General features: G+C 50.2%; 1 protein-coding gene across 1 annotated transcript; it reads left to right on the forward strand.

The window, feature by feature from the left end:
- The first annotated feature begins 1,743 nt into the window (after nt 1–1,743).
- NARS1 (asparaginyl-tRNA synthetase 1) lies at nt 1,744–91,976 on the forward strand. The gene is made up of 15 exons (XM_075328128.1): nt 1,744–1,852; nt 9,345–9,427; nt 10,070–10,135; nt 18,501–18,593; nt 56,228–56,317; nt 57,932–58,010; nt 58,322–58,392; nt 59,126–59,212; nt 60,690–60,911; nt 64,272–64,471; nt 72,864–72,999; nt 73,263–73,376; nt 75,062–75,193; nt 75,690–75,821; nt 91,465–91,976. Exons 1-15 carry the CDS (start codon nt 1,813–1,815, stop codon nt 91,594–91,596), a joined length of 1,677 nt encoding a protein of 558 aa, XP_075184243.1. The 5' UTR covers nt 1,744–1,812; the 3' UTR covers nt 91,597–91,976.
- The last annotated feature ends 52,203 nt before the right edge of the window (nt 91,977–144,179 follow it).

Genomic DNA, 144,179 nt, shown 5'->3' on the forward strand with positions numbered 1-144,179 from the left:
AGCTCCTGAGCTGCATTCTAGAAAGGTCCCTGTTATTATTGGGCCCCCTTTCTGACCAAAAAAAAGAGTTTATAAAGAGGTACCTTTTTGGCTTCGGATTCTATAAATCAGACACAGGGGCGGGCTGCCTGATGGCCGTTATTCTGCCCCCTGGTCCTGTATGCCGCCCCCCATCGCTGATTTCCATACTTTTGGACGCCGCCCACTGCTCCAGCCATCCCCGCGCATGCCCAGTGCCAGTCTCACGGGACTGAGCACTGTGACTGCTGGTGACGTGTGCGCAGGCAAGTGATTATGGGCGGGACTGTGACTGTTATCAGCAAGTACCCGCCCATAATCTCGTGAGCGTGCAAACCTCTCCAGCGTCACACTGTGCTCAGTGTAGATGCTAGACTGTATGGGCTGCTTCCAGGGATGACGTCCCTTTGGCACGTGATAGGGGCGTGTTCAAAATACTATCACGTGACAAAGGGACGTCATCCCTGGAAGCAGCCCATACAGTCTAGCATCTACACTGAGCACAGTGTGACCGCTGGTGAGGTTTGCGCGCTCACGAGATTATGGGCGGGTACTTGCTGATAACAGTCACAGTCCCGTCCATAATCACTTGCCTGCGCACACGTCACCAGCAGTCACAGTGCTCAGTCCCGTGAGACTGGCACTGGGCATGCGCGGGGATGGCTGGAGCAGTGGGCGGCGTCCAAAAGTATGGAAATCAGCGATGGCGGGCGGCATACAGGACCAGGGAGCAGAATAACGGCCATCAGGCTGCCCGCCCCCGTGTCTGATTTATAGAATCCGAAGCCAAAAACTTACCTCTTTATAAACTCTTTTTTTTGGTCAGAAAGGGGGCCCAATAATAACAGGGACCTTTCTAGAATGCAGCTCACGAGCTGCAGAGGGGGAATCTGTGAGGTTTTAGGGGAAATTTCTGCTGACAGGTTCCCTTTAACACACAGTGACCGCTACATCTCTGTACTTGTGTTTTGTATTTGTTTCGAGCATGTATTGTGTGGACTGTATTCTTTTTGGGGTGTGATCTCCATGAAGGCGCGGCCCATACATTACATGGTGGTTTCATGGTGAAATAATTGCACTGCTCTCAGTATTTCTGTTCTGTTCGCCTCACACCCAACCATTGTGATCTATGGTGAGTGACCCCTACACTTTAGGGCCTTGTGAGAACCACATCTACTATACATTTATGTCTGGACTTGTGGATATTCATAAAAGTACAAAATGGAAACCCCCTTTAAATGAGGATTAGGGGTCCCTTATATCTAAAGCTGGATTCCGATGTGCAAGAAATACGGGCCACGATTTCCAGACTGCGCTCATCTCCTCTCCTGTACTCCTATAACGCTCAGGTGAGGAGGTGCACGGTCCATAAGCAGACACAAGTCTGAATTTAGCCTACACATATGGTCAATGGTCATATGTGCATTTATCACTCAGGATAGAAAATCAGTAGAATTATCTATTTCTCAAATGTATTGGAATGACTGTTTTTGGTCAAGAGAGAACACACTGCAGTAGTGAAGATTACAGAAGGAAAATAAGCAATAAGAGATGAGAAAATCAGTCTAAACACTGGAAAAAAACGTGGTGTGGAAACCAAGAAAATGGCGGACGAGCTTACTATAGGCGACACTTCCGGTTCGTGGAGTCTGCCATAGAGTCTACGGCGAGAGGTAGAGCGGCACCACTGACTCATGGCTCAGTGCGGACGGTTGGGTGGTGTCTACCTTCGCGCATGCGCACTGGACAACTGGAAGTCAATCTGATGCAACCGGCTGATAGTGTGTGAGAGGCATGGAGGAGCTCACCGGGGGCACCGAGCAGCTGCGGATAGGTGAGCACCGGCGGGGGCACACACTGACGGGGGGTACAACGTGTAAAGGAGGCAGCTCTGACATTATGCTGCAGGGGGCGGGGAATTTTAACCCCTTCTGTGCTCCTGCCATCGATTAATGTGTCTTATGAACCCTCGACTTTAAGAGCTCTTCTTGCTGTCAGTGAATGAGGACGTGCTCTCAGCCTCTGTAGCACAGAAAGGATCTGATGCAATGCAGCAAAACCTCAGCTGTGAGCAGTGTCTGGGGCTTCCTGGGTGGAAACAGGATTGTGCCTGTTCACTGACAGCAAGCAGAGGCCACCAGAAATCCCACAAATGCCCAAAGCCTGTTCCTCATTGTAGGACCGTGTGCTCGTTTGGCTGTGCTCCCCTCCAGTGGCAATCGGTAAAGGGACGCTGCATCGGCGGATTGTCCCCCTCCCCTCCGGGGACAGCCAATATGTGGATGCTGCATCGGCAGACTATCCCCCTCCCCTCCGGGGACAGCCAATATGTGGATGCTGCATCGGCGGACTGTCCCCCTCCCCTCCGGGGACAGCCAATATGTGGATGCTGCATCGGCGGACTGTCCCCCTCCCCTCCGGGGACAGCCAATATGTGGATGCTGCATCGGCGGACTGTCCCCCTCCCCTCCGGGGACAGCCAATATGTGGATGCTGCATCGGCGGACTGTCCCCCTCCCCTCCGGGGACAGCCAATATGTGGATGCTGCATCGGCGGACTATCCCCCTCCCCTCCGGGGACAGCCAATATGGGGACGCTGCATCGGCGGACTGTCCCCCTTCCCTCCGGGGACAGCCAATATGGGGACGCTGCATCGGCAGACTATCCCCCTCCCCTCCGGGGACAGTCAATATGGGGACGCTGCATCGGCAGACTGTCCCCCTCCCCTCCGGGGACAGTCAATATGGGGACGGTGCATTGGCGGACTGTCCCCCTTCCCTCCGGGGACAGCCAATATGTGGACGCTGCATCGGCAGACTGTCCCCCTTCCCTCCGGGGACAGCCAATATGTGGATGCTGCATCGGCGGACTGTCCCCCTTCCCTCCGGGGACAGCCAATATGGGGACGCTGCATCGGCGGACTGTCCCCCTTCCCTCCGGGGACAGCCAATATGGGGACGCTGCATTGGCGGACTGTCCCCCTCCCTTCTGGGTTCAGCCAATATGGGGATGCTGCATCGGTGGACCCGTCCCCCTCTTCTTCGGGGACAGCCAATATGTGGACGCTGCATCGGCGGACTGTCCCCCTCCCCTCCGGGTACAGCCAATATGGGAACGCTGCATCGGCATACTGTCCCCCTCCCCTCCGGGTACAGCCAATATGTGGATGCTGCATCGGCGGACTGTCCCCCTCCCCTCCGGTGACAGCCAATATGGGGACGCTGCATCGGCAGACTATCCCCCTCTTCTTCGGGGACAGCCAATATGTGGATGCTGCATCGGCGGACTGTCCCCCTCCCCTCCGGGGACAGCCAATATGGGGACGCTGCATCGGCAGACTATCCCCCTCTTCTTCGGGGACAGCCAATATGGGGACGCTGCATCGGCAGACTATCCCCCTCCCCTCCGGGGACAGCCAATATGTAGACGCTTCTTCGGCAGACTATCCCCCTCCCCTCTGGGGACAGCCAATATGGAGACGGTGCATCGGCGAACTGTTCCCCTCCGTTCAAGAACAGCATATGGGCTCTCTGCAGCCCAATATCTCATCACAATGCACAATTCCCAGTTCAATTCTACAGTTCCAAAGTTTGGGGTCACCCAGACAATTTTGTCTTTTTCATGAAAAATCCTACTTTTATTTATCAGATGAGTTGCATAATGAATAGAGAATATTGTCCAGACAGTGATGAGGTTAGAAATAATGATTTTTACTTGAAATAATAATTTTCTCTTCACCCATTGCTTTCGGCACAGAATTCTCCTTTGCAGCAATTCCAGCTTTGCAGACCTTTGGCATTCTAGATGTTAATTTGCGGAGGTAATCTGGAGATATCCCCCCCATGCTTCCCCCCCCCCCCCTCACACAAGTTGGATTGGCTTGATGGGCACTTTTTGCACCATACGGTCAAGCTCCCCCCACAACAGCTCTATAGGGTTGAGATCTGGTGACTGGGCGGCCACTCCATTACAGATAGATACCAGCTGCTGCTTCTCCCCTAAATAGTTCATGCATAATTTGGAGGTGTGCTTTGGGTCATTGTCCTGTTGTAGGATGAAATTGGCTCCAATCAAGCGCTGTCCACAGGGTATGGCATGGTGTTGTAAAATGGAGCGATAGCCTTCCTTATTCAAAATCCCTATTACCTTGTACAAATCTCCCACTTTACCAGCACCAAAGCAACCCCCGACCATCACATTACCTCCACCATGCTTGACAGATGGCGTCAGGCTCTCTTCCGGCATCTTTTCAGTAGTTCTGCGTCTCACAGATGTTGTTCTGTGTGATCCAAACACCTCAAACTTGGATTCGTCTATCCATAACACTTTTATCCAATCTTCCTCTGTCCACTGTCTGTGTTCTTCTGCCCATATTAATCTTTTCCTTTTATTAGCCAGTCTTAGATATGGCTTTTAATTTGCCACTCTGCCCTGAAGGCCGGCATCCCGGAGTCGTCTCTTCACTGTAGACGGTGACACTGGCGTTTTGCGGGTACTATTTAATGAATCTGCCAGTTGAGGACCTGTGAAGTGTCAATTTCTCACACTAGAGACTGTAGTTGTCTTGTTGCTCAGTTGTGCAGCGCGGCCTCCACTTCTCTTTCTACTCTGGTTAGAGCCTGTTTGTGCTCTCCTCTAAAGGGAGTAGCACACATCGTTGTAGGAAATCTTCAGTTTCTTTGCATGGAATATCCTTCCTTTCTACGACCAAGAATAGACTGTCGAGTTTCACATGAAGTTCTCTTTTCTGGCCATTTTGAGAGTTTAATGGAACCAATTAATGTAATGCTCCAGATTCTCAACTAGCTCAAAGGAAGGTCAGTTTTATATCTTCTCTAATCAGCAAAACTGTTTTCAGCTGTGCTAACATACTTGCACAAGGGATTTCTAAACACCCTAAACTTTTGAACTTTAGTGTGTGTATATTTATACATGTATGTAAATATATATATATATATATATATATATATATATATATACACATAAACAAACACACATATATATATATATATATATATATATGTATGTGTGTGTGTGTGTGTGTGTGTGTGTGTGTGTGTGTATATAGATATATATAGATTTTGTGTGTATATGTGTATATATATATATATATAATATTATATAATTAATGTGTGTATGTGTGTGTGTATATAGATATATATATATTTTGTGTATATATACATGTGTACGTATGTGTGTATATAGATATATATATTTTGTGTATATATACATGTGTGTGTGTGTGTGTATATGTATATATATATATATATATATATATATATATATATATATATATAATTAGTCAAAAAGCCAGATATAACGACCAATATATTATGAATACAGCACCGGAGTGAGGGATATGAACCACTAATCAAGTAGGTGTTAAAGGATGATAGCCGCACAAATGCGTCTGTTGGTGCTGGTGTTTACACACAGGAGTGATGGAAGTGAATACATCCGCACAGGGTGGACCCTGTGTACACCAGACACCAGGCCTACAGGGGACGCCAAACGCAACCCACGCGGAAAAAGATAGACACAATTTGACCAAACAATGATCAAAGTAACACAGAATACTGAGCCCTCCCATGTGAGTGCAGGGGCCTGACTATGGACTGTGCTGGCATTTCCCTGCGCTCACATGGGAGGGTTTTAGTATTTCGTGTTGCTCTGCCACTGTCAGGCCTGGTTTCTGGTGTACACAGGGGTGAGAGCGGCTGTTTTGACTTCCTTGACTCCAGTGTGTAAACACCAGCAGCTACAGACACATTCGTGCAGTTTTCATTTAACACCGAACCATTTTAATAAGCGGTAAATTGCAGAAGGGAATGTATTAACAAGCGCTATCCGAAAATATCCAGCCATAAAGATAGGAGTACTTACCCTTTAAGTGATTAGTTAATTTACAGATCTGCAGATCGTCTCCCTGCAGAGATGGGCACTAGTAATGGCTCTGCAGATAGTCTCCTTGACAAAAACAGGGAAAATTGCAAACAAAAAGTTTCTCCATTGGTAGCCTATGTTCCAGAGCTGCGCTCACTATTCTGCTGCAGTCGCTGTGTACGTACAATACATTACTGATCCTGTACTGATCCTGAGTTACCTCCTTTATTAGGCCCTGTGCGCACTAGGCCGTTTTGCCCGCGGATTTACCCGCGGATTTGCTGCGGAAATTTCTTGAGAAATGTCTGCAATCTTTGTGCAGACATTTCCCAGCAAATCCTATGAGAAAAAAAAATATCTGTGCGCACTGTGCGTATTTTTCTCAAGAAATTTCCATGAGAAAATTTTCTCGAGAAACTTTCTTGAGAAAATGAGCATGTCCATTATTTTCCGCAGGTACCTGCGGTATACCCCCAGAATTGCACTCCATTCACTGTAATGTAATCGCGAAATACCGGAGGTATACCGCAGGTAGTAAATGATGTGCAGAACACCCCCGGTATAGCCGCGATTTACCTGCGGTAATGCTCATCGCTGCCTGCGATTTTGCAGGAAGCGATGTCATTATGCCAGGAAGAGGAAGCGGAGCAGAGTAAACACACACGTCACACTCCCTGGACGCCGCACAGAAGCACTTCCGTGTGACGTCCAGGTGCCCGTGCAGTCTGTGTCCCGCTCCAGCCTCGCGGCTGCCTGCCCTGCAGGGTGTCAGTGTCTGCCCGCAGTATCAGCAGCTTGTCACCCTGCAGTGTCAGTGTCTGCCCGCAGTATCAGCAGCTTGTCACCCTGCAGTGTCAGTGTCTGCCCGCAGTATCAGCAGCCTGTCACGCGGCAGCAGCCTGTCACGCGGCAGCACAGGCAGACACTGACACCCTGCAGTGCTGGCAGCCGCGGGGATGACGATCGCTGCTGTCAGGAGGTGAGATCATTACCTGCTGTGACGATCTCCTGACGTCACCGCTGTCACTGCTGTCTATGCCCGTCTCGCGGGCGGCCCGAGACTGTCACTAGCAGTGACGTCACGGGCTCTCGCGATACTGACAACGCGGCGGGCATAGAAGTCAGTGACAGCGCTGACGTCAGCAGTACAGGAGATGATCACAGAAGGTAATGATCTTATCTATGCTCCTGATGGCAGCGCTCGGCATCCCCTGCAGTGACCTGGGCTATTGATGTTAGCTCAGGTCACTGCATTGCTCTCCCAGCCAATGGGGAACATCCTGTTCTTCATTGACTGGGACAGCGACTATGGTATGGATCGCCGTTCCCCCCCCCCCCCCCCCCTTATTGGATTACGCCGGACGTGGAATTGATTGTTCTTTTCAATAAATTGGTTAAAGAGGGAATGTTTTGGGGAGTGTTCTTTCAAATAAAACTTTTTTTGTTGTCTATTTTTTATTTCTTACTGACTGGGTTGGTGATGTCGGGTATCTGATAGACGCCTGACCTCACCAACCCCAGGGCTTGATGCCAGCTGACCTTACACATCTGGCATCAACCCCATATATTACCTTGTTTGCCAACGTACCAGGGCAACGGGATGAGTTGGGGCGAAGCGCCAGGATTGGCACGTCTAATGGATGCGCCACTTCTGGGGCGGCTGCGGCCTGCTATTTTTAGGCTGGGGAGTGTCCAATAAGAGTGGACCTCACTAGTCTGAGAATATCAGACCCCAGCTGTCCGCTTTGCCTTGGCTGGTGATCCAATTTGGGGGGGACCCCCACGTTTTTTTGTTTTAAATTATTTATTTAATGTAAAATAACAGCATGGGGTGCCCTCTGTTTTGGATTACCAGCCAAGGTGAAGCTGCCAGCTGTGGTTTGCAGGCTGCAGCCGTCTGCTTTACCCTAGCTGGCTACAAAAGATGGGGGGACCTCACGTCGGTTTTTTTTTAAAATTATTTATTTATTTTATGGCTAAATACAAGGCTAAGCACCCTTTAGTGCCACATGAAAGTCACTAAAGGGTGCCAGCTTAGAATATGCAGGGAGGTGGGACATTATATAGGTCTTTCTCATCTATCTATCTATTTATCTATCTATTCATCTATCCATCTTTCCTTCTATCTATCTATCTATCTATCTATCCATCTTTCCCTCTATCCATTATCTTTCTATCGATTATCTATATTATTTATTGCAAAACCGCAGGGACCAACCTCCAGTAAATCCGCGGCAAATCCGCATGCGTTTTTCCCGCGGATTTTTCCGCAGGTGCGGAAATCTTCAACTCCCAGAAGTTTCTCAAGAAATTTTCTTGAGAAAAATCACTTTTCTAGTGCGCACAGAGCCTTATACTCCAGAGCTGCACTCACTATTCTGCTGGTGCAGTCACTGTGTATATACATTACATTACTTATCCTGTACTAATTCTGATTTACATCCTGTATTATACTCCAGAGCTGCACTCACTATTCTGCTGGTGCAGTCACTGTGTACATACATTACTTATCCTGTACTGATCCTGAGTTACATCCTGTATTATACTCCAGAGCTGCACTCACTATTCTGCTGGTGCAGTCACTGTGTACATACATTACATTACTGATCATGTACTGATCCTGAGTTGCATCCTGTATTATACTCCAGAGCTGCACTCACTATTCTGCTGGAGCAGTCACTGTGTACATACATTACATTACTGATCCTGTACTGATCCTGAGTAACTTCCTGTATTATACTCCAGAGCTGCACTCACTATTCTGCTGGTGCAGTCACTGTGTACATACATTATAATACTTATCCTGCACTGATCCTGAGTTACTTCCTGTATTATACTCCAGAGCTGCACTCACTATTCTGCTGGTGCAGTCACTGTGTACATACATTATAATACTTATCCTGCACTGATCCTGAGTTACTTCCTGTATTATACTCCAGAGCTGCACTCACTATTCTGCTGGTGCAGTCACTGTGTACATACATTACATTACTGATCCTGTACTGATCCTGAGTTACTTCCTGTATTATACTCCAGAGCTGCACTCACTATTCTGCATCTGCATCCTGAGTTACTTCCTGTATTATACTCCAGAGCTGCACTCACTATTCTGCTGGTGCAGTCACTGTGTACATACATTACTTATCCTGTACTGATCCTGAGTTACATCCTATATTATACTCCAGAGCTGCACTCACTATTCTGCTGGTGCAGTCACTGTGTACATACATTACTTATCCTGTACTGATCCTGAGTTACATCCTATATTATACTCCAGAGCTGCACTCACTATTCTGCTGGTGCAGTCACTGTGTACATACATTACATTACTTATCCTGTACTGATTTTGAGTTACATCCTATATTATACTCCAGAGCTGCACTCACTATTCTGCTGGTGCAGTCACTGTGTACATTCACATCTAATGATTTTTTTCTTACAGGAGAGATGTACATTTCTGATAAAGAAGGGGATGACGCCACTGGAGATGGAACCAAGGAAAAACCTTTTAAGACCGTCCTAAAGGTAAAATTAGAGTTTTTAAAGATATGAATACTATTACCACCAATGCATCTAGAGCAAAAATAAAATTATTCCTCTCTCTGTCTGTCTATGTAGCCATCGCATAAACCCATAATATAATTCTAAGCTGTATAGTCATGAAGGAGTTAACCAAAGATAATGAAGCCAGAATGTGAAGCTGCAGTCTTATCAGTAGAGCTCACACAGAAAGAATGTACAAGAAACAAACAATGTGCTGGGAGAAAATAGGGAGTGAAATACTCCTTACTCCCTTTTTCTAGCTTCAAGGTTAGAGATGCAAACTGTACAATTGGGTTGCTTCCAATACACGAGCTCAGTGGATGACGCTGGCTGAAAGAGAGAACATGTCTGTGTTCATTGTCTTATACATTGATATATCGGCATTGATATACAGCTAATACGGCACCGTCTCTGAATATCCCGAACGAAGACTCCATTAGCAATCTTTACCTAAATTCCTCCCTTGACAGTCATATCTCCTGATTAGAAAGTTTCCGGTTTGTGATTACAGTCCTGACTTAGGCCTGTGTCTCCATGGTAACAGACCACAAACAAGCCCTGTGTAGTGTGTTTCTGCAGCCGCATGTTCCTTCCTGGGACTCCCAGTGTGTTTTCTTCTTTCAGGCTATGCTGACAGTAGGGAAGGAGCCGTTTCCGGTCTTCTATGTGGACTCGCAAAAAGAGAACGAGGTGGGACATTGGCTGATTCTTTTTGTCTTTCAGGCTTTCCCATGCAGTGAGCACATATAATGGCAGCGCGGCATGTGACGGGACTGGTGGAGCCAAAAACATGGGTCGTGAACTTCCCCATCATCGACCTGTGTAAACGTGCTGCCGAATTGAGTAGTGTACTCATTGTTGTCGGCAGCACTTTCTCCTGTATAAACCGGATGTGCTGCCGACAATGGGCGCAGTGAATGGGGGCAGAGCCGTCACTGTTATCTAGCATCGTTCTGCCCCTGTGTGAATCACACCACACACAACTTCCATATAATTGATCGGATCTTAATTTTGGACAAAAATGGACCCTTCAAGTTGGCTTTAGGGGGTCCTCTCCTCACAAAAGAAGCGCAGCTGCAAAAAAAACTGGCCTATTAGAAGCTTAGAAGGAAGGCGCACCACTGCTGACACTGCGGATCCCCGGATATCGGGGGATCATGTATAAATTTCTTTGTCGCTCCATTGGGAGACCCAGACAATTGGGTGTATAGCTTCTGCCTCCGGAGGCCACACAAAGTATTACACTTAAAAGTGTAAAGCCTCTCCCCTTCTGCCTATACACCCCCCGTGCCTCACGGGCTCCTCAGTTTTTATGCTTTGTGCGAAGGAGGCTGACATCCATGCATAGCTCCACATCTTAAAAAAACCAAGGAGAAAAATTGTATGAAAAATACCCTGAATATAAATAAATAAATTGCAAGTGCTTAATAACAGGGTACTTAGTGTATACATTTTTGCAAACCACTTGCCACCATCCATATTGGAGTTCTGACATGACACAAGTCAGGTATTGATAATGTTTTTAACTTCAGTAGGTTAGGGACTGTCTCAGATGGGTACACCGTGACGAGGTGAGACAGCTTTTTACCTCATTGCAAAAATGTATACACTAAGTACCCTGTTATTAAGCACTTGCAATTTATTTATTTATATTCAGGGTATTTTTCATACAATTTTTCTCCTTGGTTTTTTCTAGTCTTAAGGCTGCAATTCACATGCTTAATGTTGCATGTTTACTGAACATTGTTTCAGCTCAGGTTTTTGTGTTTTTTCCACATCTTAGTCAGCAGCAGCTGCTGACTATGTCGGATGGAAGAAAAGAGGGCCCATAACAGGGCCCCCAGCATGCTCCCTTCTCACCCCACTCTGGTCAGCGGTGTTGTTAAGGTTGAGGTACCCATTGCGGGTACATAGGCAGGAGCCACATGCTGTTTTCCTTCCCCATCCCTTAATGGGCTCTGGGTGAAGTGGGATCCTAACCGGTCTCCAGGCACGGGGACCGTGCTCCCTCCGCAGCCCCTGGGGAATCTGCTGGACAGGAGCCGGGTATCGTCAGGGACAAGGCCCTGCTACTGTGAGGTACTCTGTGTCCCCTTGGGGGACCGCGCATGGAGCGCTTGTGCCATACACACTGCAGCACTGCTGGGTGTGTTAGTGCGCCGGGGACTACCGCGCCGACCGCGCTTATTTGCCGGCCGCGCTTATAACTTTAGTCCCCGGCTTTTGCGGCCTAGTATCGCATACTCCCGCCCCCGGGCCTGCCAGTCAGGGGAAGGGCGGGACGCTGCACAGGACGTCAGCGCTGAGGGCTGGAGCATACTTTGTATCCTCCTCCCCCCTCACTCAGCACAGTGGGGCATCAGATTCCCGCACTTTCTAGGGCACGCCCACGGCCCCCTCCTCCCCACAGAACGCCGGCAGCCATTCCTGTCAGCACTTCTGACGCTGGAGAGGAGAGACAACACGGCTCTGGGAGGCCCAGGCAGGGAATCTGGTGATCACACAACCTCTTTGAGCGGTCGGTAAGCAGCACCTGTGGTGGTGGCCCCACTGAGTGCCGAAGTGTACATATATATATATGCTTATATGCTATACATTTACACTGTACGGTCGCACTGTTGATTTTTGGCTATATACCCTCCTGGATTGTACTCAGAGGAGACAACAGCATGTCGTCCGCAAAAAGCAAGGGTGCCAAAGCACATGCTTACTTTGCAACCTGTACCTCATGTGCGGCTATACTACCGGCAGGTTCCACCGACCCTCATTGTGTGCAATGCTCGGCCCCTGTGGCACTTACTCAGCCGGAGCCTCTGCTACTGGTGGCCCAGGTGGAACCACCTGCTACCACTGTCCAGGTGACAGGGACGGAGTTTGCAGTATTTGCTGACAAACTGTCTGAGAGTATGGATAAATGGTCTGCTAAGATACTAGAAGCCTTACAGTCCAGGCCGGTGACTCAGGCCCCGGGCACTGTTGAATCATTGACCCCAGGCCCCCCTCAGTTGGAGCAGCAAAGTGCTCCTGGGGTGACCCATAGGTCCCAGGGTGAGGTCTCTGACACGGACCGCAGTCCCAGGCCGCCTAAGCGGGCTCGCTGGGAAATTCCCTCGACTTCATCACACTGTTCAGGGTCTCAGCAGGAGGACTCTCTGGATGATGAAGCGGAGGTAGCAGATCAGGATTCTGATCCTGAGGCCGCTCTCAACCTAGATACACCTGAAGGTGACGCCATAGTGAATGACCTTATAGCGACCATCAATCAGGTGTTGGATATTTCTCCCCCAGCTCCTCCAATTGAGGAGTCAGCTTCTCAGCAGGAGAAATTCCGTTTCAGGTTTCCCAAGCGTACATTGAGTACGTTTCTGGATCACTCCGACTTCAGAGAGGCAGTCCAGAAACACCGAGCTTGTCCAGATAAGCGTTTTTCCAAGCGCCTTAAGGATACACGTTATCCCTTATCCTAGGGCGGCACGGTGGCTCAGTGGTTAGCACTGCAGTCTTGCAGCGCTGGGGTCCTGGGTTCAAATCCCACCAAGGACACCATCTGCAAGGAGTTTGTATGTTCTCCCTGTGTTTGCGTGGGTTTCCTCCGGGTACTCCGGTTTCCTCCCACATGCCAAAGACATACAGATAGGGACTCTAGATTGTGAGCCCCAATGGGGACAGTGTTGCCAATGTATGTAAAGCGCTGTGGAATTAATAGCGCTATATAAATGAATAAAATTATTATTATTATTATTATTATTATTATTATTATTATCCCTTCCCCCCTGACGTGGTCAAGGGCTGGGCTCAGTGTCCCAAGGTGGATCCTCCAGTCTCCAGACTGGCGGCTAGATCCATAGTTGCAGTGGAAGATGGGGCTTCACTCAAAGATGCCACTGATAGACAGATGGAGCTCTGGTTGAAATCCATCTATGAAGCTATCGGCGCGTCTTTTGCTCCAGCATTCGCAGCCGTATGGGCACTCCAAGCTATCTCAGCTTGTCATGCGCAGATTAATGCAGTCACACGTACGTCTGCTCCGCAAGTGGTGTCCTTAACCTCTCAGGCGTCGGCGTTTGCGTCCTACGCCATTAATGCTGTCCTGGACTCTGCGAGCCGTACGGCGGTAGCATCCGCCAATTCGGTGGCAGTCCGCAGGGCCATGTGGCTACGTGAATGGAAGGCAGACTCTGCTTCCAAAAAGTTCTTAACCGGTTTGCCATTTTCTGGCGACCGCCTGTTTGAGCGATTGGATGAAATCATTAAACAATCCAAGGGAAAGGACTCATCCTTACCCCAGTCCAAACCAAACAGACCTCAACCACGGAAGGTACAATCGAGGTTTCGGTCCTTTCGGTCCGCGGGCAGGTCTCAATTCTCCTCGTCCAAAAGGCCTCAGAAGGATCAGAGGAACTCCGATTCATGGCGGTCTAAGTCACGTCCTAAAAAGACCGCCGGAGGAACCGCTCCCAAAGCGGCCTCCTCATGACTTTCGGCCTCCTCACACCGCATCCTCGGTCGGTGGCAGGCTTTCCCGCTTTTGCGACGCCTGGCTGCCACAGGTAAAAGACCGTTGGGTGAGAGACATTCTGTCTCACGGTTACAGGATAGAGTTCAGCTCTCGTCCTCCGACTCGATTCTTCAGAACATCTCCGCCCCCCGAGCGAGCCGATGCTCTTCTTCAGGCGGTGTGCACTCTGAAGGCAGAAGGAGTGGTGATCCCTGTTCCTTTTCAGCAACAGGGTCACGGTTTTTACTCCAACTTGTTCGTGGTGCCGAAAAAGGACGGATCCTTCCGTCCTGTTCTGGACCTAAAACTGCTCAACAAACACGTAAAAACCAGGCGGTTCCGGATGGAATCGCTCCGCTCCGTCATCGCCTCAATGTCCCAAGGAGATTTCCTAGCCTCAATCGACATCAAAGATGCTTATCTCCACGTACCGATTGCTCCAGAGCATCAGCGCTTCCTGCGTTTCGCCATAGGGGACGAACACCTTCAGTTCGTGGCACTGCCTTTCGGCCTGGCGACAGCCCCACGGGTCTTCACCAAGGTCATGGCAACAGTGGTGGCAATCCTACACTCTCAGGGACACTCGGTGATCCCTTACTTAGACGATCTGCTTGTCAAGGCACCCTCTCAAGTGGCATGCCAACACAGCCTGAACACTGCTCTGGAGACTCTCCAGAGTTTCGGGTGGATCATCAATTTTCCAAAGTCAAATCTGACACTGGCCCAATCACTGACATATCTTGGCATGGAGTTTCATACTCTCTCAGCGATAGTGAAGCTTCCGCTGGACAAACAGCGTTCACTACAGACAGGGGTGCAATCTCTCCTTCAAGGCCAGTCACACCCCTTGAGGCGCCTCATGCACTTCCTAGGGAAGATGGTAGCAGCAATGGAGGCAGTTCCTTTTGCGCAGTTTCATCTGCGTCCACTTCAATGGGACATTCTCCGCAAATGGGACAGGAAGTCGACGTCCCTCGACAGGAACGTCTCCCTTTCTCGGGCAGCCAAGGCTTCCCTTCAGTGGTGGCTTCTTCCCACTTCTCTGTCGAAGGGGAAATCCTTCCTGCCCCCATCCTGGGCTGTGGTCACGACGGACGCGAGCCTGTCAGGGTGGGGAGCGGTCTTTCTCCACCACAGGGCTCAGGGTACTTGGACTCAGCCAGAGTCCTCCCTTCAGATCAATGTTTTGGAGATAAGGGCAGTGTATCTTGCCCTAAAGGCGTTCCAGCCGTGGCTGGAAGGCAAGCAGATCCGAATTCAGTCGGACAACTCCACAGCGGTGGCATACATCAACCACCAAGGCGGAACACGCAGTCGGCAAGCCTTCCAGGAAGTCCGGAGGATTCTGCTATGGGTGGAAGCCACAGCCTCCACCATATCCGCAGTTCACATCCCGGGCGTAGAAAACTGGGAAGCAGACTTTCTCAGTCGCCAGGGCATGGACGCAGGGGAATGGTCCCTTCACCCGGACGTGTTTCAGGAGATCTGTTGCCGCTGGGGGATGCCGGACGTTGACCTAATGGCGTCCCGGCACAACAACAAGGTCCCGACATTCATGGCACGGTCTCAAGATCACAGAGCTCTGGCGGCAGACGCCTTAGTTCAGGATTGGTCGCAGTTTCAACTCCCTTATGTGTTTCCTCCTCTGGCACTGTTGCCCAGAGTGTTACGCAAGATCAGGTCCGACTGCCGCCGCGCCATTCTCGTCGCTCCAGACTGGCCGAGGAGGTCGTGGTACCCGGATCTGTGGCATCTCACGGTGGGCCAACCGTGGGCACTACCAGACCGACCAGACTTGCTGTCTCAAGGGCCGTTTTTCCATCTGAATTCTGCGGCCCTCAACCTGACTGTGTGGCCATTGAGTCCTGGATCCTAGCGTCTTCAGGGTTATCTCAAGAGGTCATTGCCACTATGAGACAGGCTAGGAAACCAACGTCCGCCAAGATCTACCACAGGACGTGGCGGATATTCTTATCTTGGTGCTCTGATCAGGGTTTTTCTCCCTGGCCATTTGCCTTGCCCACTTTTCTTTCCTTCCTTCAATCCGGATTGGAAAAAGGTTTGTCGCTCGGCTCCCTTAAGGGACAAGTCTCAGCGCTCTCTGTGTTTTTTCAGAAGCGCCTAGCCAGACTTCCACAGGTACGCACGTTCCTGCAGGGGGTTTGTCACATAGTCCCTCCTTACAAGCGGCCGTTAGAACCCTGGGATCTGAACAGGGTGCTGATGGCTCTTCAGAAACCACCTTTCGAGCCAATGAGGGATATTTCTCTCTCACGCCTTTCGCAGAAAGTGGTCTTCCTAGTAGCAGTCACATCACTTCGGAGAGTGTCTGAGCTAGCAGCGCTGTCATGCAAAGCCCCTTTCCTGGTGTTTCACCAGGACAAGGTGGTTCTGCGTCCGGTTCCGGAATTTCTCCCTAAGGTGGTATCCCCCTTTCATCTCAATCAGGATATCTCCTTACCCTCTTTTTGTCCTCATCCAGTTCACCAATGTGAAAGGGATTTGCACTTGTTAGATCTGGTGAGAGCACTCAGACTCTACATTTCTCGTACGGCGCCCCTGCGCCGCTCGGATGCACTCTTTGTCCTTGTCGCTGGCCAGCGTAAAGGGTCACAGGCTTCCAAATCAACCCTGGCTCGGTGGATCAAGGAACCAATTCTCGAAGCCTACCGATCTTCTGGGCTTCCGGTTCCCTCAGGGCTGAGGGCCCATTCTACCAGAGCCGTGGGTGCGTCCTGGGCTTTGCGGCACCAGGCTACGGCTCAGCAGGTGTGTCAGGCAGCTACCTGGTCGAGCCCGCACACTTTCACGAAACATTATCAGGTGCATACCTATGCTTCGGCAGATGCCAGCCTAGGTAGGCGAGTCCTTCAGGCGGCGGTTGCCCACCTGTAGGAAGGGGCCGTTTTACGGCTCTATTACGAGGTTTTACTTTACCCACCCAGGGACTGCTTTTGGACGTCCCAATTGTCTGGGTCTCCCAATGGAGCGACAAAGAAGAAGGGAATTTTGTTTACTTACCGTAAATTCCTTTTCTTCTAGCTCCAATTGGGAGACCCAGCACCCGCCCCTGTTCCTGTTCCCTTCGGGCTGTTGTTCTTTGTGTACACATGTTGTTCATGTTGAATGGTTTCAGTTCTCCGAAATTTCTTCGGATTGAATTTACTTTAAACCAATTTATAACTTTTCCTCCTTCTTGCTTTTGCACCAAAACTGAGGAGCCCGTGAGACACGGGGGGTGTATAGGCAGAAGGGGAGGGGCTTTACACTTTTAAGTGTAATACTTTGTGTGGCCTCCGGAGGCAGAAGCTATACACCCAATTGTCTGGGTCTCCCAATTGGAGCTAGAAGAAAAGGAATTTACGGTAAGTAAACAAAATTCCCTTCTTTCCTAAGTGCTTTCTTAGGCTCACAGGCACATGATATACCGTATTTTTTGTTTTATAAGATACACCCCAAATTTAGAGATAAAAAAGGGGGGTCTTTCTTATACTCCGGTGGTTTCTTACTGGAGCGGGCGGCAGCGGTCGTGGAGCGGGGTCACAGGAGGCAGGGGCGGTGCTGCAAGTGTTGTGGTGGGGGCGGTGCTGGCTTTGTAGAGCAGGACGGTGCAGGGGTGTCCCAGATGCTCTGTCAGTAGTGCGGGCTTCAAAGAAATGGCGCCCAGAGGCGGCACGTGTGTAGATTGAGCTCTCGGCTTAATGACAAGCCAAAATCTCATCTGTGCATGCACCACCTCCAGGCTCCATTTTCCTTAAGTCCACTGCTTAGAGATCAATGGGCCGGAGGTGGAACGTGCGCAGAAGAGATCTTGAGCTGAGGGCTCCATTTGCGCACACGCTGACTGCGGTACCATTATTTGAAGCCCGCACCCACCGCACGGCCTTGCTCGCACAGCACGCACCCACCACCGCTCGCACAGCCGACAGAACATCTGGGATACCTGCTGTACCGCCCTGCTCCACAGCAGCCCCCCACCGCTGCCAGCGCAGCCCCCCACCGCTGCCAGCGCAGCCCCCCACCGCGGCCAGCGCAGCCCCCCCACCGCGGCCAGCGCAGCCCCCCCCCACCGCGGCCAGCGCAGCCCCCCCCCCCCACCGCGGCCAGCGCAGCCCCCCCCCCACCGCGGCCAGCGCAGCCCCCCCCCCACCGCGGCCAGCGCAGCCCCCATTCTCCACCTCCCGGTAAGCGACAGTCGAATTTTAAGACACAGCCCTCATTTTCCTCCCAAATTTTTTGGAGAAAACTTACGTCTTATCTGAAAAATACGTTACATTTGTTCCCCAAAAACTACTGCAACGCTTTGCCCAAAATAACCCCAGAAAATTGTGGCTAAAGCGTACAAAAAAAAATAAAAATCAGATGCAACAAGTGAACGCCGCTGTAGTGTATGTTTCCTGCTGACTATACATTGACCAAGGTCTTTAGGACCTGTGGAGGGGGCAGCATTGTATGGTTCTTGCTGATGTACATGTAGCTGGTGCGGTACCATAAAAAGTGCAGGTTTGGCTGATGTACAATCCTAAATTTCATTTTTTATCCGTTTTCCTTCTCCAGAGATGGGACGTGATCTCCAAGACCCAACTGAAGAATGTGAAGAAGCTCTGGACCCGGGAACAAATGAAGAATGAGGCCAAGGAAAAGAGAGAGGTCAGGAGAGTCCGATGCTGATGTATACATCGCCACCACTAAGGTCCCTTTCACATTGCGTTGTGACCTCCATTCAGTGGTCCCGTTGGGGCTTCCAGCCGAACCGCCTGCAAAACGGGTTTTGGACGTATGTGCTGACGGGGTCACTGACTGTAATGATGCAGACAGAGTCCCCGTGTGCTGTGTCGTGCACCATTTTCCGGGGTATACGCTTACTGCAGGCGGACACCCAGACGCAGTCTACTACATTTGCATGTCCGCCTCCAGAAAGTGTATACTCCCAAAAATGGTGCAAGACAAAGCACACGGGGACTCAGTCTGCACCATTATAGTCAATGGCCCCATCGGTACAATGCATCCAAAACTCGCTTTGCAGGTGGTTCGGACGGAAGCCCCGACGGGACCACTCAACGGAGGTAACAATGCAGTGTGAAATGGGGGCCTAAGTTCGTCATTACCCAGATCAGATATAGAAGACATTGTATCATGGAGAGATTCTGAGCAAACTGCCTTTTATGTGTGGTCGGCTTGATTTATCTATGAATTACAAGGATAGATTTTTCTTTTTCTTCATCGTTCCTTATGGGAGACCCAGACCATGGGTGTATAGCTTCTGCCTCCGGAGGACACACAAAGTACTACACTAAAAAGTGTAGCTCCTCCCTCCGAGCATATACACCCCCTGGATAACCAAATCTAGCCAGTTCAATGCTTTGTGTTCAGGAGGATCACACATGCATTTTCATCTGATTTTTGATTTTAAAGAGTTGGAAGAAAAGTGGGTCCAAGCTGGACCCCCGGCATGTCCCTTCTCACCCCACTGTGTCGGCGGTGCTGTTAAGGTTGATTTCAAGGCTGGAGCCTTTACATGCCGCGCTCCTTCACCATCCCTCGGGCTCTGGCTTGAAGTGGGAGCCAGCACGGTTCTCACTGCGTTGCAGGAGACCGGTCTCCATCTGCAGCCCTCTCAGGACCCTACCGGACGGAGCACTCATCCCTCAGGGACCTGGCCCTGCGTCTCTCAAGCTAAGTATTGAGACGTTATTGTCAGGGGGTCCCTTGCATTTTTTATTGTTGGGGAGAGTGTGTTATTTTGGTGACGTTTCCGGACGGTTCTCTGGGTTTCCCCTGAGAACCGCGCCGAGGGTGCCTGCTCGCCGGCCGCACTGTAAAATTTAGTCCCCGGCTTCAGCTGCGGCCTACTTTCGGTTTCACTGCCCCTGCATGTCATTCATGCAGAGGGACAGTGCGGCGCCGCCCACCGGCCGTTCAGCAGAGGGGAGGACACTCATCTCTGAGGAGATGTTTCCCTCCCCTGTATATCCCCTTGGCCCTCCGGTTCCCGCTCTTGGACTAGGCCCCGCCCCCCCTCCTCACTCCGGCGCCATTTTATCAGCGTTCTCACACTGATCGGCGCTGGCTGCTGCATCTCTGTAACCTGTCTGGGGGTCCGAGCTGTGGAATCCGGAGGGCACACAAAACGGTCTGGTAAGCCACAACCTCTGGTTGTGGACTTTATTATACACTCTCTGGGGGTCATTCTGAAGGAGTGTGTTTCTTCATCGTTCCTTATGGGAGACCCAGACCATGGGTGTATAGCTTCTGCCTCCGGAGGACACACAAAGTACTACACTCAAACGTGTAGCTCCTCCCTCCCAGCATATACACCCCCTGGTAGCCAGTCCTAGCCAGTTTCAATGCTTTGTGTTCAGGAGGTCACACACACATGCATTCTCTGATTTTTGATTTTTTGGATTTCAAAGATTTGGAAGAAAAGCGGGTCCAGTCTGGACTCCCGGCATGTCCCTTCTCACCCCACTGTGTCGGCGGTGCTGTTAAGGTTGATTTTACGAGGCTGGAGCCTTCACATGCCGCGCTCCTTCACCATCCCCTGGGGCTCTGGCTTGAAGTGGGAGCCATCACGGTTCTCACTGCTTTGCAGGAGACCGGTCTCCATCCGCAGCCCTTTTCAGGATTCTGTCGGACGGAGCGCTCACCTCCCAGGGACCTGGCACCTGCGTCTCACAAGCTAAGTACTGAGACGTTTTTACCACAGAAAGTGGTCTTTCCAGGGGTCCCTTGTACTTATTTATTGGGGAGAGTGTGTTATTTGACTGTGTTGACATTTCCGGCCGGTTCTCCAGTTTTCACTGGAGAACCGCGCCGATGGTGCCTGCACGCTGGCCGCATGTTTAAATCTAGGCCCCGGCTTCGCCTGAGGCCTAGTTTCGGTTTCACTGCCCCTGCATATTAGTCATGCAGAGGGACAGTGTGGCTCCGCCCAGCGGCTGTGCAGCACAGGGAACGGACACTCCTCACTGAGGAAAGATTCCCTCCCCTGTATGCCTCATTGCCCGCTCTCAGAGTAGGCCCCGCCCCCTCTCCTCGCTCCGGTCGCCATTTTCTCAGCGTTCTCAATGTCTGCATAGGCACAGAGATACCACATTGTGACAAATGGGGGCCTGGGCTGGGGGACTGGAGGGCACAGAAATGTATGTTAAACGGTCTGGCAAGCCACAACCTCCAGTTGTGCAGCTGCTTATATTCTCTGTTTATATACTCTGTTGGGGGTCATTCTGGAGATGCATTCCCTCACAGAGCCCCCACTTCTGCAGCATGTCTCACATCAGAGCAAGGCTGCAGGGCTGTTCTTAATATGCACTGCATGTAGACTCGTACTGCCTGTACTGAGCACACAAACACAGTGGTCCCTCAGCCTGGAGGCTCATCAGTGGTCCCTCCAGCTGCTCCGGTGGTGCTGAGCATGCATTAGCCCCCTTCTCAGGGCGCTTCTGCTGCTACGGCTCGCTCAGCAAAGCTCTCAGAGGACTCTTCATCTGGTCTCAGACCCCGTCCTCCTAAAATGGAGACGCAGGGTCCCCTGTCCTTCCCCGTCCCGCAGCTCTGATTCACGAGCTGACTCACTGGACGAGGAGGATGTCTTTACTGGGGGCTCGGACGCTACTTCATGTACCATTGATCTGTCCGAAGGTGATGCAGATGCTAATGATTTGATTGCGTCCATTATATTTGTACTGGACCTCAATCCGCCTGTATCAGGGGAGTATCCCCCTCTGGCAGAAAGGCATCAGTATACCTTAAAGAGAACAAGGAGTGTGTTCCTTAACCACTCCAGTTTTCAGCCCACTGTGACCAAGCCCAGAGCCTGTCCTGACAAACGCTCCCAAAGCGTGGTTCTGATGACTGTTCCCCCTTCCACCAGAGGTGGTCAAGGAGTGGGCTCATTCACCAAGGGTGGTCTCTCCGGTGTCTAGTATTTCAGCCCGGATAGTTGTATCAGTGGCTGACGGCACCTCTCTAAGGATCCCACTGTACATTAATTCTGTACTGGACCTCAATCCGCCAGTATCAGAGGAGCAACCCTCTCTGGCAAAAAGGCACCAGTTTACCTTGCCTAAGAGAACAAGGAGTGTGTTCCTTAACCACTCCAGTTTTCAGGCCACTGTGACCAAGCCCAGGGTCTGCTCTGGCAAACGCTTCCCAAAGAGTGGTTCTGATGACAGTCTTCCCCTTCCACCAGAGGTGGTCAAGGAGTGGGCTCATTCACTAAAGGTGGTCCCTCCGGTGTTTAGACTCTCAGCCCGGACCGTTGTATCAGTGGCTGATGACTCCTCACTTACGGCTTTGCTGTCCGCCAGGTTGTCCTTCTGGCAAATCTGTATGGAGGCGGCAGGGGCCTCGTTCTCCCCAGCTTTTGCAGCAGTGCGGCTTTCAAAGCCATCTCTGCTTCTCTAGAGGAGATGCATTCCCTCACAGGGACTCTTTGCCCGAAATGGTTACCTTAACTTCCAGACTTCAGTCTTTTCGTCCTATGCCATGTCTGCCATGCTGGAGACTCTCACCGCACTGCGGTGGCCTCGGCTAATTTCCTCGCTATCCGCAGGCTCCTGTGGCTTCGGAAGTGGAAGGCGGATGCTTCTAAAGAAGTTCCTTGCTGGGCTCCCTTTTGCAGGGACCAGACTATTCGGGAACAACTGGATGAAATTATTAAGGAAGCTCTTGGCGGGAAGAGTTCTTCCATGCCACAAACCTAACCAGGAAACCTGTCCAGGGCAGGAATCAGTCGAGGTTTCGTTCTTTTCGTTCCTCCATCTGATCGTTCTCTAAGCCCTCGGCCTCGTCCCTCAGCCAAGGATCGTAAACCCAAATGGCGCACGAGAAGACCGCAGGAGATGCTGCCACTAAGTCAGCCTCCTCCTGGCTATCTGGCCACGCCAGCAACGTCCTTGGTCGATGGCAGGCTCTCCCACTTTGGCGACGTATGGTTTTAACACGTCTCCGATCAGTGGGTGCGAGATACCATCTCCCACGGCTACAGGATAGAATTCTATCCAGCCCGCCAAACAGATTTTTTCTGTCAACTCCCCCCTGCTCCAAGGCCGCCTCCTTCTCACAGGCTGTGGCATTCTTGCAGGCCACTGGAGTAATTGTACCGGTTCCCGACTGGGACGGTTCTGAGATTTCTGCTTAAATCTATTCCTAGCACCCGAAGAGGGCGGTGCCTTCCGACCTGGATCTCAAGCTTCTCAAGCATGTTCAGGTGCGGCATTTTCGCATGGAGTCTCTGCGATCAATCAATGACCCAAGGAGATTCCCTAGCATCCATCGACATCAGAGATGCCTATCTGCATGTGCCAATCGCAGTTTCACGCCAGCGTTGGCTACGTTTTGCAATCGGAGTGGTCCAATTCGTGGCTCTTCCCTTGGGGTTAGCCACGGCCCCTCGAGTATTCTCAAGGTCGGGGCAGCTGTGATTGCGGTCCTGCACCTCTAGGGGTTGGCAGTGATCCTTTCTTTCTCGCTCTATTGGGAGATCCAGACAATTGGGTTGTATAGGCTATGCCTCCGGAGGCCGCACAAAGTATTACACTCAAAAGTGTTAAGCCCCTCCCCTTCTGCCTATACAACCCCCGTGCTCCCACGGGCTCCTCAGTTTTTTGCTTTGTGCGAAGGAGGTCAGACACACACAGCACAGCTCCACAGATTGGTCAGCAGCAGCTGCTGACCATGTCGGATGGAAGAAAAGTGGGCCCATATAGGGCCCCCAGCATGCTCCCTTCTCACCCCACTCTTGTCGGCGGTGTTGTTAAGGTTGAGGTATCCATTGCGGGTACGGAGGCTGGAGCCCACATGCTGCTTTCCTTCCCCATCCCCCTCAGGGCTCTGGGTGAAGTGGGATCCTATCGGTCTCCAGGCACTGAGACCGTGCTTCATCCACAACTCCTGTGGAGACTGCTGGATAGGAGCCGGGTACCGTTCAGGGACATGGCCCTGCTACTTGAAGGTACTCTGTATCCCTGTGGGGACCGCGCACGGCAACACCTCAGCTTTGCTGGGTGTGCTAGTGCACCGGGGACCGCGGCGCTGACCGGGTTAAACTGTGCCATTACACACTCAGCGTCGCTGAGTGTGTTTATATGTAGGGGCTACCGCGCTATCCGCCGCTGCCATGGGAAACTGCGGCGCGGCTGGGACTTGTAGTTCGCCGGGGACTTCGGCGCAGGCCGCGCTTTTACGGCGGCCATGCTTATACTCGAGTCCCCGGCTTTCTTGCGGCCTAGCTTCCTTTTCTCCCGCCCCCAGCCCTGACAGGCAGGGGAAGGGCGGGACGCTGCACGGAACGAGCAGCACTGAGGGCTGGAGTATGATTTGCATACTCCACTCCCCTCACTGTGCACAGTGTGAGCACCAGTTCCCGCACTTTTTCGGCCACGCCCACGGCTCCCTCCTCTCGTCAGGACGCCGCAGCCATTCCTGTCAGCTCCTCCGACGCTGCAGAGAGGGACAAACCCTGGGAGACCCAGACACGGTCTCTGGTGGCCTCACAACCGCTTTAGGCGGCTGGTAAGCAGCACCTGTGGTGCTAGCCCCATGGTGCTGTAGTGTATTGATACATTATTTGTTTATAGTATATACTCTACACTGTATGAGCACAGTTCATTTTGGCTATATACCCTATTGTGTTACTCAGGGAAAACAATAGCATGGCGCCCACAAAAGGCAGGGGTGCCAAAACACAGGCTTATTATGCTGCCTGCGCCGCATGTAAGACCCCGCTACCGGCAGGTTCCACTGACCCTCATTGTGTGCAATGTTCGGCCCCTGTGACACTTCTTCAGCCAGAGCCTCTGCTAAGAGGGGCCCAGGGGGAGCCACCTGTTGACACTGTCCAGGTGACGGGGACTGAGTTTGCAAAACTCTCTGAGACTATGGCTAAGATACTAGAAGCCTTGCAGTCCAGGCCGGTATCTCAGCAAAGGGACTCTGTTGAATCATTGTTCCCTGACCCCCCTCAGTTGGTCCAACAATGTCCTCCCGGGGTATCTCATACATCCCAGGCTGAGGGTTATGACTTAGACCCCAGCCCCAGACCGAATAAGCGGGCTCGCTTAGAATTTCCCTCGACATCATATTGTTTAGGGTCTCAGCGGGGGGAATCTCTGGTTGATGATGCGGAGACAGCTGATCAGGATTCTGATCCTGAGGGCGCTCTCAATCTTAATACTCCAGACGGGGACGCCATAGTGAACGATCTTATTGCGTCCATCAATCAAATGCTGGATATTTCTCCCTCAGCTCCTCCGGCGGAGGAGTCAGCGTCTCAGCAGGAGAAATTCCGTTTCAGGTTCCCCAAGCGCACACCGAGTATGTTTCTAGACCACTCTGATTTCAGAGAGGCAGTCCAGAATCACCATGCTTGTCCAGATAAGCGTTTTTCTAAGCGCCTTAAGGATACACGTTATCCTTTTCCCCCTGACGTGGTTAAAGGTTGGACTCAGTGTCCCAAAGTGGACCCTCCAATCTCCAGACTGGCGGCTAGATCCATACTTGCAGTGGAAGATGGGGCCTCGCTCAAAGATGCCACTGACAGGCAGATGGAGCTCTGGTTGAAATCCATCTATGAAGCTATCGGAGCTTCTTTTGCCCCAGCATTCGCAGCCGTATGGGCGCTACAAGCTATCTCAGCAGGTCAAGCGCAAATTGAAGCAGCCACATGCACGGCCGCGCCACAAGTGGCATCCATTCCCACCCAGACCTCGGCAATTGCGTCTTACGCTATTAATGCGGTCCTGGACTCTGCGAGCCGTACGGCGGTTGCGGCCGCCAATTCGGTGGTACTCCGCAGGGCCTTGTGGCTACGGGAATGGAAGGCAGATTCTGCTTCCAAAAAGCGCTTAACCAGTTTGCCAATTTCTGGCGACAGGCTGTTTGGCGAGCGTCTGGATGAAATCATCAAACAATCTAAGGGAAAGGATACATCCTTACCCCAGCCCAAACAGAACATACCCCAACAGAGGAGAGGGCAGTCGAGGTTTCGGTCCTTTCGGGGCGCGGGCAGGTCCCAATTCTCCTCGTCCAAAAGGTCTCAGAAAGAACAAGGGAACTCTGATGCATGGCGGTCTAAGTCACGTCCTAAAAAGACCACCGGAGGCGCCGCTAACAAAGCGGCTTCCTCATGACTTTCGACCTCCTCTAGTAGCATCATCGATCGGTGGCAGGCTCTCCCGCTTTTGCGGCACCTGGCTGCCACAAATAAAAGACCGCTGGGTGAGAGACATTCTGTCTCACGGTTACAAGATAGAGTTCACCTCTCGTCCCCCGACTCGATTCTTCAGGTCATCCCCGCCTCCCGAGCGAGCCGAGGCTCTTCTGCAGGCGCTGGGCACTCTGAAGGCAGAAGGAGTGGTGGTCCCTGTTCCTCTTCAGCAACAGAGCCACGGTTTTTACTCCAACTTGTTTGTGGTCCCAAAGAAGGACGGGTCTTTCCGCCCGGTCCTGGACCTGAAACTGCTCAACAAACACGTAAAAACCCGACGGTTCAGGATGGAATCCCTCCGCTCCGTCATCGCCTCAATGTCCCAAGGAGATTTCCTTGCATCGATCGATATCAAAGATGCTTATCTCCACGTACCGATTGCTCCAGAGCACCAGCGCTTCTTGCGCTTCGCCACAGGAAACGAACACCTGCAATTCGTGGCACTGCCGTTTGGCCTGGCAACAGCCCCACGGGTTTTTACCAAGGTTATGGCTACTGTAGTAGTGCTCCTACACTCGCAGGGTCACTCGGTGATCCCGTACTTGGACGATCTGCTGATCAAGGCACCCTCTCAAGAGGCATGCCAACGCAGCCTCGACGCTACCCTGGAGACTCTCCAGGGTTTCGGGTGGATCATCAATTTTCCAAAGTCAAATCTGACACCGGCCCAATCGCTGACATATCTTGGCATGGAGTTTCATACCCTCTCAGCGATAGTGAAGCTTCCGCTGATCAAGCAGCAGTCACTACAGAAAGGGGTACAATCTCTCCTTCAAGGCCAGTCACACCCCTTGAGGTGCCTCATGCACTTCCTGGGGAAGATGGTGGCAGCAATGGAGGCAGTCCCTTTCGCGCAGTTTCACCTGCGTCCCCTTCAATGGGACATCTTACGCAAATGGGACAGGAAGCCGACGTCCCTCGACAGGACCGTCTCCCTCTCTCAGGCGACCAAAGCTTCCCTTCGGTGGTGGCTCCTTCCCACTTCATTATCAAAGGGGAAATCCTTCCTACCCCCATCCTGGGAAGTAGTCACGACGGACGCGAGTCTGTCAGGGTGGGGAGCGGTTTTTCTCCACCACAGGGCTCAGGGTACGTGGACCCAGTAAGAGTCCTCGCTTCAGATGAATGTTCTGGAAATACGGGCAGTGTATCTTGCCCTGAAAGCGTTCCAGCAGTGGCTGAAGGGCAAGCAGATCCGAATTCAGTCGGACAACTCCACAGCGGTGGCATACATCAACCACCAAGGCGGCACACGCAGCCGGCAAGCCTTCCAGGAAGTCCGGCGGATTTTGATGTGGGTGGAAGCCACGGCCTCCACCATATCCGCAGTTCACATCCCAGGCGTGGAAAACTGGGAAGCAGATTATCTCAGTCGCCAGGGCATGGACGCAGGGGAATGGTCCCTTCACCCGGACGTGTTTCAGGAGATCTGTTGCCGCTGGGGAGTGCCGGACGTCGACCTCATGGCGTCCCGGCACAACAACAAGGTACCAATGTTCATGGCACGGTCTCAAGATCCCAGAGCTCTGGCGGCAGACGCCTTAGTTCAGGATTGGTCGCAGTTTCAGCTCCCTTATGTGTTTCCTCCGCTGGCACTGTTGCCCAGAGTGTTACGCAAGATCAGGGCCGACTGCCGCCGCGTCATCCTCGTCGCTCCAGACTGGCCGAGGCGGTCGTGGTACCCGGATCTGTGGCATCTCACGGTCGGCCAACCGTGGGCACTACCAGACCGACCAGACTTGCTATCTCAAGGGCCGTTTTTCCATCTGAATTCTGCGGCCCTCAACCTGACTGTGTGGCCATTGAGTCCTGGATCCTAGCGTCTTCAGGGTTATCTCAAGACGTCATTGCCACTATGAGACAAGCTAGGAAACCAACGTCCGCTAAAATCTACCACAGGACGTGGAAAATTTTCCTGTCATGGTGTTCTGCTCAGGGTATTTCTCCCTGGCCTTTTGCCTTGCCCACTTTTCTGTCCTTCCTTCAATCTGGACTGGAAAAGGGTTTGTCGCTCGGCTCTCTTAAGGGACAAGTCTCAGCGCTCTCTGTGTTTTTCCAGAAGCGCCTAGCCAGACTTCCACAGGTACACACGTTCCTGCAGGGGGTTTGTCACATCGTTCCTCCTTACAAGCGGCCGTTAGAACCCTGGGATCTGAACAGGGTGCTGATGGTTCTTCAGAAACCACCATTCGAGCCAATGAGGGATATTTCTCTCTCACGCCTTTCGCAGAAAGTGGTTTTTCTAGTAGCAGTCACTTCACTTCGGAGAGTGTCTGAGCTAGCAGCGCTTTCATGCAAAACCCCTTTCCTGGTGTTTCACCAGGACAAGGTGGTTCTACGTCCGGTTCCGGAATTTCTCCCTAAGGTGGTATCCCCCTTTCATCTCAATCAGGATATCTCCTTACCTTCTTTTTGTCCTCATCCAGTTCACCAATGTGAAAAGGATTTGCACTTGTTAGATCTGGTGAGAGCACTCAGAATCTACATTTCTCGTACGGCGCCCCTGCGCCGCTCGGATGCACTCTTTGTCCTTGTCGCTGGCCAGCGTAAAGGGTCACAGGCTTCCAAATCAACCCTGGCTCGGTGGATCAAGGAGCCAATTATCGAAGCTTACCGTTCGGCTGGGCTTCCGGTTCCCTCAGGGCTGAAGGCCCATTCTACCAGAGCCGTGGGCGCGTCCTGGGCTTTGAGGCACCAGGCTACGGCTCAGCAGGTGTGTCAGGCGGCTACCTGGTCGAGTCTGCACACTTTCACGAAGCACTATCAAGTGCATACCTATGCTTCGGCGGATGCCAGCCTAGGTAGACGAGTCCTTCAGGCGGCGGTTGCCCACCTGTAGGAAGAGGCCGTTTTACGGCTCTCTTACGAGGTATTATTTCTTTGTCGCTCCTAATTGGGAGACCCAGACAATTGGGTGTATAGCTACTGCCTCCGGAGGCCACACAAAGTACTACACTTAAAAGTGTAAGGCCCCTCCCCTTCTGGCTATACACCCCCCCGTGGGATCACGGGCTCCTCAGTTTTATGCTTTGTGCGAAGGAGGCCAGACATCCACGCATAGCTCCACTGTTTAGTCAGCAGCAGCTGCTGACTATGTCGGATGGAAGAAAAGAGGGCCCATACTAGGGCCCCCAGCATGCTCCCTTCTCACCCCACTTTCTGTCGGCGGTGTTTGTTAAGGTTGAGGTACCCATTGCGGGTACGGAGGCTGGAGCCCACATGCTGATTCCTTCCCCATCCCCATTAGGGCTCTGGGTGAAGTGGGACTTTACCGGTCTCCGGGCACTGAGGCCGTGCTCCATCCACAGCCCCTGGAGGATCTGCTGGATACGGAGCGGAGTTTTCCTCAGGGACAGGACCCTGCTCCATCAAGGTACTCCGTGTCCCCGTGCTTATCGCACGCACACCGCAGCATTGCTGGGTGTGTTAGTGCGCCGGGGTAAACAGCGCTGCTGCGCTGGTGCCGTTACTCACTTCAGCTATGCTGAGTGAGGTGACTTTGTACGATCGGCCGATCCGGCCGCTGGGGTCAGTGTTTACTGGTCGCGGCTGGGATTTGTGGTGCGCCGGGGACTTCCGCGCTGGCCGTGCATATATGACGGCCGCGCTAGATTACTACAGTCCCCGGCTTTTGCGGCCTAGTTCGTATCGTTCCCGCCCCCGGACCTGCCAGTCAGGAGGAGGGCGGGACGCTGTACAGTCAAGCAGCGTTAAGAGCTGGAGTCTGTTTTACATACTCCAGCCCTCACACTTGGCACAAGGGGACGCAGTTTCCCGCTCTTTTGTTTGGGACGCCCACGGTCCGCCCCTCTTCACAGGACGCCGGCAGCCATTCCTGCCTGCACGCTGAGCTGCAGAGGGGAGGCTGGGAGACCCAGACAAGGGATTCTACGACCTCACACCCGCTTTTCAGCGGGCGGTAAGCAGCCCTCAAGGGCTCTCCCCCACTTGTGCCATAGTGTACTTTGTATTTTGTGCTGGCAATACTTTGCACTGTACAGTCGCTGGTGGTTTTCTGCTATATACCCTCCTTAGATTTCTCAAGGATATAACAGCATGTCGTCCGCAAAAAGCAAAAGTGCCAAGGCACGGACTTTATATGCTGCTTGTACCGCATGTGGGGCTACTCTACCGGCAGGTTCCACTGACCCCCATTGTGTGCAGTGCTCGGCCCCTGTGGCAATTGCTCAGCCGGGGCCGCTGCTAGAGGTGACCCAGGGAGAACCACCTGTAAATGCTGTACAGGTGACAGGGACGGAGTTTGCAGCTTTTGCTGACAGATTGTCTATGACTATGTCTAAAATTCTTGAAACATTGCAGTCTAGACCAGTAACTCAGACCATGGGCACTGTTGATCCATTGCCCCCTGGTCCCCCTCAGCTGGACCACTTCCTAGCTCCGGGGGTGTCACATGCACCCCAGGGTGACGGCTCTGACTCGGACGACAGTCCCAGACAACCTAAGCGGGCTCGCTATGAGCGACCCTCAACTTCATCACACTGTCTGTGTGATGAGGCGGATGTAACTGATCAGGAGTCTGATGCTGGGGCCGCTCTCAATCTAGATACCCCGGATGGTGACGCCATAGTGAATGATCTTATAGCGTCCATCAATAGGATGTTAGATATTTCTCCACCAGCTCCTCTTGCGGAGGAGGCAGCTTCACAGCAGGAGAAATTCCATTTCAGGTATCCCAAGCGTAAATTAAGCACGTTTCTGGATCACTCTGATTTTAGAGACGCAATCCAGAAACACCACGCTTATCCAGATAAGCGTTTTTCCAAACGGCTTAAAGATACCTTTTCCCCCTGACGTGGTCAAGGGCTGGACACAGTGTCCCAAGGTGGACCCTCCAATCTCCAGGCTTGCAGCCAGATCTCTAGTTGCAGTGGAAGATGGGGCGGCACTTAAAGATGCCACTGACAGACAGATGGAGCTCTGGTTAAAATCCATCTATGAGGCTATTGGAGCGTCGTTGGCGCCAGCATTCGCAGCCGTATGGGCACTCCAAGCTATTTCAGCTGGGCTTACACAGGTCGACACGGTCACACGTACATCTGCTCCGCAGGTGGCACCCTTGACCTCTCAAATGTCTGCATTCGCGTCTTACGCGATTAATGCTGTCCTAGACTCTACGAGCCGTACGGCGGTGGCGTCAGCCAACTCTGTGGTTTTACGCAGAGCCCTGTGGTTGAGAGAATGGAAGGCAGATTCTTCTTCCAAGAAGTGCTTAACCAGTTTGCCTTTTTCTCGTGACCGATTGTTTGGTGAGCGTTTGGATGAAATCATTAAACACTCCAAGGGTAAGGATTCATCCTTACCTCAGCCCAGACAAAACAAACCTCAACAGAGGAGGGGACAGTCTGGTTTTCGGTCCTTTCGAGGCTCAGGCAGGTCCCAATTCTACTCGTCCAAAAGGACTCAAAAGGATCAGAGGGGCTCAGATTCTTGGCGGACTCAATCACGCCCAAAAAAGCCAGCCGGAAGAACCGTTACCAAGACGGCTTCCTCATGACTCTCAGCCTCCTCTCTCCGCATCCTCGGTCGGTGGCAGGCTCTCCCGCTTTGGCGACATTTGGTTGTCACAGGTCAAAGACCGTTGGGTGAGAGACATTCTGTCTCACGGGTACAGGATAGAGTTCTGCTCTCGTCCTCCAACTCGCTTCTTCAGAACTTCCCCACCGCCCGACCGAGCCGATGCTCTGCTGCAAGCGGTGTCCGCTCTAAAGGCGGAAGGAGTGGTGACTTCTGTTCCTCTTCAGGAACAAGGTCACGGTTTTTACTCCAATTTGTTTGTGGTGCCAAAGAAAGACGGGTCGTTCCGTCCCGTCCTGGATCTAAAGCTGCTCAACAAACACGTAAAAACCAGGAGGTTCCGGATGGAATCTCTCCGCTCCGTTATCGCCTCAATGTCTCAAGGAGATTTCCTAGCATCAATAGACATCAAGGATGCTTATCTCCACGTGCCAATTGCGCCAGAGCATCAGCGTTTTCTACGCTTCGTTATAGGAAGCGAACACCTGCAGTTCGTAGCTCTACCTTTCGGGCTGGCGACAGCCCCTCGGGTCTTCACCAAGGTCATGGCAGCAGTAGTAGCAGTCCTGCACTCGCAAGGTCACTCCGTGATCCCGTATTTGGACGATCTACTTATCAAGGCACCCTCTCAAGAGGCATGCCAACACAGCCTGAACGTGGCACTGAAGACTCTCCAGAGTTTCGGGTGGATTATCAACTTTTCAAAGTCAAATCTAACCCCGACCCAATCACTAACATATCTTGGCATGGAGTTTCATACTCTCTCAGCGATAGTGAAACTTCCACTGGACAAACAGTGCTCGCTACAGATAGGGGTGCAATCTCTCCTTCAGGGCCAGTCGCACCCCTTGAGGCGCCTCATGCACTTCCTAGGGAAGATGGTAGCAGCAATGGAAGCAGTTCCTTTTGCGCAGTTTCATCTGCGTCCACTACAATGGGACATTCTCCGCCAATGGGACGGGAAGTCGACGTCCCTCGACAGGGAGGTCTCCCTCTCTCAGGCAGCCAAGGAATCTCTCCGGTGGTGGCTTCTTCCCACCTCATTGTCAAAAGGAAAGTCGTTCCTACCCCCATCCTGTGCGGTGGTCACGACAGATGCGAGTCTATCAGGGTGGGGAGCAGTGTTTCTCCACCACAGGGCTCAGGGTACGTGGACTCGGAAAGAGTCCACCCTTCAGATCAATGTTCTGGAAGATCAGAGCAGTCTATCTTGCCCTACAAGCCTTCCAACAGTGGCTGGAAGGCAAGCAGATCCGAATTCAGTCGGACAACTCCACAGCGGTGGCATACATCAACCACCAAGGGGGAACACGCAGTCGGCAAGCCTTCCAGGAAGTCCGACGGATTCTGACGTGGGTGGAAGACACGGCATCCACCATATCCGCCGTTCACATCCCAGGCGTAGAAAACTGGGAAGCAGACTTTCTCAGTCGCCAGGGCATGGACGCAGGGGAATGGTCTCTTCACCCGGACGTGTTTCAGGAGATCTGTCGCCGCTGGGGGATGCCGGACGTCGACCTGATGGCGTCACGGCACAACAACAAGGTCCCGGTTTTCATGGCACGGTCTCACGATCACCGAGCTCTGGCGGCAGACGCCTTAGTTCAAGATTGGTCGCAGTTCCGGCTACCGTATGTGTTCCCACCTCTGGCATTGTTGCCCAGAGTGCTCCGCAAAATCAGGTCCGACTGCCGCCGCGCCATTCTCGTCGCTCCAGACTGGCCAAGGAGGTCGTGGTACCCGGATCTGTGGCACCTCACGGTAGGCCATCCGTGGGCACTACCAGACCGTCCAGACTTGCTGTCTCAAGGGCCGTTTTTCCATCTGAATTCTGCGGCCCTGAACCTGACTGTGTGGCCATTGAGTCCTGGATCCTAGTGGCCTCAGGTTTATCTCATGAAGTGGTTGCCACCATGAGACAGGCTAGGAAGCCATCCTCCGCCAAGATCTACCACAGGGCGTGGAGGATATTCCTATCTTGGTGCTCTGCTCAGGGAGTTTCTCCCTGGCCTTTTGCATTGCCTACTTTTCTTTCCTTCCTGCAGTCTGGGTTGGAAAAAGGTTTGTCGCTTGGCTCCCTTAAGGGTCAAGTCTCCGCGCTATCTGTATTTTTTCAGAAACGCCTGGCGCGACTTCCTCAGGTACGCACGTTTCTGCAAGGGGTTTGTCATATCGTCCCCCCTTACAAGCGGCCATTGGAACCCTGGGACCTGAACAAGGTTCTAATTGCTCTCCAAAAGCCGCCTTTCGAGCCTATGAAGGAGATTTCCCTTTCTCGTCTTTCACAGAAAGTGGCCTTTCTAGTGGCGGTCACGTCTCTTCGGAGAGTGTCCGAGCTGGCGGCGTTATCATGCAGATCTCCATTCCTGGTGTTTCACCAGGACAAGGTAGTTCTGCGTCCAATTCCAGAATTTCTTCGGCGCTCCATTGGGAGACCCAGACGATTGGGTGTATAGCACTGCCTCCGGAGGCCACACAAAGCATTACACTAAAAAGTGTAAGGCCCCTCCCCTTCTGGCTATACACCCCCCGTGGGATCACGGGCTGCTCAGTTTTCAAGCTTTGTGCGAAGGAGGTCAGACATCCACGCATAGCTCCACTGTTTAGTCAGCAGTAGCTGCTGACTATATCGGATGGAAGAAAAGAGGGCCCATACTAGGGCCCCCAGCATGCTCCCTTCTCACCCCATTCCTATTGGCGGTGTTTGTTAAGGTTGAGGTACCCATTGTGGGTACGGAGGCTGGAGCCCACATGCTGCTTTCCTTCCCCATCCCCCTGAGGGCTCTGAGGAAGTGGGATCTTACCGGCCCCCAAGCCCTGAGGCCGGGCTCCATCCACAGACCCGTTGAACCTGCTGGATACGGAGCTGGGTACCGTTCAGGGACAAGGCCCTGCAACATTCAGGTACTCTGTGTCCCCGTATGGACAGGCCGCGCACACTCCAGACTTGCTGGGTGTGCTAGTGCGCCGGGGACAGTAGCGCTGCGCGCTGGGGTTACAGTCACTCTGAGGGACTTTATGTGTTGGGGACTGCTGCGCCGGCCGCCCCTGGAGCGGCGGCGCGGCTGAGACTTGTGGTGCGCCGGGGACTTAGCGCCGACCGTGCTTTTACGACGGCGGCGCTTATAAATCTAGTCCCCGGCTTTTGCGGCCTAGCTCCGCTTCGTTCCCGCCCCCACCCTGTCAATCAGGGCAAGGGAGAGACGCTGTACGATAGTCAGCGCCGAGGGCTGGAGTCTGATTTACATACTCCAGCCCCCTCACTGAGCACAGTGGGACGCCAGTTCCCGCTCTTTGTCTGCAGCACGCCCAGAGCCCGCCCCTCTCCACAGGACGCCGGCAGCCATTCCTACATGCAGTCTGGCTGGAGAACGGACACAGGCTCTGGGAGACCCAGACAAGGGATTTCTGGCGACCACACACCCGCGTTAAGCGGGCGGTAAGCAGCACATTAGTGCTGGCCCCACTAGTGCCACAGTGTTATATTGGTGTATTTTTTTCTCTATACCATATATATTTATATATTGCACTGTAAGGTCGCTTCTTGGCTGTATACCCTAATTGCTCTGAGGAGACGACAACATGTCATCCGCAAAACGCAAGGGTGCCAAGACACAGGCTGTATACGCTGCTTGTGCCGCTTGTGGGGCTGATCTACCGGCAGGTTCCAAAGACCCCCATTGTGTGCAATGTTCGGTCCCTGTGCCACTTCGTCAGCCGGAGTCTATGGTGGTAGTGGCCCAGGCAGAGTCACCGGTGAACCCTGTCCCGGTGACGGGGACAGAGTTTGCAGTTTTTGCTGACAAGATGTCTGTCACTATGACAAAAATCCTAGAGACCCTGCAGGCCAGGCCGGTCACTCAGACCATGGACACTGCTGCGTCAATGTTCCCCGGTCCCCCTCAGTTGGAGTTAATCCGTGCTTCAAGGGGGTCCCAGGCATCTCAGGCTGAAGGCTCTGACTCAGATGACAGTCCCAGGCAGCTTAAGCGAGCTCGCTGGGAGAGACCCTCCACGTCATCACGCGGATCAGGGTCTCAGCGAGAAGAGTCTCTGCGTGATGAGACAGAGGAGGGTGATCAGGAGTCTAATCCTGAGACCGCTCTCAATCTGGATACTCCTGATGGTGACGCCATGGTAAATGACCTTATAGCGGCCATCAATAGACTGTTGGATATTTCTCCCCCAGCCCCTTCAGCAGAAGAGGCTGCTGCACAGCAGGAGAAGTTCCATTTCAGATATCCCAAGCTTAAACTGAGTACTTTTCTGGACCACGCTGACTTCAGAGAATCAGTCCAGAAACACCATGCTTATCCAGACAAGCGTTTCTCCAAACATCTTAAGGATACACGTTATCCCTTTCCCCCTGACGTGGTCAAACGCTGGACCCAGTGTCCAAAGGTGGATCCCCCAATCTCCAGGCTTGCGGCTAGATCCATAGTTGCAGTGGAGGATGGGGCTTCACTTAAAGATGCCAATGACAGACAGATGGACCTATGGTTGAAATCTGTCTATGAAGCTATCGGCGCGTCCTTTGCTCCAGCATTCGCGGCCGTGTGGGCACTCCAAGCTATTTCAGCTGGTCTGGCACAGGTGGACTCTCTCATACGTCCAGCAGTGCCGCAAGTGAAGTCCTTAACTTTGCAAATGTCTGCGTTTGCGACCTATGCTATCAACGCTGTCCTGGACTCTACGAGCCGTACCTCAATGGCGTCTGCCAACTCGGTGGTTTTGCGCAGAGCCTTGTGGTTAAAAGAATGGAAAGCGGATTCTGCTTCCAAAAAATGTTTAACCAGCTTGCCACTATCTGTAGACAGACTGTTTGGTGAGCAATTGGCTGAAATCATTAAACAGTCCAAGGGTAAAGACTCCTCCTTACCCCAGCCCAGATCAAGCAAACCTCAACAAAGGAGGTGGCAGTCAAGTTTTCGGTCCTTTCGAGGCTCCGGCAAGGCCCAATTCTCCTCGTCCAAAGGGACTCAGAAAGAGCAAAAGGGCTCAGATTCCTGGCGGGCTCACTCACGCCCCAAGAAAGCAACCGGAGGAACCGCTTCCAAGGCGGCTGCCTCATGACTTTCGGCCTCCTCCCTCCGCATCCTCGGTCGGTGGCAGGCTCTCCCGCTTTTGCGACATTTGGCTGCCACAGGTCAAGGACCGGTGGGTAACAGACATTTTGTCTCACGGGTACAGGATAGAGTTCAGTTCTCGTCCTCCGCCTCGGTTCTTCAGAACTTCCCCACATCCCGACCGAGCAGATGCTCTTCTGCAGGCAGTGGGCTCACTAAGAGCAGAAGGAGTGGTGATCCCTGTTCCTCTTCAGGAACAAGGGCAAGGTTTTTACTCCAATCTCTTCGTGGTTCCAAAAAAGGACGGCTCGTTCCGTCCTGTTCTGGACCTAAAGCTGCTCAACAAGCATGTGAATGCCAGGCGGTTCCGGATGGAATCCCTCCGCTCCGTCATTGCCTCAATGTCTCAAGGAGATTTCCTTGCATCAATAGACATCAAAGATGCTTATCTCCACGTGCCGATTGCTACAGAGCACCAACGTTTTCTACGTTTTGTGATAGGACACGAACATCTCCAGTTCGTAGCTCTGCCATTTGGTCTGGCGACAGCCCCACGGGTTTTCACCAAGGTCATGGCGGCAGTGGTAGCAGTCTTGCACTCCCAGGGACACTCGGTGATCCCTTACTTGGACGATCTACTTGTCAAAGCACCCTCTCAAGAGGCATGCCAACACAGCCTGAATGTTGCGCTGGAGACTCTCCAGACTTTCGGGTGGATCATCAACTTTTCAAAGTCAAATCTGTCACCGACTCAATCACTAACGTACCTTGGCATGGAGTTTCATACTCTGCCAGCGATAGTGAAGCTTCCGCTGGACAAGCAGCGGTCACTACAGACAGGGGTACAGTCTCTCCTTCATGGTCAGTCGCACTCCTTAAGGCGCCTCATGCACTTCCTAGGGAAGATGGTGGCAGCAATGGAGGCAGTCCCGTTTGCACAGTTTCATCTGCGCCCACTTCAATGGGACATTCTCCGCCAATGGGACGGGAAGTCAACTTCCCTGGACAGGAAAGTCTCCATTTCCCAGACGGCCAAGGACTCTCTGCAATGGTGGCTTCTTCCCACCTCATTATCACAGGGAAGATCATTCCTGCCCCCATCCTGGGCAGTGGTCACGACAGACGCGAGTCTGTCAGGGTGGGGAGCAGTTTTTCTCCACCACAGGGCTCAAGGGACGTGGACTCAGCAGGAGTCCACCCTTCAGATCAATGTTCTGGAAATCAGGGCAGTGTATCTAGCCCTACTAGCCTTCCAGCAGTGGCTGGAAGGAAAGCAGATCCGAATTCAGTCGGACAACTCCACAGCGGTGGCATACATCAACCACCAAGGAGGGACACGCAGTCGGCAAGCCTTCCAGGAAGTCCGGCGGATTCTGTTGTGGGTGGAGGACAGAGCATCCACCATATCAGCGGTTCACATCCCGGGCGTAGAAAACTGGGAAGCAGACTTCCTCAGTTGCCAGGGTATGGACGCAGGGGAATGGTCCCTTCACCCGGACGTGTTTCAGGAAATCTGTCGCCGCTGGGGGGTGCCGGACGTCGACCTAATGGCGTCGCGGCACAACAACAAGGTCCCGATGTTCATGGCGCGGTCTCGCGATCAAAGAGCTCTGGCGGCAGACGCCTTAGTGCAAGATTGGTCGCAGTTCCGGCTCCCTTATGTGTTCCCACCTCTGGCACTCTTGCCCAGAGTGCTACGCAAGATCAGATCCGATTGCAGCCGCGTCATACTCGTCGCCCCAGACTGGCCGAGGAGGTCGTGGTACCCGGATCTGTGGCATCTCACGGTCGGCCAACCGTGGGCACTACCAGACCGACCAGACTTACTGTCCCAAGGGCCGTTTTTCCATCGGAATTCTGCGGCCCTGAACCTGACTGTGTGGCCATTGAGTCCTGGATCCTAGCGTCTTCAGGATTATCCCAAGGAGTCGTTGCCACCATGAGACAGGCTAGGAAGTCCACTTCTGCTAAGATCTATCACAGAACGTGGAGGATTTTCTTATCCTGGTGCTCTGCACAAGGAGTATCCCCCTGGCCATTCGCGTTACCTACTTTTCTTTCCTTCCTGCAATCTGGGTTGGAAAAGGGCTTGTCGCTCGGCTCCCTTAAAGGGCAAGTCTCGGCACTATCCGTGTTTTTTCAGAAGCGTCTAGCACGACTTTCTCAGGTGCGCACGTTCCTGCAGGGGGTTTGTCATATCGTCCCTCCGTACAGGCGACCGTTAGATCCATGGGATCTAAACAGGGTACTAGTTGCTCTCCAGAAGCCGCCCTTCGAGCCTCTGAGGGATGTTTCACTTTCTCGTCTCTCACAGAAAGTGGTCTTTCTAGTGGCGGTCACGTCTCTTCGGAGAGTGTCTGAGCTAGCAGCGCTGTCATCCAAGGCTCCCTTCCTGGTGTTCCACCAGGACAAGGTAGTGCTGCGCCCCATTCAGGAGTTTCTCCCTAAGGTGGTATCCTCTTTTCATCTTAATCAGGATATCTCCTTGCCTTCCTTTTGTCCTCATCCAGTTCTTCGGTATGAAAAGGATTTACATTTGTTAGATCTGGTGAGAGCACTCAGAATCTACATTTCCCGCACGGCGCCCCTGCGCCGCTCGGATGCACTCTTTGTCCTTGTCGCTGGTAAGCGCAAAGGGTCGCAGGCTTCAAAAGCCACCCTGGCTCGATGGATCAAAGAACCAATTCTTGAAGCCTACCGTTCTGCTGGGCTTCCGGTTCCATCAGGGCTGAAGGCCCACTCTACCAGAGCCGTGGGTGCATCCTGGGCATTACGACACCAGGCTACGGCTCAACAGGTGTGCCAGGCAGCTACCTGGTCGAGTCTGCACACTTTCACCAAACATTATCAGGTGCATACCTATGCTTCGGCGGACGCCAGCCTAGGTAGAAGAGTCCTGCAGGCGGCAGTTACCTCCCCGTAGGGGAAGGCTGTCTTTGCAGCTCTAACATGAGGTATTTCTTTACCCACCCAGGGACTGCTTTTGGACGTCCCAATCGTCTGGGTCTCCCAATGGAGCGCCGAAGAAGAAGGGAATTTTGTTACTTACCGTAAATTCCTTTTCTTCTAGCTCCTATTGGGAGACCCAGCACCCGCCCTGTTGTCCTTCGGGATTGTTGTTTTTTTTCGGGTACACATGTTGTTCATGTTGAACGGTTTTCAGTTCTCCGATGTTACTTCGGAGTGAATTTGTTTAAACCAGTTATTGGCTTTCCTCCTTCTTGCTTTAGCACTAAAACTGAGCAGCCCGTGATCCCACGGGGGGTGTATAGCCAGAAGGGGAGGGGCCTTACACTTTTTAGTGTAATGCTTTGTGCGGCCTCCGGAGGCAGTGCTATACACCCAATCGTCTGGGTCTCCCAATAGGAGCTAGAAGAAAAGGAATTTACGGTAAGTAACAAAATTCCCTTCTTCTTCCCAAGGTGGTATCTTCCTTTCATCTCAATCAAGATATCACTTTACCGTCTTTGTGTCCGCATCCAGTTCACCAATTTGAAAAAGGTTTGCATTTATTGGATCTGGTGAGAGCACTCAGGATCTACATTTCCCGCACGGCGCCTCTGCGCCGCTCGGATGCACTCTTTGTCCTTGTCGCTGGTCAGCGTAAAGGGTCGCAAGCTTCCAAATCCACCCTCAAGGAACCAATTCTTCACACCTACCGTTCGGCTGGGCTTCCGATTCCATCAGGACTGAAAGCCCATTCTACCAGAGCCGTGGGTGCGTCCTGGGCATTACGGCACCAGGCTACGGCTCAGCAGGTGTGCCAGGCGGCTACCTGGTCGAGTCTGCACACTTTTACCAAGCATTATCAGGTGCATACCTACGCTTCGGCGGATGCCGGCCTAGGTAGACAAGTCCTTCAGGCGGCGGTGGCTCACCTGTAGGAAAGGGCTGTTTGACGGCCCTATCACGAGGTATTCTTTTACCCACCCAGGGACTGCTTTTGGACGTCCCAATTGTCTGGGTCTCCCAATTAGGAGCGACAAAGAAGAAGGGAATTTTGTTTACTTACCGTAAATTCCTTTTCTTCTAGCTCCAATTGGGAGACCCAGCACCCGCCCTGTTTTCTTAAGAAATTTGTTTTTTTTTCGGATGCACATGTTGTTCATGTTGAACAGTTCAGTTCGAGGTTGTTTCTCGGGTTGAATTTGTATTTAAAACAGTTATTGGCTTTCCTCCTTCTTGCTTTTGCACTAAAACTGAGGAGCCCGTGATCCCACGGGGGGGGGTGTATAGCCAGAAGGGGAGGGGCCTTACACTTTTAAGTGTAGTTCTTTGTGTGGCCTCCGGAGGCAGTAGCTATACACCCAATTGTCTGGGTCTCCCAATTGGAGCTAGAAGAAAAGGAATTTACGGTAAGTAAACAAAATTCCCTTCTTTACCCACCCAGGGACTGCTTTTGGACGTCCCAATTGTCTGGGTCTCCCAATAGAGCGACAAAGAAGAAGGGAATTTTGTTTACTTACCGTAAATTCCTTTTCTTCTAGCTCTAATTGGGAGACCCAGCACCCGCCCCTGTTTTTTTGTGTACACATGTTGTTCATGTTGAATGGTTTCAGTTCTCCGATATTCCTTCGGATTGAAGTTACTTTACACCAGTTTATAATTCTTTTTCCTCCTTCTTGCTTTTGCACCAAAACTGAGGAGCCCGTGGGAGCACGGGGGGTGTATAGGCAGAAGGGGAGGGGCTTAACACTTTTGAGTGTAATACTTTGTGCGGCCTCCGGAGGCATAGCCTATACAACCCAATTGTCTGGGTCTCCCAATTAGAGCTAGAAGAAAAGGAATTTACGGTAAGTAAACAAAATTCCCTTCTTTGTCCTGGACAGCCTTCTAGTCTGGGCATCATCCAGTGCACACTGTTAGCGGAGTGCCTCGCTCACTCTCGCCACTCTAACCAATTCGGGTGGTTTGTCATTCTGTCCAAGTCCACTCTGACTTCGACCCAGAAGTTCACATACCCAGGGACGCAATTCGAGACTCTGTCGGCACTTGTGAAGCTGCCCTTAGTCAAACAGCAGTCCCTCCGCTGGCGGTCGACGTCGTTCCATCAGGCACCTAATACAGGTGCTGGATCAGATGGTGGTGTCAATGGAAGCGATTCCCTTGCCCAGTTCCATCTGCGTCCTCTGCGGCTGGATATTTTCCACTGTTGAAACAAGCGGACTTCCTCCTTCCACGGGGTGGTGGCTTCGCCACAGACCAGGGGCTCGTTTCAGTGGTGGCTTCGGCCCCTCTGTCTCAGGGACGCTCCTTCCTGGCTCCGTCCCGGGTGATCCTCGCCAAGATGCTAGTCTATCCGGCTGGGGAGCAGTATATCTCCAATGGAGCGCAGGGCACTTGGACTCTGTCCGAATCAGCCCTCTGGATCAATGTGCTGGAAATCAGAGCTGTTTCTAGCTCTCTAAGCCTTTCACCATCTGTTGGCGGCCAGGCACATTCGAGTCCAGTCAGACAACGCTACAGCGTTTGCCTACATCAACCTCCAGGGCGGGACACTCAGCCGCCTGGCAAGGTTGGAGGTTCATCGCATTCTTCAGTGGACGGAGGACTCCTAGTCCACCATATCCGCAGCCCACATCCCAGACGTGGAAAACTGGGAGGCAGATTGTCTCAGCCGTCAAACCGTGGCTCCACGATCCTCAGGTTTTCGCGGCGGACGCACTGGTTCAAGTTTGGTCCCAGCTTCGTCTGTCTTACGTGTTTCACCCTCTAGTTCTTGCCCAGAGTCCTGCGCAAGATCAGAAAGGAGGGCCGTCGGGTCATTCTCATTACTCCAGACTGACCCAGGCAAGCTTGGTACCCTGACCTGCTCCGTCTGTCCGTAGAGGTGCCATGGCATCCCCCGGACTGTCCAGACCTTCTCTCACGAGGTCCGTCTTTCCGCCAGAACCTGCGGCTCTCAGATTGACGGCGTGGCGTTTGAGTCATGGATCTTGACGACTTCTGGTATCCCTCCTGAAGTCATCTCCACTATGACTCGAGCTCGGAAATATCCTTTGGCTTTTTGGCCTTGCCGACCCTCCTGTCCCTTCTACAGTCCGGTCTGCAGCTAGGACTATCCCTCAATTTCCTTAAGGGACAGGTCTCGGCTCTGTCAGTGTTGTGCCAGCGGCGTATCGCCCGGCTGGCCCAGGTGCGCTCCTTCATGCAGGGCGCATCTCACATCATTCCGCCTTACCGGCGGCCTTTGGAGCCCTGGGACCTTAATTCGGTCCTCACGGCTTCCGGAAACCCCCCTTTGAGCCTCTTAGGGAGGTTTCTTTGTTTAGTCTTTCACAGAAAGTGGTCTTTCTAGTGGCCATAACTTCCCTCAAGAGAGTCTCTGTTTTGGCTGCACTCTCTTCGGCGTTCCCCCTTCATCAAGACAAGGTGGTTCTCCGTCCGACTCCGGACTTTCTCCCTAAGGTGGTTGCTGCTTCCACCTTCACCGGGGCATTTTCCCTGCCTTCCTTTTGTCCGGCTCCTGTTCATCGCTTTGAAAGAGCGTTGCATACTCTGGATCTGGTGCGGGCGCTCCGGATCTATGTGTCTCGCACCGCTGTTCTTAGGCGGTGCACCTCTCTTTTGTGCTGACCGCTAGTCAGCGTAAGGGCCTCTCGGCATTTAAGCCGACCCTGGCTCGTTGGTTTAGGTCGGCCATTTCCGATACCTACCAGTGTACTCAAGTGCCTCTCCCGCCGGGGATCAAGGCACACTTGACCAGAGCTGTCGGTGCCTCTTAGGTTTTCAGGACCAGCCTACGGCTCAGCAGGTCTGTCAGACTGCCACTTGGACTAGTCTGCATACCTTTTCGAAGCACTACCAAGTGCATGCTCTTGCTTCGGCAGATGCGAGTTTGGGCAGACGCATCCTTCAGGCGGCTGTCGCCCATTTGTGAAGTTAGGTTTCGCCTACTTCTCAGTTTTTCTGTTTATTCCCACCCATGGACTGCTTTAGAACGTCCCATGGTCTGGGTCTCCCATAAGGAACGATGAAGAAAAAGAGAATTTTGTTACTTACCGTAAATTCTTTTTCTTATAGTTCCGACATGGGAGACCCAGCACCCTCCCTGTTGCCTGTTGGCAGGTTCTTGTTCCGTGTGTTATCACCGGCTGTTGTTGTAGACAGAGGTTCCGGTTGTTCCGGGTTTTGCTCTGTCTCTACTTGTGGGTGGATGTCCTCCTTCAGCTTTTGCACTAAACTGGCTAGGACTGGCTACCAGGGGGTGTATATGCTGGGAGGGAGGAGCTACACGTTTGAGTGTAGTACTTTGTGTGTCCTCCGGAGGCAGAAGCTATACACCCATGGTCTGGGTCTCCCATGTCGGAACTATAAGAAAAAATTTACGGTAAGTAACAAAATTCTCTTTTTTTTACTGCAGAGCCCCCACCTCAGCAGCATGTCTCACACTAGGAGCAAGGCTGTACTCAATATGCACTGCATATAAGCTCGTACTGCCTGAACCGAGCACATATCCTCATTGTGATGCCTGCTCTAACATGGTGGTGCCTCAGCCTGGAGTCTCCCCAGTGGTCCCTCCGGCTGCTCCGGCCCCGGTGGCTGAACCCCCGGCTTGGGTAGAATTGTTTACTAAGTCTATCTCCCAGTCCTTTGCTGACTCCATGGGAGAGCTGTCCCGGACTCTGCTGAGCATGCATCAGCGCCCTTCACAGGGTGCCTCTGCTGCTTCGGCTCGCTCTGCAGAGCTCACAGAGGATTCTTCATCTGCTCCCAGACCCCGTCCTCCTAAAAGGAAACGCAGGGACCCATCTCCTTCCTCGTCCCGCGGCTCCGATTCACGAGCCGATTCGCAGGACGAGGAGGATGTCTTTACTGGGGGCTCGGACGCTACCTCTATGTGCCCCATTGATCTGACTGAGGGGGATGTAGATGTTAGTGATTTGATTGCGTCCATTAATACTGTACTGGACCTCAATCCGCCAGTATCAGAGGAGCAACCCTCTCTGGCAGAAAAGCACCAGTTTACTTTGCCTAAGAGACCAAGGAGTGTGTTCTTTAACCACTCCAGTTTTCAGACCACTGTGTCCAAGCCCAGAGCCTGTCCTGACAGACGCTTTCCTAAGCGTGGTTCTGATGACCGTTTTCCTTTTCCACCAGAGGTGGTCAAGGAGTGGGCTCTCTCACCAAAGGTGGACCCTCCGGTGTCTAGACTCTCAGCCCGGACAGTTGTATCTGTGGCTGATGGCACCTCACTCAAGGATCCCACTGACCGCCAGGTTGACCTCCTGGCCAAGTCTGTCTGAGGCGACAGGGGCCTCGTTCTCCCCATCTTTTGCAGCAGTGTGGGCTCTCAAAGCCATCTCTGCTTCTCTGGAGGAGATGCACACCCTCACTAGGGACTCTATGCCTGAATTGGTTGCTTTAACTTCCCAGGCTTCAGCCTTTTCAGCCTACGCCATGTCTGCCATGCTGGAGGCCTCTCACCGCACTGCGGTGGCCTCCGCCAATTCCCTCGCTATCCGCAGGATCTTGTGGCTTCGTGAGTGGAAGGCGGATGCTTCCTCAAAGAAGTACCTTGCTGGGCTCCCAGAGCCAGCAACGTCCTTGGTCGGTGGCAGGCTCTCTCACTTTGGCGACGTGTGGTTTCAACACGTCTCCGACCAGTGGGTGCGGGATATCATCTCCCACGGCTACAGGATAGATTTCTCTTCCAGCCCGCCAAACAGATTTTTTCTGTCAACTCCCCCCTGCTCCAAGGCCGCCGCCTTCTCTCAGGCCGTGGCATCCTTGCAGGCCAACGGAGTAATTGTGCCGGTTCCCGCCAGGGAACGGTTCAGAGGTTTCTATTCAAATCTCTTCCTAGTCCCCAAAAAGGACGGTTCCTTCCGGCCCATCCTGGATCTCAAGCTTCTCAACAAGCATGTTCAGGTGCGGCATTTTCGCATGGAGTCTCTGCGATCAGTCATTGCCTCAATGACCCAAGGAGATTTCCTGGCATCCATCGACATCAGAGATGCCTATCTGCATGTGCCAATTGCAGTTTCACACCAGCGTTGGCTACGTTTTGCAATCGGAGAGGAACATTTCCAATTCGTGGCTCTCCCCTTCGGGTTAGCCACGGCCCCTCGAGTATTCACCAAGGTCATGGCAGCAGTGGTTGTGGTCCTGCACCTCCAGGGGTTGGCAGTAATTCCTTACCTGGACGACCTTCTTGTCAAGGCTTCATCCAGCGCAGACTGTCAGCGGAGTGTTTCGCTCACTCTCGCCACTCTTGTTCAATTCGGGTGGCTTGTCAATCTGCCCAAGTCCACTCTGACCCCGACCCAAAAACTCACGTACCTAGGGATGCAATTCGAATCTCTGCCGGCACTTGTCAAGCTGCCCTTAGTCAAACAGCAGTCCCTCCATCTGGCGGTGCGCTCTCTGTTGAGGCCCCGCCGTCACTCCATCAGGCACCTTATGCAGGTGCTGGGTCAGATGGTGGCGTCAATGGAAGCGGTTCCCTTTGCCCAGTTCCATCTGCGTCCTCTGCAGCTGGACATTCTCCGCTGCTGGGACAAGCGGATTTCTTCCTTGCACAGGTTGGTGGCTCTGTCGCCACAAGCCAGGAACTCTCTTCAGTGGTGGCTTCGGCCCCTCTCTGTCTCAGGGGCGCTCCTTCCTGACCCCGTCCTGGGTGATCCTCACCACGGATGCCAGTCTTTCCGGCTGGGGAGCAGTATTTCTCCACCACCGAGCACAGGGCATTTGGACTCCGTCCGAATCAGTCCTCTCGATCAATGTGCTGGAAATCAGAGCTGTGCTCCTAGCTCTCGTAGCCTTTCACCACCTGTTGGCGGGCAAGCACATTCGAGTCCAGTCAGACAACGCGACAGCAGTTGCCTACATCAATCACCAGGGCGGGACTTGCAGCCGCCTGGCAATGTTGGAGGTTCAACGCATCCTTCAGTGGACGGAGGACTCCAAGTCCACCATATCCGCAGTCCATATCCCAGGCGTGGAAAACTGGGAGGCAGATTATCTCAGCCGTCAAACCGTGGACAGCGGCGAGTGGGCTCTGCATCAGGCAGTGTTCCGGTCGATCTGCCGCAAGTGGGGCACTCCGGAAGTGGATCTAATGGCATCCCGGCACAACAACAAGGTCCCGGTTTACGTGGCTCGCTCCCACGATCCTCAGGCCTTTGCAGCAGACGCGCTGGTTCAGGATTGGTCCCAGTTTCGTCTGGCTTACGTGTTTCCCCCTCTAGCTCTCTTGCCCAGAGTCCTGCGCAAGATCAGAATGGAGGGCTGTCGGGTCATACTCATCGCCCCAGACTGGCCCAGGCGAGCTTGGTACCCAGACCTGCTCCGTCTGTCCGTAGAGGTGCCGTGGCGTCTCCCGGACCGCCCAGACCTTCTCTCTCAAGGTCCGTTTTTTCCGCCAGAATTCTGCGGCTCTCAGATTGACGGCGTGGCTCTTGAGTCCTGGATCCTGACGGCTTCCGGCATTCCTCCCGAAGTCATCTCCACTATGACTCAGGCTCGGAAGTCTTCCTCGGCAAAAATTTACCACAGGACTTGGAGAATTTTCCTGTCCTGGTGTCGTTCTTCCGGCCATGCTCCTTGGCCTTTTTCCTTGCCAACCATCCTGCCTTTCTTCGGCGCTCTATTGGGAGACCCAGACGATTGGGTGTATAGCTACTGCCTCCGGAGGCCACACAAAGCATTACACTAAAAAGTGTAAGGCCCCTCCCCTTCTGGCTATACACCCCCCGTGGGATCACGGGCTGCTCAGTTTTCAAGCTTTGTGCGAAGGAGGCACACATCCATGCATAAGCTCCACTGTTTAGTCAGCAGTAGCTGCTGACTATATCGGATGGAAGAAAAGAGGGCCCATACTAGGGCCCCCAGCATGCTCCCTTCTCACCCCACTTGTGGTTTGTAAGGTTGAGGTACCTATTGCTGGTACGGAGGCTGGAGCCCACATGCTGTTTTCTTTCCCCATCCCCCTGAGGGGCTCTGAGGAAGTGGGATCTTTCCGGCCACCAAGCCCTGAGGCCGGGCTCCATCCACAGACCCATAGAACCTGCTGGATGTGGAGCGGGAGTGCCGTTCAGGGACAAGGCCCTGCAACTTTCAGGTACTCTGTGTCCCCGTATGGCAGGCCACGCACACTCCAGGCTTGCTGGGTGTGCTAGTGCGCCGGGGACTGTAGCGCTGTGCGCTGGGCTTATAGTCCCTGCAGATTACTGGGCGCAGCTGCGACTTGTAGTGCGCCGGGGACGCGCCGACCGCGCTTTTACGGCGGCGCTGCTTCTAACTTTAGTCCCCGGCTTTTGCGGCCTAGCGCCGCTTCGTTCCCGCCCCCTCCCTGTCACTCAGGGAAAGGGAGAGACGCTGTTCTATAGCAGCGCCGAGGGCTGGAGCCTTATTTGCATTCTCCAGCCCCCTTCACTAGACACAGTGGGCGCCGGGTTCCCGCTCTTGTCTCGGGCACGCCCTCGGCCCGCCCCTCTCCTCTGGACGCCGGCAGCCATTCCGGCACGCAGAGCGGGAAAACGGAGACAAGCGCTGAGCTACCAGCACAGGATTCCGGCGCCACACACCCGCTTTTGTGCGGGCGGTAAGCGGCAACTAAAGTGCTGACCCACTAATGCCGAAGTGTCCTGTTGTACTTTTGTACGGTTGCTATTCAGGATGCAGACCTAGAAACAGCAGCAAAAGATCAGGGGTGCTAAAGCACAGACTCTATATGCTGCTTGTCTTGCATGTGCTGCAGTGTCATGTGTCCTTTATGCTTGTATGCTTTACATTGCACTGTAAGGGCTATTCTTGGCTGTCTACCCGCCTAGATGGCTAGACAGCGGCAGCAAACAGCAATGGTGCTAAGGCACAAGCTTTCAATGCTGCTTGGATTGCATGTACTGCAGAGTTTATTTTCATGCTTGTACATTCACTGCATGTCGCTATTCTTGGCTAATGCTCCTTGATGACTAGACAACAGCAGCAGAAAAGCAAGGGTGCTAAGGCACAAGCTTTCAATGCTGCTTGGATTGCATGTGCTGCAGTGGTTATTTTCATGCTTGTATGCTATACATTCACTGTATGTCGCTTTTCTTGGCTAATGCTCCTGAATAACTAGACAACGGCAGCAGAAAAGCAAAGGTGCCAAGGCACAGGCTTTCTATGCTCCTTGTACTGCATGTGCTGAAGTGTTTATTGTACTTCATGCTTGTATGCTATACATTGCACTGTACGGTCGCTATTCTTGGCTAATGCTCCTAGATGGCTAGACGGCAACAGCAAAAAAAAAAAAAAAAAAAAAACATGGGTGCCAAGGCACAGGCTTTCTATGCTGCTTGTACTGCATGCGATACTGTTCCAGGACCCCCAGTGTGTGCAATTACTCAACGGGGTCTCTGCTACAGGTGGCCAAAAGAACCACCTGTGATCCCTGTCCAGGGACAGGGACGGAGTTGCAGTTTCCGCTGATATATTGTCTGTGACTATGACTAACATCTTACAGACTTTGCAGTCCAGACAGACCTTGGGCAATGTTGATTCAATGCCCCTGGCCACCCTGATTTCGAAACAAATCATGGCTCCAGGAGGGTCCCATGCATCCCAGGGTGCAGGCTCTGACACGGACGACAGTCCCAGACGGCCTAAGCGAGCTCCCTAAGAACGGCCCTCGACTTCATCACAGTACTCTCTGTATGATGATGCAGACGTAGCTGTTCAGGACTCTGATCCTGAGACCGCTCTCAATCCGGATACACCGGATGGTGACGCTATAGTGAATAATCTTATAGCGTCCATCAATGGAAGGTTGGGTATTTCTCCCTCAACTCCTCCAGTGGAGGGGTCAGCTTCACAGCAGAAGAAATCCCTATTTCGGTATCTCAAGCGTATATTGAGTACTTTTCTGGTCAATCTGACTCCAGAGAAGCAGTCCAGGAACACCACGCTTATCCCGATAAGCGTTTCTCCAACCGTATTGAGGATACGCGTTGTCTCTTCCCCCCTGACGTGCTCAAGCGCTCCAAGGGTGGATCCCCCAATCTCCAGGCTTGCGGCTAGATCTATAGTTGCAGTGGAAGATGGGACTTCACTTAAAGATGCCATTGACAGACAGATAGCCCTCTGGTTGCAATCTGTCTATGAAGCTATCGGCGGGTCGGTTGCCCCGGCATTCGCAGCCATAGAGGCACTCCAAGCTATTTCAGCTAGTATTGCGCAGAGGGACGCGGTCACATGTACATCTTGGCCGCAGTAGCGTCCTTCACCTCGCAATGTCGGCATTGCGACTCAAGCTGTTTATGCTGTCCTGGACTCTACGAGCCGTACGTCAGTGGCGTCCGCCAACTCCGTGTTGTTACGCTCCTAGTGTTAAGGGATTGGAGCAGATGCTGCTTCCACAAAAGTGCTTAACCAGATTGCCTTTATCTGGTGACAGACTGTTTCGTGAGCGGTTGGATTAAATCATTCAACTGTCCAAGGGTACGGATTCTTCCTTACCCCAGCTATCAAACAAGACCCATCAGGAGAAGGGACAGTCGAGGTTTCGGTCCTTCCCAGGCTTGGGCACGTCCCAATTGCCCTCGTCCAACAGGACTCAAAAGGCTCAGAGGGGCGCAGGTTCCTGGCGGGCTCAATCACGCCCGGAGAAGGCAGCCGGAGGAACCGCTACCAAGGCGGTTTCCTCATGACTTTCAGCCCTTTCTCTCCGCGTCCGCGGTCGGTGGCAGACTCCCCCGCTTTAGCGACATTTAACTGCCACAGGTCAATGGCCGGTGGGTGAGAGACAGTTTGTCGCAAAAACTTCCTCACCGGCCGAGCCGAGGCTCTTCTGCAGGCAGTAGGAGTCGTAATCCCGGTTCCTCCTCAGGAACAAGAGACACTTTTTACTCCGATCTGGTCGGGGTGACAAAATAGGACGACTCCTTCCGTTCCGTTCTGGACCTTAAAGGGAACCTGTCATCAGAAATTTCGCCCAAAAGCTAAAAGATTCCCCCTCTGCAGCTCCTGGGCTGCATTCTAGGAAGGTCCCTGTTATTATTGTGCCCCATGTGAGACCAAAATAAAGCCTTTATAAAGTTCTACCTTTTTGTATGCAGCTTCTGTAAATCCGACACGGGGGCGGGCTCTCTGCCGTCCGTTATTCTGCCTCCTGGTCCTGTATGCCGCCCCCATCGCTCCTTTCCATATCTGATGCACCGCCCACTGCTCCAGCCATCCCCGCGCATGCCCAGTGCCAGTCTCACAGGACTGAGCACTGTGACTGCTGGTGATGTGTGCGCAGGCAAGTGATTATGGACGGGGCTGTGACTGTTATCAGCAAGTACCCGGCCATAATCTCGTGAGCGCGCAAACCTCTCCAGCGTCACACTGAGCTCAGTGTAGATGCTAGACTGTATGGGCTGCTTCCAGGGATGACGTCCCTTTGTCATGTGATAGGGGCGTGTTCGAAATACTATCACATGACAAAGGGACGTCATTCCTGGAAGCAGCCCATACAGTCTAGCATCTACACTGAGCTCAGTGTGACGCTGGAGAGGTTTGCGCGCTCAAGAGATTATGGCCGGGTACTTGCTGATAACAGTCATAGCCCCGTCCATAATCACTTGCCTGCGCACACGTCACCAGCAGTCACAGTGCTCAGTCCTGTGAGACTGGCACTGGGCATGCGCGGGGATGGCTGGAGCAGTGGGCGGTGCATCAGATATGGAAAAAAGCGATGGGGGCGGCATACAGGACCAGGAGGCAGAATAACGGACGGCAGAGAGCCCGCCCCCGTGTCGGATTTACAGAAGCTGCATACAAAAAGGTAGAACTTTATAAAGGCTTTATTTTGGTCTCACATGGGGCACAATAATAACAGGGACCTTCCTAGAATGCAGCCCAGGAGCTGCAGAGGGGGAATCTTTTAGCTTTTGGGCGAAATTTCTGATGACAGGTTCCCTTTAAACTGCTCAACAAGCACGTGAAAACCAGGCGGTTCCGGATGGAATCCCTCCGCTCCGTCATTGCCTCAATGTCTCAAGGAGATTTCCTAGCATCAATAGACATCAGGATGCTTATCTCCACGTGCCGATTGCTCCAGAGCACCGGCGTTTGCTACGATTCGTTATTGAAGACGAGCATCTTCGGTTCGTAGCCCTACCCTTCGGTCTGGCGACAGCCCCACGGGTTTTCACCAAGTTCATGGCAGCAGTGGGACCACTCCCGCACTCTCAGGGTCACCCTGTGATCCCTTACTTAGACCATCTACTTGTCAAGGCACTCTTTTAAGAGGCATGCCAACACAGCCTGAACATGGCGCTGGAGACTTCCCAGAGTTTCGGGTGGGTCCTCAACTTTTCAAAGTTAAACCCAATCGCTGGCATATCTTAGCTTGGGGTTTCACACTCTCTCAGCGATGGTGAAGCTTCCACTGGACAAACAGCGGTCACTACAGACGGGGGTGCAGTCTCTCCTTCAAGGAGACACCTCATCCAGAGGCAGTCCCTTTCACGCAGTTTCATCTGCGTCCACTTCAATAGAACATTCTTCGCTAATGGGAGGGGAAGTCGATGTCCCTACACAGGAACGTCCCCCTTTCTCAGACGATCAAGGACTCTCTTCAGAGGAGTCCACTCTTCAGATCAATTGTCTGGAGCTCTGGGCAGTGTATATTGCCCTGCAAGACTTCCTGCAGTGGCTGGAAGGCAAACAGATCCGAATTCAGTCGGACAATCCACAGCGGTGGTATACATCAACCACCAAGGCGGACTACGCAGATCGGCGAGCCTCCCAGGAAGTCCGCCGGATTCTGCTAGGGGTGGAAGACAGAGCATACACCATATCCGCAGTTCACATCCGGGCGTAGAAAACTGGGAAGCAGACTTCCTCAGTCACCAGGGCGTGGACGCAGGAGAATGGTCTCTGCACCCGGACGGGTTTCACGAATCGGCACAACAGCAAGGTCCCGGTTTCATGACGATCAAAGAGCTCTGACGACAGGCATCTCACGGTCGGTCAACCGTGGGCACTACCAGACCGGCCAGACTTACTGTCCCAAGGGCCGTTTTTCCATCTGAATTCTACGGCCCTGAACCTACTGTGTGGCCATTGCGTCCTAGATCCTAGTGTCCTCAGGATTATCCCAAGGGGTCGTTGCCACCATGAGACAGGCTATGAAGCCCACGTCTGCTAAGATCTACCACGGAAGTGGAAGATTTTCTTTTACTGGTGCTCTGTACAAGGAGTGTCCCCCTGGCCATTGGCATTGCCTACTTTTCTTTCCTTCCTGCAATCTGGGTTGGAAAAGGGCTTGTCGCTCGGCTCCCTTAAAGGGCAAGTCTCGGCGCTATTGGTGTTTTTTTCAGAAGCGTCTAGCACGACGTCCGCAGGTACGCACGTTCCTGCAGGGGGTTTGTCATATCGTCCCCCCGTACGAGCGGCCGTTAGATCCATGGGATCTGAACAGGGTACTAGTTGCTCTCCAGAAGCCGCCTTTCGAGTCTCTGACGGATGTTTCACTCTCTCGACTATCACGGAAAGTGGCCTTTCTGGTAGCGATCACGTCTCTTCGGAGAGTGTCTGAGCTAGCAGCGCTGTCATCCAAGGCTCCCTTCCTGGTGGTCCACCAGGACAAGGTAGTGCTGCGCCCCATTCAGGAGTTTCTCCCTAAGGTAGTATCCTCGTTTCATATTAATCAGGATATCTCCTTACCTTCCTTTTGTCCTCATCCGGTTCACCGGTATGAAAAGGATTTACATTTGTTAGATCTGGTGAGAGCACTCAGAATCTACATTTCCCGCACGGCGCCCCTGCGCCGCTCTGATGCACTCTTTGTCCTTGTCGCTGGCCAGCGCAAGGGGTCGCAGGCTTCTAAAGCCACCCTGGCTCGATGGATCAAAGAACCAATTCTGGAAGCCTACCGTTCTGCGGGGCTTCCGGTTCCTTCAGGGCTGAAGGCCCATTCAACCAGAGCCGTGGGTGCGTCCTGGGCATTACGACACCAGGCTTCGGCTCAACAAGTGTGCCAGGCAGCTACCTGGTCGAGTTTGCACACTTTCACCAAACATTATCAGGTGCATACCTATGCTTCGGCGGACGCCAGCCTAGGTAGAAGAGTCCTGCAGGCGGCAGTGGCCTCCTCGTAGAGGAGGGCTGTCTTGCAGCTCTAACTTGAGGTATTTTGTTACCCACCCAGGGACTGCTTTTGGACGTCCCAATCGTCTGGGTCTCCCAATAGAGCGCCGAAGAAGAAGGGTATTTTGTTACTTACCGTAAATTCCTTTTCTTCTAGCTCTTATTGGGAGACCCAGCACCCGCCCTGTTGTCCTTCGGGATTTTTGGTTTGTTTGCGGGTACACATGTTGTTCATGTTGAACGGTTTTCAGTTCTCCGATGTTACTCGGAGTGAATTTGTTTAAACCAGTTATTGGCTTTCCTCCTTCTTGCTTTAGCACTAAAACTGAGCAGCCCGTGATCCCACGGGGGGTGTATAGCCAGAAGGGGAGGGGCCTTACACTTTTTAGTGTAATGCTTTGTGTGGCCTCCGGAGGCAGTAGCTATACACCCAATCGTCTGGGTCTCCCAATAAGAGCTAGAAGAAAAGGAATTTACGGTAAGTAACAAAATTCCCTTCTTTCTACAGTCCGGTCTGCAGCTAGGACTATCCCTCAATTCTCTTAAGGGACAGGTCTCGGCGCTGTCAGTGTTCTTTCAGCGGCGTATCGCCCGACTGGCTCAGGTGCGCACCTTCATGCAGGGCGCATCTCACATCATTCCACCTTACCGGCGGCCTTTGGATCCCTGGGACCTCAATCTGGTCCTCACGGCCTTACAGAAACCCCCCTTTGAGCCTCTTAGGGAAGTTTCTTTGTTTCGACATTCACAGAAAGTCGTCTTTCTGGTGGCCATAACTTCTCTCAGGAGAGTCTCTGATTTGGCCGCGCTCTCTTCGGAGTCACCTTTTTTGGTTTTTCACCAAGACAAGGTAGTTCTCCGTCCGACTCCGGACTTTCTCCCTAAGGTGGTTTCTCCTTTCCACCTTAACCAGGACAATTCATTGCCTTCCCTTTGTCCGGCCCCTGTTCATCGCTTTGAGAAAGCGTTGCATACTTTAGATCTGGTGCGGGCGCTCCGGATCTATGTGTCACGCACCGCCGCTCTTAGGCGGTGCACCTCTCTTTTTGTGCTGACCACAGGTCAGCGCAAGGGTCTCTCGGCTTCTAAACCGACCCTAGCTCGTTGGATTAGGTCGGCCATATCCGATGCCTACCAGAGTTCTCAGGTGCCTCCCCCGCCGGGGATGAAGGCACACTCGACCAGAGCTGTCGGTGCCTCTTGGGCTTTCAGGCATCAGGCTACGGCTCAGCAGGTCTGTCAGGCTGCCACTTGGTCTAGTCTGCACACCTTTTCAAAGCACTACCAAGTGCATGCTCATGCTTCGGCAGATGCGAGCTTGGGCAGACGCATCCTTCAGGCGGCTGTCGCCCATTTGTGAAGTTAGGTTTTGCCTACTTCTCAGTTTTCTGATTATTTCCCACCCATGGACTGCTTTGAGACCTCCCATGGTCTGGGTCTCCCACAAGGAACGATGAAGAAAAAGAGAATTTTGTTTACTTACCGTAAATTCTTTTTCTTATAGTTCCGACATGGGAGACCCAGCACCCTCCCTGTTGCCTGTTGGCAGTTTTCTTGTTCCGTGTGTTTTCACCGGCTGTTGTTGTAGTCAGAGGTTCCGGTTGTTCCGGGTTTTGCTCTGTCTCTACTTGTGGGTGGATGTCCTCCTTCAGCTTTTGCACTAAACTGGCTAGATATGGTCATCCAGGGGGTGTATATGCTCGGAGGGAGGAGCTACACTTTTTAGTGTAGCACTTTGTGTGTCCTCCGGAGGCAGAAGCTATACACCCATGGTCTGGGTCTCCCATGTCGGAACTATAAGAAAAAGAATTTACGGTAAGTAAACAAAATTCTCTTCCCCCCCCCCCCCCCGCCATGTAATACCTCACTTCACCTCTAGTGGCCGCCGCTGAGATGTTGAAGCATAGCTGATCACAGAACCGCCAGCGATCATCATGGATAACGGCTGTTTAAACAGCCCAAAAAGTGACAGTGGGGTTTCCCATCTTACTATTTAAATAAGGCATCTGTGTCATTAGCAGAAAGGGGCGATCACTGGAACAATAGTCCATTTGGTCATTTGTGCATAAACAAAAAAAAAAAATTATTGGTGATTTTTACTTCTTGGAATTTGGGACCAGCAATTTTTATGTTGACGGAAAGCCATTAAAATAAAATCATTATCCTACCCTTGTCTTGTGACTTTGCGGAATACAGGCTCCTGTATATGGCAGCCTGTATTCTGTGTAAAGTAGACAGATTATTTTATATATTTTATAATAAACTTTTTTTTTCTTTTTACAAAAAAAATTTAAGTTTTGCTATGAGCTGCTACTTGCCCCTGATTGTGACTATGCATGTTCTCCATTTGGTGATAATTTCTTTCTCTTTCCAAATTGCATTGGATTTATTAAAATCCTCAATTTTCTTTTCTCCAGGCCGAGGACAACCTTAGACGTGAAAAGAATTTAGAAGAAGCCAAAAAAATCGTCATCCAAAATGACCCCAGTCTCCCTGAGCCAGTCACGGTAAGAACCCCAGGGGCAGATTTAGGGTATGTGCGCACGTTGCAGATTTGGTGAAGAAGATTTCTGCTCATCAAATCTGCACCTTCTGGATGAAAAACACACTATAAAACACATCTGGTTTTGTGCAGGAAAAAGCATCCCAACAGTTGACATGCAGCAGATTTTTTTTCTGTACCAAATCTGCAAGGGTAAAAGAAAAAGAAACGTGTGCACAGCAATTCAGAGTTCTCGTAGACTTTGCTGGTGTTGGGGGAGACCTCTAGGGGGTCTCTCAGGGTCTCGGAGGAGGAGTCCAGATTAGAACGGCGCAGATGGAAATGAATCAGGAAAAATGACCACATAGAGACATATCTCTATCTGGGAGAAGCTCAATGCTCTCCTAACCCGTATATTGTAAAACAATCACACATTAAATTCATTCAGTACATTCATATTGCTGTTAACCAATTATCTAACTTGGTTTCACTTACTCCCTTATTTGGCTACAGTTTCCTACATGACTAAACTGTCCTTGATAAGGCACCTGGAGCCAAGCAAAGTCTATGCACGTACATCAGCTGCTTGTTAATGACATTCAAGAGACCAGTCTAAAGCTGGTGTCACACTAAACGACAGCGACAACGACGTCGCTGTTACGTCACCATTTTCGGTGACGTAACAGCGACCTTGTAAGTCGCTGTTATGATCGCTGCTTAGCTGTCAAACACAGCAGAAGCAGCGATCATAAGGTCGCTGTGCTACATGTTCAGAGAGCAGGGAGCCGCGCTTAGCGCTGGCTCCTTGCTCTCCTACAGCACACATCGGGTTAATTAACCCGATGTGTGCTGCAGCTACATGTCACAGTTCAGAGAGCAGGGAGCCGCGCTTAGCGCTGGCTCCTTGCTCTCCTGCAGCACACATCGGGTTAATTAACCCGATGTGTGCTGCAGCTACATGTCACAGTGCAGAGAGCAGGGAGCCGCGCGCACTGCTTAGCGCTGGCTCCTTGCTCTCCTTGCTACAGTATACATCGGGTTAATTACCCGATGCATACTGCAGCCACATGTCACAGTGCAGGAGCCGGCACTGGCAGCAAGAGCGGAGGCTGGTAACCAGCGTAAACATCGGGTAACCAGGGAAAGGACTTCCCTTGGTTACCCGATGTTTACGCTGGTTACAGCTTACCGCAGCTGCCAGTGCCGGCTCCTGATCGCTTCATTTCGTCGCTCTCTCGCTGTCACACACAGCGATGTGTGTGTCACAGTGGGAGAGTGACGACCAAAAAATGAAGCTGGACATTCAGCAACGACCGGCGACCTCACAGCAGGGGCCAGGTCGTTGCTGGATGTCACACACAGCGACAGCGACGGGACGTCGCTGCAACGTCACAGAAAATGGTGACGTAGCAGTGACGTCGTTGTCGTCGTCGTTATGTGTGACACCAGCTTAAGGTATCCTCCTGAATGCCTGCTTTGTTCAGCTTATCATGATTAGTTTCAATAATATATTCCAGGATGTGCACCCAAGTATACATGATAGCATTTAAACAGTGTTTATACAAAGACAGATTATCGTATTATTTTTGACAATTGATTTGTAGCCTAGGCCCTCATGCTTTTTTTGTTGCTTTTATAGGCAAAAATCCGAGAGCTGGAAGCGCACCGCGGACAGCGAGTGAAAGTGTTTGGCTGGGTCCACAGGCTGCGCAGGCAAGGTATCATTATTATTGACTTCTTATATTGGAATCGCCTGGATTCCCATGTTTTGGAGAATTTTCCATCTAATTGAAGGCGTGATAAGGTTTAAAAAATTAAATTTTTAACACCATATTAGGGTCCAATGTTTGGGCTCCTCATATGTCCGCTAAAGTAAGGAGCGACTGCCACTCCACGTGTTACACGAGCAGTCCATTCATTTCACGTGTAATGATGCATTTCTCCTATGGGGGCGCTGCAGCAGAACTGAACCTGTCACTTGTGAATTCATATAGTCACTTGTACTGATTGTGTGTCTTGTTCACTTTAGGAAAAACCTTAATGTTTATTGTCCTAAGAGATGGGACCGGATACCTTCAATGTGTCCTCAGCGAGAAACTGGTGAGTGTCCTGCCGAATAATAGAAGTGACAAAAAATAGGGACCCCAATCTATGGTGCGACCCCAATGATCTTGCTCAATTTGAAAGGCTCCAACTAAAATAGAATGAATATATATATATATATATATATATATATATATATATATATATATATATATATATATATATATATATATATATATATATGAAATATATATATATATATGAAATATATTTATTATATATATATGAAATATGCATACAGTGGGTATGGAAAGTATTCAGACCCCTTTAAATTTTTCACTTTGTTTTATTGCAGCCATTTGGTAAATTCAAAAAAATTCCTTTTTTCTCATTAATGTACACTCTGCTCCCCATCCCCCATCTTGATAAAAAAAAACGTAATTTAGAAATTTTTGCAAATTTATTAAACAAGAAAAACTGAAATATCACATGGTCATAAGTAGTCAGACCCTTTCTCAGACACTCATATATAAGGCACCTTTCAGATTGCGTTTTACCATACGTCCACATGTCCCGTCGGAGCATCCGTCCGGACCGCCCCTCCCCCACTCTAAGCGTGCTCCGGACGCATGCGCCCGACAGGGCCATTCACTGCTATGGAGCGCACTGCGTTAGCGTGTGCTCTGTTTTGTGCCATTTTGGGCAAATATACGTTTCTGCAGACGGACACTTGAACGTAGACCATCTACTCCATGGTGACTGACTATGTTGTATTTTCCTGTGTTTCCAGTGCCAGTGTTATAATGGGCTGGTCCTCTCTACAGAAAGCACTGTGGCCCTATACGGGACCCTGGACCTCGTGCCAGAAGGAAAGCAGGTGACTATTTCCTATTATATGGTCTCTACCCAACACATATATGCTGTACCCCCAACATCGGACGGTCAGGACGGCAGACGACCCTAACTGTGAACTTTGCGTACACATGGAGAGGGTAGCTGTGAACTGTGCATATACATGGAGAGGGTAGCTGTGAACTGTGCATATACATGGAGAGGGTAGCTGTGAACTGTGCATATACATGAAGAGGGTAGCTATGAACTGTGCGTATACATGGAGAGGGTAGCTGTGAACTGTGCTTATACATGGAGAGGGTAGCTGTGAACTGTGCGTATACATGGAGAGGGTAGCTGTGAACTGTGCGTATACATGGAGAGGGTAGCTGTGAACTGTGCGTATACATGGAGAGGGTAGCTGTGAACTGTGCGTATGCATGGAGAGGGTAGCTGTGAACTGTGCGTATGCATGGAGAGGGTAGCTGTGAACTGTGCGTATACATGGAGAGGGTAGCTGTGAACTGTGCGTATACATGGAGAGGGTAGCTGTGAACTGTGCGTATACATGGAGAGGGTAGCTGTGAACTGTGCATATACATGGAGAGGGTAGCTGTGAACTGTGCGTATGCATGGAGAGGGTAGCTGTGAACTATGCGTATACATGGAGAGGGTAGCTGTGAACTGTGTGTATACATGTAAAGGGTAGCTGTGAACTGTGTGTATGCATGGAGAGGGTAGCTGTGAACTGTGTGTATACATGGAGAGGGTAGCTGTGAACTGTGTGTATGCATGGAGAGGGTAGCTGTGAACTGTGCGTATGCATGGAGAGGGTAGCTGTGAACTGTGCGTATATATGGAGAGGGTAGCTGTGAACTGTGCGTATATATGGAGAGGGTAGCTGTGAACTGTGTGTATGCATGGAGAGGGTAGCTGTGAACTGTGTGTATGCATGGAGAGGGTAGCTGTGAATTGTGCGTATACATGGAGAGGGTAGCTGTGAACTGTGCGTATGCATGGAGAGGGTAGCTGTGAACTGTGCGTATATATGGAGAGGGTAGCTGTGAACTGTGCGTATACATGGAGAGGGTAGCTGTGAACTGTGTGTATGCATGGAGAGGGTAGCTGTGAACTGTGTGTATACATGGAGAGGGTAGCTGTGAACTGTGTGTATGCATGGAGAGGGTAGCTGTGAACTGTGTGTATGCATGGAGAGGGTAGCTGTGAACTGTGCGTATATATGGAGAGGGTAGCTGTGAACTGTGTGTATGCATGGAGAGGGTAGCTTTGAACTGTGTGTATGCATGGAGAGGGTAGCTGTGAACTGTGTGTATGCATGGAGAGGGTAGCTGTGAATTGTGCGTATACATGGAGAGGGTAGCTGTGAACTGTACATATAGCTCACCTTCCCTATCCATATATAAGACCCTGCGGCTGCTCGGTGGACATAGTGGCTGCTGCTGTAAACACTCGTTCTACACGTGGCGTCCCCCATTTGCTGATCTGATGTCTGATCCTTCCAGGCCCCAGGCGGGCACGAGCTGGCCTGTGACTACTGGGAGCTTATCGGATTGGCTCCCGCTGGCGGCGCCGATAACTTGATCAATGAAGAATCGGATGTGGATGTCCAGCTAAACAACCGTCACATGATGATCCGAGGAGAGAACATGTCAAAGATCTTCAAGATCCGCTCCACCGTCATCAACTGCTTCCGCAACCACTTCTTTGACAGAGGCTACTATGAGGTAAGCGACCGACAACTATCCCCCAACCCCATCCCCCAGCCTGTACATGCCTCTTGTATCAACTGAGCATGCATATGTTTTGAAAGGGTAGTAAGCAGCTATCAGATGTCTCTGATCTCCGGGAAAAACAAAGGGATCAAGAATGAAATTCTCCCTGCCCAGTGTTCTCTCCCTCACTGTTGGTGAAGAGTCAGGGGTCCCTATGTACAACTTATAAAAAAAAACCAAAACAACCCATAAGTTTAAATTATTTTCCCCCAAACACACACACACTTTTTTCCTAATTTGAAAACTGATATTTAACTACTTGCGGACCACCCATAGACTATAAACGTTTGGGCGGCTGCATTGCATTCTACTCTGGAGCAACGTTCTAAAACATCCCTGCATAGTAGCGCGGGCAGCCAACTGTCAGGCACAGCCGATCTCATAGAGAAGGCAGAGATGGTTTGTTACCGTTTCTGCCTTCCTGGATCGATCGTTATTTATAAATGACCTTGTTGGGGGCATGCGGAGTAGAATTTCAATATTTGCAGATGATACTAAACTCTGCAGGGTAATCAATACAGAGGAGGATAATTTTATATTACAGGGAGATTTATGTAAATTGGAGGATTGGGCTGAGAAGTGGCAATTGGAGTTTAATGTAGATAAATGTAAGGTCATGCACTTGGGTAGAGGAAATAACATTTATGATTATGTACTTAATTGTAGAACACTGGGTAAAACGGGCACAGAAAAAGACTTGGGTGTATGGGTGGATGGTAAACTTCACTTTAGTGGACAGTGTCAGGCAGCTGCTGCCAGGGCTAATAAAATAATGGGATGTATTAAAAGAGGTAGAAGTGTTCATGAAAAAAATATAGTTCTACCTCTGTACAAGTCACTAGTGCGACCGCACTTATATACTGTGTACAATTCTGGTCACCGATATATAAGAAGGACATAGCTGAACTGGAGAGGGTGCAGAGAAGAGCCACCACGATTATTAGAGGAATGGGGGGGCTGCAATACCAAGACAGGTTATTAAACTTGGGGTTATTTAATCTGGAAAAACGAAGGCTTAGGGGGGATCTAATCACAATGTATAAATATATGAGGGGACAGTACAGAGACCTTTCCAAAGATCTTTTTACACCTAGGCCTGCGACTGGAACACGGGGGCATCCGCTACGTCTTGAGGAAAGAAGGTTTAATCATAATCACAGACGAGGATTCTTTACTGTACGAGCAGTGACACTATGGAACTCTCTGCCGCATGATGTTGTAATGAGTGATTCACTACTAACATTTAAGCAGAGCCTGGACGCCTTTCTTGAAAAATTTAATATTACCAGTTATGTATATTAGATTTTATGACAGGGTATTGATCCAGGGAACTAGTCTGATTGCCGGATGTGGAGTCAGGAAGGAAATTTTTTCCCCATTGGAACTTGTTTGCCACATTGGGTTTTTTTTTTTGCCTTCCTCTGGATCAACATGTTAGGCTACGGGTTGAACTAGATGGACTTAGAGTCTCCCTTCAACCTTAAAAACTATGATACTATGTTCTATACACAGCCCTGAACAAGCACTTTGTACACAGTATAGGAAGCACTGATGGCATTCCTCCTGATCCATCAGTCATGTAATTGCTGGGTGCAGGGAGGGAGGAGGAGCTGCTGAGTCCCAGAATACTCAGTCAGCACTGCTATGCAGCCAGAAACGTGTATTTCCACTGTAACTGGGGCTAATACACTTGATTTCCCCTGTAACTGGTGTAAGTGGGGCTAAAACACCAGTTACACTTGATTTCCCCTGTAACTGGTGTTTTAGCCCCACTTACACCAGTTACAGGGGAAATCAAGTGTATTAGCCCCAGTTACACTTGATTTCCGCTGTAACTGAGGCTGGTGTATTATCCCCACTTACACTTGATTTCCCCTGTAAATGGGGCTAATACACCAGTTACAGGGGAAATCAAGTGTAAGTGAGGCCAATACACCAGTTACAGGGGAAATGAAGTGAAATAAAAAATAAATTGTTTAAATACCTACCAAAGGACTTCTATGATCTCCATTGGGGGCACAATAAGTAAAATAAATAAATGCAATAAATTGTTTAAATAAAAGCCGTTAATGCAAAAAATATAAAGCTTCTACCAATTCAAACTGTTGTTACTAACTTTGCCCCCTTAAAAAAAGAAAAATAGGTCCAGCATATAAATATTGTTACAGACGATAGGAGAACAAATCTTGAAAATGTATTTCAGTCTTAATTTGTGGACGTACAAAAGTATATATAAAAAAAGTGAAAAATACAAGGATTTCCTTTATTTTTTTTCCCAATACTATTGGCGCCCCCCCCCCCCCCTCCCAAATATGCAAAGACAAAATAAAACTTAGGCCTCGTGGGTCGTGGAAAAAAAAAATTGCAAAAATTATTTGAATATTTAAACAAAAAAAAATTGTAGAAAATTCTGTCTGCTCAGGGACAGCGAGAAAATGGCCACTAATCATAGATAAATAATAAATCTTGAACATATTTAGTTTTGCCTAATGAATTTCTTAACCCAGAAAGGAAACTCCCTAGGGGGAAGAAAAAAAAGAAATGGAAGCGATTGAATAAACCGTTTTCGGTCCTCGCACCTCCAGTGCATATAAAGTGATACTAAGCGATCAAAAAGCCATTTACCCTAAAATGGAAGCGCAAAAAAAAACAAAAACAACCAAACCTATCATTGATGGAAAAATCTTAAAAAGTTATGGGTCTCAGAAAATGGCTACACAAACCTAATTGCATTTATTTATTTATTTATTTATTTAATTGTAACCAATAAAGAATAAAAAAAACTAAATAAACTTGTACAAGTTTGGCAGCATTCTAATGGTACAAACCCAGAGAATCCTTTTTACTGGAAAAAATGATGGTGGAGTTGCATTTTTTTTTTTTTTTGTAATTTCTCACTTTTTTAGTTTTGTTTTTTTTCCCCCCAGTATTATCTATCTATCAGCGCCTTCCCTCTATCAGCGCCTTCCCTCTATCAGCGCCTTCCCTCTATCAGCGCCTTCCCTCTATCAGCGCCTTCCCTCTATCAGCGCCTTCCCTCTATCAGCGCCTTCCCTCTATCAGCGCCTTCCCTCTATCAGCGCCTTCCCTCTATCAGCGCCTTCCCTCTATCAGCGCCTTCCCTCTATCAGCGCCTTCCCTCTATCAGCGCCTTCCCTCTATCAGTGCGGCGGCCCCTTGCCCCTTGCCTCTGTCCGGCGGCCCCTTCTCTCTGTCCATGTATCTAGTCATTCAAAACTGCACTCCTCTTGCATATAACCGATGCTCATAAGAAAGTTGTACTTAGCGGCTGTTGTTTTTCCCGCTGCGCAGGTGACGCCTCCGACCTTGGTGCAGACACAAGTAGAAGGCGGGTCCACGCTGTTCAAGCTGGATTATTTTGGAGAAGAGGCGTATCTGACCCAGTCCTCCCAGCTCTATCTGGAGACCTGTATTCCCGCCCTGGGGGACACGTTCTGCATCGCTCAGTCCTATCGAGCCGAACAGTCCAGGACCCGGCGACATCTAGCCGAGTAAGGAACCGCCGCGTGCTGCGGATCTCGAAATACAGTTCAACTACATTTCATAGACCTGAGCTGCACAGACCGCACACTTCACAGCTGAGGGTTTGTTACAGTTGGGTCCAGTGTTCTTCCTCTTATGAGCCAAAATCAACACCTCAGTCTCTTTCCTACCTGTTTGCTGCAAGGTATCGCTCTGCAGTTGTAACAAACGCTCAGCTGTGAACAGTATTTGGTCTGGGCAGCTTTTCAGCCTCCGGTTACGATGAAGCATGATGCCATTCACTGACAGCAAGTATTCATATTGGGATCTCTGGCCCCTCACTATTCAGACCAGAGAGTTTCGAGAACAGTTAGGACTTGTGCGCACGGTGCAGTTTTTGATACGTATTTTGGTGTAAATTCAAATTGTCTCTTCAGGGAGGAAGGAGACGAACTCTAGCGCCACCTATTGGAGGTAGCAATCCTAAAAGTCAAAAGTGGCCTTCTAATAGGCCTTTTCATAAGACTTAGGATTTATGCCAGATCAGAACCTCAATTTGCAGACAGTGTTTTGCTGTGATTGTCCCTCGTCAGTGCAAAGTATGAGATCTGATCTGGCTGTATGAAAAGCTATAGTGGGGTCCAAGGGGAACACTTTTGTCCTTGTGGAGACCTGAGAGACCAGTCTGGCTGCCAGTGAGGAGACTTATAGCAGCAATGCCCCTCTGGGATATACTGATATAGTCTCCTTCCTCTCTGAAGAGACAAACTCTAGCGCCACCTATTGGTGCAGATTTTCTACCACAAGGTGCGTTTTTTGGTGCAGAAAATTTCTGCCCCAATAATTGAGCGTGCGCACATTCACTGAGGCTGTGTGCACATGTTGCAGATTCGGTGCAGAAATTTTCTGCATCAAATCTGCACCTTCTGGCAGAAAAACGCAGCAAAAAAAAAACATGCATTTTTCTTCGGCGCTCCATTGGGAGACCCAGACGATTGGGTGTATAGCACTGCCTCCGGAGGCCACACAAAGCATTACACTAAAAAGTGTAAGGCCCCTCCCCTTCTGGCTATACACCCCCAGTGGGATCACTGGCTCACCAGTTTTCTGCTTTGTGCGAAGGAGGTCAGACATCCACGCATAGCTCCACTGTTTAGTCAGCAGTAGCTGCTGACTATGTCGGATGGAAGAAAAGAGGGCCCATATGGGGCCCCCAGCATGCTCCCTTCTTACCCCACTTGTGGTTTGTAAGGTTGAGGTACCCATTGCGGGTACAGAGGCTGGAGCCCACATGCTGTTTTCCTTCCCCATCCCCCTGAGGGGCTCTGAGGAAGTGGGATCTTACCGGCCCCCAAGCCCTGAGGCCGGGCTCCATCCACAGACCCAGTGAACCTGCTGGATACGGAGCTGGGTACCGTTCAGGGACAAGGCCCTGCAACTTTCAGGTACTCTGTGTCCCCGTACAGACAGGCACGCACACGCCAGACTTGCTGGGTGTGTTAGTGCGCCGGGGACAGTAGCGCTGCACGCTGGGGTTTGAGTCACAGCAGCTTAGCTGTGTGACTTCATGTGCTGGGAACTACCGCGCCGGCCACTCTCGGAGCGGCGGCGCGGCTGGGACTTGTAGTGCGCCGGGGACTTAGCGCCGACCGCGCTTTTACGGCGGCGGCGCTTATAAATTTAGTCCCCGGCTTTTGCGGCCTAGCTCCGCTTCGTTCCCGCCCCCTCCCTGTCAATCAGGGAATGGGACAGACGCTGTGCAATCGTCAGCGCCGAGGGCTGGAGCCTTATTTACATGCTCCAGCCCTCTCACTAGGCACAGTGGGACGCAGGTTTCCCGCTTTTGGTCTGAGCACGCCCAGGGCCCGCCCCCCCCTCCACAGGACGCCGGCAGCCATTCCTGCATGCAGTCTGGCTGGAGGACGGACACAGGCTCTGGGAGACCCAGACTAGGGATTTCTGGCGACCACACACCCGCGTTTAGCGGGCGGTAAGCAGCACATTAGTGCTGGCCCCACTAGTGCCACAGTGTTGTATTGGTGTACTTTTTCCTGTACCAGATATATATATATATATACTGCACTGTACGGTCGCTTCTTGGCTGTATACCCCTATATTGCTCTGAGGAGACAGCAACATGTCATCCACAAAACGCAAGGGTACCAAGGCACGGGCTGTACACACTGCTTGTACAGCATGTGGGGCTAATCTACCAGCAGGCTCCAACGACTCTCATTGTGTGCAATGTTCAGTTCCAGTGGCACTTCGTCAGCCAGAGCCTATGGTGGTGGTAGCCCAGGCAGAGACGCCTGTGAACCCTGCCCCGGTGACGGGGACAGAATTTGCAGTCTTTGCTGATAAAATGTCTGTGACTATGACAAAAATCCTGGAGACCTTGCAGTCCAGGCCAGTTGCTCAGACCATGGACACTGCTGTGTCTATGTTCCCCGGTCCCCCTCAGTTGGAACTAATCCGTACTTCAAGGGGGTCCCAGGCATCACAGGCTGAGGGCTCTGACTCTGATGACAGTCCCAGGCCGCCTAAGCGAGCTCGCTGGGAGAGACCCTCCACGTCATCACGCGGGTCAGGGTCTCAGCGAGAAGGGTCTCTATATGATGAGACAGAGGTGGGTGATCAGGAGTCTGGTCCTGACACCGCACTCAATTTGGATACGCCAGATGGTGACGCCATGGTAAATGACCTTATAGCGGCCATCAATAGGCTGTTGGATATTTCTCCCCCAGCCCCTTCAGCAGAGGAGGCAGCTGCCCAGCAGGAGAAATTCCATTTCCTGTATCCCAAGCGTAAATTGAGTACTTTTCTGGACCACTCTGACTTCAGAGAATCAATCCAGAAACACCATGCTTATCCGGACAAGCGTTTTTCCAAACGTCTGAAGGATACACGTTATCCCTTTCCCCCTGACGTGGTCAAACGCTGGACCCAGTGTCCAAAAGTGGACCCTCCAATATCCAGGCTTGCAGCTAGATCCATAGTTGCAGTGGAGGATGGGGCTTCACTTAAAGATGCCAATGACAGACAGATGGACCTTTGGTTGAAATCTGTCTATGAAGCTATTGGCGCGTCGTTTGCTCCAGCATTCGCGGCCGTGTGGGCGCTCCAAGCTATTTCAGCTGGTCTGGCACAGGTGGACTCTTTCTTACGTCCAGCAGTGCCGCAAGTGGCGTCCTTAACTACGCAAATGACTGCGTTTGCGACCTACGCTATCAATGCGGTACTAGACTCTACGAGCCGTACCTCAATGGCATCCGCCAACTCTGTAGTTTTGCGCAGAGCCTTGTGGTTAAAAGAATGGAAAGCAGATTCTGCTTCTAAAAAATGTTTAACCAGCTTGCCATTATCTGGAGACAGACTGTTTGGTGAGCAATTGGCGGAAATCATTAAACAGTCCAAAGGTAAGGACTCCTCCTTACCCCAGCCCAGATCAAACAAACCTCCACAGAGGAAGTGGCAGTCAAAGTTTCGGTCCTTTCGAGGCTCGGGCAAGCCCCAATTCTCCTCGTCCAAAGGGACTCAGAAAGAGCAAAGGAGCTCTGATTCCTGGCGGACTCACTCACGCCCCAAGAAAGCAACCGGAGGTACCGCTTCCAAGGCGGCTACCTCATGACCTTCGGCCGCCTCCCTCCGCATCCTCGGTCGGTGGCAGGCTCTCCCGCTTTTGCGACATTTGGCTGCCACAGGTCAAAGACCGGTGGGTAACAGACATTTTGTCTCACGGGTACAGGATAGAGTTCAGTTCTCGTCCTCCGCCTCGGTTCTTCAGAACTTCCCCACATCCCGACCGAGCAGATGCCCTTCTGCAGGCGGTGCATTCTCTAAGAGCAGAAGGAGTGGTGGTCCCTGTTCCTCTTCGAGAACAAGGACAAGGTTTTTACTCCAATCTCTTTGTGGTGCCAAAAAAGGACGGCTCATTCCGTCCTGTTCTGGACCTAAAACTGCTCAACAAGCATGTGAACGCCAGGCGGTTCCGGATGGAATCCCTCCGCTCAGTCATTGCCTCAATGTCTCAAGGAGATTTCCTAGCATCAATAGACATCAAAGATGCTTATCTCCACGTGCCGATTGCTACAGAGCACCAACGCTTTCTACGCTTCGTGATAGGAGACGACCATCTTCAGTTCGTAGCTCTGCCATTTGGTCTGGCGACAGCCCCACGGGTGTTCACCAAGGTCATGGCGGCAGTGGTAGCAGTCTTGCACTCTCAGGGACACTCTGTGATCCCTTATTTGGACGATCTACTTGTCAAGGCACCCTCTCAGGAGGCATGCCAACTCAGCCTGAATGTTGCGCTGGAGACTCTCCAGACGTTCGGGTGGATCATCAACTTCTCAAAGTCAACTCTGTCACCGACCCAATCACTGACGTATCTTGGCATGGAGTTTCATACTCTCTCAGCGATAGTGAAGCTTCCGCTGGACAAGCAGCGGTCACTACAGACTGGGGTGCAGGCTCTCCTTCAAAGTCAGTCGCACTCCTTAAGACGCCTCATGCACTTCCTCGGGAAGATGGTGGCGGCAATGGAGGCGGTTCCGTTTGCGCAGTTTCATCTGCGCCCACTTCAATGGGACATTCTCCGCCAATGGGACGGGAAGTCAACATCCCTGAACAGGAAAGTCTCCCTTTCCCAGACGGCCAAGGACTCTCTGCAGTGGTGGCTTCTTCCCACCTCATTATCACAGGGAAGATCCTTCCTACCACCGTCCTGGGCGGTGGTCACGACAGACGCGAGTCTGTCAGGGTGGGGAGCAGTTTTTCTCCACCACAGGGCTCAGGGTACGTGGACCCAGCAGGAGTCCACCCTTCAGATCAATGTTCTGGAAATCAGAGCAGTGTATCTTGCCCTACTAGCCTTCCAGCAGTGGCTGGAAGGAAGGCAGATCCGAATTCAGTCGGACAACTCCACAGCGGTGGCATACATCAACCACCAAGGGGGGACACGCAGTCGGCAAGCCTTCCAGGAAGTCCGGCGGATTCTGATGTGGGTGGAAGCCACGGCCTCCACCATATCAGCAGTTCACATCCCGGGCGTAGAAAACTGGGAAGCAGACTTCCTCAGTCGCCAGGGCATGGACGCAGGGGAATGGTCCCTTCACCCGGACGTGTTTCAGGAAATCTGTCGCCGCTGGGGAAGGCCGGACGTCGATCTAATGGCGTCCCGGCACAACAACAAGGTCCCAACCTTCATGGCACGGTCTCGCGATCACAGAGCTCTGGCGGCAGACGCCTTAGTGCAAGATTGGTCGCAGTTCCGGCTCCCTTATGTGTTTCCACCTCTGGCACTCTTGCCCAGAGTGCTACGCAAGATCAGATCCGACTGCAGCCGCGTCATACTCGTCGCCCCAGACTGGCCAAGGAGGGCGTGGTATCCGGATCTGTGGCATCTCACGGTCGGCCAACCGTGGGCACTACCAGACCGACCAGACTTGCTGTCCCAAGGGCCGTTTTTCCATCGGAATTCTGCGGCCCTGAACCTGACTGTGTGGCCATTGAGTCCTGGATCCTAGCGTCTTCAGGATTATCCCAAGGGGTAGTTGCCACCATGAGACAGGCTAGGAAGCCCACGTCCGCTAAGATCTACCACAGAACGTGGAGGATATTCTTATCCTGGTGCTCTGCTCAGGGAGTGTCTCCCTGGCCATTTGCATTGCCTACATTTCTTTCTTTCCTGCAATCTGGGTTAGAAAAAGGTTTGTCGCTCGGCTCCCTTAAAGGGCAAGTCTCGGCGCTATCCGTCTTTTTTCAGAAGCGTCTAGCACGACTTTCTAAGGTACGCACGTTCCGGCAGGGGGTTTGTCATATCGTACCCCCGTACAAGCGGCCGTTAGATCCATGGGATCTGAACAGGGTACTAGTTACTCTCCAGAAGCCGCCCTTCGAGCCTCTGAGGGAGGTTTCACTTTCTAGACTATCACAGAAAGTGGCTTTTCTGGTAGCGATCACATCTCTTCGGAGAGTGTCTGAGCTAGCAGCGCTGTCATCCAAGGCTCCCTTCCTGGTCTTCCACCAGGACAAGGTAGTGCTGCGACCCATTCAGGAGTTTCTCCCTAAGGTGGTATCCTCTTTTCATCTTAATCAGGATATCTCTTTGCCTTCTTTTTGTCCTCATGCAGTTCATCGGTATGAGAAGGATTTACATTTGTTAGATCTGGTGAGAGCACTCAGAATCTACATTTCCCGCACGGCGCCCCTGCGCCGTTCGGATGCACTCTTTGTCCTTGTCGCTGGTAAGCGCAAAGGGTCGCAGGCTTCTAAGGCCACCCTGGCTCGATGGATCAAAGAACCAATTCTTGAAGCCTACCGTTCTGCTGGGCTTCCGTTTCCATCAGGGCTGAAGGCCCATTCTACCAGAGCCGTGGGTGCGTCCTGGGCATTACGACACCAGGCTACGGCTCAACAGGTGTGCCAGGCAGCTACCTGGTCGAGTCTGCACACTTTCACCAAACATTATCAGGTGCATACCTATGCTTCGGCGGACGCCAGCCTAGGTAGAAGAGTCCTGCAGGCGGCAGTTGCCTCCCCGTAGGGGAGGGCTGTCTTCGCAGCTCTAACATGAGGTATTCTTTACCCACCCAGGGACAGCTTTTGGACGTCCCAATCGTCTGGGTCTCCCAATGGAGCGCCGAAGAAGAAGGGAATTTTGTTACTTACCGTAAATTCCTTTTCTTCTAGCTCCTATTGGGAGACCCAGCACCCGCCCTGTTGTCCTTCGGGATTTTTGGTTGTTTTTCGGGTACACATGTTGTTCATGTTGAACGGTTTTCAGTTCTCCGACGTTACTTCGGAGTGAATTTGTTTAAACCAGTTCTTGGCTTTCCTCCTTCTTGCTTTTGCACTAAAACTGGTGAGCCAGTGATCCCACTGGGGGTGTATAGCCAGAAGGGGAGGGGCCTTACACTTTTTAGTGTAATGCTTTGTGTGGCCTCCGGAGGCAGTGCTATACACCCAATCGTCTGGGTCTCCCAATAGGAGCTAGAAGAAAAGGAATTTACGGTAAGTAACAAAATTCCCTTCTTTTTTTTTTTTTTGGTGTGTTTTTCTTAAGTCAATGGGTGAAAGGACTAAAAAACGGAGGAAAAAAACGCAGATTATTTTCTGCACGGTGAAAAAAAAAAGCAACGTGTGCACAGCACTTCAGAATTCTCATTGACTTTGATGGCATTGAGGATAGACATGCAGATTTGTGCCACAATCCTCAATAAAGCACTGTGTGTACACAGCCTTACGTTAAAGGGGTTCTCCACCTTTGGAAATAAATATTTGGGTCTTTTTGCATCTGCTCATGTGTTTGGGGTTAAAGGTTATTCTTAAAATTTGGTTTCATTAATCATTTTGCACCACCCGCCTTCTACAGCCTGACCGCTGGCTGCAGAATGAGCTAACTTAGAACCCATCAGTGAACTCATTCCTACAGAAGAGTTGTAACTTTTTTTTTTTATTATTATTATTTTTTATTTTAAACTTTGTTCAGCTGATTTTTCATTTTTTGACGACAACCAAAACGTAAGGTGAATATGCAGTCAAATAAAGAGCCTGGAAAAGCAAATCTGTGCAAAATTTGTAATGAAATCCAATTTGAAAATTAAATTTTAGCCCCAAATAATTGTATTTAAATAATAAAAACCAGAAAATCATCTCCAAAAATGGACAACCCCTTTAAATAAAAAAAAAAAAAAAAAGGATTAGGAGTCCCCTGTTGAATCCTCCAGCTCTCTGTACGTAAATCACATGACCGCTGCTGTCGATCACTGGTCACAGCCGGCAGTAATTCTTGACCAATGAGGCCAGCGGTGCAGCGGGGACCAGAGGATCTGTGGGAGGTAACACGGGGGGGGGTTAATGATTATTTTTTTATTTTATACCATACCATGACATCACGTTGGTCATTCGCGTGACCTCACATGTCTGGATGGCGTCTCTGCAGGATCGGTGGCGATTTATACCTGTTTTCGTGCCACTTTCATCAAACCTTAGCACCTTTAAAGGGATCCTTTCAGCACCTTCTTGCGTATGGATGTATAGGCTCACATGAAAAACATTAATACTTTTTTTTTTTTTGGTAGAGATCCGATGTGCCGAACATGAGAAATCTAGCTCAGAAATTATATGCAAATGAGGCTGGAAGTGCACTGGGGGCGTGTCACTGCTTCTTTCAAGTGCAGTGACACGCCCCCGTGCACTTCTAGCCTGATTTGCATATTTCTTCTACACTAGATTTCTCATAACTGGCACATCGGATCTCTACAAAAGAGGTGTCCCTTATATTGGGGGACAAGCGCCTACACAGCCATGGTACTATCCCCATATGGAAAAATCCCCACCTTCCCATGTCATTGTACTATGAGAAAAGGAGGTAACTGTTTATTTCCTGCTCTGATGTCACATTGTGCTCCTGTATTTCAGATATACTCACATCGAGGCCGAATGCCCCTTCTTGTCCTTCGATGATTTGCTGAATCGCCTTGAAGACCTGGTGTGTGACGTGGTGGACCGGGTGCTGCAGTCGCCCATGGCACCGCTGGTGATGGAACTGCACCCGGTACGTCCCCGACGCTCTATGTCTGGGTCCATCGATGTATACGGAAGCCCCACTGATGCCATAATGCAGCAATCCCACCCATGATGGCTGTAAAGAAAAGGGTCTCTGCGGGGCAGGAAGGAGGGAAAGAGGGGAATGTGCCCCATGGTCTTCTCCTGGAGATTAGCAGACGTTTGATATTGACCATAGAAGTGATCAATCTGTGTACAGCGCTACAGTATATGGCGATGCTATAGAGGCTTTTTTTTTTTTCCTTTCTGTAGGAGTTCAAACCACCAAAACGCCCGTTTAAGAGAATGAACTACCCGGAGGCCATTACCTGGTTGAAGGAACATGATGTGAAGAAGGATGATGGAACGTATTATGAGTTCGGGGAGGTGAGAGCTGATCGTATCGTTATCAGTTCTTCCAACTGAGCCCATATGGCGGGACGGTCCTAGGGAAGTTGGGGGCGTCTCATTGTGTAGGGGTAATATAGTGTGTGAATGGGGGGGCATTATACTGTGTGTGAGGGGGCTGTAGGGGCATTTCACTGTGTTGGGGATGTGTGGGCCATTTTACTGTGTGTGGGGGTGTTGTGGGCCATTTTACTGTGTGTGGGGGGTGCTGTGGGGCATTTTATTATGGGGGGCTGGGCTGTGTGGCATTTTACTTTGTGGGGGGCTGGGCTGTGGGGCATTATATTGCATGGGGTGGCTGCATGGGCATTCTGTGTAGGGGGCCCTGGGTCATTAGACTGTGTGGGGTGGGGGGCCTGTGGGATATTATACTGTGTGAGGGAGATGTAAGGGTGTTATACTGTTTGAAGAGGGGAATATAGGGGTATTATACTGTGTGGTGGGCCTGTGGGATATTATACTGTGTAAGGGGGATGTAGGGGCATTATACTGTGTGGGGAGGGGGATATAGGGGTATTATACTGGGTGGTGGGCCTGTGGGATATTATACTGTGTGAGGGGGATGTAGGGGCATTATACTGTATGGGGAGGAGGATATAGGGACATTATACTTTGTGGTGGGCCTGTGGGATATTATACTGTGTGAGGGGGATGTAGGGGCATTATACTGTGTGGGGAGGAAGATATAGGGGCATTATACTGGGTGGTGGGCCTGTGGGATATTATACTGTGTGAGGGGGATGTAGGGGCGTTATACTGTGTGGGGAGGAAGATATAGGGGCATTATACTGGGTGGTGGGCCTGTGGGATATTATACTGTGTGAGGGGGATGTAGGGGCGTTATACTGTGTGGGGAGGAGGATATAGCGGCATTATACTGTGTGGTGGGCCTGTGGGATATTATGCTGTGTGAGGGGGATGTAGGGGTGTTATACTGTGTGGGGAGGAAGATATAGGGGCATTATACTGGGTGGTGGGCCTGTGGGATATTATGCTGTGTGAGGGGGATGTAGGGGTGTTATACTGTGTGGGGAGGAAGATATAGGGGCATTATACCTGGTGGTGGGCCTGTGGGATATTATGCTGTGTGAGGGGGATGTAGGGGCATTATACGGAGTGGGGAGGGGGATATAGGGGTATTATACTGTGTGGTGGGCCTGTGGGATATTATAAGGTGTGAGGGGGGTGTAGGGGCGTTATACTATGTGGGGAGGGGGGATGTAGGTTATTCTATCTAGCTAGCTAGCTAATCTATAGTCCTACAATAAATAAATTATATGGAATGTATACATTTATTACACAACTGAAATCCTAAGGAAATGTTCCTCTGGAGATGAGGGTGTGAGACCCTGGCACATGAAGGCTTCTCATCGCCATACTTTGCCCACCCCTTGATAATGTAGCATCTCACTCCTCCTGTGTCTTGGTCATGTGCATTGTATCGGCGCTGCCTGTTATACTTGGAGTTGCAGTTCTTGCTTTAGTCCAGCAGGTGGAGTCAGAGGCTGCCAGCAGTGCCTTTACAGCACATAATCCACAGTTCCAGTGATCCAGTGCCCGCTGTTCCTGGAGCAGACACATTTGGGGTCCCTCTGTACATAAACACTTTCTATAATGGTGGTAATCTCAGCAGTGTCATACAATATATTTTTATTTTTTCTCAGGATATTCCAGAAGCCCCGGAGAGGCTGATGACGGACGCCATCAATGAGCCAATCTTGTTGTGCCGCTTTCCAGCGGAGATCAAGTCTTTCTACATGCCGCGCTGCCCGGAGGACAAGCGTCTGACCGAGTCTGTGAGTATACGCCGTCTGCATATTGGCCAATCATCCCCCCCCGACTGATCCTGGCTCTGGCCGCCATCATGGTCATTCATTCTTATTAAATTTGCTGTGGCCGTTACGGCCGGAGTGAACTCGGGGAGAAGGTGTTAAAGGAGTTTTCCACCCTTCCCCCTTATATTTAAACAGCCCTCCTGGCTTCCCAATCCTCCCACTGCTCTTCCGTCTCCTCTCCTTCTTCCTGCAAAATCTGCACATGACCGCTGCAGGCAATCAGAGGCTGAAGTGATTGGCTGCAGCCAGAAGAAAAGGGGAAAAGACCAGCAGGAGACATGCACATCCTCAGGGTGATCAATAGGCATGTCCTATGACCCTTGGCCGTTGTATAAATTTTTAAAGGGAGCGGAAAACCCCTTTAAGAAATGTATTTTAGGTATATCATTAAACATTCTGTTCTCCCTTTACTTATGTATTTCCCATTAAATCCTTCTCTCTCTGCCCCGTCTGACAGGTGGACGTGCTGATGCCCAACGTGGGGGAGATTGTTGGTGGCTCCATGCGTATCTGGGACAGCGAGGAGCTGCTACAAGGATACAAGAGAGAAGGGATCGACCCCACGCCGTACTACTGGTACACAGACCAGGTGAGCGCCGCCGCCCGGAGGGGAGTAACAAGCCAAGTACTTTGCCCTCTTTCACCCCTGTACCCCCCCCTCATTTATGAGGATACGTCTGCTGCTGTAAAGACTAAACACCGACTATTAGAAATGGCGGATCTCACTTGATTTTTGAAACTTTACAAATTTAAAGGACAGCTGTATAGCTGAACACGTTATATCGCCACCTGGTGTTCATACATATGTATTACATATGTGTATATATATAGAAATAAATATATAGATGATGATATGTTTACTCACTTATATAGCGCTATTAATTCCATAGTGCTTTACGTACATCAGCAACACTGTCCCCATTGGGGCTCACAATCTACATTCCCTATCGCAATGTCTTTGGATATGTAAAGCGCTGTGGAATTAATAGCCCTATATAAGTGAATAAATATTATTTTTCTTCATCGCTCTATTGGGAGACCCAGACGATTGGGTGTATAGCACTGCCTCCGGAGGCCACACAAAGCAATTACACTAAAAAGTGTAAGGCCCCTCCCCTTCTGGCTATACACCCCCAGTGGGATCACTGGCTCACCAGTTTTCTGCTTTGTGCGAAGGAGGTCAGACATCCACGCATAGCTCCACTGTTTGTAGTCAGCAGTAGCTGCTGGCTATATCGGATGGAAGAAAAGAGGGCCCATATGGGGCCCCCAGCATGCTCCCTTCTCACCCGTGGTGGTGCTTGTAAGGTTGAGGTACCTATTGCTGGTACAGAGGCTGGAGCCCACATGCTGTTTTCCTTCCACATCCCCTGGAGGGCTCTGTGGAAGTGGGATCTTGCCGGCCCCCAAGCCCTGAGGCCGGGCTCCATCCACAGACCCAGAGAACCTGCTGGATTTGGAGCGGGAGTGCCGTTCAGGGACAAGGCCCTGCAACTTTCAGGTACTCTGTGTCCCCGGCAGGCACGGACACTCTCAAGGCTTGCTGAGCGTTATAGTGCGCCGGGGACAGTAGCGCTGTGCGCTGGGGTTAGGTCACTGCAGCTTTGCTGAGTGACGTTACATGTTGGGAACTACTGCGCCGACCGCTACTGGAGCGGCGGCGCAGCTGCGACTTGTGGTGCGCCGGGGACTTTGCGCCGACCGCGCTTTTACGGCGGCGGCGCTTCTAACTTTAGCCCCCGGCTTCTGCGGCCTAGCGCCGCTTCGTTCCCGCCCCCACCCTGTCAATCAGGGTAGGGGAGAGACGCTGCTCAATGGGCAGCGCCGAGGGCTGGAGCTTTATTTACATGCTCCAGCCCTCTCACTAGGCACAGTGGGAAGCAGGCTTCCTGCTCTTCGTCTGTATACGCCCAGGGCCCGCCCCCCCTCTCCACAAGGACGCCGGCAGCCATTACACATGCGGTCTGGCTGGGGAAAGGCAGCAGGCTCTGGGAGACCCAGACTAAAGGGATTTCGGCGACCACACACCCGCTCCTAAGCGGGCGGTAAGCTGCACTTTAGTGCTGGCCCCACTAGTGCCTCAGTGTTATATTAGTGTACTTTTTTCTTGGTACCATATATATATATAGTTGCACTGTAAGGTCGCTTCTTGGCTGGACACCCTGTACTGCTCTGAGGAGGCAGCAACATGTCATCCGCAAAACGCAAGGGTGCCAAGGCACAGGCTGTGTACACTGCTTGTACAGCATGTGGGGCTAATCTACCAGCAGGCTCCAATGACTCACATTGTGTGCAATGTTCAGTTCCAGTGGCACTTCGTCAGCCAGAGCCTATGGTGGTGGTAGCCCAGGCAGAGGCGCCTGTGAACCCTGCCCCGGTGACGGGGACAGACTTTGCAGTTTTTGCTGATAAAATGTCTGTGACTATGACTAAAATCCTGGAGACCTTGCAGTCCAGGCCAGTTACTCAGACCATGGACACTGCTGTGTCTATGCTCTCCGGTCCCCCTCAGTTGGAACTAATCCGTACTTCAAGGGGGTCTCAAGCATCACAGGCTGAAGTCTCTGACTCAGATGACAGTCCCAGGCAGCCTAAGCGAGCTCGCTGGGAAAGACCCTCCACGTCATCACACTGCTCAGGGTCTCAGCGAGAAGAGTCTCTCTGTGATGAGACTGAGGACGGTGATCAGGATTCTAATCCTGGGGCCCCTCTCAATCTGGATGCCCCTGATGGTGACGCCATGGTTAATGACCTTATATCGGCAATTAATAGACTGTTGGATATTTCTCCCCCAGCCCCTTCTGCAGAGGAGGCAGCTGCACAGCAGGAGAAGTTCCATTTCCTGTATCCCAAGCGTAAATTAAGTGCTTTTTTGGACCACTCTGACTTCAGAGAATCGATCCAGAAACACGACGCTCATCCAGACAAGCGTTTCTCTAAACGTTCTAAGGATACCCGTTATCCTTTTCCCTCTGAGGTGGCCAAACGCTGGACCCAGTGTCCAAAGGTGGATCCCCCAATTTCCAAGCTTGCGGCTAGATCCATAGTCGCAGTAGAGGATGGCGCTTCACTTAAAGATGCCAACGACAGACAGATGGACCTTTGGTTGAAATCTGTCTATGAAGCTATCGGCGCGTCGTTTGCTCCAGCATTCGCGGCCGTGTGGGCACTCCAAGCTATTTCAGCTGGTTTAGCACAGGTGGATGCTATCATACATCCAGCAGTGCCGCAAGTGGCGTCCCTAACTTCGCAAATGTCTGCGTTTGCGACCTATGCTATCAATGCTGTCCTAGAATCTACGAGCCGTACCGCTATGGCGTCCGCCAATTCTGTGGTTTTGCGCAGAGCCTTGTGGTTAAAGGACTGGAAAGCAGATGCTGGTTCCAAAAGATGCTTAACCAGCTTGCCATTATCTAGAGACAGACTGTTTGGTGAGCCATTGGCTGAAATCATAAAACAGTCCAAGGGTAAGGACTCTTCCTTACCACAGCCCAGAGCAAGTAAACCTCAACAGAAAAAGTGGCAGTCGAGGTTTCGGTCCTTTCGAGGCTCGGGCAAGGCCCAATTCTCCTCGTCCAAAAGGACTCAGAAAGAACAAGGGAGCTCAGATTCCTGGCGGGCTCACTCACGCCCCAGGAAAGCAAATGGAGGAACCGCTTCCAAAGCGGCTACCTCATGACTTTCGGCCTCCTCCCTCCGCATCCTCGGTCGGTGGCAGGCTCTCCCGCTTTTGCGACATTTGGCTGTCACAGGTCAAAGACCGGTGGGTAACAGACGTTTTGTCTCGCGGGTACAGAATCGAGTTCAGTTCTCGGCCTCCACTTCGGTTCTTCAGAACCTCCCCACACCCCAACCGAGCAGATGCCCTGCTGCAGGCGGTGGACTCTCTAAGAGCAGAAGGAGTCGTGATCCCTGTCCCCCCTCAGGAACGGGGGCGAGGATTTTACTCCAATCTCTTTGTGGTTCCAAAAAAGGACGGCTCCTTCCGTCCTGTTCTGGACCTAAAACTGCTCAACAAGCATGTGAACGCCAGGCGGTTCCGGATGGAATCCCTCCGCTCAGTCATTGCCTCAATGTCTCAAGGAGATTTCCTAGCATCAATAGACATCAAAGATGCTTATCTCCACGTGCCGATTGCTACAGAGCACCAACGCTTTCTACGCTTCGTGATAGGAGACGACCATCTTCAGTTCGTAGCTCTGCCATTTGGTCTGGCGACAGCCCCTCGGGTGTTCACCAAGATCATGGCGGCAGTGGTAGCAGTCTTGCACTCTCACGGACACTCTGTGATCCCTTACTTGGACGATCTACTGGTCAAGGCACCCTCTCAAGAGGCATGCCAACTCAGCCTGAATGTTGCACTGGAGACTCTCCAGGCGTTTGGGTGGATCATCAACTTCCCAAAGTCAAATCTGTCACCGACCCAATCACTAACGTATCTTGGCATGGAGTTTCATACTCTCTCAGCGATAGTGAAGCTTCCGCTGGACAAGCAGCGGTCTCTACTGACTGGGGTGCAGGCTCTCCTTCAAAGTCAGTCGCACTCCTTAAGACGCCTCATGCACTTCCTCGGGAAGATGGTGGCGGCAATAGAAGCGGTTCCGTTTGCGCAGTTTCATCTGCGTCCACTTCAATGGGACATTCTCCGCCAATGGGACGGGAAGTCAACATCCCTGGACAGGAAAGTCTCCCTTTCCCAGACGGCCAAAGACTCTCTGCAGTGGTGGCTTCTTCCCACCTCATTATCACAGGGAAGATCCTTCCTACCACCGTCTTGGGCGGTGGTCACGACAGACGCGAGTCTGTCAGGGTGGGGAGCAGTCTTTCTCCACCACAGGGCTCAGGGTACGTGGACTCAGCAGGAGTCCACCCTTCAGATCAATGTTCTGGAAATCAGAGCAGTGTATCTTGCCCTACTAGCCTTCCAGCAGTGGCTGGAAGGAAGGCAGATCCGAATTCAGTCGGACAACTCCACAGCGGTGGCATACATCAACCACCAAGGGGGGACACGCAGTCGGCAAGCCTTCCAGGAAGTCCGGCGGATTCTGATGTGGGTGGAAGCCACAGCCTCCACCATATCCGCAGTTCACATCCCCGGCGTAGAAAACTGGGAAGCAGACTTCCTCAGTCGCCAGGGCATGGACGCAGGGGAATGGTCCCTTCACCCAGACGTGTTTCAGGAAATCTTTCGCCGCTGGGGGGTGCCGGACGTCGACCTAATGGCGTCACGGCACAACAACAAGGTCCCAACCTTCATGGCACGGTCTCGCGATCAAAGAGCGCTGGCGGCAGACGCCCTAGTGCAAGATTGGTCGCAGTTCCGGCTCCCTTATGTGTTTCCACCTCTGGCACTCTTGCCCAGAGTGCTACGCAAGATCAGATCCGATTGCAGCCGCGTCATACTTGTCGCCCCAGACTGGCCGAGGAGGGCGTGGTATCCGGATCTGTGGCAGCTCACGGTCGGCCAACCGTGGGCACTCCCAGACCGACCAGACTTACTGTCCCAAGGGCCGTTTTTCCATCGGAATTCTGCGGCCCTGAACCTGACTGTGTGGCCATTGAGTCCTGGATCCTAGCGTCTTCAGGGTTGTCCCAAGGGGTCGTTGCCACCATGAGACAGGCTAGGAAGTCCACGTCCGCTAAGATCTACCACAGAACGTGGAGGATATTCTTATCCTGGTCCTCTGCTCAGGGAGTGTCTCCCTGGCCATTTGCATTGCCTACCTTTCTTTCTTTCCTGCAATCTGGGTTAGAAAAAGGTTTGTCGCTCGGCTCCCTTAAAGGTCAGGTCTCGGCGCTATCCGTCTTTTTTCAGAGGCGTTTGGCACGCCTTCCTAAGGTGCGCACGTTCCTACAGGGGGTTTGTCATATCGTACCCCCGTACAAGCGGCCGTTAGATCCATGGGATCTGAACAGGGTACTAGTTGCCCTCCAGAAGCCGCCCTTCGAGCCTCTGAGGGAGGTTTCACTTTCTAGACTATCACAGAAAGTGGCTTTTCTGGTAGCTATCACATCTCTTCGGAGAGTGTCTGAGCTGGCAGCACTATCATCCAAGGCTCCCTTCCTGGTCTTCCACCAGGACAAGGTTGTGCTGCGCCCCTTTCAGGAGTTTCTCCCGAAGGTGGTATCCTCTTTTCATCTTAATCAGGATATCTCTTTGCCTTCATTTTGTCCTCATGCAGTTCATCGGTATGAGAAGGATTTACATTTGTTAGATCTGGTGAGAGCACTCAGAATCTACATTTCCCGCATGGCGCCCCTGCGCCGTTCGGATGCACTCTTTGTCCTTGTCGCTGGTAAGCGCAAAGGGTCGCAGGCTTCTAAAGCCACCCTGGCTCGATGGATCAAAGAACCAATTCTTGAAGCCTACCGTTCTGCTGGGCTTCCGGTTCCATCAGGGCTGAAGGCCCATTCTACCAGAGCCGTGGGTGCATCCTGGGCATTACGACACCAGGCTACGGCTCAACAGGTGTGCCAGGCAGCTACCTGGTCGAGTCTGCACACTTTCACCAAACATTATCAGGTGCATACCTATGCTTCGGCGGACGCCAGCCTAGGTAGAAGAGTCCTGCAGGCGGCAGTTGCCTCCCCGTAGGGGAGGGCTGTCTTGCAGCTCTAACATGAGGTATTTCTTTACCCACCCAGGGACAGCTTTTGGACGTCCCAATCGTCTGGGTCTCCCAATAGAGCGCTGAAGAAGAAGGGAATTTTGTTACTTACCGTAAATTCCTTTTCTTCTAGCTCTTATTGGGAGACCCAGCACCCGCCCTGTTGTCCTTCGGGATTTTTGGTTTGTTTGCGGGTACACATGTTGTTCATGTTGAACGGTTTTCAGTTCTCCGACGTTACTTCGGAGTGAATTTGTTTAAACCAGTTCTTGGCTTTCCTCCTTCTTGCTTTTGCACTAAAACTGGTGAGCCAGTGATCCCACTGGGGGTGTATAGCCAGAAGGGGAGGGGCCTTACACTTTTTAGTGTAATTGCTTTGTGTGGCCTCCGGAGGCAGTGCTATACACCCAATCGTCTGGGTCTCCCAATAAGAGCTAGAAGAAAAGGAATTTACGGTAAGTAACAAAATTCCCTTCATTATTATTATTATTATTATTATTATTATTATTATTATTATTATTGTTATATATATGATGCTGATGGACACACGTAACCAGTCATTGTCACCACAGCCTAATTTTACGGTTCACTATGTCCTGATTTATTCTGTAGCCTCAGCAAAGAATTCATGTAGGAAAACTCAGGAAAGACTTTTTCTATGGCCTCATGCATATGGTGCTACAGCCCCTATGCTGTACTGATGGCCTTTATAGATTACTAGCTGTAGTATCCGGCGTTGCCCGGGATAGTAACTGTCTTCTGTCTGTCTGTCTCTTTCCTTGTCTGTTTCTGAGTGTCTGTATGTCTCTGTATCACTCCCTCTGTCTCTCTCTATCTCTTTCCCCGCTCTGCCTCTTTCCCCGCTCTGCCTCTTTCCCCGCTCTGCCTCTTTCCCCGCTCTGCCTCTTTCCCCGCCCTGCCTCTTTCCCCGCCCTGCCTCTTTCCCCGCCCTGCCTCTTTCCCCGCCCTGCCTCTTTCCCCGCCCTGCCTCTTTCCCCGCCCTGCCTCTTTCCCCGCTCTGCCTCTTTCCCCGCTCTGCCTCTTTCCCCGCTCTGCCTCTTTCCCCGCTCTGCCTCTTTCCCCGCTCTGCCTCTTTCCCCGCTCTGCCTCTTTCCCCGCTCTGCCTCTTTCCCCGCTCTGCCTCTCTGTCTGGCTTTTTTTTTTTTTTTTCGTATCTGTCTCTGTGTCTGTTTGTCTCTGTCTCTCCACCGACCTCATATTACCTCACACGTAAGCTTCTTATACTATAAATGTCCCTTGTTCCTATAGCAACCAATCACAGCTCCTATTAAAAGCCTGTAGCTCCCAGCTTCATTCACTTTAATGAAGACAGGTTTTTTTGAGAGTAACTGTAAAGTGTGGGGTTAAATTTTCTTGTCAAAACAGTCTGACGTTCCCTGAGTCACATGGGGCATCTGTGCAAAATGTTGTGGTTGTAAATGCGACTGTGCAGATTCTTTTAGCGGACATACACACACACACACACACACACACACACACACACACACTCACCTTTATATATTATACAGACCCCTCCCCCCATCCACAATCATAGTGATCGCCCCTGCTCGCCATCATCCCCCTTTTTACCATTCAAATAATTAAGGAATTAAAAGGCATTTTTAGTATCACCATATTCGTAAAGGTCTGATGTATCAAGACGCAACATTTCATCCATAAGTTAGACTCCATGCACGCGCTGCATTTTTTTGGTGCAGTTTGTTGTCCAAATCTGCATTTTCTTTCTTTCTCCCGGCAAAGTCTGAGAATTCTGAAATTCTGTGCACACATTACTTATTTTATTTTTTACTTGCAGTTTTGGGCTGACAAAAAGACTGCCGCATGTCAATTCTTTGTCCGTTTTTTTTTAGCGCTTTTTTTTTTTGGCCAAAAGGTGCAGTTTTCTTGTTAACAACTTTTTTGCCTTGTGCACATGTCGCCTTAAATGATGTAAAGGAAAAATAAAATCAAGTTTCCAGAATTCTTATGTTTAATTAAAAAAAATAATAAATCTTTATTTTTATACTAGCTGTACTGCCCGGATTCACCCGGGTTAATAAGGCTACTTTCACACATCCGGTTTGAGCCCTGCGGCTCAATCCGGCTGTGAAAACTATGCAACGGATGCGGTGAAAACACCGCATCCTTTGCATCAGTTTTTACATGCGGCCGGTCCGGTTTTTTCCGGTTGCGGCATGCTACTGAGCATGCGCAGTGGAAAATACCGCATGCGGCGACCGGATGCGGTTTTTTCCGCATCGCGCCGCATCCGGCCTCCATAGGGATGCATTGAAAAATGCGCCGCAGCGGCCGGATGCGGCGCGATGTGGTGTTTTTTGCCGGAGCAAAAAACGTTGCAGGGTACGTTCGATCCGGCCGCCGCATCGGCTAAATCTGCCGCATGCGGCAAAAACCGGACCGAACGCAAGCCCCTACGGCACAATGCGGCACTAATGTAAGTCAATGCAAAAAAAACCGCAATCGGCGTTACAAAAGCCGGTTGCGATTTTTCTGCAGAACGCCGTATTGTGCCGCAGAGCAAAAGTCCGGATGTGTGAAAGTACCCTAACTGTTAACAAAATAGACTGTATTAACATTCCCGGGATAGAATGTATAAATAAAATGTATTAACGCCCGGGATAGTAACAGTCTCTCTGTTTCTCTCCCATTCTCTGTCTCCCCCTCTGTATATATCTGTCTCTCTCTCTCTTTCCCTGTCTGTCTCTGACTGTCTCTGTCTCTTTCTCCATCTGTCTCAATCTCTTTCCCTGTCTGTCTATCTATCTCTGTCACTTTCCCTGTCTGTCTCTTTCCCTCTTACCCTGTATGTCTGTTTCCCTGTGTCTCTCTGTCTCTTTGTCTGTGTCTGTCTCTTAACCTGTCTGTCTCTTTCCCTCTCTGTCCCTGTCAGTCTGTCTGTCTTTGTGTCTGTCTCTTACCCTGTCTGTCGGTTTCTTACTCTTTCCCTGTCTGTGTCTGTCTCTTTCCCTGGCTGCATTGTGACACGCCAACATTCCATATAAGGGCGTGGCTGCGCATTCTTCTGAAGTTCTGGCTGCACTGTGGCTCCCAGCTCCATTCGCTTTAATGGAGGCAGGTTTTTTGGTGAATAACTGTAAAGAGCAGGGTTAAAATTTCCCCTCAAAACCTAGCCTATGTGCAAAATTTTGTGGCTGCGACGGTGCAGATGCCAATCCTGGACACACACACACACACACACACACACACACACACACTCTCACACACACACTCACACACATTCACACACACACACATTCACACACACACACATTCACACACACACACATTCACACACACACACATTCACACACACACATTCACACACACACATTCACACACACACACATTCACCTTTATATATTAGATAGCGCTAACATATTCCGCAGCGCTTTACATATTGCAACACTTCTCTCACAAAATGCAATAAAAGTAATCAGAATGTCATAAGTAACCCGAAAAGTTCTGGGTCTTGGAAGAAGGGAAGGAAAAAGCAAAAATGAAAACAGTCCCACATATTATTACCCGAGTCCAGGAGCTGACAATCTAGTGTGAGGGATTTCTTTGTCGCTCCATTGGGAGACCCAGACAATTGGGTGTATAGCTTCTGCCTCCGGAGGCCACACAAAGTATTACACTTAAAAGTGTAAAGCCCCTCCCCTTCTGCCTATACACCCCCCCGTGCATCTCGGGCTCCTCAGTTTTTATGCTTTGTGCGAAGGAGGCTGACATCCACGCATAGCTCCACATCTTAGTCAGCAGCAGCTGCTGACTAGGTCGGATGGAAGAAAAGAGGGCCCATAACAGGGCCCCCAGCATGCTCCCTTCTCACCCCACTCTGGTCGGCGGTGTTGTTAAGGTTGAGGTACCCATTGCGGGTACATAGGCAGGAGCCACATGCTGTTTTCCTTCCCCATCCCTTAGGGGCTCTGGGTGAAGTGGGATCCTAATCGGTCTCCAGGCACTGGGACCGTGCTCCCTCCGCAGCCCCTGGGGAATCTGCTGGACAGGAGCCGGGTATCTTCAGGGACAAGGCCCTGCTACTGTGAGGTACTCTGTGTCCCCTTGGGGGACCGCGCATGGAGCGCTTGTGCCATACACACTGCAGCACTGCTGGGTGTGTTAGTGCGCTGGGGACTACCGCGCCGACCGCGCTTAATTGCCGGCCGCGCTTATAACTTTAGTCCCCGGCTTTTGCGGCCTAGTATCGCATATTCCCGCCCCCAGGCCTGCCAGTCAGGGGAAGGGCGGGACGCTGCACAGATAGTCAGCGCTGAGGGCTGGAGCATACTTTGTATCCTCCTCCCCCCTCACTCAGATCAGTGGGGCACCAGATTCCCGCACTTTCTAGGGCACGCCCACGGCCCCCTCCTCTTCACAGAACGCCGGCAGCCATTCCTGTCAGCACTGCTAACGCTGGAAAGGAGAGACAACACGGCTCTGGGAGACCCAGGCAGGGAATCTGGTGGTCACACAACCGCTTTGAGCGGTCGGTAAGCAGCACCTGTGGTGCTGGCCCCACTGAGTGCTGAAGTGTATATATATATATATATATATATATATATATATATATGCTTATATGCTATACATTTACACTGTACGGTCGCACTGTTGATTTTTGGCTATATACCCTCCTGGATTGTACTCAGAGGAGACAACAGCATGTCGTCCGCAAAAAGCAAGGGTGCCATAGCACAGGCTTACTTTGCAACCTGTACCTCATGTGCGGCTCTACTACCGGCAGGTTCCACCGACCCTCATTGTGTGCAATGCTCGGCCCCTGTGGCACTTACTCAGCCGGAGCCTCTGCTACTGGTGGCCCAGGTGGAACCACCTGCTGCCACTGTCCAGGTGACAGGGACGGAGTTTGCAGTATTTGCTGACAAACTTGCTGAGAGTATGGATAAATGGTCTAAGATACTAGAAGCCTTGCAGTCCAGACCGGTAACTCAGGCCAGGGGCACTGTTGAATCATTGACCCCAGGCCCCCCTCAGTTGGAGCAGCAAAGTGCTCCTGGGGTGACCCATAGGTCCCAGGGTGAGGTCTCTGACACGGACCGCAGTCCCAGGTCGCCTAAGCGGGCTCGCTGGGAAATTCCCTCGACTTCATCACACTGTTCAGGATCTCAGCAGGAGGACTCTCTGGATGATGAAGCGGAGGCAGCAGATCAGGATTCTGATCCTGAGGCCGCTCTCAACCTAGATACACCTGAAGGTGACGCCATAGTGAATGACCTTCTAGCGACCATCAATCAGGTGTTGGATATTTCTCCCCCAGCTCCTCCAATTGAGGAGTCAGCTTCTCAGCAGGAGAAATTCCGTTTCAGGTTTCCCAAGCGTACAATGAGCACGTTTCTGGATCACTCCGACTTCAGAGAGGCAGTCCAGAAACACCGAGCTTGTCCAGATAAGCGTTTTTCTAAGCGCCTTAAGGATACACGTTACCCCTTCCCCCCTGACGTTGTCAAGGGCTGGACTCAGTGTCCTAAGGTGGATCCTCCTGTCTCCAGACTGGCGGCTAGATCCATAGTTGCAGTGGAAGATGGGGCTTCACTCAAAGATGCCACTGACAGGCAGATAGAGCTCTTGATGAAATCCATCTACGAAGCTATCGGCGCGTCTTTTGCTCCAGCATTCGCAGCCGTATGGGCACTCCAAGCGATCTCAGCTTGTCATGCGCAGATTAATGCAGTCACACGTACATCTGCTCCGCAAGTGGTGTCCTTAACCTCTCAGGCGTCGGCGTTTGCGTCCTACGCCATTAATGCTGTCCTGGACTCTGCGAGCCGTACGGCGGTAGCATCCGCCAATTCGGTGGCAGTCCGCAGGGCCATGTGGTTACGGGAATGGAAGGCAGACTCTGCTTCCAAAAAGTTCTTAACCGGTTTGCCATTTTCTGGCGACCGCCTGTTTGGTGAGCGATTGGATGAAATCATTAAACAATCCAAGGGAAAGGACTCATCCTTACCCCAGTCCAAACCAAACAGACCTCAACAACAGAAGGTACAATCCAGGTTTCGGTCCTTTCGGTCCGCGGGCAGGTCTCAATTCTCCTCGTCCAAAAGGCCTCAGAAGGATCAGAGGAACTCCGATTCATGGCGGTCTAAGTCACGTCCTAAAAAGACCGCCGGAGGAACCGCTCCCAAAGCGGCCTCCTCATGACTCTCGGCCTCCTCACACCGCATCCTCGGTCGGTGGCAGGCTTTCCCGCTTTTGCGACGCCTGGCTGCCACAGGTAAAAGACCGTTGGGTGAGAGACATTCTGTCTCACGGTTACAGGATCGAGTTCAGCTCTCGTCCTCCGACTCGATTCTTCAGAACATCTCCGCCCCCCGAGCGAGCCGATGCTCTTCTGCAGGCGGTGTGCACTCTGAAGGCAGAAGGAGTGGTGATCCCTGTTCCTTTTCAGCAACAGGGTCAAGGTTTTTACTCCAACTTGTTCGTGGTGCCGAAAAAGGACGGATCCTTCCGTCCTGTTCTGGACCTAAAACTGCTCAACAAACACGTAAAAACCAGGCGGTTCCGGATGGAATCGCTCCGCTCCGTCATCGCCTCAATGTCCCAAGGAGATTTCCTAGCATCAATCGACATCAAAGATGCTTATCTCCACGTACCGATTGCACCAGAGCATCAACGCTTCCTGCGTTTCGCCATAGGGGACAAACACCTTCAGTTCGTGGCTCTGCCTTTCGGCCTGGCGACAGCCCCACGGGTCTTCACCAAGGTCATGGAAACAGTAGTAGCAGTTCTGCACTCTCAGGGACACTCGGTGATCCCTTACTTAGACGATCTGCTTGTCAAGGCACCCTCTCAAGGGGCATGCCAGCACAGCCTGGACATTGCTCTGGAGACTCTCCAGAGTTTCGGGTGGATCATCAATTTTCCAAAGTCAAATCTGACACCGGCCCAATCACTGACATATCTTGGCATGGAGTTTCATACTCTCTCAGCGATAGTGAAGCTTCCGCTGGACAAACAGCGTTCACTACAGACAGGGGTGCAATCTCTCCTTCAAGGCCAGTCACACCCACTGAGGCGCCTCATGCACTTCCTAGGGAAGATGGTAGCAGCAATGGAGGCAGTTCCTTTTGCGCAGTTTCATCTGCGTCCACTTCAATGGGACATTCTCCGCAAATGGGACAGGAAGTCGACGTCCCTCGACAGGAACGTCTCCCTTTCTCGGGCAGCCAAGGCTTCCCTTCGGTGGTGGCTTCTTCCCACTTCTCTGTCGAAGGGGAAATCCTTCCTGCCCCCATCCTGGGTTGTGGTCACGACGGACGCGAGCCTGCAGGGTGGGGAGCGGTCTTTCTCCACCACAGGGCTCAGGGTACCTGGACTCAGCCAGAGTCCTCCCTTCAGATCAATGTTCTGGAGATAAGGGCAGTGTATCTTGCCCTAAAGGCGTTCCAGCCGTGGTTGGAAGGCAAGCAGATCCGAATTCAGTCGGACAACTCCACAGCGGTGGCATACATCAACCACCAAGGCGGAACACGCAGTCGGCAAGCCTTCCAGGAAGTCCGGCGGATTCTGCTATGGGTGGAAGCCACAGCCTCCACCATATCCGCAGTTCACATCCCGGGCGTGGAAAACTGGGAAGCAGACTTTCTCAGTCGCCAGGGCATGGACGCTGAGGAATGGTCCCTTCACCCGGACGTGTTTCAGGAGATCTGTTGCCGCTGGGGGATGCCGGACGTCGACCTAATGGCGTCCCGGCACAACAACAAGGTCCCGACGTTCATGGCACGGTCTCAAGATCACAGAGCTCTGGCGGCAGACGCCTTAGTTCAGGATTGGTCGCAGTTTCAACTCCCTTATGTGTTTCCCCCTCTGGCACTGTTGCCCAGAGTGTTACGCAAGATCAGGTCCGACTGCCGTTGCGCCATCCTCGTCGCTCCAGACTGGCCGAGGAGGTCGTGGTACCCGGATCTGTGGCATCTCACGGTGGGCCAACCGTGGGCACTACCAGACCGACCAGACTTGCTGTCTCAAGGGCCGTTTTTCCATTTGAATTCTGCGGCCCTCAACCTGACTGTGTGGCCATTGAGTCCTGGATCCTAGCGTCTTCAGGGTTATCTCAAGAGGTCATTGCCACTATGAGACAGGCTAGGAAACCAACGTCCGCCAAGATCTACCACAGGACGTGGAGGATATTCTTATCTTGGTGCTCTGATCAGGGTTTTTCTCCCTGGCCATTTGCCTTGCCCACTTTTCTTTCCTTCCTGCAATCCGGATTGGAAAAAGGTTTGTCGCTCGGCTCCCTTAAGGGACAAGTCTCAGCGCTCTCTGTGTTTTTTCAGAAGCGCCTAGCCAGACTTCCACAGGTACGCACGTTCCTGCAGGGGGTTTGTCACATAGTCCCTCCTTACAAGCGGCCGTTAGAACCCTGGGATCTGAACAGGGTGCTGATGGCTCTTCAGAAACCACCTTTCGAGCCAATGAAAGATATTTCTCTCTCACACCTTTCGCAGAAAGTGGTCTTCCTAGTAGCAGTCACATCACTTCGGAGAGTGTCTGAGCTAGCAGCGCTGTCATGCAAAGCCCCTTTCCTGGTGTTTCACCAGGACAAGGTGGTTCTGCGTCCGGTTCCGGAATTCCTCCCCAAGGTGGTATCCCCCTTTCATCTCAATCAGGATATCTCCTTACCCTCTTTTTGTCCTCATCCAGTTCACCAATGTGAAAGGGATTTGCACTTGTTAGATCTGGTGAGAGCACTCAGACTCTACATTTCTCGTACGGCGCCCCTGCGCCGCTCGGATGCACTCTTTGTCCTTGTCGCTGGCCAGCGTAAAGGGTCACAGGCTTCCAAATCAACCCTGGCTCGGTGGATCAAGGAACCAATTCTCGAAGCTTACCGATCTTCTGGGCTTCCGGTTCCCTCAGGGCTGAATGCCCATTCTACCAGGGCCGTGGGAGCGTCCTGGGCTTTGAGGCACCAGGCTACGGCTCAGCAGGTGTGTCAGGCGGCTACCTGGTCGAGCCTGCACACTTTCACGAAACACTATCAGGTGCATACCTATGCTTCGGCAGATGCCAGCCTAGGTAGGCGAGTCCTTCAGGCGGCGGTTGCCCACCTGTAGGATGGGGCCGTTTTACGGCTCTATTCCGAGGTATTATTTTACCCACCCAGGGACTGCTTTTGGACGTCCCAATTGTCTGGGTCTCCCAATGGAGCGACAAAGAAGAAGGGAATTTTGTTTACTTACAGTAAATTCCTTTTCTTCTAGCTCCAATTGGGAGACCCAGCACCCGCCCCTGTTCCCTTCGGGCTGTTGTTCTTTGTGTACACATGTTGTTCATGTTGAATGGTTTCAGTTCTCCGAAATTCCTTCGGATTGAATTTACTTTATACCAATTTATAATTTTTCCTCCTTCTTGCTTTTGCACCAAAACTGAGGAGCCCGTGATGCACGGGGGGTGTATAGGCAGAAGGGGAGGGGCTTTACACTTTTAAGTGTAATACTTTGTGTGGCCTCCGGAGGAAGAAGCTATACACCCAATTGTCTGGGTCTCCCAATTGGAGCTAGAAGAAAAGGAATTTACGGTAAGTAAACAAAATTCCCTTCTTTATCTACTCTGATATAACGCTGCTCTCTTCTTGCTTTACAGCGTAAATTCGGCACTTGTCCCCACGGAGGCTACGGTTTGGGACTGGAGCGATTCCTCACTTGGATCCTCAATAGGCACCACATCCGTGACGTCTGTCTGTACCCCCGATTTGTCCAGCGCTGTAAGCCGTAACCTCCCCTGGAGACCAAGGATCCCTGGTAGAGGGGTCCCCACGTGGCGTTGTGGAACACATAAATGACCGACCTGCTGCTGCTGCTGCTTTTATCCGGACATTTCCCTAATCTTTGTGTCTATAAATCTCACCCTTCATTGTCAGTCCATGCTGTGTTATCAGTCAGTATAGATCTGTCCGCGCTCTCCATCCCCTGCACAGAGCGTCAGGCGCAGTCACACACAATCGTCCAATCCACATTCGGATCATCACCTGCAGATGTAGCAGAGCGGAGTTGGTCATGTGGTGACATCACAGGGTAATCTGCATTCTAGGACTATGTTCACACTGAGATTTTTCGGAACAGTTCTTCATTAAAATACTCCTTAAAAACACTTAATACATTTCCCATTCATATGAGGAATCTTTTGTGCTTTTTCGCTTTTTTTTTTTTTCTTCCCTTGAGAAAATTGAAAAAAAAGAAACTGCATGTCCCTTTTTCTTAGGGAATCTAGAAGGAAACCTTTCCGAAATCTCCAATCAAAAAGTTGCAAAATCCATGGAAGGAAAAATGAAAACTCCTCCACAACTCTTCAGCAGAAGAACACCAAAAAAAACAAACTTTCTTCGGCGCTCCATTGGGAGACCCAGACGATTGGGTGTATAGTACTGCCTCCGGAGGCCACACAAAGCATTACACTAAAAAGTGTAAGGCCCCTCCCCTTCTGGCTATACACCCCCAGTGGGATCACTGGCTCACCAGTTTTCTGCTTTGTGCGAAGGAGGTCAGACATCCACGCATAGCTCCACTGTTTAGTCAGCAGCAGCTGCTGACTATGTCGGATGGAAGAAAAGAGGGCCCATACTAGGGCCCCCAGCATGCTCCCTTCTCACCCCACTTTATGTCGGCGGTGTTTGTTAAGGTTGAGGTACCCATTGTGGGTACGGAGGCTGGAGCCCACATGCTGTTTTCCTTCCCCATCCCCCTGAGGGGCTCTGAGGAAGTGGGATCTTACCGGCCCCCAAGCCCTGAGGCCGGGCTCCATCCACAGACCCATGGAACCTGCTGGATACGGAGCTGGGTACCGTTCAGGGACAAGGCCCTGCGACATTCAGGTACTCTGTGTCCCAAACAGGTCGCGCACATTCCAGACTTGCTGGGTGTGCTAGTGCGCCGGGGACAGTAGCGCTGCGCGCTGGGGTTACAGTCACTACAGTTTTTCTGAGTGACCTTATGTGTTGGGGACTGCCGCGCCGGCCGCCCCTAGAGCGGCGGCGCGGCTGCGACTTGTAGTGCGCCGGGGACTTAGCGCCGACCGTGCTTTTACGACGGCGTCGCTTATAAATTTAGTCCCCGGCTTCTGCGGCCTAGCTCCGCTTCGTTCCCGCCCCCACCCTGTCACTCAGGGCAAGGGAGAGACGCTGTACGAGTAATCAGCGCCGAGGGCTGGAGTCTTATTTACATACTCCAGCCCTCTCACTGAGCACAGTGGGACGCAGGCTTCCCGCTCTTTGTCTGCACACGCCCAGGGCCCGCCCCTCTCCATAGGACGCCGGCAGCCATTCCTACATGCAGTCTGGCTGGAGAACGGACACAGGCTCTGGGAGACCCAGACAAGGGATTTCTGGCGACCACACACCCGCGTTAAGCGGGCGGTAAGCAGCACTTTAGTGCTGGCCCCACTAGTGCCACAGTGTTATTTTGGTGTACCCTTTTTTCTCTATACCATTTATATATATTGCACTGTAAGGTCGCTTCTTGGCTGTATACCCTATCTTGCTCTGAGGAGAAGACAACATGTCATCCGCAAAACGCAAGGGTGCCAAGACACATGCTGTAAGCGCTGCTTGTGCTGCTTGTGGGGCTGATCTGCCGGCAGGTTACAATGACCCCCATTGTGTGCAATGTTCGGTCCCTGTGCCACTTCGTCAGCCGGAGTCTATGGTGGTAGTGGCCCAGGCAGAGTCGCCGGTGAACCCTGTCCCGGTGACGGGGACAGAGTTTGCAGTTTTTGCTGACAAGATGTCTGTCACTATGACAAAGATCCTAGAGACCTTGCAGGCCAGGCCAGTTACTCAGACCATGGACACTGCTGCGGCAACGTTCCCCGGTCCCCCTCAGTTGGAGTTAATCCGTGATTCAAGGGGGTCCCAGGCATCTCAGCCTGACGGCTCTGATTCAGATGACAGTCCCAGGCAGCCTAAGCGTGCTCGCTGGGAGAGACCCTCCACGTCATCACGCGGATCAGGGTCTCAGCGAGAAGAGTCTCTACATGATGAGACAGAGGAGGGTGATCAGGAGTCTAATCCTGAAACCGCTCTCAATCTGGATACTCCTGATGGTGACGCCATGGTAAATGACCTTATAGGGGCCATCAATAGTCTATTGGAAATTTCTCCCCCTGCCCCTTCTGCAGAGGAGGCAGCTGCACAGCAGGAGAAGTTCCTTTTCAGGTATCCCAAGCGTAAACTGAGTACTTTTCTGGACCACACTGACTTCAGAGAATCAGTCCAGAAACACCATGCTTACCCAGACAAGCGTTTCTCCAAACGTCTTAAGGATACACTTTATCCCTTTCCCCCTGACGTGGTCAAACGCTGGACCCAGTGTCCAAAGGTGGACCCCCCAATCTCCAGGCTTGCGGCTAGATCCATAGTTGCAGTGGAGGATGGGGCTTCACTTAAAGATGCCAATGACAGACAGATGGACCTTTGGTTAAAGTCTGTCTATGAAGCTATCGGCGCGTCGTTTGCTCCAGCATTCGCGGCCGTGTGGGCACTCCAAGCTATTTCAGCTGGTCTGGCACAGGTGGACTCTATCATACGTCCAGCAGTGCCGCGAGTAGCGTCCCTAACCTCGCAAATGTCTGCGTTTGCGACTTACGCTATCAACGCTGTCCTGGACTCTACAAGCCGTACCTCAATGGCGTCTGCCAACCCTGTGGTCTTGCGCAGAGCCTTGTGGTTAAAGGAATGGAAAGCGGATTCTGCTTCCAAGAAATGTTTAACCAGCTTGCCACTATCTGTAGATAGACTGTTTGGTGAACAATTGGCTGAAATCATTAAGCAATCCAAGGGTAAAGACTCCTCCTTACCCCAGCCCAGATCAAGCAAACCTCAACAGAGGAAGTGGCAGTCGAGGTTTCGGTCCTTTCGAGGCTCCGGCAAGACCCAATTCTCCTCGTCCAAAGGGACTCAGAAGGAGCAAAGGAGCTCAGATTCCTGGCGGGCTCACTCACGCCCCAAGAAAGCAACCGGAGGAACCGCTTCCAAGGCGGCTGCCTCATGACTTTCGGCCTCATCCCTCCGCATCCTCGGTCGGTGGCAGGCTCTCCCGCTTTTGCGACATTTGGCTGCCACAGGTCAAAGACCGGTGGGTGACAGACATTTTGTCTCACGGGTACAGGATAGAATTCAGTTCTCGTCCTCCGCCTCGGTTCTTCAGAACCTCCCCACATCCCGACCGAGCAGATGCCCTTCTGCAGGCGGTGTGCTCACTAAAAGCAGAAGGAGTGGTGATCCCTGTTCCTCTGCAGGAACAAGGGCAAGGTTTTTACTCCAATCTCTTCGTGGTTCCAAAAAAGGACGGCTCGTTCCGTCCTGTTCTGGACCTAAAGCTGCTCAACAACCATGTGAACGCCAGGCGGTTCCGGATGGAATCCCTCCGCTCCGTCATTGCCTCAATGTCTCAAGGAGATTTCCTTGCATCAATAGACATCAAAGATGCTTATCTCCACGTGCCGATTGCTACAGAGCACCAACGTTTTCTACGTTTCGTGATAGGAGACGACCATCTCCAGTTCGTAGCTCTGCCATTTGGTCTGGCGACAGCCCCACGGGTTTTCACCAAGGTCATGGCGGCAGTGGTAGCAGTCTTGCATTCTCGGGGACATTCGGTGATCCCTTACTTAGACGATCTACTTGTCAAAGCACCCTCTCAAGAGGCATGCCAACACAGCCTGAATGTTGCGCTGGAGACTCTCCAGACTTTCGGGTGGATCATCAACTTTTCAAAGTCAAACCTGGCACCGACTCAATCACTAACGTATCTTGGCATGGAGTTTCATACTCTCTCAGCGATAGTGAAGCTTCCGCTGGACAAGCAGCGGTCTCTACAGACAGGGGTGCAGTCTCTCCTTCAGGGTCAGTCGCACCCCTTAAGGCGCCTCATGCACTTCCTAGGGAAGATGGTGGCAGCAATGGAGGCAGTCCCGTTCGCGCAGTTTCATCTGCGCCCACTTCAATGGGACATTCTCCGCCAATGGGACGGGAAGACAACTTCCCTAGACAGGAAAGTCTCCCTTTCTCAGACGGCCAAGGATTCTCTACAATGGTGGCTTCTTCCCACCTCATTATCACAGGGAAGATCATTCCTGCCCCCATCCTGGGCAGTGGTCACGACAGACGCGAGTCTGTCAGGGTGGGGAGCAGTTTTTCTCCACCACAGGGCTCAAGGGACGTGGACTCAGCAGGAGTCCACCCTTCAGATCAATGTTCTGGAAATCAGGGCAGTGTATCTTGCCCTATTAGCCTTCCAGCAGTGGCTGGAAGGACAGCAGATCCGAATTCAGTCGGACAACTCCACAGCGGTGGCATACATCAACCACCAAGGAGGGACACGCAGTCGGCAAGCCTTCCAGGAAGTCAGGTGGATTCTGATGTGGGTGGAGGAAAGAGCATCCACCATATCAGCAGTTCACATCCCGGGCGTAGAAAACTGGGAAGCAGACTTCCTCAGTCGCCAGGGCATGGACGCAGGGGAATGGTCCCTTCACCCGGACGTGTTTCAGGAAATCTGCCGCCGCTGGGGGGTGCCGGACGTCGACCTAATGGCGTCTAGGCACAACAACAAGGTCCCGACCTTCATAGCGCGGTCTCGCGATCAAAGAGCTCTGGCGGCCGACGCCTTAGTGCAAGATTGGTCGCAGTTCCGGCTCCCTTATGTGTTTCCACCTCTGGCACTCTTGCCCAGAGTGTTACGCAAGATCAGATCCGATTGCGGCCGCGTCATACTCGTCGCCCCAGACTGGCCGAGGAGGTCGTGGTACCCGGATCTGTGGCATCTCACGGTCGGCCAACCGTGGGCACTACCAGACCGTCCAGACTTACTGTCCCAAGGGCCGTTTTTCCATCGGAATTCTGCGGCCCTGAACCTGACTGTGTGGCCATTGAGTCCTGGATCCTAGCGTCTTCAGGATTACCCCAAGGGGTCGTGGCCACCATGAGACAGGCTAGGAAGTCCACTTCTGCTAAGATCTACCACAGAACGTGGAAGATTTTCTTATCCTGGTGCTCTGCACAAGGAGTATCCCCCTGGCCATTCGCGTTACCTGTCTTTCTTTCCTTCCTGCAATCTGGGTTGGAAAAGGGCTTGTCGCTCGGCTCCCTTAAAGGGCAAGTCTCGGCACTATCCGTGTTTTTTTCAGAAGCGTCTAGCACGACTTTCTCAGGTGCGCACGTTCCTGCAGGGGGTTTGTCATATCGTACCTCCGTACAGGCGGCCGTTAGATCCGTGGGATCTAAACAAGGTCCTTGTTGCTCTCCAGAAGCCGCCCTTCGAGCCTCTGAGGGATGTGTCACTTTCTCGACTCTCACAGAAAGTGGCCTTTCTGGTAGCGGTCACGTCTCTTCGGAGAGTGTCTGAACTAGCAGCGCTGTCATCCAAAGCTCCTTTCCTGGTGTTCCACCAGGACAAGGTAGTGCTGCGCCCCATTCAGGAGTTTCTCCCTAAGGTGGTATCCTCTTTTCATCTTAATCAGGATATCTCCTTGCCTTCCTTTTATCCGCATGCAGTTCATCGGTATGAAAAGGATTTACATTTGTTGGATCTGGTGAGAGCACTCAGAATCTACATTTCCCGCACGGCGCCCCTGCGCCGCTCGGATGCACTCTTTGTCCTTGTCGCTGGTAAGCGCAAAGGGTCGCAGGCTTCCAAAGCCACCCTGGCTCGATGGATCAAAGAACCAATTCTTGAAGCCTACCGTTCTGCTGGGCTTCCGGTTCCATCTGGGCTGAAGGCCCATTCTACCAGAGCCGTGGGTGCGTCCTGGGCATTACGACACCAGGCTACGGCTCAACAGGTGTGCCAGGCAGCTACCTAGTCGAGTCTGCACACTTTCACCAAACATTATCAGGTGCATACCTATGCTTCGGCGGACGCCAGCCTAGGTAGAAGAGTCCTGCAGGCGGCAGTTGCCTCCCCGTAGGGGAGGGCTGTCTTTGCAGCTCTAACATGAGGTATTTCTTTACCCACCCAGGGACAGCTTTTGGACGTCCCAATCGTCTGGGTCTCCCAATGGAGCGCCGAAGAAGAAGGGAATTTTGTTACTTACCGTAAATTCCTTTTCTTCTAGCTCCTATTGGGAGACCCAGCACCCGCCCTGTTGTCCTTCGGGATTTTTGGTTGTTTTTCGGGTACACATGTTGTTCATGTTGAATGGTTTTCAGTTCTCCGATGTTACTTCGGAGTGAATTTGTTTAAACCAGTTCTTGGCTTTCCTCCTTCTTGCTTTGGCACTAAAACTGGTGAGCCAGTGATCCCACTGGGGGTGTATAGCCAGAAGGGGAGGGGCCTTACACTTTTTAGTGTAATGCTTTGTGTGGCCTCCGGAGGCAGTACTATACACCCAATCGTCTGGGTCTCCCAATAGGAGCTAGAAGAAAAGGAATTTACGGTAAGTAACAAAATTCCCTTCTTTTTTTTGATTAGTTCTATCAGCTCAAAAAATGCATCATTTTTTTTAGCTTTTTGAATTCTGTGTGAACATAAAGTACAGACCAAAAGTTTGGACACACCTTCTCATTCAAAGAGTTTTCTTTATTTTCATGACTCTGAAAATTGTAGATTCACATTGAAGGCATCAAAACTATTAATTAAAACATGTGGAATGAAATACGGAACAAAAAAGTGTGACACAACTGAAAATATGTCTTATATTCTAGGTTCTTCAGAGTAGCCACCTTTTGTTTTGATTACTGCTTTGCACACTCTTGGCATTCTCTTGATGAGCTTCAAGAGGTAGTCACCGGAAATGGTTTTCCAACAGTCTTGAAGGAGTTCTCAGATATGCTTAGCACTTGTTGGCCCTTTTGCCTTCACTCTGCGGTCCAGCTCACCCCAAACCATCTCGATTGGGTTCAGGTCTGGTGACTGTGGAGGCCAGGTCATCTGGCGTAGCACCCCATCACTCTCCTTCTTAGTGAAATAGCCCTTACACAGCCTGGAGGTGTGTTTGGGGTCATTGTCCTGTTGAAAAATAAATGATGGTCCAACTAAACGCAAACTGGATTGAATAGCACACCGCTGCAAGATGCTGTGGTAGCCATGCTGGATCTGTATGCCTTCAATTTTGAATAAATCCCAAACAGTGTCACCAGCAAAGCACCCCCACCCCATCACACCTCCTCCTCCATGCTTCACGGTGGGAACCAGCCATGTAGAGTCCATCCGTTCACCTTTTCTACAATGACACGGTGGTTGTATCCAAAGATCTCAAATTTCGACTCCTCAGACCAAAGCACAGATTTCCACTGGTCTAATGTCCATTCCTTGTGTTCTTTAGCCCAAACAAGTCTCTTCTGCTTGTTGCCTGTCCTTAGCAGTGGTTTCCTAGCAGCAATTTTACCATGAAGGCTGCTGCACAAAGTCTCCTCTTAACAGTTGTTCTAGAGATGAGAAGGTGTGTCCAAACTTTTGGTCTGTACTGTAGGTTGAGGCATCAAATATAACAAAACAGGCGCCGGAACACAAAACGCAACCGAAAACTAAAAATTAACGCAACTAGTGACTGTAGCGTTGGTTTTTCCACCTAAACTGACACTCTCCGCTCTGCTACATCTGCCACTATCCAGTCCTGACGGGTGGATTTACAATGCAGTAACCTGTGGAGCTTTGGATTCCATGTTTTTGTTATTTTTCATATTTCAAAAACATCAAAAGTCTGAGTGTAACCTTAAATACAATATTTCCTATGATTGATCTCGTCTACCAACCTTCCCATATCCTCTTCCTTCTTGATCTGGTTAATTGCTCAGATAGAGAGATAAGCGGCACCGAACAAGTCAGGCCGCTGCTTATCTCCATTCATCCGTTGAAATCTAAGGGGTACTTCTCACATAGCGAGATCGCTGCTGAGTCACGTTTTTTGTGACGCAGCAGTGACCTCATTAGCGATCTCGCTGTGTGCGACACTGAGCAGCGATCTGGCCCCTGCTATGATATCGCTGATCGTTACACACAGTGCTGGTTCATTTTTTGGACGTTGCTCTCCTGCTGTGAAGCACACATAGCTGTGTTTGACAGTGAGAGAGCAACGATCTGAATGGTCTGGAAGCTGCAGACGCTGGTAACCAAGGTACACATCGGGTAACTAAGCGAAGCGCTTTGCTTGGTTACCCGATATTTACCTTGGTTACTAGCGTACGCCGCTCTCTGGCTGCCAGTGCTGGCTACCTGCTCCCTGCACACGTAGCCAAAGTACACATCGGGTAACTAAGCGAAGCTCTTTGCTTAGTAACCCGATGTGTACCCTGGCTACGAGTGCAGGGAGCCAGCGCTAAGCGGTGTGCGCTGGTAACCAGGGTAAATATCGGGTAACCAAGCAAAGCATTTTGCTTAGTTACCCAATATTTACCTTAGTTACCAAGCGCAGCATCGTTTCCACTGGTGGCTGGTCGCTGGTGATATCTGCCTGATTGACAGCTCACCAGCGACCATGTAGCGACGCACCAGTGATCCTGACCAGGTCATATCGTGGTCAAAATCACTGGTACGTCGTTTAGTGAGACAGTACCCTAAGCAAAACTACCCACTGGAAACCAATCAGATCATCACTTTATTCTTCGTCTTTCCAGAGCTGAAATTTGATTGGTTTTCTATGGTTTCCGTTGCCAAAATTTTGTTTCTCCACTTTTTTTTTTTATTTAATAAAAATATCTGATTAATAAAGTGGGCTGAGGAGCAGAAGGCGGTGGATTAAGCTGGCTACCTCCTCTTCTGCTGGGCATGCATGTGTATAGGGCTGAGGAGGCATATCTGTCATTTGAGCCGGCGGTGTATGGACACAATACAGTGTTTCCCTATTTCGTATTGCCTTATTAATCAGATTTTTGTAATGGATACATTTACAACTTATTTATTTTGTCACCCCCTGTTGGATATTTATAAGAATCACATATTGACTCTGAACATCCAAAAGCAACACGGAGACCTCAGTAATGTCTGCACCTCTTAATGTGATGACGCTGCCTGCGACCCATGAAGAAGGTGTGGCTGGATGTCACTGGTCTATAGAGTTTTGTTTTTTCCATAGCATTGCATGTTCCTGGAGCCAGCCCATAGCACCCAGTCACACAATAAAGGTTTAGCTGGAGATGAGAAGGTGTCTGTGCGCTTCTACTCGAAGTATAATATCTACACACATCCACATGGAAAGATAAAGGGAACAAACATCAGGATTTCCGTGTATAAGGCTAGTTTCACACTTGCGTTCAACAACATCCATTGCGTTGTGTGACGGATGCAAAGGATGTGTTGCATATAGTGGCGCAACAGATGCTGCAAAACAACGGAATCAGTTTTGATTTTTTTTTTTTTTTTTACAGTTTTACCGGCGGCAGACTATTGTGAACGATCAGCTGATCGCTCCCAGCAGCCAGTCGCTGGGTGATCAGCTGATCGCTCCCAGCAGCCGGTCGCCGGGTGATCAGCTGATCGCTCCCAGCAGCCGGTCGCCGGGTGATCAGCTGATCGCTCCCAGTAGCCGTTCGCCAGGTGATCAGCTGATCGCTCCCAGCAGCCGGTGGCCGGGTGATCAGCTGATCGCTCCCAGCAGCCGGTGGCCGGGTGATCAGCTGATCCTTCCCAGCAGCCGGTCGCCGGGTGATCAGCTGATCGCTCCCAGCAACCGGTCGCCGGGTGATCAGCTGATCGCTCCCAGCAACCGGTCGCCGGGTGATCAGCTGATCACTCCCAGCAACCGGTCGCCGGGTGATCAGCTGATCGCTTCCAGTAGCCGTTCGCCGGGTGATCAGCTGATCGCTCCCAGCAGCCGGTCGCCGGGTGATCAGCTGATCGCTCCCAGCAGCCGGTCGCCGGGTGATCAGCTGATCGCTCCCAGCAACCGGTCGCCGGGTGATCAGCTGATCGCTTCCAGTAGCCGTTCGCCGGGTGATCAGCTGATCGCTCCCAGTAACCGGTCGCCGGGTGATCAGCTGATCGCTCCCAGTAGCCGGTCGCCGGGTGATCAGCTGATCGCTCCCAGCAGCCGGTCACCGGGTGTTCAGCTGATCGCTCAGCCGCTGAGTGTGTGCGGGCGGCGGGGTGGGTAGAGCCGAGCGGGGCCATGGCGCTGAGGACAGGTGTGTGTGTGTATACATGCGGAGTGGAGTGCGGGAGGGGGCGGATCCAAGCGGGGAAGTGTCGGGCTCCCTGCACACACAGCCAGGGTAAATATCGGGTATAACTAGGCAAAGCGCTTTGCTTGGTTACCTGATATTTACCTTGGTTAGGGGTGCAGGGAGCCAGAGAGAACATGCGCAGTGAAATCCTAAGGATTCCGCTGCTCAAAAAAAACGTTACATGCTGCGTTCCTCCCGCTGGGCGGAAGCAACGGAGCGTCGCCCAGCGGAAGCAATGCAGGTCCTTTTGGCACAATCCGTCATCCATACAAGTCTATGGGAAACAGCGGAATCCATTAACTGATTCCGCTGGTTTCCAAAAGGGTGGATTGTGACGGAAGGAAAAGAACGCAAGTGTGAAAGTACCCTAAGGTGCAGCAAGTGCAGTACTGGCACTATCAGGCACATTGTGTACATACCATTAGTGGGCAGCTCGGGTGTTTTATGCCCACTTTACACGCTTCAATATATCTCACAATCCGTCGTTGGGGTCAAGTTGTAAGTGACGCACATCCGGCATCGTTTGTGAGGTATCTGCGTGTGACATCTACTTGCGATCAGGATTGAACGCAAAACCGTTGATCGCAAACACATCGTATCATTCTCTAGAATTGAGCGTTTTGTTGCACGAACCTAGTGAATTGTAACGTGTGACATCCCTCATACGATTTTGGTGTCTGATGCTATGTGCGCAGGTGTGCGCTCTGCACCGCAGCTTAAAAAAGGTCCGCTTCAGAGTGCAGCTGAAAAGCTGCGTTCTGAAGCGCCTCACAATGTCTGTCATTCACTAATCTCTGTCAGTCGGTCACTATCTCTGTCCCTCACTCTCTGTCCATGTCAGTCTATCCCCCTCTCTCATACTCACCAAATCCCGATCCCCGGCGCTGCACTGCGTTCACACTGCTCCGGTGGCTTTTACTGTTTTGAAAAAGCCGGCCGCCCATTAAACAATCTCGTATTCCCTGCTTTCCCCGCCCACCGGCGCCTATGATTGGTTACAGTGAGACACGCCCCCACTCTGAGTGACAGGTGTCACACTGCACCCAATCACAGCAGCTGGTGGGCGTGTCTATACTGTGTAGTGAAATAAATAATTAAATAATGAAAAAAAACGGCGTGCGGTCCCCCCCAATTTTAAAACCAGCCAGATAAAGCCATACGGCTGAAGGCTGGTATTCTCAGGATGGGGAGCTCCACTTTATGGGGAGCCCCCCAGCCTAACAATATCAGCCAACAGCCGCCCAGAATTGCCGCATACATTATATGCGACAGTTCTGGGACTGTACCCGGCTCTTCCCGATTTGCCCTGGTGTGTTGGCAAATCGGGGTAATAAGGAATTATTGGCAGCCCATAGCTGCCAATAAGTCCTAGATTAATCATGTCAGGCGTCTATGAGACACCCTCCATGATTAATCTGTAAATTACAGTAAATAAACACACACAGGCCCGAAAAAATCCTTTATTAGAAATAAAAAACACAAACATATACCCTGGTTAACCACTTTAATCAGCCCCAAAAAGCCCTCCATGTCCGGCGTAATCCAGGATGCTCCAGCGTCGCTTCCAGCGCTGCTGCATGGAGGTGACCGGAGCTGCAGAATACACCGCCGCTCCGGTCACCTCCACACAGCTAATGAAGACAGCCGCGCGATCAGCTGATCTGTCACTGAGGTTACCCGCTGTCACTGGATCCAGCGGTGGCCGCGGGTAACCTCAGTGACAGCTCAGCTGATCGCGCTACTCACCTCAGTTGCTGCGTGGAGGTGATAGGAGCGGCGGTGAGTAGCGCGATCAGCTGAGCTGTCACTGAGGTTACCCGCGGCCACCGCTGGATCCAGTGACAGCGGGTAACCTCAGTGACAGCTCAGCTGATCGCGCGGCTGTCTTCATTAGATGCGTGGAGGTGACCGGAGCGGCGGTGTGTGCTGCAGCTCCGGTCACCTCCATGCAGCAGCGCTGGAAGCGACGCAGGAGCATCCTGGATTACGCCGGACATGGAGGGCTTTTTGGGGATGATTAAAGTGGTGAACCAGGGTATATGTTTGTGTTTTTTATTTCTAATAAAGGATTTTTTCTGGTGTGTGTGTTTATTTACTGTCATTTACAGATTAATCATGGAAGGTGTCTCATAGACGCCTGACATGATTAATCTAGGACTTATTGGCAGCTATGGGCTGCCAATAACTCCTTATTACCCCGATTTGCCAACGCACCAGGGCAAATCGGAAAGAGCCGGGTACAGTCCCAGAACTGTCGCATATAATGTATGCGGCAATTCTGGGCGGCTGTTGGCTGATATTGTTAGGCTGGGGGGCTCCCCATAACGTGGAGCTCCCCATCCTGAGAATACCAGCCTTCAGCCGTATGGCTTTATCTGGCTGGTTTTAAAATTGGGGGGGACCGCACGCCGTTTTTTTTCATTATTTAATTATTTATTTCACTACACAGTATAGACCCGCCCACCGGCTGCTGTGATTGGGTGCAGTGTGACACCTGTCACTCAGCGTGGGGGCGTGTCTCACTGTAACCAATCATAGGCGCCGGTGGGCGGGGAAAGCAGGGAATACGAGATTGTTTAATGGGCGGCCGGCTTTTTCAAAACAGTAAAAGCCGCCGGAGCAGTGTGAACGCCGTGCAGCGCCGGGGATCGGGGATTGGTGAGTATGAGAGAAGGCTGCTAACTTCAGTAACTTAGGAGATTAGCGGTCACCGGTGAGTCCTTCACAGGTGACCGCTAATCAGGACGCGACGCAGACAGAGCCGCAGCATGACAATGAAGTCGGGTGAAGTTCACCCGAGTTCATTCTGACAGTGCGGCTCTGTCTGTGTCTGCTGTCATCTGCCATTCAGCTCTGCTACATGGCTGTCTGTGTCTGCTGTCATCTGCCATTCAGCTCTGCTACATGGCTGTCTGTGTCTGCTGTTAGCGGCCATTCAGCTCTGCTACATGGCTGTCTGTGTCTGCTGTTAGCGGCCATGTAGCAGAGCTGAATGGCAGATGACATAGTAAAAACGCATCCCTACACATTACACACGCTTGGCAAGTCAATAAATAAAAAAAAAAAAGGTGCCCAATGCATACGTCACAGAACACATGATCTAAAGGATCGCACACAAAATTGATCAATTTAACATAGACTACTAACGCACGTGTGACAGCAAATGAACGACCTACGTGCAATCTCATAAGAGCCCGTATGCAACCTGGGCGTGTCACATCGTAAATGCGATTGTACAACTAATTGCAACGTGTAAAGTGGGCTTTAGGCTGTGAAATCCAAGTTGATAAAGTTTGAAAATTCATGTTTTTGATTGACGTGCGCACCTCTGCTGCTAATATCGGGGCGGGTTATGCACGTGGATTCCCGCCCTCCGCCGCCTGTTCCTCCCTCCCTTTGGCTGTATGTAAATTTCTACTCTTCTGTTACACGGCATCGGAGTTAGCGCCTGCGCATAGCGCTCATGTCCGGCGCCGTGTTTCTGAAGCCCACAGTATTATTGTGCATGAGAGGGCGGCGCATGTGCCCTCGCTTCTTCAGATCTGTTGTGACAGTGGGAGCGCGAGCGGTGTCACACACAGGACTGGAGAACAGCTGATCTTATCCCGATTAGCTGCAGCAGACGATATCGTAGCAGACGTCTGCTGCAGCTAATCGGTAAGATCAGTCCTGTGTGTGACACCGCGAGCGCTCCTGCAGTCACAACGAGATATAAAGAAGCGAGGGCGCATGCGCCTCCCTCTCATGCGCCGCCCTCTCATGCACAATAATACTGTGGGCTTCAGAAACACGGCGCCGGACATGAGCGCTATGCGCAGGCGCTAACTCCGATTCCGTGTAACAGAAGAGTAAAAATTTACATAAAGCCAGAGGGAGGAAGGAACAGGCGGCGGGGGGAGCGGGGATACACATGCATAACCCGCCCGGACATTAGCAGAGAGGTGCGCATGTCAATCAAAAAGTGCACGAAATTTCAAACTTTATAAACTTGGATTTCACAGCCTAAACACCCGAGCTGCCCCGTGATGGTATGTACACACTGTGCATGATAGTGCCAGTACTGCACAGGCTGCACCTTATACACGAAAATACTGATGTTTGGTTCCCTTTAACCCCCACTATAGCCAAAATCCATTGAAAATGACTGATTACCTTTCTGGGTGATTTTTTTTATTTTTATTTATACATGTTTCTGGCTAAAAATAATTTTTGCAATTTGGTTACTTTCAAAATTTTGCACCATTTGGCTTCTACAGGCTTTACCAGGCTTATTTGTTGTGTTCATAAATCAACTTACAAACTTTCCCTTTGGACCGTCAAAACAAGCTCACTGACAGATTTTCAGTTAGCTCATTCAGAAGGCAATTGGTGCAATGTTTTTAATAATAACCAATTACAATTTATCTTTTATGCAAAAATGTTAAGTAAGGTAAAGAAAAAAGTGTCACCTCAGCTGGACAACTCCTTTTAATATTTTTTATAAATTAATGTAAAACATGATATGCTGAATTCTTGCAGCCATCACTAGAGGGAGCTGAGGAGTTTTCTGGATACTGTTATTTAGTACAATGTATAACTGCATGCAGTGAGCTCCCTCTAGTGGTGACTGCGGGCCACCAGATTCTTATGTTGTACATCCATGTTCAAGCCAGGAGATTTGGAGCTCTGCATCAGAAAAGCAAAGCTACAACTATTTGAAATACATATGGGCGGGTCTTTGTCTCTACAGGATGTGGGGGGCGGGTCTGTGTCTCTATAGGATGTGGGGGGCGGGTCTGTGTCTCTATAGGATGTGGGGGCGGGTCTTTGTCTCTACAGGATGTGGAGGCGGGTCTGTGTCTCTACAGGATGTGGGGGCAGGTCTGTGTCTCTACAGGATGTGGGGGCGGGTCTGTGTCTCTACAGGATGTGGGGGTGGGTCTGTGTCTATAGGATATGGGGGCGGGTCTTTGTCTCTACAGTAAGTGGGGGCAGGTCTGTATCTATATAGGAAGTGGGGGCAGGTCTGTGTCATAGGATGTGGGGGCAGGTCTGTATCTATATATGATGTGGGGGCGGGTCTTTGTCTATATAGGATGTGGGGGCGAGTATGTCTATATAGGATGTGGGGGCGAGTATGTCTATATAGGATGTGGAGGCGGGTCTGTGTCCCTATAGGATGTGGGGGCGGGTCTGTGTCTCTACAGGATGTGGAGGCGGGTCTGTGTATATAGGATATGGGGGCGGGTCTTTGTCTATATAGGATGTGGGGGCGAGTGTCTATATAGGATGTGGGGGCGGGTCTTTGTCTATATAGGATGTGGGGGCGAGTATGTCTATATAGGATATGGGGGCGGGTCTTTGTCTCTACAGTAAGTGGGGGCAGGTCTGTGTCTATACAGGATGTGGAGGTGGGTCTGTGTCTATATAGGATGTGTGGGCGGGTCTCTGTCTATATAGGATGTGGGGGCGGGTCTGTATCTATATATGATGTGGGGGCGGGTCTTTGTCTATATAGGATGTGGGGGCGGGTCTGTGTCATTATAGGATGTGGGGGCGGGTCTGTATCTATATATGATGTGGGGGCGGGTCTGTGTCTATATAGGATGTGGGGGCGAGTATGTCTATATAGGATGTGGGGGCGGGTCTGTGTCTATATAGGATGTGGGGGCGGGTCTCTGTCTATATAGGATGTGGGGGCGGGTCTCTGTCTATATAGGATGTGGGGGCAGGTCTGTGTCTCTACAGGATGTGGGGGTGGGTCTGTGTGTCTATAGGATGTGGGGGCGGGTCTGTGTGTCTATAGGATGTGGGGGTGGGTCTGTGTGTCTATAGGATGTGGGGGCGGGTCTGTGTATATAGGACATGGGGGCGGGTCTTTGTCTCTACAGTAAGTGGGGGCAGGTCTGTGTCATAGGATGTGGTGGCAGGTCTTTGTCTATATAGGATGTGGGGGCGGGTCTTTGTCTATATAGGATGTGGGGGCGAGTATGTCTATATAGGATGTGGGGGCGAGTATGTCTATATAGGATGTGGGGGTGGGTCTGTGTCCCTATAGGATGTGGGGGCGGGTCTTTGTCTCTACAGTAAGTGGGGGCAGGTCTGTATCTATATATGATGTGGGGGCAGGTCTTTGTCTAAATAGGATGTGAGGGCGGGTCTGTGTCTATATAGGATGTGGGGGTGGGTCTGTGTCTATATAGGATGTGGGGGCAGGTCTTTGCCCACATATAGGATGTGGGGGCAGGTCTGTGTCTATACAGGATGTGGAGGTGGGTCTGTGTCTATATAGGATGTGTGGGCGGGTCTCTGTCTATATAGGATGTGGGGGCGGGTCTGTATCTATATATGATGTGGGGGCGGGTCTTTGTCTATATAGGATGTGGAGGTGGGTCTGTGTCTATATAGGATGTGGGGGCGGGTCTGTGTCTATATAGGATGTGGGGGCGGGTCTGTATCTATATAGGATGTGGGGGCGGGTCTGTGTCTATATAGGATGTGGGGGTGGGTCTGTGTCTATATAGGATGTGGGGGTGGGTCTCTGTCTATATAGGATGTGGGGGCGGGTCTGTGTCTATATAGGATGTGGGGGCGGGTCTCTGTCTATATAGGATGTGGGGGCGGGTCTTTGTCTTTACAGGATGTGGGGGTGGGTCTGTGTCTATATAGGACGTGGGGGCAGGTCTTTGCCCACATATAGGACACATGCAGTGCACGCACAATGCTCACATATTGGACACATGTAGTCAGGCACTGTTTTGAGCAGGGCTGTGGAGTCGGTAAGCCAAACCTTCGACTCCGACTCCGACTCCTCAAATTCTCTTGCACCGACTCCGACTCCGGCTCCGACTCCGACTCCTACATATATTGCTTAGTTAGGTGAAAAATTTATTGTAGTACATGAATATGTGTATGTGAACATCAGACATTTAATAATTTTTATGATACGATAATCAAGATATTTGGATAGAACATAAAATATATTTATTGGAATACAACTTTAGAACACAAAAAACTGTAATAAATTGTAAATATGTAATACACTATGTAATATACAGTAGATTACATATATATCTTGTGTGTGTATATACACTGTGTGTGTGTATATATATATATATATATATATATATATATATATATATATATATATATATATATATATTACATATTTACAATTTATTAGTTTTTTGTGTTCTAAAGTTGTATTCCAATAAATATTTTATGTTCTATCCAAATATCTTGATTATTGTATCATAAAAACAATTAAATGTCTGATGTTCACATTGTACTACAATAAATTTTTCACTTAAATATAAGCATTATACTAAATGTTATTATTTAGTAAAATATTCAGCACATTCTGCATTGCACTCCTGTCCCCAATTTATTATATATTTTAGGAGTCGGAGTCGGTGCATTTTATACCGACTCCGACTCCGACTCCACCAAAATGAGCTCCGACTCCGACTCCACGACTCTGACTCCGACTCCACAGCCCTGGTTTTGAGTGCCTTTAAGTGGAAGGACCAGGGCCATGGTCTTGAAGATGCCTCCTGGTTGTGTCTGGGAGCTCTTCATGCAGATCGCAGGGTGTTTGTATTCCATCAGCAGCATCAGATGGTGGGTACTGCTGAGGATCATATGCCTTAGGGTTTGATCCTGCTGTGCGGTCGGATTCTTCCTTGCTGAGCCACAGCCTGGTCAGTCCTTCTCCCAGTGCTGATGCTCTGCTTACTTTTTACTTCAGTTTCTCTTCCCATTGTGTGCGGTCATCTGTCTTCTATTGCTCATTAAAGGGAACCTGTCAGGCCCAATATGCAGCCAGGAGCAGTTCTGTGTATATTTCTTACCCCTGCCTAACCATCCCTGTATACACTAACATAGATAAAGAGATCTATAGTAAAAGGATTTTGAAAGCTCTTTTATCTTATGCTAATGAGCAAGAGAGGAGCAACAGCTCTGCCTCAAGGGATAACCTGATGACCGGTTAGTAGGAGGTTTTCCTTGATTGCACTTCTCATTTCTCCTGTTTCCACTTGTGCATGTATTTTGTTTCCTCCCTGTGGTCCCAGTCTATCTCTCTATCCTTGTAGTGCTTGGCTTCCACCTCAGCCTCCTTAGGAGGCACGTGAAACAACCCAACGGCCGTTTAGAAAGACAGATATGGGTTAAGGTTTTTTAGGTGTGCCAATAAGGATATTCCAGTCTATATAGGTAACGTTGGCTGTGCATTTAGGGATACTAAGTCCTGTACAGTAGAATAGGTGCAGCAGTTGAGGAGTTTCTCCCCATTTACCTGTATTGGAACACGTGCGTGCATAACATCCTGCTGTGGGGAGGCTTTTCTTCAGCAGGGGCAGGGAAGATGGTGAAAGTTGATTTAAAGATGGATGGAGCTAAATCCAGGGCAATCCTGGGGGAAAACCTGTTAGTCTTCAATATACTTGAGACTGAGGCTGCGCTTAAAGCTGCAGCCAATCACTAGCCTCAGCAGTAATGTGCCGCAAATGTAAGTATCGTAAACTATTTCAGCAGTCACAAAAATGACATAGCGTTATTAGTGTAGAAGTGATATAGGGGGAACCATTAGGCCCGGAGTTCTTCTTGCGCATGTCTCACGCGATTCTCGCATCAGCATCACCCGGCACGGCCTGACGTTGTCCGGACACCAGCATGCAGCTGCATAGAAATACATGCAGCCGACCCGCTCTGGTCAGGCCGTGGCGGGTGATACTGATGCGAGACTCGCGTGAGACATACGCAAGAGGAACTCTGGCCTTAGTAAGTTACATTACATTAATTTTCTACCATTTAATACTCTTGTCCAATTTCTGTCAGTCACATTTTGGGCTCTTCTCGAAAGTTCTCGTAGGTTCTCTGGCTACAGACCTCATCACCTTGAAAGACAATAAAGAGTGATGTATAGTATGCCACCATTGTACCCCAAAACTCGCCCAGTCCTTAATGTGCCTCATAAGTGAAAGCCCTTAGTACACTTTCACACATCAGTTTTTTGCCATCAGTCACAATCCGTTGAATTTTGAAAAAAACGGATCCAACGACTGATGCCGCTGGATCCATTTTTTCTCATTGACTTGTATTAGCGATGGATGGCCTCACGTTTCTTCCATCATTCGACTGATCCGTCAAAAAATGTTTGTCCATCGGACTGAGACAACGTCCACAGTAACGTTTTTTGTGTACGTCGATAAAACGGACAGCGACTGCCGTGGTTTGGTAGAATGGAAGCCTATGGGCGCAGGATCAATCATCTGTCAAGTGACAGGATCCGGCGACGGATTCCTTTTTTCTTAACTGAGCATGCCACAGTTATTATTTAGCCCCGATCTAGTCAGATCCGTCGAAAAACTGATCCGTCACATCAGTCTTGCCACAATCTGCGATGGATCCGTCGAGAAACCGGATTGTGACTGATGGCAAAAAACTGATGTGTGAAAGGGGCCTTAGTGTTCACACACAGTATGATGCCCCCCTCCCACACAGTATAATGGCCAACACAGTAGGATCTTCTCCACACTGTATGATACCCCCACACTATACTCCCTGCAGTGTTAACCCCCCCCCCCCCACACCCTATGATGCCTCCACGTATATTATAATGCCTTCAAAGTGTATTATACCCTCACATATACTAGGATATACACATTATACTCCACACTAATCCCCCAACAATGTATTATGCCCCGTACATACATACATTAGGATACACACAGTGCTCACCCTCACACTGTGTGATGCCCCCACTTATATTATAATGACCCCTACATACAAGATGCCCCCTCGGTGCCCCTCACACAGTATAATCCCACAGATATATTATGGTGCCCCTGCCGCTCACCACACACAGAATAGTACACAGGCTACTAAAGAAAAATACAGATCACTTCAGTCTGTGGCGTGTGTGGCTCTGTCATTGCGCCTGCTGCCCCGAGCCTCGTGCTGAATAGTGGGGCAAGGAGTGAATGGTTGCGCCTGACGATTTTCATATTTTTTTTTCTCTTCCAGTAATCCAGAATATTTGATAATCTGGAATGTATGTGGGTGCAGCCACTCCACCAGCAATCAGCTGTTTGTTTGGAGTTCCGGCTGTTCATTCATGGTATAGTGGACATATGTGGGTAACGCTGATCAGATCCTGTTTACTTAAAGGGTTATTCCCATCTCCAAGATCCCATCCCAATATGTAGTAGGTGTAATAATAAGAATATCAGCAAATACCTCCAATTAGAAATGTAGCATAATTCTCCTGATATAGCCATGTCTGTCCTGGAAATGTCACGCAGAAGCTCTGAGCAGCGACCACTCTTTCTCCTCACCAACACTATTCTGCCTCACTTCCTACCTATTAACTCTAACCCTTTCCCTAGGTCAGCATGTCCAGAGAGACTCCCTTCAAAACAGGTTATGAGCTCCCCCTGCTGGCCTGGAGTAGGAAATGTTGCATGTGATGTTCCTGATAAGGAGAGGTCCCCACGCTGCCTCCAAGCATAGCACTGATCCTGGTGAGGAGAACAACACCACTGTGGCTCGTGTGACCACTTGGGTGCTACACTACATTTTTAATATTATTATTACTACACCTATTGCGTATTGGGATAGGATCTTGGCGATAGAAATACCCCTTTAAATGAGAGATCTGCATCTGGCTGCATATTGGACTTGACAGGTTCCCTTTAACTAGGTAATTTAATATGGGATTTAATATGCTGCGGCGGGGAGCATGCTGTTCCCTGCTACCATGTGTTACATGGTCACTGATTGTCAATGGGTTGTCATAAGAGCGGGGAGGCAGTTAACCTGTCGCTGTCACGATGAAGCTCCTGTGAATGCCGACAGAGCTCCACCATTCACAGGAGATCAGCATTTCTGCAGTACGGAGCGGGGCTGACGCACTGCTCTGATCAGCAGAAGTGATCAGGGACAGTGCAGGAATAAAGTCCCCTAAAAGACTAAAAATAAAGTTTTAAAAATATAATAATAATAATAAAAAAAAAAAACCAGTTCAAATCACCCCAATTTTGCTTTTGCTTTATTGAACCCCCCCCCCCCCCCCAAATAAAAATATACACACATATGGTATTCGAGCATTCAGATATTCCTGATCTATCAAAATATTAAATTAATATGATTGGTAATGTAGCGGAAAAAAAAAAATCAAAATGTCAGAATTACTTTTTTTGGTTACCGTTACCGTAAAAGACAATAACAGAAGATCAAAACATCGCATCTACTAAAAAAAAATAATAGTATAATTGAAAAAGTCTACTCAAGGCACCCCAAAAAATAAGCCGTCACTGAGCCCCAGATCCCAAAAAATGAGAATGATGCAGGTCTCGCAAAATGGCGACAAAAGTGCTTTTTGTTTGACAAATTTCTGAATTTTTTTCAAAGACTATATATGTTTGGTATCTATGAATTAGTACCGACCAGAGGAATCATATTACCAGGTCAGACGCCATCTTTGCTTAGTGGCATCAGAATACTACATGAAATGTGTGTGTATATACGTATATGTATATATATATATATATATATATATACTAGAAGGTGTCCCGATTCTACGCATCAGGTATTCTAGAATTTACGTATTGTGTAGTTCATGTATGATTTTTGTTATATATATATATATATATATAGATGTTGTTGTGTGTAGTTACCAAGTGTTTGTGTAGGGCGCTGTACATGTTCTGGGTGTTGTCTGGGTGTGATGGGGGGTGAGAGCGGTGTTTGTGTGTTGCGTTGTTTGTGGAGCGCTGTGTGTGTGTAGCGTTGTGTGTGTGTGTGTTGCGCGGTTTGTGTGTGTGTGGTGTGTTTTGGGGGGAGGTATGTTTTGTGCAATGTGTGTGTTGTGCGGTATGTGCGTATATTTGTGTGTGCAGCGTTGTCTGTGTGTGGGTGTCTGTGTAGAGCAGTTGTTTGTGGTTCCCAATGTGTGTGTGTGGTGTGTTGTGCAGTGCGCGCGCGTGTGTGTGTGTGTGTGTTGGGGGGAGGTGTGCACTTCCCATCGTGCTCCATCCCCCATGCAGCGCACTCCCCATCGTGCTCCATCCCCCATGCAGCGCACTCCCTATCGTGCTCCATCCCCTATGCTGCGCACCCCCCATCGTGCTCCATCTCCCATCCTGCGCACTCCCAAACGTGCTCCATCCGCCATGCTGCGCACTCCCAAACGTGCTCCATCCGCCATGCTGCGCACTCCCAAACGTGCTCCATCCGCCATGCTGCGCACTCCCCATCGTGCTCCATCCCCCATGCTGTGCACTCCCAAACGTGCTCCATCCGCCATGCTGCGCACTCCCCATCGTGCTCCATCTCCCATGCTGCGCACTCCCAAACGTGCTCCATCCGCCATGCTGCGCACTGCCAAACGTGCTCCATCCCCTATGCTGCGCACCTCCCATCGTGCTCCATCTCCCATCCTGCGCACTCCCAAACGTGCTCCATCCGCCATGCTGCGCACTCCCAAACGTGCTCCATCCGCCATGCTGCGCACTCCCCATCGTGCTCCAGCTCCAATGCTGCGCACTCCCAAACGTGCTCCATCCGCCATGCTGCGCACTCCCAAACGTGCTCCATCCCCTATGCTGCGCACCCCCCATCGTGCTCCATCTCCCATCCTGCGCACTCCCAAACATGCTCCATCCACCATGCTGCGCACTCCCAAACGTGCTCCATCCGCCATGCTGCGCACTCCCAAACGTGCTCCATCCGCCATGCTGCGCACTCCCAAATGTGCTCCATCCGCCATGCTGCGCACTCCCAAATGTGCTCCATCCGCCATACTCCGCACTCCCCATCGTGCTCCATCCCCCATGCAGCGCACTCCCCATAGTGCTCCATCCTCTATGCTGCGCACCCCCCATCGTGCTCCATCTCCCATGCTGCGCACTCCCAAATGTGCTCCATCCGCCATGCTGCGCACTCCCAAACGTGGTCCATCCGCCATGCTGCGCACTCCCAAACGTGCTCCATCCGCCATACTCCGCACTCCCCATCGTGCTGCATCCCCCATGCTGCGCACTCCCAAACGTGCTCCATCCGCCATGCTGCGCACTCCCAAACGTGCTCCATCCGCTATGCTGCGCACTCTCAAACGTGCTCCATCCGCCATGCTGCGCACTCCCAAACGTGCTCCATCCGCCATGCTGCGCACTCCCAAACGTGCTCCATCCGCCATGCTGCGCACTCCTAAACATGCTCCATCCGCAGAATTCAGCAGCGTCTTTTCATGGCATCACATCCACTTTACTTGGACAATTAAACACAGCAGAATAAATGTGCAAAGAAACAGCAGAAAAAAATGCAGCATTTACACTACATGTGAACACGGACTAATTGTCCAAGCAAAGTGGATGAGACGTCCTGAAATCTCCGCTCCTGGTGCGTGGAAAGACGCCGCTGAACTGTGCGGATTTGGTGTTTCTTTCTTTATAAGCTTCAGGATTCACATCAGCAACAAACATGTATCAAATAAGGGGGACAATGTATAAAAAATACCGCAAACACACAATAATCAGAGAACATTGTTATTGCATTCGTGGCACGGACACCTGCAGAAAAAATGCAGCATTTACGCTATGTGTGAACACGGCCTCAGTGATGCATTTTTATTACATTTTTTATGGGTTTTAATAAAGAAAAATAATAAATTGCGCCTTTTTTTTTCCTGCCATTTACCGATCCCCATAAATAATCTGATCGCTGTGTTGTTCAGGTCATTACGATTACAGGGACACCAAATATGTCCATGTTATTTGCTGATTTGTAATGTTTATTATTTTATAAAAAAAGTGCAATAAAATTACATTATTCTATTTTTTTTATTATTTTTAGTAACTTTATTAGAAGAAAAAAAAATCCTCTTTTCCTCTCCCTCTAGAATGCAGGACATAGAGATGCTGCTCTGTACAATGTAGCTGTGTCCTGTGTAATCTGCTGTGTAAGAGGCTGCATTGTAGGTTCATTTATGTGAAATCCTCCCTCTGACATCATCACTCCTAGTGGTTCAACAGCTAGAGCAGCTAGGAAAGCCAGGAGGCTGCTGGACACAAGTTTTGAACGTTGCTGGTTTGAATCCAAGGTGGTGAAGATAAAAAAAAAAATAAAAAAATTGTATTTGTATTTTTTTCCTCATTTCTTTATAGTAGTTTTATGGGAACAAATGAATCTGACTCTTTCACCAACATTGAGATACAGTATTTATCTATCTATCTATCTCTATCTATGATTCTATCTATCTATCTATCTATGATTCTATCTAACTATGATTCTATCTCTCTATCTATGATTCTATATATCCATCTATCTATCTATGATTCTATCTCTCTATCTATGATTCTATCTCTATCTATCTATTATCTTTCGTGTATCTATATATCCCTCTATCATCCATCCCTCTATCATCCATCCATCCCTCCCTCTATCCCTCCCTCTATCTCTCCATTCATCCCTCCATTCATCCCTCTATTATCCATCCAATCCATCCCTCTATCCCTCTATCATCCATGCATCCATCCCTCCCTCTATCCCTCCATTCATCCCTCCATTCATCCCTCTATCATCCATCCCTCTATCATCCATCCCTCCCTCTATCCCTCCATTCATCCCTCTATCTCTCCATTCATCCCTCCATTCATCCCTCTATCCCTCCATTTATCCCTCCATTCATCCCTCCCTCTATCCCTCCCTCTATCCCTCCATTCATCCCTCCATTCATGCCTCTATCATCCATCCATCCCTCCCTCTATCCCTCCTTTCATCCCTCTATCCCTCCATTCATCCCTCCTTCTATCCCTCCATTCATCCCTCAATTCATCCCTCTATCATCCCTCTATCCCTCCATTCATCCCTCCTTCTATCCCTCCATTCATCCCTCCCTCTATAACTCCATTCATCCCTCTATCATCCATCCATCCCTCCCTCTATCCCTCCATTCATCCCTCCATTCATCCCTCTATCATCCATGCATCCATCCCTCCCTCTATCCCTCCATTCATCCCTCTATCATCCATCTCTCCCTCTATCCCTCCATTCATCCCTCCATTCATCCCTCTATCATCCATCCATCCCTCCCTCTATCTCTCCATTCATCCCTCCATTCATACCTCCATTCATCCCTCTATCCCTACATTCATCCCTCTATCATCCATCCATCCCTCCCTCTATCCCTCCCTCTATCCCTCCATTCATCCCTCCATTCATCCCTCTATCATCCATCCATCCCTCCATTCATCCCTCTATCACTCCATTCATCCCTCCCTCCATCCCTCCATTCATCCCTCCATTCATCCCTCTATCATATATCCATCCCTCCCTCTATCCCTCCATTCATCCCTCCATTCATCCCTCTATTATCCATCCATCCATCCCTGCCTCTATCTCTCCATTCATCCCTCTATCCCTCCATTCATACCTCCATTCATCCCTCTATCCCTACATTCATCCCTCTATCATCCATCCATCCCTGCCTCTATCCCTCCATTCATCCCTCCCTCTATCCCTCCATTCATCCCTCCATTCATCCCTCTATCATCCATCCATCCCTCCCTCTATCCCTCCATTCATCCCTCCATTCATCCCTCTATCATCCATGCATCCATCCCTCCCTCTATCCCTCCATTCATCCCTCCTTTCAGACCTCCATTCATCCCTCTATCCCTACATTCATCCCTCTATCATCCATCCATCCCTCCCTCTATCCCTCCCTCTATCCCTCCATTCATCCCTCCATTCATCCCTCTATCACTCCATTCATCCCTCCTTCTATCCCTCCATTCATCCCTCTATCATCCATCCATCCCTCCCTCTATCCCTCCATTCATCCCTCTATTATCCATCCATCCATCCCTGCCTCTATCCCTCCATTCATCCCTCTATCCCTCCATTCATCCCTCCCTCTATCCCTCCATTCATCCCTACCTCTATCCCTCCATTCATCCCTCTATCATCCATCCCTCCCTCTATCCCTCCATTCATCCCTCCATTCATCTCTCTATCCCTCCATTCATCCCTCCATTCATCCCTCCATTCATCCCTCCTTCTATCCCTCCATTTATCCCTCCCTCTATCCCTCCCTCTATCCCTCCATTCATCCCTCTATCATCCATCCATCCCTCCCTCTATCCCTCCATTCATCCCTCCTTCTATCCCTCCATTCATCCCTCTATCATCCATCCATCCCTCTATCCTTCCATTCATCCCTCCATTCATCCCTCTATCATCCATCCATCCCTGCCTCTATCCCTCCATTCATGCCTCCCTCTATCCCTCCATTCATCCCTCTATCATCCATCCATCCCTCCCTCTATCCCTCCATTCATCCCTCCCTCTATCCCTCCTTTCATCCCTCTATCCCTCCATTCATCCCTCCTTCTATCCCTCCATTCATCCCTCTATCATCCATCCATCCCCCTATTCTTCCATTCATCCCTCTATCATCCATCCATCCCTGCCTCTATCCCTCCATTCATCCATCCCTCCATCCCTCCATTCATCCCTCCATTCATCCATCCCTCCATCCATCTTTGCAGCTGAATAATCTGCTTCTGGTGTCTCACCTGCAGTATAGAGGTCAAGATAACAAAATCTTCTTATTGCTTTCATTACAGGCAGTAGCTCAGTGGTAAAGCTGCTGCCTTTGAAACAATGAACTCACAGTTCCACGAGTTCGAGTCCCGGCCGCCCCGAAAATCCAGAGCTGATGATAATTTAATTTATTCACTCCACTGAGGGGAGGAGCCGGGACATCAGCTGTGAGCCGCGGGAGTGCGGGACAGCCCTGATAAATCGTGCAAGTCCCGCAGAATCCGGGACGGTTGGGAGGTATGTGTAAGCTATGGGCCTAGAGGGGAGGATGAATAGGACGGGGGAGGCAAGGACTTAATTTGGGGTTAGGAATGACTCGTCAATACCCATTGTCATGTGCGCTCTACTGTTTTCGGAAGTCCAGGAAAAGGAATGGAGAGAGACACGTATTCGTTGCCCCCTCCTCATCTCTGACCCAAACTCCAGCCGTTTGCCGGCTCCAGCGCAGGGAGGGGCCCGCATCTTGGAGACACTTATGGCACATCTTGTCAGTACGCCTGGTTCTCACCTGGGATCTATTATAGAAGGGGCTGTCAGGGCATATAATTTTGATGACCTAACATCAGTACGGCAATGGTGGGCGTGTCGGACCCCCACTCATGTGATGATATTGATGATCTGTCCTGAGATTAAGTCAGCAATATCAGACGCCTGGACAATAGTGTGAAAGGGAATCTGTCAGCAGATTTGTGCTATATAATCTTTTCAGTTGGCTACAGATTCTATGCTAGGGATGGGCTGCATCTTAATGGGGAAGGTGCAGCTCTGCTGGGGCAGAAAATGGCTAGAAGGTTGGAGGAGTGTTTAAACTAGGAATGGGGGGCGAGGGTATTCACTTTATAGAAGGGGAATGTAGTGCAGATAGTGACCAGGGCACAAGTAATGAAATTTGGGGTGGTACGGGGGGAAGGGTTAGGACAGTTAATACAGTAAGCAGGAATACAGGTACAGAGTCATACGTAACGTGCATGTACACTAATGCCCGAAGCCTCACAAATAAGGTGGAGGAATTAGAATTAATATTGTTGGAAGAAAATTATGATATAGTGGGGATATCAGAGACATGGCTGGATGAGAGCTATGACTGGGCTGTTAATTTACAGGGTTATAGCCTATTCAGGAATGACCGTACAAATAAGCGAGGGGGAGGTGTGTGTCTATATGTAAAATCATCCTTAAAACCCATCCTGCGTGACAACATATGTGAGGGTACTGAGAATGTAGAGTCCCTATGGGTGGAGATAAGGGGGGGGAGAATGAATAATAAAATACTGATAGGGGTGTGTTATAAGACGCCGAATATTGTGGAAGAGGTAGAGAATCTCCTCATAAAGCAAATTGATAAAGCAGCGAGTCTCGGAGAGGTAATTATTATGGGGGACTTTAACTATCCTGATATAAATTGGGGAACAGAAACTTGCAGTTCCAGCAAAGGAAATAGATTTTTGATAACAATGAAAGATAATTACCTTTCACAAATGGTACAGGACCCCACAAGAGGGGGAGCACTACTAGACCTTGTACTAACCAATAGGCCAGACCGCATATCAAATATACAAGTTGGGGGTTACTTGGGGAATAGTGATCACAAAATAATAAGTTTTCATGTATTCTTTAGTAAGATGTCTAGTAGAGGGGCTACAAGGACACTAAACTTCAGGAAAGCAAATTTTAAACGGTTGAGAGATGATCTTAGTGCAATAAACTGGGATGATGTACTAAGTAATAAAAGTACACAAAGCAAATGGGAGACTTTTATGAGCAGCCTGAATAGGGCTTGTGCAGAAAATATACCCTATGGGAACAAACATGCTAGAAATAGGAGGAAACCCCTATGGCTAAATAGAGATGTAAGGGAAGCAATAAAAGAAAAACAGAAAGCCTTAAAATAATTAAAGAGGGTAGGTAGTGATGAGGCATTATATAATTATAGAAAATTAAATAAAATATGTAAAAAGCAAATTAAGTTAGCTAAGTTTGAGACAGAGAGACTCATTGCGAGAGAAAGTAAAAATAATCCTAAAATATTCTTTAACTACATAAACAGTAAAAAACTGAAAAGCGATAGTGTTGGCCCCCTTAAAAATAGTCTTGGTGAAATGGTGGAAGGGGATGAGGGTAAAGCCAACCTGCTGAATGACTTTTTTTCTACGGTTTTTATACAAGAAAATGCCATGGCAGATGACATGACCAGTGGTACCATAAATTCGCCCTTGAATATTACCTGCTTAACCCAGCAGGAAGTACGCCGCCGCCTCGAAATCACTAAGGTTGACAAATCTCCGGGCCCGGATGGCATACACCCCAGAGTACTACAGGAATTGAGTTCTGTGATAGATAGACCATTATTTTTAATCTTCTCAGATTCCTTAATAACAGGGTCGGTACCGCAGGACTGGCGCATAGCAAATGTGGTGCCAATATTCAAAAAGGGGACAAAAACTGAGCCGGGAAATTATAGGCTGGTAAGTTTAACCTCTACGGTTGGTAAAATCCTTGAGGGTTTCTTGAGAGATGCTATACTGGAGTATCTCAAGAAAAATAACCTTATGACAGAGTATCAACATGGGTTTATGAGGGATCGATCCTGTCAAACTAATTTGATCGGCTTCTATGAAGAGGTAAGTTCAAGCCTGGACCAGGGAAATGCAGTGGATGTTGTGTATATGGACTTTTCAAAAGCTTTTGATACGGTGCCACACAAAAGGTTGGTACATAAAATGAGAATAATGGGGATAGGGGAAAATATGTGTAACTGGGTTAAAAACTGGCTCAGTGATAGGAAAGAAAGGGTGGTTATTAATGGTACGTACTCGGACTGGGTCTCAGTTCATAGTGGGGTACCACAGGGGTCAGTATTGGGCCCGCTTCTTTTCAACATATTTATAAATTACCTTGTTGGGGCATGCGGAGTAGAATTTCAATATTTGCAGATGATACTAAACTCTGCAGGGTAATCAATACAGAGGAGGATAATTTTATATTACAGGGAGATTTATGTAAATTGGAGGATTGGGCTGAGAAGTGGCAATTGAAGTTTAATGTAGATAAATGTAAGGTCATGCACTTGGGTAGAGGAAATAACATTTATGATTATGTACTTAATTGTAGAACACTGGGTAAAACAGACACAGAAAACGACTTGGGTGTATGGGTGGATGGTAAACTTCACTTTAGTGGACAGTGTCAGGCAGCTGCTGCCAGGGCTAATAAAATAATGGGATGTATTAAAAGAGGTATAAGTGTTCATGAAAAAAATATAGTTCTACCTCTGTACAAGTCACTAGTGCGACCGCACTTAGAATACTGTGTACAATTCTGGTCACCGATATATAAGAAGGATATAGCTGAACTGGAGAGGGTGCAGAGAAGAGCCACCAAGATTATTAGAGGAATGGGGGGGCTGCAATACCAAGACAGGTTATTAAACTTGGGGTTATTTAGTTTGGAAAAACGAAGGCTTAGGGGGGATCTAATCACAATGTATAAATATATGAGGGGACAGTACAGAGACCTTTCCAAAGATCTCTTTACACCTAGGCCTGCGACTGGAACACGGGGGCATCCGCTACGTCTTGAGGAAAGAAGGTTTAATCATAATCACAGACGAGGATTCTTTACTGTACGAGCAGTGACACTATGGAACTCTCTGCCGCATGATGTTGTAATGAGTGATTCACTACTAACATTTAAGCAGAGCCTGGATGCCTTTCTTGAAAAATGTAATATTACCAGTTATGTATATTAGATTTTATGACAGGGTATTGATCCAGGGAACTAGTCTGATTGCCGGATGTGGAGTCAGGAAAGAAATTTTTTCCCCATTGGAACTTGTTTGCCACATTGGGTTTTTTTTGCCTTCCTCTGGATCAACATGTTAGGCTACGGGTTAAACTAGATGGACTTAGAGTCTCCCTTCAACCTTAAAAACTATGATACTATGAATCTGAGCGCGGCACAATGTAGGAGCTGGGACCCTGATTCCGATGATGAGTCACTTACTGGGCTGTTTGCTGTCATTCTGATACAATCCCTGGTTTCTCTGCTGCAGACTGACCTAGCAGTGCTCAGAATGCTGAGCCATGTATAACCCTGTCCACAATACTGATTGGCAGCTTCTGTGTACACTGCATATTAACAGACAGCCGCTAATCAGTGGCGGGGGTGGAGTTACACAGAACAGCAGGACAAGAAGGTACGAGACACCAAGTCCTGTAATGAATGATCCTTTCAAGCTGATTAAACCCTCCACCGGGCTTCAATCTACCAAGGAAAACATGGGTCACTCTAAATCGTATCAGAACAAACTTTGGCGTCTGTGCAGATTTTATGTAGAAGTGGGGAAAATATCACTCTCCGACCTGTGACTGTGGAGCAGATGGTCAAACTATCCAGCACATTGTTGAGGAGCGCCCCCTGAGATCCTACCATGGCGACAAGAAGGATTTCTAGATTGGAAATCATGAGAACGCTATTGCATACATAGAAAATCTTCATATTCAACTTTGATTTTTATCCTTTTGATATTTTTCAATCACTGTCTATTGTCTGGTGTTTATTTTTATATGATGGGAAGGTAGACATTCATACCATTAAATAAATCCTTATCTCTCCTGATGATTAGTTTTTGTTGCAGCCATACCTACAGTACGAGCCGCCGGATACCCTCACATCAGCTCTCTGCAGCCTGTCTACAGTACCTTCTCTAGCTCGCCTCTGCATTTTGATATTGATATTGATGATCTGTCCTGAGATTAAGTCAGCAATATCAGACGCCTGGACAATAGTGTTAAAGGGAATCTGTCAGCAGATTTGTGCTATATGATCTGAGCGCGGCACAATGTAGGGGCTGGGACCCCGATTCCGGCGATGAGTCACTTACTGGGCTGTTTGCTGTCATTCTGATACAATCCCTGGTTTCTCTGCTGCAGACTGACCTAGCAGTGCTCAGAATGCTGAGCCATGTATAACCCTGTCCACAATACTGATTGGCAGCTTCTGTGTACACTGCATATTAACAGACAGCCGCTAATCAGTGGCGGGGGTGGAGTTACACAGAACAGCAGGACAAGAAGGTACGAGACACCAAGTCCTGTAATGAATGATCCTTTCAAGCTGATTAAACACTAATTTTATTGAAAAAGAAACACACAGCCCAGTAAGTGACACATCACCGGATCAGGGTCTCAGCCCCTACGCCGTGCTGCTCTCAAATTACATAGCAAAAACATGGTGACCAATTCCCTCTAATATTAGTGGGGGTGGTATTGGTCAGAATGTATTTAGGTGGTATCAGGTATAATTTTATTACAGGGGACCTGAATAGATGTAGTCAGTCCTGGTCATATAAGCTACACAAAGGGAAAGCTCACTTCTATCTTCCCGGTGAAGGTCTCCCCTAGATTGACATCTCTGACAGTGTGATAGATAGAACTCTGTCGGTGCAAAAGTCACGGCTTCTAGAAGGACGTGGTGCATTTTTACCACTTAAACGTGTACACGCGCAGTCTCTTTTTCCTAGGGTGAGGGCCAAAGATGGTGTGAATTGATTGCCCGGACCCAGATGGGAGTCCTGAGTCCGAGAACTTTGGGTCAATGTAGTAGACGGTGATCCCCAAATGTTCCCTAATTTACAAAACCCTCCACCGGGCTTCAATCTACCAAGGAAAACATGGGTCACTCTAAATCGTATCAGAACAAACTTTGGCGTCTGTGCAGATTTTATGTAGAAGTGGGGAAAATATCACTCTCCCACCTGTGACTGTGGAGCAGATGGTCAAACTATCCAGCACATTGTTGAGGAGCGCCCCCTGAGATCCTACCATGGTGACAAGAAGGATTTCTAGATTGGAAATCATGAGAACGCTATTGCATACATAGAAAATCTTCATATTCAACTTTGATTTTTATCCTTTTGATATTTTTCAATCACTGTCTATTGTCTGGTGTTTATTTTTATATGATGGGAAGGTAGACATTCATACCATTAAATAAATCCTTATCTCTCCTGATGATTAGTTTTTGTTGCAGCCATACCTACAGTACGAGCCGCCGGATACCCTCACATCAGCTCTCTGCAGCCTGTCTACAGTACCTTCTCTAGCTCGCCTCTGCATTTTCCAGCCAGCCAATCAGAGCTCTCGCTCACCGATATATGCAAATCAGCTGCTGCTGGCAAAAAACAACAGCCAACCGCTTTATAACCATTTTATCCTAAATATTCAGCAGGGGCGGACCATTCTGGCAGCAGGGGTGGCTTCACTTTCTCACCAGGTTTCATTTTTTTTTTTCATCTCCATAAGGTAAAAGGCTCGGACAATATGGGCACATAAATAGCCATCGCAACATTCTAGTTACTTGGGTGCGGAGCGCAGGCAACGGCACTGGGAGGAGTGGGAGGCACAGGCAGATGTCCCCCACTCCAAGAAACCCACTGAACCGGTGGAACAGAGAGCGAGCACCACATATGCTCCTCTCTACCCATCATAGCTACTGACAGGACACACCAAGTGTGCCCACCGCACCCCTCTTTTTATTACACATCCTTGATAACTAACCCCTTTTTACACATCCTTGCTAACTCACAGCTCACTGACCAGGGGCTGCTGCTGCTGCTGCTGTGGTGGGTTACAATGCTACCACCATTGTGGAGGACACATCCTCAACCATTTCAGGATTCTTACAAATATTAGCTTACAAATACAAAACTTACAAAATAAATAGCTTTGATTTTCATTTCTTTGGGTGAGTGGGGTCTTTCTATTCAATCCGGGGTCAGCATATCCCACCTCGGGGTGTTGTTACAGTCTTGTGTCCCATAATAAAGTGCACATCAGTCGGGGTCCCGATGTCCCGGGCACTGCTCACCACTACATTAACACAGAAAAGGGTCAGACATCTCTGTGCCACTAGAGTTCAGTAAGGCCGGACTTCGGCCCCACAGCCTAGGGGGAGGCTGCCCTGACAGGGTTGGACGGGAATGAAAGTGTTAAATAATGCTGGGCTTGGGGGTTTTTCAAGTATAGGGGAATTTTCAAATAATGTGGGGTTTAGGGGGCTTTGCTAGGATTAGGAAAATAAAGGATAAAAACAAAGGCGGGGAGATCCCAACGAGGCGGCGTAGTGAATTAGGGGTATAAATAGGGGAAGCCATTAGCGTAGGGCAGCCATTTCAGGCAGCCTACAATTAAACACCCAGCCACCCTCCGTTTTAGTGCGGTGCCAGTACATGGTGAGGAGGTCTGAGCTTGGCTACGTATGGGCTTTCATTTATTCGTACAGGTATATATGTTTAGGTTACAATCAGAACTGAGATTTAGGTTGGGGTGTACTTTTGACCTATTAGTTTCTTTAATTCTTGTCACAGCGGCGGCAGGTGGAGTGGAGGGTCCTCCAAGTTGGGAATGTGATCTCACGGTGGTTAGATGGGGGGGAGCTCAAAAGGCTCTGGGCTCCCCAGGTGGATTCAATGGAATGGAAGACGGCAGAACGCCACACAGGTGGTGAAGGGGGAGCCCGTGGGGGTGCGGTAAAAAATCAGACAGCTCGTTTTGCAGCAAGTGCCTCTGAGCAGGAGTATAATCGGCTAGGGGTCATGCCACCTTGTAAGTCTATGCTGGGCCGTGCCCGCAATAAAAGAATTGTTGGGGGCTTCGAGGACCGTTCCCCTCTTAATAGCGGTATCATTTTGGTTATATCTTGTATGTTTAAATAAAAGGCTGCTGTGGCCAATTCATTCCGTCCTCTGGCGTGGTCTCTTTATTTTAGTTTAGTATGTAAGCTATGGGCCTAGAGGGGAGGATGAATAGGACGGGGGAGGCAAGGACTTAATTTGGGGTTAGGAATGACTCGTCAATACCCATTGTCATGTGCGCTCTACTGTTTTCGGAAGTCCAGGAAAAGGAATGGAGAGAGACACGTATTCGTTGCCCCCTCCTCATCTCCGACCCAAACTCCAGCCGTTTGCCGGCTCCAGCGCAGGGAGGGGCCCGCATCTTGGAGACACTTATGGCACATCTTGTCAGTACGCCTGGTTCTCACCTGGGATCTATTATAGAAGGGGCTGTCAGGGCATATCATTTTGATGACCTAACATCAGTATGGCAATGGTGGGCGTGTCGGACCCCACTGATGTGATGATATTGATGATCTGTCCTGAGATTAAGTCAGCAATATCAGACGCCTGGACAATAGTGTTAAAGGGAATCTGTCAGCAGATTTGTGCTATATGATCTGAGCGCGGCACAATGTAGGGGCTGGGACCCCGATTCCGGCGATGAGTCACTTACTGGGCTGTTTGCTGTCATTCTGATACAATCCCTGGTTTCTCTGCTGCAGACTGACCTAGCAGTGCTCAGAATGCTGAGCCATGTATAACCCTGTCCACAATACTGATTGGCAGCTTCTGTGTACACTGCATATTAACAGACAGCCGCTAATCAGTGGCGGGGGTGGAGTTACACAGAACAGCAGGACAAGAAGGTACGAGACACCAAGTCCTGTAATGAATGATCCTTTCAAGCTGATTAAACACTAATTTTATTGAAAAAGAAACACACAGCCCAGTAAGTGACACATCACCGGATCAGGGTCTCAGCCCCTACGCCGTGCTGCTCTCAAATTACATAGCAAAAACATGGTGACCAATTCCCTCTAATATTAGTGGGGGTGGTATTGGTCAGAATGTATTTAGGTGGTATCAGGTATAATTTTATTACAGGGGACCTGAATAGATGTAGTCAGTCCTGGTCATATAAGCTACACAAAGGGAAAGCTCACTTCTATCTTTCCGGTGAAGGTCTCCCCTAGATTGACATCTCTGACAGTGTGATAGATAGAACTCTGTCGGTGCAAAAGTCACGGCTTCTAGAAGGACGTGGTGCATTTTTACCACTTAAACGTGTACACGCGCAGTCTCTTTTTCCTAGGGTGAGGGCCAAAGATGGTGTGAATTGATTGCCCGGACCCAGATGGGAGTCCTGAGTCCGAGAACTTTGGGTCAATGTAGTAGACGGTGATCCCCAAATGTTCCCTAATTTACAAAACCCTCCACCGGGCTTCAATCTACCAAGGAAAACATGGGTCACTCTAAATCGTATCAGAACAAACTTTGGCGTCTGTGCAGATTTTATGTAGAAGTGGGGAAAATATCACTCTCCCACCTGTGACTGTGGAGCAGATGGTCAAACTATCCAGCACATTGTTGAGGAGCGCCCCCTGAGATCCTACCATGGTGACAAGAAGGATTTCTAGATTGGAAATCATGAGAACGCTATTGCATATATAGAAAATCTTGATATTCAACTTTGATTTTTATCCTTTTGATATTTTTCAATCACTGTCTATTGTCTGGTGTTTATTTTTATATGATGGGAAGGTAGACATTCATACCATTAAATAAATCCTTATCTCTCCTGATGATTAGTTTTTATTGCAGCCATACCTACAGTACGAGCCGCCGGATACCCTCACATCAGCTCTCTGCAGCCTGTCTACAGTACCTTCTCTAGCTCGCCTCTGCATTTTCCAGCCAGCCAATCAGAGCTCTCGCTCACCGATATATGCAAATCAGCTGCTGCTGGCAAAAAACAACAGCCAACCGCTTTATAACCATTTTATCCTAAATATTCAGCAGGGGCGGACCATTCTGGCAGCAGGGGTGGCTTCACTTTCTCACCAGGTTTCATTTTTTTTTTTCATCTCCATAAGGTAAAAGGCTCGGACAATATGGGCACATAAATAGCCATCGCAACATTCTAGTTACTTGGGTGCGGAGCGCAGGCAATGGCACTGGGAGGAGTGGGAGGCACAGGCAGATGTCCCCCACTCCAAGAAACCCACTGAACCGGCGGAACAGAGAGCGAGCACCACATATGCTCCTCTCTACCCATCATAGCTACTGACAGGACACACCAAGTGTGCCCACCGCACCCCTCTTTTTATTACACATCCTTGATAACTAACCCCTTTTTACACATCCTTGCTAACTCACAGCTCACTGACCAGGGGCTGCTGCTGCTGCTGCTGCTGCTGCTGTGGGTTACAATGCTACCACCATTGTGGAGGACACATCCTCAACCATTTCAGGATTCTTACAAATATTAGCTTACAAATACAAAACTTACAAAATAAATAGCTTTGATTTTCATTTCTTTGGGTGAGTGGGGTCTTTCTATTCAATCCGGGGTCAGCAGATCCCACCTCGGGGTGTTGTTACAGTCTTGTGTCCCATAATAAAGTGCACATCAGTCGGGGTCCCGATGTCCCGGGCACTGCTCACCACTACATTAACACAGAAAAGGGTCAGACATCTCTGTGCCACTAGAGTTCAGTAAGGCCGGACTTCGGCCCCACAGCCTAGGGGGAGGCTGCCCTGACAGGGTTGGACGGGAATGAAAGTGTTAAATAATGCTGGGCTTGGGGGTTTTTCAAGTATAGGGGAATTTTCAAATAATGTGGGGTTTAGGGGGCTTTGCTAGGATTAGGAAAATAAAGGATAAAAACAAAGGCGGGGAGATCCCAACGAGGCGGCGTAGTGAATTAGGGGTATAAATAGGGGAAGCCATTAGCGTAGGGCAGCCATTTCAGGCAGCCTACAATTAAACACCCAGCCACCCTCCGTTTTAGTGCGGTGCCAGTACATGGTGAGGAGGTCTGAGCTTGGCTACGTATGGGCTTTCATTTATTCGTACAGGTATATATGTTTAGGTTACAATCAGAACTGAGATTTAGGTTGGGGTGTACTTTTGACCTATTAGTTTCTTTCATTCTTGTCACAGCGGCGGCAGGTGGAGTGGAGGGTCCTCCAAGTTGGGAATGTGATCTCACGGTGGTTAGATGGGGGGGAGCTCAAAAGGCTCTGGGCTCCCCAGGTGGATTCAATGGAATGGAAGACGGCAGAACGCCACACAGGTGGTGAAGGGGGAGCCCGTGGGGGTGCGGTAAAAAATCAGACAGCTCGTTTTGCAGCAAGTGCCTCTGAGCAGGAGTATAATCGGCTAGGGGTCATGCCACCTTGTAAGTCTATGCTGGGCCGTGCCCGCAATAAAAGAATTGTTGGGGGCTTCGAGGACCGTTCCCCTCTTAATAGCGGTATCATTTTGGTTATATCTTGTATGTTTAAATAAAAGGCTGCTGTGGCCAATTCATTCCGTCCTCTGGCGTGGTCTCTTTATTTTAGTTTAGTATGTAAGCTATGGGCCTAGAGGGGAGGATGAATATGACGGGGGAGGCAAGGACTTAATTTGGGGTTAGGAATGACTCGTCAATACCCATTGTCATGTGCGCTCTACTGTTTTCGGAAGTCCAGGAAAAGGAATGGAGAGAGACACGTATTCGTTGCCCCCTCCTCATCTCCGACCCAAACTCCAGCCGTTTGCCGGCTCCAGCGCAGGGAGGGGCCCGCATCTTGGAGACACTTATGGCACATCTTGTCAGTACGCCTGGTTCTCACCTGGGATCTATTATAGAAGGGGCTGTCAGGGCATATCATTTTGATGACCTAACATCAGTATGGCAATGGTGGGCGTGTCGGACCCCACTGATGTGATGATATTGATGATCTGTCCTGAGATTAAGTCAGCAATATCAGACGCCTGGACAATAGTGTTAAAGGGAATCTGTCAGCAGATTTGTGCTATATGATCTGAGCGCGGCACAATGTAGGGGCTGGGACCCCGATTCCGGCGATGAGTCACTTACTGGGCTGTTTGCTGTCATTCTGATACAATCCCTGGTTTCTCTGCTGCAGACTGACCTAGCAGTGCTCAGAATGCTGAGCCATGTATAACCCTGTCCACAATACTGATTGGCAGCTTCTGTGTACACTGCATATTAACAGACAGCCGCTAATCAGTGGCGGGGGTGGAGTTACACAGAACAGCAGGACAAGAAGGTACGAGACACCAAGTCCTGTAATGAATGATCCTTTCAAGCTGATTAAACACTAATTTTATTGAAAAAGAAACACACAGCCCAGTAAGTGACACATCACCGGATCAGGGTCTCAGCCCCTACGCCGTGCTGCTCTCAAATTACATAGCAAAAACATGGTGACCAATTCCCTCTAATATTAGTGGGGGTGGTATTGGTCAGAATGTATTTAGGTGGTATCAGGTATAATTTTATTACAGGGGACCTGAATAGATGTAGTCAGTCCTGGTCATATAAGCTACACAAAGGGAAAGCTCACTTCTATCTTTCCGGTGAAGGTCTCCCCTAGATTGACATCTCTGACAGTGTGATAGATAGAACTCTGTCGGTGCAAAAGTCACGGCTTCTAGAAGGACGTGGTGCATTTTTACCACTTAAACGTGTACACGCGCAGTCTCTTTTTCCTAGGGTGAGGGCCAAAGATGGTGTGAATTGATTGCCCGGACCCAGATGGGAGTCCTGAGTCCGAGAACTTTGGGTCAATGTAGTAGACGGTGATCCCCAAATGTTCCCTAATTTACAAAACCCTCCACCGGGCTTCAATCTACCAAGGAAAACATGGGTCACTCTAAATCGTATCAGAACAAACTTTGGCGTCTGTGCAGATTTTATGTAGAAGTGGGGAAAATATCACTCTCCCACCTGTGACTGTGGAGCAGATGGTCAAACTATCCAGCACATTGTTGAGGAGCGCCCCCTGAGATCCTACCATGGTGACAAGAAGGATTTCTAGATTGGAAATCATGAGAACGCTATTGCATATATAGAAAATCTTGATATTCAACTTTGATTTTTATCCTTTTGATATTTTTCAATCACTGTCTATTGTCTGGTGTTTATTTTTATATGATGGGAAGGTAGACATTCATACCATTAAATAAATCCTTATCTCTCCTGATGATTAGTTTTTGTTGCAGCCATACCTACAGTACGAGCCGCCGGAAGATACCCTCACATCAGCTCTCTGCAGCCTGTCTACAGTACCTTCTCTAGCTCGCCTCTGCATTTTCCAGCCAGCCAATCAGAGCTCTCGCTCACCGATATATGCAAATCAGCTGCTGCTGGCAAAAAACAACAGCCAACCGCTTTATAACCATTTTATCCTAAATATTCAGCAGGGGCGGACCATTCTGGCAGCAGGGGTGGCTTCACTTTCTCACCAGGTTTCATTTTTTTTTTTCATCTCCATGAGGTAAAAGGCTCGGACAATATGGGCACATAAATAGCCATCGCAACATTCTAGTTACTTGGGTGCGGAGCGCAGGCAACGGCACTGGGAGGAGTGGGAGGCACAGGCAGATGTCCCCCACTCCAAGAAACCCACTGAACCGGCGGAACAGAGAGCGAGCACCACATATGCTCCTCTCTACCCATCATAGCTACTGACAGGACACACCAAGTGTGCCCACCGCACCCCTCTTTTTATTACACATCCTTGATAACTAACCCCTTTTTACACATCCTTGCTAACTCACAGCTCACTGACCAGGGGCTGCTGCTGCTGCTGCTGCTGTGGGTTACAATGCTACCACCATTGTGGAGGACACATCCTCAACCATTTCAGGATTCTTACAAATATTAGCTTACAAATACAAAACTTACAAAATAAATAGCTTTGATTTTCATTTCTTTGGGTGAGTGGGGTCTTTCTATTCAATCCGGGGTCAGCAGATCCCACCTCGGGGTGTTGTTACAGTCTTGTGTCCCATAATAAAGTGCACATCAGTCGGGGTCCCGATGTCCCGGGCACTGCTCACCACTACATTAACACAGAAAAGGGTCAGACATCTCTGTGCCACTAGAGTTCAGTAAGGCCGGACTTCGGCCCCACAGCCTAGGGGGAGGCTGCCCTGACAGGGTTGGACGGGAATGAAAGTGTTAAATAATGCTGGGCTTGGGGGTTTTTCAAGTATAGGGGAATTTTCAAATAATGTGGGGTTTAGGGGGCTTTGCTAGGATTAGGAAAATAAAGGATAAAAACAAAGGCGGGGAGATCCCAACGAGGCGGCGTAGTGAATTAGGGGTATAAATAGGGGAAGCCATTAGCGTAGGGCAGCCATTTCAGGCAGCCTACAATTAAACACCCAGCCACCCTCCGTTTTAGTGCGGTGCCAGTACATGGTGAGGAGGTCTGAGCTTGGCTACGTATGGGCTTTCATTTATTCGTACAGGTATATATGTTTAGGTTACAATCAGAACTGAGATTTAGGTTGGGGTGTACTTTTGACCTATTAGTTTCTTTAATTCTTGTCACAGCGGCGGCAGGTGGAGTGGAGGGTCCTCCAAGTTGGGAATGTGATCTCACGGTGGTTAGATGGGGGGGAGCTCAAAAGGCTCTGGGCTCCCCAGGTGGATTCAATGGAATGGAAGACGGCAGAACGCCACACAGGTGGTGAAGGGGGAGCCCGTGGGGGTGCGGTAAAAAATCAGACAGCTCGTTTTGCAGCAAGTGCCTCTGAGCAGGAGTATAATCGGCTAGGGGTCATGCCACCTTGTAAGTCTATGCTGGGCCGTGCCCGCAATAAAAGAATTGTTGGGGGCTTCGAGGACCGTTCCCCTCTTAATAGCGGTATCATTTTGGTTATATCTTGTATGTTTAAATAAAAGGCTGCTGTGGCCAATTCATTCCGTCCTCTGGCGTGGTCTCTTTATTTTAGTTTAGTATGTAAGCTATGGGCCTAGAGGGGAGGATGAATAGGACGGGGGAGGCAAGGACTTAATTTGGGGTTAGGAATGACTCGTCAATACCCATTGTCATGTGCGCTCTACTGTTTTCGGAAGTCCAGGAAAAGGAATGGAGAGAGACACGTATTCGTTGCCCCCTCCTCATCTCCGACCCAAACTCCAGCCGTTTGCCGGCTCCAGCGCAGGGAGGGGCCCGCATCTTGGAGACACTTATGGCACATCTTGTCAGTACGCCTGGTTCTCACCTGGGATCTATTATAGAAGGGGCTGTCAGGGCATATCATTTTGATGACCTAACATCAGTATGGCAATGGTGGGCGTGTCGGACCCCACTGATGTGATGATATTGATGATCTGTCCTGAGATTAAGTCAGCAATATCAGACGCCTGGACAATAGTGTTAAAGGGAATCTGTCAGCAGATTTGTGCTATATGATCTGAGCGCGGCACAATGTAGGGGCTGGGACCCCGATTCCGGCGATGAGTCACTTACTGGGCTGTTTGCTGTCATTCTGATACAATCCCTGGTTTCTCTGCTGCAGACTGACCTAGCAGTGCTCAGAATGCTGAGCCATGTATAACCCTGTCCACAATACTGATTGGCAGCTTCTGTGTACACTGCATATTAACAGACAGCCGCTAATCAGTGGCGGGGGTGGAGTTACACAGAACAGCAGGACAAGAAGGTACGAGACACCAAGTCCTGTAATGAATGATCCTTTCAAGCTGATTAAACACTAATTTTATTGAAAAAGAAACACACAGCCCAGTAAGTGACACATCACCGGATCAGGGTCTCAGCCCCTACGCCGTGCTGCTCTCAAATTACATAGCAAAAACATGGTGACCAATTCCCTCTAATATTAGTGGGGGTGGTATTGGTCAGAATGTATTTAGGTGGTATCAGGTATAATTTTATTACAGGGGACCTGAATAGATGTAGTCAGTCCTGGTCATATAAGCTACACAAAGGGAAAGCTCACTTCTATCTTTCCGGTGAAGGTCTCCCCTAGATTGACATCTCTGACAGTGTGATAGATAGAACTCTGTCGGTGCAAAAGTCACGGCTTCTAGAAGGACGTGGTGCATTTTTACCACTTAAACGTGTACACGCGCAGTCTCTTTTTCCTAGGGTGAGGGCCAAAGATGGTGTGAATTGATTGCCCGGACCCAGATGGGAGTCCTGAGTCCGAGAACTTTGGGTCAATGTAGTAGACGGTGATCCCCAAATGTTCCCTAATTTACAAAACCCTCCACCGGGCTTCAATCTACCAAGGAAAACATGGGTCACTCTAAATCGTATCAGAACAAACTTTGGCGTCTGTGCAGATTTTATGTAGAAGTGGGGAAAATATCACTCTCCCACCTGTGACTGTGGAGCAGATGGTCAAACTATCCAGCACATTGTTGAGGAGCGCCCCCTGAGATCCTACCATGGTGACAAGAAGGATTTCTAGATTGGAAATCATGAGAACGCTATTGCATATATAGAAAATCTTGATATTCAACTTTGATTTTTATCCTTTTGATATTTTTCAATCACTGTCTATTGTCTGGTGTTTATTTTTATATGATGGGAAGGTAGACATTCATACCATTAAATAAACCCTTATCTCTCCTGATGATTAGTTTTTGTTGCAGCCATACCTACAGTACGAGCCGCCGGATACCCTCACATCAGCTCTCTGCAGCCTGTCTACAGTACCTTCTCTAGCTCGCCTCTGCATTTTCCAGCCAGCCAATCAGAGCTCTCGCTCACCGATATATGCAAATCAGCTGCTGCTGGCAAAAAACAACAGCCAACCGCTTTATAACCATTTTATCCTAAATATTCAGCAGGGGCGGACCATTCTGGCAGCAGGGGTGGCTTCACTTTCTCACCAGGTTTCATTTTTTTTTTTCATCTCCATAAGGTAAAAGGCTCGGACAATATGGGCACATAAATAGCCATCGCAACATTCTAGTTACTTGGGTGCGGAGCGCAGGCAACGGCACTGGGAGGAGTGGGCGGCACAGGCAGATGTCCCCCACTCCAAGAAACCCACTGAACCGGCGGAACAGAGAGCGAGCACCACATATGCTCCTCTCTACCCATCATAGCTACTGACAGGACACACCAAGTGTGCCCACCGCACCCCTCTTTTTATTACACATCCTTGATAACTAACCCCTTTTTACACATCCTTGCTAACTCACAGCTCACTGACCAGGGGCTGCTGCTGCTGCTGCTGCTGTGGGTTACAATGCTACCACCATTGTGGAGGACACATCCTCAACCATTTCAGGATTCTTACAAATATTAGCTTACAAATACAAAACTTACAAAATAAATAGCTTTGATTTTCATTTCTTTGGGTGAGTGGGGTCTTTCTATTCAATCCGGGGTCAGCAGATCCCACCTCGGGGTGTTGTTACAGTCTTGTGTCCCATAATAAAGTGCACATCAGTCGGGGTCCCGATGTCCCGGGCACTGCTCACCACTACATTAACACAGAAAAGGGTCAGACATCTCTGTGCCACTAGAGTTCAGTAAGGCCGGACTTCGGCCCCACAGCCTAGGGGGAGGCTGCCCTGACAGGGTTGGACGGGAATGAAAGTGTTAAATAATGCTGGGCTTGGGGGTTTTTCAAGTATAGGGGAATTTTCAAATAATGTGGGGTTTAGGGGGCTTTGCTAGGATTAGGAAAATAAAGGATAAAAACAAAGGCGGGGAGATCCCAACGAGGCGGCGTAGTGAATTAGGGGTATAAATAGGGGAAGCCATTAGCGTAGGGCAGCCATTTCAGGCAGCCTACAATTAAACACCCAGCCACCCTCCGTTTTAGTGCGGTGCCAGTACATGGTGAGGAGGTCTGAGCTTGGCTACGTATGGGCTTTCATTTATTCGTACAGGTATATATGTTTAGGTTACAATCAGAACTGAGATTTAGGTTGGGGTGTACTTTTGACCTATTAGTTTCTTTAATTCTTGTCACAGCGGCGGCAGGTGGAGTGGAGGGTCCTCCAAGTTGGGAATGTGATCTCACGGTGGTTAGATGGGGGGGAGCTCAAAAGGCTCTGGGCTCCCCAGGTGGATTCAATGGAATGGAAGACGGCAGAACGCCACACAGGTGGTGAAGGGGGAGCCCGTGGGGGTGCGGTAAAAAATCAGACAGCTCGTTTTGCAGCAAGTGCCTCTGAGCAGGAGTATAATCGGCTAGGGGTCATGCCACCTTGTAAGTCTATGCTGGGCCGTGCCCGCAATAAAAGAATCGTTGGGGGCTTCGAGGACCGTTCCCCTCTTAATAGCGGTATCATTTTGGTTATATCTTGTATGTTTAAATAAAAGGCTGCTGTGGCCAATTCATTCCGTCCTCTGGCGTGGTCTCTTTATTTTAGTTTAGTATGTAAGCTATGGGCCTAGAGGGGAGGATGAATAGGACGGGGGAGGCAAGGACTTAATTTGGGGTTAGGAATGACTCGTCAATACCCATTGTCATGTGCGCTCTACTGTTTTCGGAAGTCCAGGAAAAGGAATGGAGAGAGACACGTATTCGTTGCCCCCTCCTCATCTCCGACCCAAACTCCAGCCGTTTGCCGGCTCCAGCGCAGGGAGGGGCCCGCATCTTGGAGACACTTATGGCACATCTTGTCAGTACGCCTGGTTCTCACCTGGGATCTATTATAGAAGGGGCTGTCAGGGCATATCATTTTGATGACCTAACATCAGTATGGCAATGGTGGGCGTGTCGGACCCCACTGATGTGATGATATTGATGATCTGTCCTGAGATTAAGTCAGCAATATCAGACGCCTGGACAATAGTGTTAAAGGGAATCTGTCAGCAGATTTGTGCTATATGATCTGAGCGCGGCACAATGTAGGGGCTGGGACCCCGATTCCGGCGATGAGTCACTTACTGGGCTGTTTGCTGTCATTCTGATACAATCCCTGGTTTCTCTGCTGCAGACTGACCTAGCAGTGCTCAGAATGCTGAGCCATGTATAACCCTGTCCACAATACTGATTGGCAGCTTCTGTGTACACTGCATATTAACAGACAGCCGCTAATCAGTGGCGGGGGTGGAGTTACACAGAACAGCAGGACAAGAAGGTACGAGACACCAAGTCCTGTAATGAATGATCCTTTCAAGCTGATTAAACACTAATTTTATTGAAAAAGAAACACACAGCCCAGTAAGTGACACATCACCGGATCAGGGTCTCAGCCCCTACGCCGTGCTGCTCTCAAATTACATAGCAAAAACATGGTGACCAATTCCCTCTAATATTAGTGGGGGTGGTATTGGTCAGAATGTATTTAGGTGGTATCAGGTATAATTTTATTACAGGGGACCTGAATAGATGTAGTCAGTCCTGGTCATATAAGCTACACAAAGGGAAAGCTCACTTCTATCTTTCCGGTGAAGGTCTCCCCTAGATTGACATCTCTGACAGTGTGATAGATAGAACTCTGTCGGTGCAAAAGTCACGGCTTCTAGAAGGACGTGGTGCATTTTTACCACTTAAACGTGTACACGCGCAGTCTCTTTTTCCTAGGGTGAGGGCCAAAGATGGTGTGAATTGATTGCCCGGACCCAGATGGGAGTCCTGAGTCCGAGAACTTTGGGTCAATGTAGTAGACGGTGATCCCCAAATGTTCCCTAATTTACAAAACCCTCCACCGGGCTTCAATCTACCAAGGAAAACATGGGTCACTCTAAATCGTATCAGAACAAACTTTGGCGTCTGTGCAGATTTTATGTAGAAGTGGGGAAAATATCACTCTCCCACCTGTGACTGTGGAGCAGATGGTCAAACTATCCAGCACATTGTTGAGGAGCGCCCCCTGAGATCCTACCATGGTGACAAGAAGGATTTCTAGATTGGAAATCATGAGAACGCTATTGCATATATAGAAAATCTTGATATTCAACTTTGATTTTTATCCTTTTGATATTTTTCAATCACTGTCTATTGTCTGGTGTTTATTTTTATATGATGGGAAGGTAGACATTCATACCATTAAATAAACCCTTATCTCTCCTGATGATTAGTTTTTGTTGCAGCCATACCTACAGTACGAGCCGCCGGATACCCTCACATCAGCTCTCTGCAGCCTGTCTACAGTACCTTCTCTAGCTCGCCTCTGCATTTTCCAGCCAGCCAATCAGAGCTCTCGCTCACCGATATATGCAAATCAGCTGCTGCTGGCAAAAAACAACAGCCAACCGCTTTATAACCATTTTATCCTAAATATTCAGCAGGGGCAGACCATTCTGGCAGCAGGGGTGGCTTCACTTTCTCACCAGGTTTCATTTTTTTTTTTTCATCTCCATAAGGTAAAAGGCTCGGACAATATGGGCACACAAATAGCCATCGCAACATTCTAGTTACTTGGGTGCGGAGCGCAGGCAACGGCACTGGGAGGAGTGGGCGGCACAGGCAGATGTCCCCCACTCCAAGAAACCCACTGAACCAGCGGAACAGAGAGCGAGCACCACATATGCTCCTCTCTACCCATCATAGCTACTGACAGGACACACCAAGTGTGCCCACCGCACCCCTCTTTTTATTACACATCCTTGATAACTAACCCCTTTTTACACATCCTTGCTAACTCACAGCTCACTGACCAGGGGCTGCTGCTGCTGCTGCTGCTGTGGGTTACAATGCTACCACCATTGTGGAGGACACATCCTCAACCATTTCAGGATTCTTACAAATATTAGCTTACAAATACAAAACTTACAAAATAAATAGCTTTGATTTTCATTTCTTTGGGTGAGTGGGGTCTTTCTATTCAATCCGGGGTCAGCAGATCCCACCTCGGGGTGTTGTTACAGTCTTGTGTCCCATAATAAAGTGCACATCAGTCGGGGTCCCGATGTCCCGGGCACTGCTCACCACTACATTAACACAGAAAAGGGTCAGACATCTCTGTGCCACTAGAGTTCAGTAAGGCCGGACTTCGGCCCCACAGCCTAGGGGGAGGCTGCCCTGACAGGGTTGGACGGGAATGAAAGTGTTAAATAATGCTGGGCTTGGGGGTTTTTCAAGTATAGGGGAATTTTCAAATAATGTGGGGTTTAGGGGGCTTTGCTAGGATTAGGAAAATAAAGGATAAAAACAAAGGCGGGGAGATCCCAACGAGGCGGCGTAGTGAATTAGGGGTATAAATAGGGGAAGCCATTAGCGTAGGGCAGCCATTTCAGGCAGCCTACAATTAAACACCCAGCCACCCTCCGTTTTAGTGCGGTGCCAGTACATGGTGAGGAGGTCTGAGCTTGGCTACGTATGGGCTTTCATTTATTCGTACAGGTATATATGTTTAGGTTACAATCAGAACTGAGATTTAGGTTGGGGTGTACTTTTGACCTATTAGTTTCTTTAATTCTTGTCACAGCGGCGGCAGGTGGAGTGGAGGGTCCTCCAAGTTGGGAATGTGATCTCACGGTGGTTAGATGGGGGGGAGCTCAAAAGGCTCTGGGCTCCCCAGGTGGATTCAATGGAATGGAAGACGGCAGAACGCCACACAGGTGGTGAAGGGGGAGCCCGTGGGGGTGCGGTAAAAAATCAGACAGCTCGTTTTGCAGCAAGTGCCTCTGAGCAGGAGTATAATCGGCTAGGGGTCATGCCACCTTGTAAGTCTATGCTGGGCCGTGCCCGCAATAAAAGAATTGTTGGGGGCTTCGAGGACCGTTCCCCTCTTAATAGCGGTATCATTTTGGTTATATCTTGTATGTTTAAATAAAAGGCTGCTGTGGCCAATTCATTCCGTCCTCTGGCGTGGTCTCTTTATTTTAGTTTAGTATGTAAGCTATGGGCCTAGAGGGGAGGATGAATAGGACGGGGGAGGCAAGGACTTAATTTGGGGTTAGGAATGACTCGTCAATACCCATTGTCATGTGCGCTCTACTGTTTTCGGAAGTCCAGGAAAAGGAATGGAGAGAGACACGTATTCGTTGCCCCCTCCTCATCTCCGACCCAAACTCCAGCCGTTTGCCGGCTCCAGCGCAGGGAGGGGCCCGCATCTTGGAGACACTTATGGCACATCTTGTCAGTACGCCTGGTTCTCACCTGGGATCTATTATAGAAGGGGCTGTCAGGGCATATCATTTTGATGACCTAACATCAGTATGGCAATGGTGGGCGTGTCGGACCCCACTGATGTGATGATATTGATGATCTGTCCTGAGATTAAGTCAGCAATATCAGACGCCTGGACAATAGTGTTAAAGGGAATCTGTCAGCAGATTTGTGCTATATGATCTGAGCGCGGCACAATGTAGGGGCTGGGACCCCGATTCCGGCGATGAGTCACTTACTGGGCTGTTTGCTGTCATTCTGATACAATCCCTGGTTTCTCTGCTGCAGACTGACCTAGCAGTGCTCAGAATGCTGAGCCATGTATAACCCTGTCCACAATACTGATTGGCAGCTTCTGTGTACACTGCATATTAACAGACAGCCGCTAATCAGTGGCGGGGGTGGAGTTACACAGAACAGCAGGACAAGAAGGTACGAGACACCAAGTCCTGTAATGAATGATCCTTTCAAGCTGATTAAACACTAATTTTATTGAAAAAGAAACACACAGCCCAGTAAGTGACACATCACCGGATCAGGGTCTCAGCCCCTACGCCGTGCTGCTCTCAAATTACATAGCAAAAACATGGTGACCAATTCCCTCTAATATTAGTGGGGGTGGTATTGGTCAGAATGTATTTAGGTGGTATCAGGTATAATTTTATTACAGGGGACCTGAATAGATGTAGTCAGTCCTGGTCATATAAGCTACACAAAGGGAAAGCTCACTTCTATCTTTCCGGTGAAGGTCTCCCCTAGATTGACATCTCTGACAGTGTGATAGATAGAACTCTGTCGGTGCAAAAGTCACGGCTTCTAGAAGGACGTGGTGCATTTTTACCACTTAAACGTGTACACGCGCAGTCTCTTTTTCCTAGGGTGAGGGCCAAAGATGGTGTGAATTGATTGCCCGGACCCAGATGGGAGTCCTGAGTCCGAGAACTTTGGGTCAATGTAGTAGACGGTGATCCCCAAATGTTCCCTAATTTACAAAACCCTCCACCGGGCTTCAATCTACCAAGGAAAACATGGGTCACTCTAAATCGTATCAGAACAAACTTTGGCGTCTGTGCAGATTTTATGTAGAAGTGGGGAAAATATCACTCTCCCACCTGTGACTGTGGAGCAGATGGTCAAACTATCCAGCACATTGTTGAGGACTGGAGCGCCCCCTGAGATCCTACCATGGTGACAAGAAGGATTTCTAGATTGGAAATCATGAGAACGCTATTGCATATATAGAAAATCTTGATATTCAACTTTGATTTTTATCCTTTTGATATTTTTCAATCACTGTCTATTGTCTGGTGTTTATTTTTATATGATGGGAAGGTAGACATTCATACCATTAAATAAACCCTTATCTCTCCTGATGATTAGTTTTTGTTGCAGCCATACCTACAGTACGAGCCGCCGGATACCCTCACATCAGCTCTCTGCAGCCTGTCTACAGTACCTTCTCTAGCTCGCCTCTGCATTTTCCAGCCAGCCAATCAGAGCTCTCGCTCACCGATATATGCAAATCAGCTGCTGCTGGCAAAAAACAACAGCCAACCGCTTTATAACCATTTTATCCTAAATATTCAGCAGGGGCGGACCATTCTGGCAGCAGGGGTGGCTTCACTTTCTCACCAGGTTTCATTTTTTTTTTTCATCTCCATAAGGTAAAAGGCTCGGACAATATGGGCACATAAATAGCCATCGCAACATTCTAGTTACTTGGGTGCGGAGCGCAGGCAACGGCACTGGGAGGAGTGGGCGGCACAGGCAGATGTCCCCCACTCCAAGAAACCCACTGAACCGGCGGAACAGAGAGCGAGCACCACATATGCTCCTCTCTACCCATCATAGCTACTGACAGGACACACCAAGTGTGCCCACCGCACCCCTCTTTTTATTACACATCCTTGATAACTAACCCCTTTTTACACATCCTTGCTAACTCACAGCTCACTGACCAGGGGCTGCTGCTGCTGCTGCTGCTGTGGGTTACAATGCTACCACCATTGTGGAGGACACATCCTCAACCATTTCAGGATTCTTACAAATATTAGCTTACAAATACAAAACTTACAAAATAAATAGCTTTGATTTTCATTTCTTTGGGTGAGTGGGGTCTTTCTATTCAATCCGGGGTCAGCAGATCCCACCTCGGGGTGTTGTTACAGTCTTGTGTCCCATAATAAAGTGCACATCAGTCGGGGTCCCGATGTCCCGGGCACTGCTCACCACTACATTAACACAGAAAAGGGTCAGACATCTCTGTGCCACTAGAGTTCAGTAAGGCCGGACTTCGGCCCCACAGCCTAGGGGGAGGCTGCCCTGACAGGGTTGGACGGGAATGAAAGTGTTAAATAATGCTGGGCTTGGGGGTTTTTCAAGTATAGGGGAATTTTCAAATAATGTGGGGTTTAGGGGGCTTTGCTAGGATTAGGAAAATAAAGGATAAAAACAAAGGCGGGGAGATCCCAACGAGGCGGCGTAGTGAATTAGGGGTATAAATAGGGGAAGCCATTAGCGTAGGGCAGCCATTTCAGGCAGCCTACAATTAAACACCCAGCCACCCTCCGTTTTAGTGCGGTGCCAGTACATGGTGAGGAGGTCTGAGCTTGGCTACGTATGGGCTTTCATTTATTCGTACAGGTATATATGTTTAGGTTACAATCAGAACTGAGATTTAGGTTGGGGTGTACTTTTGACCTATTAGTTTCTTTAATTCTTGTCACAGCGGCGGCAGGTGGAGTGGAGGGTCCTCCAAGTTGGGAATGTGATCTCACGGTGGTTAGATGGGGGGGAGCTCAAAAGGCTCTGGGCTCACCAGGTGGATTCAATGGAATGGAAGACGGCAGAACGCCACACAGGTGGTGAAGGGGGAGCCCGTGGGGGTGCGGTAAAAAATCAGACAGCTCGTTTTGCAGCAAGTGCCTCTGAGCAGGAGTATAATCGGCTAGGGGTCATGCCACCTTGTAAGTCTATGCTGGGCCGTGCCCGCAATAAAAGAATTGTTGGGGGCTTCGAGGACCGTTCCCCTCTTAATAGCGGTATCATTTTGGTTATATCTTGTATGTTTAAATAAAAGGCTGCTGTGGCCAATTCATTCCGTCCTCTGGCGTGGTCTCTTTATTTTAGTTTAGTATGTAAGCTATGGGCCTAGAGGGGAGGATGAATAGGACGGGGGAGGCAAGGACTTAATTTGGGGTTAGGAATGACTCGTCAATACCCATTGTCATGTGCGCTCTACTGTTTTCGGAAGTCCAGGAAAAGGAATGGAGAGAGACACGTATTCGTTGCCCCCTCCTCATCTCCGACCCAAACTCCAGCCGTTTGCCGGCTCCAGCGCAGGGAGGGGCCCGCATCTTGGAGACACTTATGGCACATCTTGTCAGTACGCCTGGTTCTCACCTGGGATCTATTATAGAAGGGGCTGTCAGGGCATATCATTTTGATGACCTAACATCAGTATGGCAATGGTGGGCGTGTCGGACCCCACTGATGTGATGATATTGATGATCTGTCCTGAGATTAAGTCAGCAATATCAGACGCCTGGACAATAGTGTTAAAGGGAATCTGTCAGCAGATTTGTGCTATATGATCTGAGCGCGGCACAATGTAGGGGCTGGGACCCCGATTCCGGCGATGAGTCACTTACTGGGCTGTTTGCTGTCATTCTGATACAATCCCTGGTTTCTCTGCTGCAGACTGACCTAGCAGTGCTCAGAATGCTGAGCCATGTATAACCCTGTCCACAATACTGATTGGCAGCTTCTGTGTACACTGCATATTAACAGACAGCCGCTAATCAGTGGCGGGGGTGGAGTTACACAGAACAGCAGGACAAGAAGGTACGAGACACCAAGTCCTGTAATGAATGATCCTTTCAAGCTGATTAAACACTAATTTTATTGAAAAAGAAACACACAGCCCAGTAAGTGACACA

The sequence above is a fragment of the Anomaloglossus baeobatrachus genome, chromosome 1 (assembly GCF_048569485.1).
Source record: "Anomaloglossus baeobatrachus isolate aAnoBae1 chromosome 1, aAnoBae1.hap1, whole genome shotgun sequence".
NCBI classification, from domain to species: domain Eukaryota; kingdom Metazoa; phylum Chordata; class Amphibia; order Anura; family Aromobatidae; genus Anomaloglossus; species Anomaloglossus baeobatrachus.

Coding starts and splice junctions, on each gene's coding strand:
- NARS1 (XM_075328128.1), top strand. CDS start 1,813: ATGGAGGAGCTCACCGGGGGCACCGAGCAGCTGCGGATAG. Junction 73,000..73,262: donor TGGTGATGGAACTGCACCCG/GTACGTCCCCGA, acceptor TCCTTTCTGTAG/GAGTTCAAACCACCAAAACG. Junction 75,822..91,464: donor ACTACTGGTACACAGACCAG/GTGAGCGCCGCC, acceptor CTTGCTTTACAG/CGTAAATTCGGCACTTGTCC.